Source organism: Schistocerca cancellata, chromosome 3, assembly GCF_023864275.1.
Source record: "Schistocerca cancellata isolate TAMUIC-IGC-003103 chromosome 3, iqSchCanc2.1, whole genome shotgun sequence".
NCBI lineage: Eukaryota > Metazoa > Arthropoda > Insecta > Orthoptera > Acrididae > Schistocerca > Schistocerca cancellata.
The window spans coordinates 756,339,290-756,483,468 of NC_064628.1; the positions used below are offsets into that span (position 1 = coordinate 756,339,290).

At 44.4% G+C, this 144,179-nt stretch overlaps 1 protein-coding gene across 1 annotated transcript; it reads left to right on the forward strand.

Moving 5' to 3' along the window:
- Nucleotides 1-476: 476 nt before the first annotated feature.
- Nucleotides 477-109,041, forward strand: LOC126175779 (zinc finger homeobox protein 3). Its single transcript, XM_049922752.1, has 6 exons — nucleotides 477-937; nucleotides 60,450-64,027; nucleotides 77,806-78,530; nucleotides 84,903-87,692; nucleotides 93,171-97,188; nucleotides 108,409-109,041. Exons 2-6 carry the CDS (start codon nucleotides 60,523-60,525, stop codon nucleotides 108,420-108,422), a joined length of 11,052 nt encoding a protein of 3,683 aa, XP_049778709.1. The 5' UTR covers nucleotides 477-937; nucleotides 60,450-60,522; the 3' UTR covers nucleotides 108,423-109,041.
- The last annotated feature ends 35,138 nt before the right edge of the window (nucleotides 109,042-144,179 follow it).

The window sequence follows — 144,179 nt, forward strand, 5'->3', positions numbered from 1 at the left end:
CTCTCTACGCCCCTCCGCCCCCGCGCGCGCTCTCGCGCACACACACACACTGGCGCGCGCGCGCACACACGTACACACCACCCCGCCGCCGGCACCCTGTGCTCCCCGCCCCTGTGTAGTTATAACACCCCCTCCCGCTTCCCTCTCCCCGCGACCGCTGCAGCTCCTCCTCCATATCTTGTGCAGCTTGTGTATAAACGGTGAGCGCGCGAGAGAGAGGGAGCGACGGCCCGGAGGGCGCGAGCGAGCGGGAGGGAGACACGCCGGCCGAGACACCTCCTTGAAAACTCTGCCCCCCCTCCACCCCACCCACCTCCTCGCGGCGCGCCCCCCTCCCGCGCCCCTCCCCGCTCGCCCGACGGCGCGGCGCTCCCCGCCAGTGCACGCTGCCCGCTCCCCTCCACGGACGCTCGCCCGCTCGCTCGCTCACGATTGATTATAAAGTGTATGCAGCGACGGCAGTTCGCGGACAACCTCCGCTCGGAGAGCATCGGTCACTCTTGTCGCATGGATAATATCGCCAGCGCCAAAAAAAGGAGGAGGAGGAAAAAGGACAAGAACTGGAGCGACCGAGCCTAACCTGCTGCTAGACTTCTTCCTTTTCTACATAGGCGCGCACTGCTTTCGTGAAAGGAGGGACACGTAATAGTATACACGAACGAGAAGGAAGACGGAGGAGGAGGAGGGAAGAGACGGCGACGCAAACGGGGGGAGAGGCTTTTCACTCGGGTGTCCGGCGAAGCGGCGGCGACAGTGGCATCGACAGCGACACGCCCGAGGACAGTGCCGTCGATTGTGCAGTGCGCTATGGTGGCGGCCGAGTGATTGTGTTGGCATGACAACAGCGAGACGCCGGTCGACGAGCCGTGAGATTCTGGCGCCGGGCGCCGACGCCAGTGCGCGCAAGTATCCAGGAACTCGAAGGAAATGCACTCAGGTAGGCGTGTGTGTGTTGCAGCCAAAACCTCTCTCGTGTCTCCCTACCCTGCATTGTTTACGATCGCATGTCTTGTCGTCCTGTGTGTGTGAATTCCCCGGCGCCGCCGTGTGTGACACTACTTCTGCCCGTATCTGTGTTCTCTAGTGCCGTGCATGCGTCAGCTGTTCATTGCTTCATTCACGCACCTTGCCCCCTGAAGTGTTTCGTGTCTAGTTTTGACAGTACGCCGATTGTGACAGCTCCACTGTAGCATCCGACCGTTAACTATGAAAAGTCAGCCGTTTTTGAATTAATATGCCATTCACTGAAATGCGGACGGACTTGAGTCATAATAAACGAAGGTACAGCTAAAAAATCCTTAAACCATAATCAGTCTCCAGGGGTGACATTGTTTTTAACAGCCACTGAAAGTGCTCGGTGGATGCCAGGTTCCGGCAGTGTCTAAGTGTTAAGCAGCGCTCTTTTGCATGAGAATCGTTCAGTGCGGATGAGCGCGCGCGCGCGCAGGTGATGCCGGCATCTCCGGCCTCGCTGGCCGGCATCTGACGAGCCGGCTGCCGCACTTTCGGCCTACAACCGCTAGCTCGTCCAATCTCGATTCTCGCTCGGACAACGCGCTCCCGCGTTATCAAACTCCGATAACAATACACCTACCACTGTTGTGTCGCTACTGTTCGGCTCACTTTTCCCTCTCCTACTCATCCAGTTAGCTAATTAAATGCTGAGCTACAACCCTCGCTTCTCTATCTGCATATTCGGCTCTTGTCTCCCGTTGCAACTGGCAACACGTCTGGTGTGTACTTCTCGGTATCGCCGAGCGCTAGCACGTTTCCATTTAGCCTTGGTACGCGTCATTGCTTTTCTGCTGAACGCAGCGTTTCGGTTGATGATGAGCCAGTTACGAAACTATGTGAGGAGTGTGTAGTAATTTCACCGGTTGTGAAAGTCTGCCCGTGTTATCTATTTTCGGAGGAAGCTACAGTTCCGTTTAAGACAGGAAAGGGGATCATTCTTTTTATCAGTAGGCGGATATTTTCCGCGGTCGGGCAGTTGGATGCGTCCTGCACTTCGCCTTCCTCAGCTTTTATCGTCGTCTAGAATTTGCTGCGGGGAGCTTTCTGTGCTTAGTTGTAAGTAACTGTGGATCATTAAAAATTAGCAACAGAATATTACGATTGCTGAAGAATTTGTGATAATCAGTTCCAGTTACGCCCAGACGAGTCAGTATACAGTGCTCTGAGTTTATATTAGAGTATTTAATCTTAATATATCGTCTGCAGTGTCCAGCACAATTTGGGGCTACACACCATTATTTACGGTGACTAAAATTAGTTTCTCCAGCTTTGAATATACTTTCGTTTCTCTGATTCTGCTGTTGATTACTTCCTGTGTGAATCGATGAGAGAAATCAACTATTAAACTGAAAGTGACGGCTAGCTCCTGACATGGTTGTGGTAGCAGGAGCAGTAAGGGTATAGTGACTGACTATTACAATAAAAAAAATCGCCCACGAAGTATATGGTAGTCGTACTTCCCAATTTTGTGCGTTACACAATTACCGACTACGTGGTTTTTGCTGTTACGCATACAGTACTAGGCGAGAGTGGAAGCAGTTTCACGTAGTGTAGCATGACAGGAAATACCTTTAACTTCGGTTGACAGTCGCTGTTCTGTGCAGATACGCTTCTAGTCTGAGTAATCTTGCCGGCAGACAAATGACAGATCGTGAAGTTTTTAAGTAATGTAACGGATAAAATATGAACTATACTGCAGTTTGGTGCTTCTCTCCAGTTTATTCGGATGGCTCGAATTCCGGTGAGACCAACGATTTGTATATATCATTTATTATTTCTTTCAACTCTGTAAACATAAATGTGAAAAATGCCGAGTTTCACCGTGTTTGAGAGCTGACGATGAATTTAAGGTCGTCCTGTCACTGGTTGGGTAAGTCATCTCAGAAAGGCCGATGTAGGCAAGCGCCTGGTAAAGCTGTGTGATATTCGGACCAGCCATCGTGTTGATGATAACTTTGACTTTTTCATCTTAGCGGTACGCTGGCTTTAAACTCCTCTCAGAACGTTGCATACATTTAATGTAGAAACATTTTGGCGTTTGTATTACGGTTCCCTACATGTGTATTTAATCTAAAAATCCTCCTACAAAGTACAAACTTTTTTTTTTTTTTTTTTACAGAAAATAGTACTTATCTTGCCCCAGAGGACGAGCGGAGGTTGCTTCAAACCAGTATGGTATTAAGGAGCGTGTACATAAATGGTAGGAGGAGTTGCTGTTTGTGGCGTATGGTTTTAGTTGACTTCGGCAGTGGGAAATTATTCAGATTAGATAACGAAAATAGCTATATGTGTAGTGTTACGTGATAAACAGTCTTGCTCTTTCGTGACAGATAAAAGCTAATTCGAAGTATGAAGTTGACGGGTTTTTGGGGGCAGTGAGTTGGAGCTGGGGAAATGTACGCTGTGTGGGGAGCAGCGCTTTTGGGGCCTGTTGGGGCACGCCGGTGGGTTGTTAAGGCCAGGGTGCAGGTAGGCGGGGGTGGCCGCTTTATTGTCTCTGGGACGGCGAAGGCGTCCTCCTGTGTCGCCGGAGGAACGTCTTTCCTCGCCATTTTACTGCCCCTACAAGGACGTCGCTGTAAAATATAGACGCATCTTAGCCGCCGGGTCGGTCGCTGTCTCCGAAAACAGGGGTACCACCTCACATCCGGCACCCTCCCTCCCTATCCGGCAGTCAGTCTAGGAAATCTGGAAGAGTACGGCAAAAAAGGAAATCTTGTCTTCACTATTGTCCTGCGGATTCCCTCATCGGCGAGTCACCCCGATGGTATTTTTACCGTCCCTTAGTTGCTGCGTCCTAAATTTGTGGTCGGTGGCCATCTCCCGCCGTTTAGTGAAGGATATGCTGGCGCAGTAACCGCCTAGGCTTGCACCTAACATCGACAGCGGTAGCAGGTAGTAAACTTCCTCCCAAACTGGCCCCCGTGCTTTACAGCGCGTAAAGCTGGCCGCGTGGGTGGGTTGTGGCCGGTCTCCCATGCTTTTACACACACACACACACACACACACACACACACACACACACCACAAATGGTTCGGTATTGAAGGTCTGTGTACGCATGTTAAAAGTATTGTTCGTTATGTCAAAGTGTGGTCACAACTATCAAGTGTCACTCGTTAAAAAATTCGTACAGAGAGATATCTTTGAAGGTGTTTACAGATATGGAAAGTGGCACTGGACCGTTGGTCACTTAAAATTTTCATTTTGTAATTGTTGCAGCGAAACTCTGAGGACAGTTTTCTTGTCAGATTAACAGCAGTAATATTACCACGTCTGGTAAAGCAGTGTGATGTCCAAATCAACCATAGGGTTAGTGACAGCGTTGTCTTTTTTATCTTAATGGTACGCTAGTTTTAAACTCGTTAAATTAATTCGGTGTGTTACAAGAGCAATTTAACTACTAATCCATACAACTCTTGTATGCAAACTATCATTGTTACTAATTAAACGTCAGGAGCAACTAATATATCACCAGTCGCTTGCTGTGACTCTATTTGGCGGGAGATTTGTCTGGAAGGTCGTGTAATTTGTTAATTTTTTTCTCTGTTAAACTGATAGCAAAGACAGGAGAATGCAGAAATTAAAGGCAGTAGAAAAAGGTAGTCGGACGAATCGAGTAAAAGTTGGCGCAAGACGCTGTTGTTGTTAGGTGCTCGTATTTTATTTATGATATTCATTCCTGTTGAAGGCTGTGGGTGGAGATTCCACACTGCCAGCAGATGTGTGTTGTTCGAATCTCGTATTCTCGTCAGTTCTACGTATCTATCCGCAAAATCAGTTGACGAGTAAGCGAAAATTATCTGTGTTATTGGCTGCTATTTTTCGCAGGATTTATTGCTTTAATTTTATGGCCGTCACAATGGTACGACACTTCAGTCAAGTTAAGAGTGGAGAGTACTTCGCTTGGACATTTGAGTGGTAGTCAACGTAGTTGTAGCAACAGCGCCTGCCACCTAGTGGGTTGTATAGTTTTATCTTTGTTATTTAGTGACGGCGCTTGGCCGATGGTGTGTGTCTGACGGGTGGATTCTCGGAAGGGCGGTGAGCGCTCCACGATGTGTCGGCGCGTGTATGTCGCAAGAGGCGATGTGTAGACACGAACCTTCCGCCCGGTTACAGGAAACTTAGCGGCTACGGCATCCGCCGACAAGAAAGCTGATAGCTGTCCGCTGCTCGTCTTCCACACTGTACGGAAGCCACACTTGTGGCAGTTTGTACAGTGACATGAGTAATCAGCACTGCTTGCCTAGTCGGTCTCTCTTCTTAACTGTGCTTCCCTATCAAGCATTGTTTTCTTACCGTCGCTTTCTTCTTTTCGTTTGCAATGTCTAGATGTTCATTATTTTTCCTGCCACTATACATCTCCTGGGCTAGTATTCCAGAGACGCTCCTTTTGGTCTGTCGAATCTCGCGCAAGTTCCAGTTAATATGAGGATTTTTCGTATGGGCTGTGGTGCCATATTGTACCGAGTGCAAAAATAAATTCCAGTTGTTGGGAACGACATGTTGTATTTGGTCAGACGACTGATATGATACACAGAGGTGAATCCTAATTAATAAGGTTGCGTTGCGTCAGGACTTTATAATTATTGGACAATTTTTCCGACTAAAACTAGATAATCATGACAGGATGAATATGCGACTCCTTAGTTCTCAGTTCGGTCTTCAGTCTAGGACAAAAATAATTTTCTGTTATATAGCAAACACACATTCGTTATCTTGCACTTCAACTTAGTGTCTCGTTGCTACAGTTATTGTGCAGCCTGCGCAGAGAGATTCCTTGTATCAATATTTCTTCATCGCCTGTCATACGATGCCGCAATTGGACACCTGCAAAACTTAGTTAATTTCAGGAGAATTGTTATAGCATAATTTTCGTCTAATTTCTACACTTTATATATTGCGCTGAAACTGAATAAATCTCTTTTGTGTGTGGCCAGTGTCGCCCTCAGGTTCTGACTTTGGCCGTGTTTCTATCACGTATTGTGCCTTGGTACAGTAAAAACTTGAATCATGTAGCTATCAGTTTACTGTCGAAATCAATAAATCACTCATATGTTAGTTTGAAAAAAAAATGTATTTATGTTGTAATTATGCGGACTCCTAACTAGATTCTGTGAGATAACGGATTTTGTAAATTTACCAGTACTTATTTTCTGCGAATACGACTTCCGATCAGTTGCACTACAAATCTTGCGCAGTGTTGATTTGCTGGTGGACATTTTAGCTTAAAATTATTCGCTCGCAAATAAATCTCGTTGCTTCCGTTGCGCTGCGAACACTAGTCGAATCACGGCACACGTTGAACATGTAATCTGCTATAGCGTTGTGAAGAAGTGATAAGGTGGTTTGAAAGATTATCGACAGTACACCAACTTTAGTGCTACGGAATGGAAACCGTATACACAGACTCTACGTAGAATTGTGCGACGTGAGTTTAATTTCGAAGATGGACTGTGCGTTGCTGTTTAAAAATTGTGACATTTGTCGGTGAATCGTCTGTGAGTGCATGACACGCAGTGTTTTCACCAGCGCTTTTTGCTGCCAGTCATCTACATTTTAATACTTGATTGTATCGGTGCAATATTGCATTTTACTATTGGGTGCAGGATCGTTGAAACCCATCCTGTAGGCAGTGTCGTGCGTATGTAAAATAATTCATAATTTTGGTTTTGTGTATATGTTGTCCCTTTCCCAGTGTACATTTATTGAATCAATTTCTCACAGTTTCAAAGCGCTTGCCCTTAAGACAGAAATGGTTTTTCTTCGTCTAGCTATACGTATGTCTGCACCAAAGTGTAATAAACGGGGGACATTTTTGCTCTGTTCCTTTGCAGATACTTCTGATTATTTCGTCTTTATTGCAGATCTTTACGTACCGTTTACGCCAATGGTGTCCAACTTATTAGGTTACCTGAACAAAACTGGAAGAAGACGGTATATTTGGGTCGCACATAATATACTTAAAACCAACAACAGGAAAAAATCGCGATGGACAGATTAACATTGTGTGGCTGGAATCCATATTGAAATTATTATTATTATTATTATTATTATTATTGTCGTCGATAGTCTTATGGACGGTCAGTTTTTGGTTCGCTTTGATACTTGCTTTGGACCGCATGGGGGCGCTGATTGGACACCCCTCTTTTACACCGTTTATTGATAATATTGTGGGGACACCCGTTATTTATTATCGTTATGCTTAGTATATCTTACTAAGTACGCCCGCATCTCGTGGTCGTGCGGTAGCGTTCTCGCTTCCCACGCCCGGGTTCCCGGGTTCGATTCGCGGCGGGGTCAGGGATTTTCTCTGCCTCGTGATGGCTGGGTGTTGTGTGCTGTCCTTAGGTTAGTTAGGTTTAAGTAGTTCTAAGTTCTAGGGGACTGATAACCATAGATGTTAAGTCCCATAGTGCTCAGAGCCATTTGAACCTTTTTTTTTTTTTTTTTTTTTTTAACTAAGTACTTCATCCTTTGGGTAAGCGTGGGCTCCGTTATTTTATGGAGATTACAACATCGTCGAGGCAAGTTACAATGAAAGAGAGTGGGGGTTCTCGATTCGACAATCTATGTAGAAGAACGGAAAATATACAAGGTAATCCTCATTTTATTGCAAACAGCTGAAAAATATAGCTGGGTAAACGAAGTATTTTTTTTTTTTTTAGCACTCCAAAAGATTCGATGCTTTGTCCGCCAGCTGTTTTATCGTTCCAACTAAATTTTATTTCCAACTGTATTTCTGGATGAACTCTGACTTGCACCTGGCATTCCACCCACGACTCTGGTTGGCGTTGTACGTGCGTGGCAAGAGTTAACATGATAGAAGACGGTATTAAGGTGCACTACTATTTTCCGGTCTCGGTTCGTTATTCGCGTGAGCTGTGCGTGATCTCTCACCAGATGGATTAAATAAGTGTCCGGAGCGACTGTGTATTCTCGGCGCAGGCCGTGGTCCGGGGCGTCGCGTTATGAAAAGCTGATGAGCGTTAACGAGACTGGCTGGGCTGGGGCCGGGCGGCGCGGCGCGGCGGTGTCACCGCTGCGAGGCCCGGCCGCGGCCGGTCTGGCCGCATCTGGCGTCATTTGTCGGCCCGGGCAGCGCGCCTATCTGGCGTGTTTATCTCGGCCCTTACCTGCTGCGCTGCCTCGCCGTAGCCGCCGTCCCGCTGCCACGCACTGATTTCCCAGCCCGGCTCGGCGGGCATTTCTTGCCTCGGAACGACAACACTGTGTCACTTAAGGCGTGTGCCGAAAACCGGGACCGAGATTTCGGTAGTAGAGTTGTACGAAGCCTTACAGCAATCCTCGCTCTGACGTAAGAAAATAGTATTTAGATGGCGCGGAAGCCGTTCCGCAGATGAAACAGCCGGTTAGTGTGTTTCCACGTATCATACAAAAAATAATTCCCAGTGTGATCCGCCATCCAGTATTTTATAGCAAGAGTTTACAGTGTAGCACAAAAACTCATATTTCACCTTCCACTGTTTCCGTGTCGCTTCTACAGCAGTCAATTTCTCATCAGTTTCCGTTTCCAGAAACTGCTCAAACTTCACCTCGCACTTGACCATACATTTTGTTTCCTTTACGTCAAAGATAAAATCCGCTGCAGTTGTAAAAATTGTTCATTTCTAAAAAGGAAGGCACTGCCAGGTTTCAGAACATATGTCCCATTTTCAGGTGCATATTAAAATGTGAGTCCATAAAGACTGCATATCCCAGGTTTCGGTCGTGCTTACTTTTGATCTGTGGAGCACAGTGTTCGAAAGACCGCCCTTCTGTCTTCGTGCGTACCCATGTGTGGCGCACCCCTAAGCCTAGACCGTTGTCCTCCGCTGCGAAAGGATTTCTCGCAGACCTAGGATTGAAGACGATATCCTGTTGCATGTCAATGAATGCACTATTTTAACTTATTTTAACTGAAGTTATACATCCTTTGCGGACTCATATTTTAATATGCACCTTAAGTTGCGACATGTCCTGAAACAGGGTAGTGCTTTCCTTTTCAGTAGTAAATAATTTTTTCAACTGTAGCGGATTTTATCCTTTGACTGTGAATAACAGTTGTGGACACACCCTGAAGAGAAACTACGTTTTTTCTGCGTCTCTTTCTGTACATCGATAGTAGTGTTGCTCGTTGCATAGTGCTAGTTTATTGAGATAAAAAAAGCGCAATTTCCAAAGCAAAGCAAGAGTTAGTAGACAGAAATAATTCACACAATTTCTTCATGTATTTTAGGAGATCTATAGGTTGTATTTAGATATAATTTTTTTCCTCGCATTGGGAAATAAGGTGCAGATTTTTTTCCATGTCAGCTGTGGGTCGTTTGTTCGTTGCTGTATGAGAATATTCAAATTATATTGTACACCGTTTCCGATAAAACAGTGCTCTAGACAAAACTTAAGCATTTTACTGCGATACTTCTCTTTTACGTTGTAGCGCCATAAAAAGTGCGCACTAGTACATCAGATTGAAATATAAAGGACTGATAACCCTGCAGTTTAGTCCCTTTACTCTCCAACCCAACCAATCAAATGTAAGATGCTTATTTATTTTTAGATATTTATTGCCATCAGTATTTCAACTCCTGTAAATATTTTCCAAATTTTTCTTCTCGTCATCCACACTATACACAAGCAGTAATACATTTCTTACGATAAACGACGTTCGTTTGTCAAGCAGAGTCACATCTTGCTTCATTTCGGTCACTGTTGTACAATCACAGAAAACAATACCTGCTATTTTGTTTCAGGTTCGCTTACAGCGTTTTCAGCACTGCTCCCGACAGTGTAGACACGCCTTGTTAGATTTAGATCCGCATACTTGTTCGGTTTACGGTTAGCATTCCTTACCAATCTAGCCTGCTAATTGCACGTAATCGAATGTTTCATGAGCTCATAGATGAGAAGGCGTCTGAGAAGAAGAATTCTGCAGACCGGAAGTAACGGATTGCGTATAACGGCAAGTGCCGATAGCTGTTTCGCAAGAAATTGCGTGAAATTAACTCGAACAACTTCAGCGCTAATTAGGCATCGTGTCACCTTCCAGCGGATGCGGCGCCTGGTACTAGGATGTGAATGAACTCTGGGAGCTTTCTGTAGCCGCGCTAATTAAAGTTTTACGTAGATACTGGACTTTTCTAACATAATAAATTATCTGCAGGTGATTATTACTACCTTGGTTGATGGTAATGAACTGTAAATATAATTTTATCGGGTATTTAGATGCGAAAGTTCGATTCCAATTGCATATTACTTTCTTGGAAATTGCGCACGACATTTTTCTGAAATATTAGACTGTGGCTCATTGGAGGTAATGTTGCTGCAAGCCGTTCCTGAGCCTGCGAATTATCAGTGCATGTTTGATTATGAATCGTGTGGAAAGAATTCCTGCTATCTTCACGGTTAGAGGTCGAGATTGTGGATCTCCCATCTACATCTACATTTATACTCCGCAAGCCACCCAACGGTGTGTGGCGGAGGGCACTTCGGCACAGATTGAAGATAAACATTGTTGTGCTTAGCGCCGAATGTTTCAACTTTCATTTACTCAAAATATTAGTGCTGAAGTGGAACTTGATAATTTACATACTGTTAACTTTTTACTGATACCTTGCGAAGGGGATGAATGAACTTATGGACGTCGTGTCCGTACGAATGTGACGAGCCTTTCAGCAATTGGTTGCCACGAATCAAAATTGAAGAACGGAATGGTTATTGGAAGCCTCTGAGGCCAAGTATTTGCTACCGTCCGCACTACACCGCTGTAACTTGGACCACTGTGCGCCCACGGCTTGTATACACGCCCCCTTCAGTTGACGACCCGAAAATAGCGCGGCTACCTCGCGACCGTGTCGTCGGCTCGTCAGCTTGTCCGCGCGCGTGCGACACTGTCCCAGTATTAATACCGGCAGCGACATCATAAGTGGAGCAGATAACGGACGAGCGACCAGGAATAAAGCCGCGGAGGACGGGTCAGTCCGGCGCCGGGCGCAGACTCTGTGTGGAGTCCACTGTCTTCATTAGCGGCCGCGACCGCCTTTGCCGACGGCCGCTTTGACTGCGGACTCGTGGTAATTGAGGCCGGGAGGGGGTGGCGGGGGAGAGGTTGTGCTCTCTAGGTGAGGCCGACTTCGATCAGTGTGCCTCTTGTCTCCACTGCCCCACGAAGGAGGCGCAGTGGCGCGCTAGCCACCCGTTTTCGGTAGCCCGCTGTCTGAAATGGCCTGCGACAAAACGAGAGGCAACTCGAAGCGGAATGATCTCGGGACCACGACGAAAGTACTGAATCTTACAAATTACTCTCGCAAGCGTCTGAAAGTGCCACACGATTGTAGGAATCTTTCATGAATTTTGGAATTCGTCTTGCTCGCTTGACTTGCCGTCAAAGAGCCTTTACGATTTTTATAATTTTTTACATTTATGGACGTGAAGTTCAGAACTCAGATATCGTTCGCTCGAAGCAGTCCTCAAAAGTTTGTCGAGAAAATCGGCTTCGACATTTACCAATCGTCTTTAACAGTCTAGTGCGTTGGTAGTCAAAGCTTTTTACCTGTCGCCGACAATTGTATCACTGTTAGCAGTAAAATTTTCAAACCACCCATCGATTTCACAGTAAAGATGATTTATGAAATAGGGAAATAACTGTACTTCATAAAATGTGTAAAGCGGAGTTACAGCAAGTTAAAGCATGTAATTATAATTATTCAACAAATAATGTGTCAAAATTATATGAAAACTTAATAACAACGTTTTTAAAACCATCACCGCCGACCGTGATACCTGGAACGCCCACTATTGGGCGGTATGGACCACTGGTGTAGAGCTAGGTAACCTTTTCCACAAATAACGTGACTGTGCAGTAGAATGCATGCCTTCCACTTGGAATGCCAGTATTCGGCTCTCGGCCAATACAAATTTTTAAACTAAGGTGGATATTCTGCGAGTAAATTTTGTGGAACTTAAAAATATAAAAAAGAGGGAAAAAAGTCGATAGTGCTCGAGACTGGTAATAACCCGGTTGCAGGTTATAGTGCCATTTCGGTCAATTTTTTCCCCATTCAGTTCGAGTACCTACGTCATTTAAATACAATATTCATCAAATATATGCTGATTGTGGAATGGCTATTTTTATGAGAAATGCATTTCTTCTTATTGCTGATGTCGCATTGCTCATGAAAATCCAGTTTTCATTGCATATATAAATTTTTAATTGTCTATCTTTTATAAAAGATTCTGTAAATTAAAAAAAATTGCAAATTAAAATTCTCCTATCTTTATGTATTTTATGTATTCTCGGAAATGTTCGTTCAATTTGCACATTTTTATATAATTTACCACATCCGGGACGCGAACCCATGCCGCCCATGTATAATACCGAGCATTCTACCACAGAGACCACAAGAGTTACGTAGACATGCTGTGGGATACTGATGTTTGAATTCTGAATTTCATGTAACTTAAAGAAATACTAAACTACAGTTCCCGTGTGGTCTCGTTGTTAGACTAGAATTAACGATTCTCTTTCGAGAAGCGGTCCTAAGGTTTTCGCATCTGGCGACGACTGCGAAGGACTTTATCAGACCCATCAGCACAACCCAATGTATGTTGATATAGAGAGCAAGTTCGCGGTTTGTTTCTACATGTATATTCTGGAAGCCAATGTGAAATGCGTGGCGATCTGTTTGTCTCATGACTTAGGGCTGCTTCTTGCCCAATTGCTTATGAAGCAAGGGTAGGTAGATTGGTTTAAATGCGTCTGCGAGCACTATAATCAGCCGAATCTTGTTTGCATGTTCCTGATGACAGAGTGATGTTAGAGTTTGTAGTACATTCTTAAAATTTTTTCTTGAATTTTTTTGTGTATCCTTTGGTAGTTGGCATTTAATCTTATAGCGCCTACCAAAGCAGGTTTTTAGCGTCTCCATACTGTCATCTCAGCGCGTTCTTGGTTGTGCAGATTTTAACAAGCAAATTTCAGTCGTTTGCCATAAACAACTGCACTTAAAATGGATTGTGCTTTGAACGAGGAAAAGGGTACAGTAATCCCACTTTGGACACCTGGCTTCCCCGTCAAAAGCATCTAGACTCATTAGCAAATCACTGTACAGTAGCCACCTGAGAGTAACTAATACACTTGTCTTCTCCCTTCCCTTTATAAATTCTTTCTGTTAACATAACCTCTATACTTTTCTTCTCGCTTCCCCTTTCAAATTGTTTCTATCAACATAGCCTCTGATATTCTAATTTTATTACGGTTATGTCCGTTCGTACGTATATGGAGAAACGGTCATAGCAAATTACCGGTATCCTGCCTTACGAAAATGTGCTGTGATTAAAGCAACATCGCTGTATTGCTTTTTTAGTAATGAACCTGGGTGGTTTCCAGCTCTGGTGCTGTACGACACACGTTCTAACAACAGTCACTTGAACCTGGAAACTTTAGCACAAAGATAATCAGTGTTGATAATTTGATGGAACGAAACCTCAGTGACGCATAACAATATTTTGCCAAGAAAACATCAGATGAAACTGCACCAAACATTATTAAAGAACGTGTTTGCATATAAGTAGAGTATTTACGTGCTCTTTTGGTATTCACTTGATTTGCCAACAAAAATGGTGACATCACAGCTAAGTAATTTATTTGCATTGTGTTTTACGTTCCGTTTATTATCTATTCTGTGTCGTAAGAAGATTTTCATTTAGGGATAAAAACTGAAGAATCATATAGTTAAGGAATGTAAAACGTGATTCCCTTTCTTTACTGAGAAGTAACACCCACTGGATCTCTCCCAAGCGGATAGTACTTCACAGTGAAATAAGTTGTTTAAAACTATTTACCAATGCTCCTGCTTGCTTTCGCAGTAAAACGTAATGGTGAATCGAGCCTTGTGTCGCGCACGAACAAAGATCTTCGCTGGGCTCCCACAGTAATGCCCTCGGAATACGTGGTGTATTCTCCGAGCGAGGATGTAAATGTCTCGTAAAAAGCGGGACGCGTCTAGCTGCCGCGTGGTGGACACAACACGCTTATTTCAGCGCAACTGGCAGCTCGGCCCTGTGTGTGCCTTATTCTTCCTGCCACGGTGAGCCGCCATGCCATTTTCGAAGTGGAAAGAAAATTAGCACTGCGTACACATACCGCACTGGAAATAAGATTTCAAACAAGTTAAGGCTATTCCTTGCCTAATCCCAAGACAGACCAAGTCACTAGTCCCAGTTCTTACAAAGACCCGAAATTTCAACGACATCGGTGAAGCAAAGGCATATAACAACGACAATAATAGTAATATTTATAATTATGATATAGTTGTTACTGAACACCTGCAGTTTGTTCCGTTGGCGAAGATGTGCAACATTCGATATATTCTGTATTACATCAAATCTTCAATTATTTATTGAAAGTTTGTGTCGCTTAAACTAACGTCCGATATTGAGCAACGCGAGATGGAAATGCACTACCAGTTAATATAAGATCATTAAATTAGTACCTGCTTGTGACAGGTAGGACAATCATTCAACTGCTTGTTATTTTTATTTCGTTGCCTAGTTAGACTTTACCAATCACCAGAGATAATATCACTGTTTAATGATTCAGCGACTTAATTATGAATTAATGGTGTTTGCCACGTATTTTTATGATGTATTGCCTTCTCTGATACATTAACTATATTCGCACAGCTCCAGGAAATACGTACCGGTACATGAAATACTTCTGACATTATTATGCGTCGAAATAATTGACGATCTTACTGTGAATCCTCTTTTGATGTACTCTTGATTTTTCCCGATTTCGTCAAAAATCACCTGTGTTTATAGAAGACTGCATTTCATATTTTTGCATTGTTCGTAAACCTACCCCAGTAGGATATACGACGGCACTGTAAATTGTGTATCACTGTAGCACATAGACTTCTGGGAGGAATAAAAGTGCCCGTGTTAACGTCGTAATGTATTGCAGCCCATACTGGTTCTTGGTTGATTGAGGAAGATCTGCTATAATTATTTTTTCCTTAAAAAATTGAGTCTCATCTTTATCTACGATACTGAAATTATATTTTTTTATCAGGAATCTGGCTGGTACACCTGTATAACATTTAAGATCTAAGTAAAGTGAAACCAATATATTTTTTAATCTTTCAGTGCTGTAAATCTGTGGAGCGCATTCTGAAACGCTGATAGACGATAACCTGTAGGCAATTTTGGTAACGTTTTAACAATCACTAGTGCGCTAACACACTAACTATATTTTCGAAAACTGTTACCGATGTTGCAGAATAGTTACGTTATTTTGTCAGTGATGTAAGGAAAAATACACAGATAACGCAAAGAGTTATTGTAAACAAAGAAAGAATTAGAGCTTCGGAATTTTAGTAGGCAGTGCAATGAAATCTGTACAATACTGACATAGTAAATTATTTGGTGAGGGCTGAAAGTGAGCACTGCTAAAGTTGAATCAATTACGTGGAAACTTTACGGTCATGTCTGAAAGTAAGCGCTGCAAATTTTGAAACGTGGTTGTTTGTTAATTTTGTATCTTGGCGATAATTACGATAAGTACTAGATATCTCATTTCTGCCCGATATCTGTCTTAGACCTGACGCTCACAACTTTCCCCTGCCCTGTGCTTCTCAAACTACCAGCAACTTTGCTCTTTTAATGTCGTCAACCATTCCGAGTCCTCTTCTGCACAATCTTTCGTTGAACGACTCTTAGTTTCAGACAACTGCTTCGCGATATATGTCCCAGCCAAGATGGCTTCCCTCATTCTCATAAATTCTTTCCTCTCCTGTTTTTAGGACTTCTCATACGTCAGTCTGTCAATTTATTTCAGTTTTAGTATTTTTCTCTATTACTAAATTTCAAAACTATCCATGTATTTTTCCTCTTTCTCGTCTGTCCATGGTTAGCTGTTATGTAATACAACAGTCCAGCCGGCCGGGGTGGCCGAGCGGTTCTAGGCGCTACAGTCTGGAACCGCGTGGCCGCTACGGTCGCAGGTTCGAATCCTGCCTCGGGCATGGATGTGTGTGATGTCCTTTGGTTACTGAGGTTTAAGTAGTTCTAAGTTCTAGGGGACTGATGACCACTGAAGTTAAGTCCCATAGTGCTCAGAGCCATTTTGAACAACAGTCCAGACAACACTTTTATCGAATCTCTTTCGTCATTCTGTCGGTATTATTTCTGCTCTTACCAAATCTTTCACCTCTTATGATTGACATATATCATACCACAATGCGTTTTGAGTGAGGCTTACTCTTGTTCAAGAGAATGCGGGACATATTTTATGTTCTGTGCGATTTACGTGAAAGCAATTGCGGAAGAACCTCGAATACTGTCGTGTTTTCATATTATTATGACGTAACCGTATCCTAGCTATTGGTGATTGGTAGCGTAATTAACAAGTAACCATTTAATTTATACTGAACCATAGTCGAGTTATTGAAGTTGTTTATTTTTGTTGGGAATAATTGCGTAGAAATTACATATTTTCGGAAGATGCCAAGGACACTTGATCGGTCGTCCTTCACAACGAGCAAGATACGGAGAACTCGTACACATGGGCGCAGGCAGCGACGGAAGATAGAGGCAACTTTATCAGCGATTCTACGACGTGCGGGCAGAAGGTCTCGCCGGCGGACTATTAAAGGGCGAACGATCGCCCGTGCGCCGTGCCTTTGATCAGGATCGGCCGTGCTCGGGGAAATCATCGAAATTTCAGGATGTTTGTGCCGGTGCGGCGATACCCGCCATTAAACTGGTCGAGCCCAGAGCCACCTCGGCGCGCCCGCTCGCAATTAACTGTAATTACACCTTATTAATTTATACGAGCCGGGGCTATGGTTAGGAGCGGATCGAAGCAAAAGGGAAGGCGCGCCGAGTGTTTTGCGGCAGTTACCGTGCTGGCGGTGGCGGCTGCAGATTCGGCGGACGCCGTATACGGCCAAGCAGCCCACGGCCGGACCTCGCGCGCCTCTCAATTACGCGCGCAGGTATTTAGCTATTGTTCTCGTTTTTCTCCGACTGGACCGCGTCGCGATCGAACTGTGTACCGAGACGCTGCAGCTCCTCGTTCGCCTGCTCTCCTCCGTACATGCTGTAAGCTTGACAACTACGATCTTGGTACGTCCGTCATAGTTCTATTATGCAGCTTGTCCAGAATCGCTATGATGTGTGAGGTCGGCAATTAATTCGAACAAAGGCCCTTGTGATGAAAGCTGTGCTGTGGACGGCATGTTGACGTGAAATGTTAATGAAGGAAATAAGTTTTGTGATTGAGTCTCCGATCATAATCTGTTTTTGCGGATACAGTGGTCTAGATCGCTAAACATGCTACTTTATTTGTCACGACGTATAGGCTATTGCCATCATCAGATCAGAAATTTGAACTTACAGAACTATGTACAGTGTCACATTCCATAATATCTGCGCCTCATCGGGGTGTCAACTCGTTTTGGCTTAGAGTTCATTGAATTCTGTTCTGAACGTTGTTCACGAATTTTGGTCTGATGACGACAGTTTCCGATATGTTATAAATAATGAAACATTTCTGGTCCCGGCGGAGGTTCGAGTCCTCCCTCGGGCATGGGCGTGTGTGTTTGTCCTTAGGATAATTTAGGTTAAGTAGTGTGTAAGCTTAGGAACTGATGACCTTAGCGGTTGAGTCCCATAAGATTTCACACACATTTTTCAAACATTGCTAAATATATATATATATAAGAAATGTTTTCATTCCTGAACAGGTGTCTGTCTTTTAGTTGGGCGTCTATGTAGAGCATAGCGTATTTTATAATTCCGTATTGCATGGTGAACAGCGAAGAATTTTACTGGATGCGTGGAATGTACTGACAAGCCACCCGCCCTCCAAGTGTAAATGTCACGTATTCGAAACAGTGTAACTGGCCCCTGATTTTTTTTCCCTTGTATGGTAAATCTTTGTGACGTAGACAGTTTGCAATGGTGTAGAAGTCTGTTACATTCAGCATTTATTCTGAAGCAGAGGAAACCGAGGCTAGATATGCTGTGGAGGAGAGTGTGTAAAGGCATAACGCCAAAATATGAAATTCAAGAACGGCAGAAAAGTAATTTCGGACAGCTCAGCGTCTGCAAATAATTGAACGATTGTGTGCGAATATAAGCTGCGTTATTTAAAATCACATATAAATACTTGCTTAAGACTCTGCGTTTATTATTACTAACAGCCTGCGACCTTAACAGTCCTGTTGAAATTATGTTAGCCGGCCGATGTGGCCGAGTGGTTCTAGGCGCTGCAGTCTGGAACCGCGCGACCGCTACGGTCGCAGGTTCGAATTCTGCCTCGGGCATGGATATGTGTAATGTCCTTAGGCTAGTTAGGTTTAAGTAGTTCTAGGTTCCAGGGGACTGATGATCTCAGAAGTTAAGTCCCATAGTGCTCAGAGCCATTTGAACCATTTTTGAAATTATGGTAACACGCGCACACACTTGCGCGCGCGCGTCTCTCTCTCTCTCTCTCTCTCTCTCTCTCTCTCTCTCTCTCTCTCACACACACACACACACACACTTGCGCACACAACCTATCCTTATGTTTTTTCCCGGTTGTCAAGCTACTTCCGCATTGTGCCATATATGTGTGTGTGTAGTTTATCACTATTGACGATGTTTACGTTCTTCACCGTATGGAGCGTTCATATCCAATTCTGATTTCCGTACCCAGAGATGCTAAAATGAGTGTGACGTACCCTAATGAAAGTAATTATAACCCAAAAAGCTTGCCATTATGGTGCCGATATGTCGAAATCCAGGAGGCTTCAACAAGGATAGGAACGGATGAGAGTCGAAGGTGAACTACGTTTACTTCTGCCGCACGTTTAAGTAAGAGTTGTTCCCGCCCGTTGGATGTGAAGACGTCGAAAGTCGCCAGACTCCATGTTCTGGCATGTTGCCCAGCCGGCGCCGTGTCCAGCGACCTCAGCTGCGACATGCAGTGTAGGGAAGAACAACCTCCCGCGAACAAGGTTTAACGTCGAACGTACCTTCAGATTAGCGTCACTTCAATATTTTACTCAGACTCATTAGGCGATGAAAGAGCGATCGCATTGATGAAAGTCACCCAACACAGAGCGAAAGCCCACCTCTTGCTAATACAAATGAGTCCATACATTGTGGATAACTAATAGCGTGCGAAGGCCGCCTGTACAAATGTTTTCAGATGTGCGAGTGGAATATACGTGCGCGCCTGACAAAGAATACCCGCGATTACGACGACGTGTGTTGGTGATTCTGCTGGTGGATATTGATATCTCCTCTCCTAAAGTAAAGTAGGATATCCTTAGAACATGAGAGAGTTCTGTTGCTAAATAAATAGCGTGCCGCGGGTATGAATTTCATACCAAATAAGTTCATTCTCAGCCTAAACACTTCAGAACTCTTATGCAATTTTCCATAACATTAACACACGAAAGGTATTCACGCAACGGTACCCGAAGAGAACACATTGAATTCTATATAAATCCTGTCATGTATTACGAACGTATCTCGCGTAATTTTTTAAGACAGGAAATTAATTTTATGAGAAAGAAATACAGATAGGAATTGGCACTTCCGCGAAATTATTTAAGAGGCCTATACTAAGCGAGTTTCATTCACGCGTCAGTACGAAACTGCTGTTGTGTGTTCGGCGGTTGAAATACGTCCGCCTTCTGCAAGGCCCGCTTTATGCATGGAGAGTGTCCAGCGAATGCCTGCAGGACACTTTCTCGCGGATGTTTGTGGCTCGCTATCTCGTGACACAGAAATCCTTTTCGTCATATCCTTTGTCTGCGGCTTCGCCAGCCGCTGACTCTGCTTTGCTGTACACATGCGAAACTCGCAAATAAAAATCACACGTACAGTGTTTCATTCACTTTTTCATGTGTTCCATTTTACAAACTGTTACGTAATACTTCCTCTTCCACGTGTCTATGCAATACAGTTAACTGCATTGTTATTTTCTTTAAAAAAAATAGCGTCTTCATGGAAGCTGCTTTTTTCAGTAGTTTTTCGAATTAATAGAATCAGAATTCTTCAGTAGCTATCCGACGTCATTGCTTTCACATGTGCATACCCGCATCTTGAGCATTCGTTATACCTATCACAAAATACGGCCGTCTTCCTTTTACTTAAAATTTTTGGCTAGTCTGTATTGGGTACATGCTAAGCTCGCCTGACGGCTGCTTTTTCCTAGCAAATTTCCACATTCTACTTCGCTTACGCTCAAACTCATAAAATCGTTTGTTAAGGCGCCTGTTTTTACTTTCCTGTCTCCTTCTGTATAACATCCCTTATAGCTCACATGAAACTTTTGAATAGTGCTAGTTTCAAAGGTTGAGTTTTAGCCTAAGTCAGTGTTCTCCTCGCTCCAGGAACTTCGTGCTCTTGTACGTGTCTTTCTTGTTTGTTTGTTTATCAAGCAAAAATAGCTGTATGCTGATGTGTATCATGTACATAAAAAATAAACAATGCTCGATTTGGCACCTTAACAATTAAAAAATACCTCGATATCAGTTTCTAAGAACCTAAAGGCGAATGCTGTTGACACTGGTGTCTGACTGATGTCGACCATTTAAAACCTCTTGACCCTTGATTATTTGAATGATTATTATTATGGTCAGTAATACTAATAAAACTGTAGGAAAGTGAGTATCTGTGAAGGTAGCACACAGCGAGTCCTGGAAGAGTTCGATCGTCGCCTAATTTACACTATGTTCTGCTGTCGTTGTCTTGAAAGGAAACAAATGACTCAATACGGAAATTTCAATGTAGAATTTTTATACGCGGCAGTCCACAGCAAAGAAGTCAGAGGTGGCTTCATGCACAGTGTTGGTTAGCTAATGTCGAACTCGTTTTTCTGTTGACATATATTTGCGACGCGGTATGGCTGAGAGGAGATATTCAACCTCCGGAAGCATGTGAGCTAAGCAGTTTCTGTTCCATTCTCTAGCGTTGTCAAAGATAATGCTAGTCTTTATTCGACGCTCTTCTGCTTGCAACGGAAAAGTGGAAATGAACATGTCGTCTCTGAAGGAGAAAGGAATTAGTCTCAAAATGATCTACAAAATTCTGACGTCAGTTGAGTGTCAGTATTGTATTCCGTTCCTTCAGAAACAAGTAGAAAGGAAAAAGCATTAAAATGCTGAGAAGTAGGTAGTTAATTCGGTACGAAACATTTCAAATTGGTATAAAAACAGGATTCAGGTTTCTTGAGTTTGTCTCAAGTGATTTGTCGTTCGCCAACATCTTTCATTATACTTGTGTAGGGTTATGTGCGGTTGTTTTTCATTATTGACGTTTAATTGTGTAAATGCATAAATTAAATTTGTAGCGTAAGACATGTATCACCTCGTCGACAGGTACAAGAGTTAATTTTTGTGTTTTAAATTTATATTAGCACACGATAATACTGTGTGCCTCACGAGACTCCAAAGAGGGGGCCTCCCGTGCATCTTCCGCGAGACACCCTGTATTTCATCTTTGTCCCTTGAGGTCTGATGGAAAACGTCTAGCATGAGTGTGAGAGTTTGCGTGTCGGAATAAAAAACAAGTGGAATTTAAAGCTAAATGTAAATTCGCGGAGGTGTAAGGATGAATCTGAATCATACAGTACACAACTCCGTCTATTTCCTATAACTTTATTATTTCGAATACTAAAAGCATTCGCGCACTAGCAACTTGATGTTTTTATGAACAACTCTGCGCGTTTAAGCGATGATTACTTCACTTCAACGAGTATTTGTTGTTGTACATATCGCTAGCATCGTTGGTTCATACGTTCAGTTCTTCTGTTGACTAATTCAAGGAAGAAATGCAGAAATATTTTTGGTTTAATAAGAGATATTGCTCTATTCTTCATGTGCTTACAAATATAAGAATGGGCGCTATCATTACACACTCTGACACATATTCGGGTGGTAATTGCGTGTGTCTGCAAGTTGAACCTTATTCTACCGCGGAAAGTTACGTAACATCCGATGGAGAGAAAATATATAAGACGCATATGGCCTGATAGATTTTGAGATTATTCAAATGGCGCGGACAGAAATTAAGAAGGTATGTTAAGCACCCCGCGTGTTTGGTACGGCAGGCCCCACGCCCTGCAACTTACCAGGGGCACAGCGCTTTCCTCATTAAGGCTTACATTAACGCCGTTAATAACACAGCCGCGGGCGAGGTATAAACTGCGTCCATCGGCGACCTTCCGTCGTCCACGAGCTAACATATAGTCAAGGGACGGCGCGATGGCATGGCATGGCATGGCATGGCATGGCATGGCTGGGGGGAATGTTCCTCACAACGACTGATTCACAACGGACCAGGCAACGGGGCTTCCCTGAAGTTTATTTCTTTTAAATCGCGCGGTTCTCGTAGTTTGTTGTTTTAATCGGCTCCTGAAGTTGCTCTGTTAATAACACCGTTTTAGTAATCAATGCACTTTGTCACCTTTTCGCCGCGCTTTGTTTCAAGCTGTACACAATAACACGATCTTATTAAATACTTCTTAAAATTGCAGTCTTGGGAACAAACTTTGTTAACGGTAGCCGAAGAGCTGTTTTGAGCAAGGAACACGAATGCCACTGGCCGTAACTGCCAGTTATCTGTTGGAAGCTACAATTCACCAAGCTGTCAGCCAAAACCTCGAGCACAATTTCAATAAGAACAGAACGTCAATGCAATAATTTTACAAAATTTAAAACACTTCTGCTGTTGTCTCCATCAGCTTCCAGAAATACTGTGGTACAATTATTACAATTATTTGGAAACAACGCGGGAATGTAATAATTTACCCATTTGGTTTTTCGTTTCTACTGTTTAGTCCACATTACTGCGTAGGTTCAGCTTTCCACATTTATTGTTTAGCGTTTATTAAGCGAATTTCCGCGTGACCTTTTCAAATGAGCTGACAAATATTTTTGTCATGTTCTTGTCGAACTAAACCAGTCCTTCGTTTTGATATTCTAGGTGTTAGTGTGACGTTTACCACTACCCTTTCCTCAATCGAAAGACAAGTCCTCTTGTTCCTCTGTGTCTTCATTTAATTCTCCTCCTGTAATTAAAACGCTATGAGCTCTTCAAATAAAGGTGCTGCCCTATCTTTGCGAAGATACTTCGGAAATTGGTAGAAATTAAGAAAGTCGAGTTTATTTACTACTGACTTTGTCTTAATACGGATTTCGTTTTCTTCTCGATAAAGCTTTGGAGTTGGGCAGTGAGACTTAACTGTCGGTAGTAACGTAAACGTAGGGTTCCGCGGCCGTTGTCACAATAAAATGCTTCTGGGTTTGAAGCCGCATTATCTATAAAATTCCAAAGATTCGGCGACTGTTGCAAGCCGCAATACACCCTGAGTAAGGCTCCTTGCAACAGTCGCCGAAACGTCGGAATTTTATAGGTGACAATGCGGCTTCAGACCCAGAAGAATTTTATTGACTGTTGGTAATAAGTTAAGGAAAGGACGATAGCTTGAGTCCTAATCCAGTACAGGGCTTCAATCTGTCATTACACTCTGATACTGTGTGAAGGACCCAGATCAGACGTTTCGTTGTCAATCCCAAACATGGTTGGTGAAATTCCATCAGTGCAATAATGAGGTGAATTGCCAAGGAAACGCATGAGTCGAAATACTTTTCACAACATTTGAGTTATCGGTTAGTCTTGCACGCAAGGATTACTGTGTGTGTGTGTGTGTGTGTGTGTGTGTGTGTGTGTACGTTGCAGAGCTACGGCAGGAATGAGGTCGTGCGAACTAGCGGCAGCCTGGCAGAGCCACGGGGGAGCACATGTGTGAGTTGTGGTGGGGGGGTACTGGGTGTGGGGAGGGGTGGGGAGGGGAGGGAGGGGTGGTCGCGTGCGCCCTGGGCGTCTCCGGCACCCCCTGGTGGCGTCGGACAGCGCGCCTCAGGAATCCTCTCGCTACACGCGCTGATTGACGGAAGCAATATGCAAGCTCCACCGCCCGCCCGGCATCACAAAAAAGAGGAGGAAAAGCACGGGCCTGAGGAGGCACGGGATACCAGGCTGTCATTTGGGCGCGATCCTCGCCTCGCAGAATGTCATACCCTCACCCCACCTCCACCGCACTTCTCGGATTCCTGCGCTGATCATCTGTAGTGTTAGAGAACAGGCGCGAAACGAATCGCCGGCTACGCTGCTGTAGTTAGTCAAAGTACGCTTCGCTCTGTCTCAGTTTCATTGCTCCCATCCTTATCGCATGGTATTATTCGAATGCCAGTTAAGTAATAGCGAAGACCGAGAGCTAAATTGTAGTTCTACATTTGACAATATAACTTTTGGAGACATCCATATTTCGTCCCTGTAGAAGAGAGCGCATGGAAGACTCGGGACGAACGGCCCGGAATTTTTCTCGTGTTTTTCTTGCCGAGCGATAGTTTAGTATCTTACAGCTGGACCTCGTCGTTAGCTCATTTAGCTGTCCGTGAAAACAGTTTTCCTCTTCAGCAGAACGTAAATCACAGTAATGTTGGAGTCGAAGTCGAAGGTCTCCACTGCCCCAAATTCATTCGTAACTACCAGAGAAGCGAATTGGCGGGTCAGTGGTTTTGATCACATTACAAAAAATGTTCAAATGTGTGTGAAATCTTATGGGACTCAACTGCTAAGGTCATCAGTCCCTAAGCTTACACCCTACTTAACCTAAATTATCCTAAGGACAAACACACACACCAATGCCCGGAGGACTCGAGCCTGCGCCGGGACCAGCCGCACAGTGCATGACTGCAGCGCCTAAGACCGCTCGGCTAATCCCGCGCGTCAATCACATTGCAGTCTTTTACGCTTTTCGTGCGAGTTAGCAAAGATTGTCACAGGCCAGTGTGTATCATGCCTAATTCTTGGTAAATTACATATTTTGGCTCGTTACCATGTCTCATGTTTTATATTATAGATATAATCTGTTTTTTTTTCTTCTGTATTAATTTCGTCTGTTTGAAAACAACTTTACCGATTTTCTTTGCCAATCATTAAGAGATCTCAGGTTTGCTCCGTCTAAATTGGCCTTCTTGACTATGTGACGTTTAGCCCTTAATGTTTTTGTATTACCAGCAGCTCGCTATTAGAAAATGCTGGTTTGTGTTTAACTCCCAAGACGGTTCCATCAGTGAGTGTTCATTTTTTACTGATTTGTAACTTCGGTCTGTATGACGATAACAGACATATTTTAGGTTAAACTATATTCTTATTTCCATTGACGACAGCACGGAAGCGCACAAAGAGTCATTTACCTTCACAGTGAAGTAGAAATTAGTCATTTGAATTTTGCAGCAGCCTTTCTGAACACCTTTGTTTGGGTCGGATGTGAGGTTCATTGTTGTTATTTGCGCACTTCTACTCAGACCAATCGTTTTTGAAACAAATTACGTGCGTGTCAAATTAATAAAAATGATTTTGGCAGTGTTAAGTGTGTTGTATGGAAACAGTGATAATGATAAGCATGGAACAGGACTACTGAGTGAGGCGTACCTCCGTCTGGATAATAAACAAATGGGAAAACATCTTGTCACGGGTGTACATAAAACAGTGATATGTACACAATAGGTAATGCAGAAATGACCTTCCCATATTCTTCTGTTACAGACATTCGCCTTTTGTAAATCGCATTGCACATGATTGCGAGACATTAAAACCAGTGTGATTGGATGACAAACAAGTTGAAACAGTAGGCGTTACGTCGGAAGTTGTGCTCGGCGTAGTAATAGATAATCACTTTGAAGATGCATGTTTGCCTGCAGGCGGTTTGAGAACGTGTATAATTAAATACCGACGTAATAGTCTAAAGAGAACGTGAAACAAACAATCTGAGATACAGCGACAACATGCTATTATCGTTAAATCATGTTATATAAAAACGATAAAATGATGATTATTTCAATCTTCAGCTCACAAACTCACTGGTTACTGGTCTCGTTTTTTAGGGCCAAGAGGTAATTACGAAATATTTACAATAGTCATGTTCATTTAAGAAATAACAGCTTTGGGATAGTGCGTATTGTGCTGCCTGTTAAGTTTGTGTGTGTGTGTGTGTGTGTGTGTGTGTGTGTGTGTGTGTGTGTGTGTATTGGAGATGTACACGGCCATCCATCCCTCGGGAATTCTGTGCCACTGAATGCAGCTGCAATAGCAAATCCAGCGCCAGCAAGTGCTTCACACGGAGCTGGGCCACATCTTTACCTTGGAAGGCAGAACCTCGAAGGAGACATTTAAGTGTGGCAACGTCCATCCGGTACTCTTCCCTCCGTGAATTACTAACTGCCGAGCTATGTGGAATAAACATGTTATCTGCAGCTTCACTGCCTAATGACTCCGGAGGAGTAAAACCCCGCGCTGAAATTATATTTTTAAATGGAAAGGTCGTTAGCGCAGCTCGTTCTGTGGTCTGGCGGGACACAGTTCCGTGATAGCTCTCGATAAGGCGACCGTCTCCTGCTGTCGCCTGCTTGGCGACTTGGACGCAATTACATTTTGCGCCTACTTGGTTGCCGCACGGTTCACTCATCCTTTGCGTCCTCCTTTTTTTTCCCTCTCTGCTCGCGTCCGATGAGCCATTCTAGGATAATTTTCTCATCACGTGCTGTTTTCGAGTAAGTGAGATAATCTGCTGGTCGTCCAGTGCCTCAATTAATTAATCGCCGCCAGACAAGTCCAAAAATAGTGTGGTTGCCGTGTTTTATCTCGCGTGATAGGACTGGCTACGTCGGTTATCGTAACGCCGATATCAAGATTCCGACACATGTAGCTCTGTGAACAGATTCAGTACGTAAGAGACAATGAGAAGACGAGGTGCTTATGGAGTTACAATCTATTATTTCCCTGTGCGCATACGTTAAACGCACGTTTACAGGTATCTTAAAAATCGTTTTTATAAAGTCGAATTTACTTCCCCTATGCGCTTTCTGCATGGTTTTCAAAAGCAGAGTAGATGCCGTCATACTGAGTTGTCAGTTTAATATTTTAAATGTCCTCATTTCATTGTCAGTTTTAAGGAGTTTACGCCACTATGTTTTTTTTAAAAGATTTACTGAATATATTAATGGCCAACATCTCTAATTGTTCAGTGATAATAATACGTACCTTCTTTCATTTGGATAGCTTATCATTCATTCATCGCGTGTGTGAACGTAACTAAAAGAGCAATGATTAAGTTTAGTCAGTTCAATGGAACTGTAACAGGCAGGAGTTATAAAATAGTTAAGAATTTTGATGTTAACCCTCTAGGTTCCGTAGACCAGATCGATATATTTGAATGGAAGAAATATAACTTTCCAGTCTCATGTGTTGATAATCATGTAATATCAGTGATTTAATTCTACGTCATTACGTTAACATCATTAATAATGTATTTGATCGACCGTTGTGCACTAAATGAACTCCTATCAAACCTGTACTGATTGTTTAAGTAAGTCTGCAGAGGCTTAGAACATGATGGGTAACGTTCTGCTGACAAAGGTAACATATTATGTACCAAATCGTGAACTGTTGCAGTATCTTGTTTTTGAGCAATGTGGAAAGGCATCAACTCCGAAACGTTATGTCAGAAGTGAAGACGGAATACTGCAAAGATTGGTCGTGGGACAGTGCGCTTTTTTTTCCTGCTTAACAGTGAGAATTCACTCACAAATGTCCGCTATTATCATCACGTACTTTGCAACTACAGAGGAATACATCGGTTGTCATCTTCATGCCTCTTTATTATTCACATAGTTAGAAGTGACAGTACCACTTACATTTCAGAATGTCTTCATTCATCAAGCAAATGCTCAGAGGGCAAGAGCGAAAGATTGGTTATTGAATGTATGATTGCCCTCGAGAAATCAAAAACTATGTCTCTAAGTTAAAAAGAAAGAGTCGCTCGCGATTTATAAGGAACATGTGTACGAGAGATATAACGGCGAAGTTTGCCAAGGAAAGTTTGCGAAATTATGTTTTAATCACTAGCAACGTCGTTGTCGGAGGTTAAACGCGAAAATTACGTTTAACTACCCGACAGTGTTATACATTGATGGGCAGCAATTTGATACTTGTTGTTAATTGAGTTTTGCAACATCGCCCGGCGAAGGGCAGTTGCTCCTTCCTGCAGCACCGTTAACAGTCAGTCGAGTTCACTGCTTCCAAAGGGATTGCCTTTATACACGTTGCAGACGTTTTGTATGCAGTCTATTATTTATTAGCTCAGAATGTAGCGACCTTCCTGCGTATGCTGCATATGAGATTCCTTTCCTTGTCGGCTCTGTCGCATCATTTACACGAAATCTGCATGAAGTTACCCACTGTTACCTTGTGCAGAAAAAGTTTGATATCTCTAGCATATTGCTCAATAGCGTCTTGATGCGGTAGTTGATGGTGGACTATTCTACTCATACATGCTTCATAGCCTTTTTACTGAAGCAGTAAATGTTCAAGTAATTGCACAACTTTTCTCTCATTAGCGTGCTAATTGTGCCATGCTATTTGTAAAGAAGGCCTTTTTGGCTGTTCGTGCCGACGTTCTACTATAACTTAATCTTACAACCGGCCTACTAAAATATAAGCTATAGATTCCTTGCGGCTTATTCGTATTTGTCGTCCGAATACCATCTGCGTTCATCCTACGGTACACATGTTCGTGCTTCAGTTTTATTTTCTAACCGAATTACGTTTCCCATCTTACCAAATTACTTGCATCATTCTGTCATTTAATATGTATTTTTAATATTTTCCTCTTGCTTATATTACAAATTCTTGTCCTGTTTATTGATTTTGTGATTCTATCGTTATAATTTGCAGGCGTCGTTGTGCTTTAAATAATGTAGTTTAATATATATTCGCAGCTGTAGTATATTTCAGCTTTATAATCAGCCGAATTCGTTTCCGCTGATCTGGACAGAGATTCAAAGGAAAGACAGCAATAATTTCCTATTGATGTTTCAAAATTACAAGATTTCAAACGTATAATCACCACGTCATCGGATTATGCTGCTGCTAGGAATTTATGCTGTATCTTTGATAACATGAACAGTTGAACAAGTGAGTACAGTGGTTAAGAGGCTCTTTGGAGCCTGTGCAAAACATTCTCTGTCGAGTAAGCAAGCTCGGAAGTTTCAATTCTGAAACACGACTCTGTAGCCACAACGATGATTCATAATTTGGTTTCCAAGTGCCTTACAGATTAATTCCATTTTCTTTTCTGTGGAGTAGTTGATCTACCATTCAAATCTGCCACTTCGCCACCTACAAAATACTGCGTGTATCATTAACCCACCCGCTGTCTTTCAGTGTTTAAAAGGTATTGGTGCCTCTGTAGTGAGCAATCTGTGGAATCTACAATAGAAAAGTAGATGACTCTACCATTTCTGTGGAATTGCGAGAGTTATTGAGAGCAATTCTTCTCGCTGGACACCGCCGCCATTGTTACGCGCTAAGTTGCTAGAGGAGGAATAAATTACTTCATCGTAGTACAGTAATCACAAATGGAAGAATGAAACAGCCCAGCTTATTTTCTTCTGCATTGTCATTTACCCGTCGCAGACTACTCAGCAGTATATGGTGTTGAGTTCTTCCCCATTATCGGTTGCTCCATTTTTTTGTTGTGTTTGCCTTACCCAAATCTCTGTGTTGATATCCGTATAGGAAGTGTCTGACTGAGGTATTAAAACTGTTTACCATTATCTCTGAAGTTCTTCGCTGGAGGCATGTCATTCCTCCAAATATTGTCTCAGTAAGCTCAGCAGCTCCCTACCTCTACCACTGTGACATTACAGGGCTTTTACAGCTTACTACTTGAGTTTCTGAAATATTCGGTCCTTTATTTGAGGCTGAAATGACAAGTGACCCTGATACATACCAGCAGCATTCAAAATAAGATAGCCGGCCAGGGTGGCCGAGCGGTTCTAGGCGCTACAGTCCGGAACCGCGCGACAGCTACGGTCGCTTCATATGTTTCGAAGATCTCTGCATTAATTCACTATGCTTTTTCTTCCCTTCTCATGAACATTTCTTGCCAGTATTGTATTTAAGATTCTTCCTGAAACTGTGCTTTGTAACTAGTGTTCCGAGGACAACACGATTTATTATGGCTTCTGTGGTATTCACGTCTTTGTGAATCATATCTAGTTTCTTGTATTCGAATGATTTTGAGACTTGAATTAACAGTGTTAAGAAGTATTTTGCCAAGTGTTTTCTTCTCCCTTCACTAAAGAAGGCCATTTAATTTCAAGCGCCTTGCGCATGATGTTAGTGAATTTGTCAGTTTCTGTGTAAAGGTCGTCTACATCTACATCATTACTCTGCTGTTTACTCATCCGTGTTTTCCTGAGGATTCATAAAGCTGTTCTGGGACTACTACTCGAGCACTCCACTCTCGAATAGCACGTGGGAAAAAATGAACTCTTACATCTATTCGTTAGAACCATGATTTATCGTATTTTACTACGATGGCCATTTCTCCCTATGTAGGTGGTAGTCAGCAAGATATTTTGACACTCGGAGAAGTAGGTGATCTGCAAATTTCACGAAAAACTCTCGCCACAATAGAATACGCGTTTGTTTCAATGATTGCCTCCTCAACACTGTCTCCCTTGTTTCACTATAATACAAAATAAGGTTCCCTTTCTTTAAACTTTTTTGTTGTGCTTTTTCAGTCTTGTCTTGTAAAGATCCATACCGCTTAGCAATACTCCAGAAGAGTCCGGACAAGCGTGGTGTAGGCAGTCTCTTAGGTAGATTCTAGCAATAAACGCTGTCTTTGATTCACGTGACCCCTTAACATTTTATGTGTGACGTTTCCAGTTCAAGTTGTTGGTAATTGTGAGCCCTAGGTATTTAGTTCAGTCGACAACCTTTAAATGTGTGTGATTTATTGCGTGATCCAAATACTGTATAACGATTTTGTTTTTAGTACACATTTCTTAGTGCTGAGGGTCAGTTGCGATTTTTGACTCATCCAAATGTACATGGTGTTCCAGGAAGAATAGTTAATATTCAGGATATGACGGCAATGATGATTCGAAGCAACAAAGTGTAGCACATATTGGCTCCGAAATGCATATCTAAAAAGCTAGGAACACTTGTTCATCTTCGCTACTGTGAAGCACATATCTTCTACTGAACAATTGCTCATAGTTCTTAAGGTTTGCATCTTAGAAACCACGTTTACTGGGCAGTTTTTCTGCGTTGTAGGGCCCATGTTTACTAGACTTTTTTGCTTCGAATGATCGTTGTTGTTATATCGTGAATATGAGACACCCCGTATAATGCAGAGAATTTTGCAATTTGTTTTAATCTCCTGATATATTTATTATACTACAGCGTCATCTGTAAACGATCTACGAGAGCTGCTCAGATTGTCTCCTAAATCGTTTATGTAGAGTAAGAACGGCAGAGGACACACAAAGCTTCTTCGGGGAACACAAGTGGAAACTTCTGTTACTAGATGACTTCCAGTCAGTTACTGCTAACTGTGGTATTTGTGACAAAATCACGAATCCATTCGCACTGATGAGACGTAAGTACATAAGCCCGCAATTTTGTTAGAAGATGGTTGTGAAAGCTCTGAAAATTCTGGATGTGTAGAAATGTCAAGTCAACTCCACTTTCCGAACGCGTAGTTAATGTTTTTTTTTTAAAGGTTTGTTGTAAAATCTAAAAAACTGTGTGGGATCAAGGTATAACCAGTTTCGCGATAATGAAATGTATCTTCACGTTAACCTACAACAACATACATACGCATTAGAGGCCATTAAGTGAAAAAACTAATAGTACCTACTATGAAGGAGACATGGATTATATAAAGCCATTAAACGAATGCGATCTCAGACCGTTCCATAAGGCTCATATCCAGACAACGTCAAATGCAATTGATGTTGAAAGATCCATCAATAATCTTAAGATACTCACGGGTCATCACTGAGTAACTTACTAATTAGGGCCTGGAGAATGGAGCGGATAAGCGGAAGAACACGGAACTGCGGTATCAGAATCTCGTAATTATAGTACGGTAGCAACTTACGGTGTTGAATTCCTGCTGCGACGAGCAAATGATATCGTGTGCAGCCGCAGACAATAGTAAATCATAGGGGAAACTGGCAGAGGCCCACCGCACGAGTGCTACTAGATACCAGTGGAGTGCATAAGGGTTGTATAGGACCGTGGTACCTTATTTTTCGAAGGCTGGAAGTCATTTTTACAAATATTTATACCGATTTCATTCTCCTAAGGATACCCTGTCCAGTTTTACAGTTTGTGCAGTTTTAATGCGTCCTCCAGCGGTTATCGCCTCTGATGCGATATTATAATCCAGTATTAACGGATTTTTTTTCTTTCTCACTATTTTCGCGTGTTCGTCGTAGGTGGGCAGTTTCCAGATGAGGTGAAACTGTTGTTGGCGAGCTGCGGCACGGAGCGGCCGCTTCTGCGGCAGCAGCTGCTGCCCCCTCCCGGTGTGCCGACGTGTTGTTTTGTCGCCGCTAAAATATCGAAAGTAGCCGACCCGTGCGGGGCGCACATCTGCGGCTCCAGGCGCAGCTGTCTGTCTCTCCCCGCCGCGCCGAGATTCTGCACTGCTTGGCGCGCGCGGCCACGCCGAGATACCGATCTCCCGTTCTGTGTCGCCTTTATTACCTGTCTCTAGTCTGTAATTAGGCACGGACATTTTTCCGTCCCTTCTCCCGAGTGTGTAACGGCCCTCGAGATTCTAGACATTAGTCGCGGATCATGCGTTTGAATTCTACTCGGTCCGTTAAAGGAGCTGGGTGCGGTCTTGATTAACCGTCTATTATTTATGTATTGTCCGCGGCTCGTGTTCTTAGCGTCGCTGCCTCTAGATCGTGGGACCCCGGCTTCCATTCCCGGTCGGGTCGGAGGATTTCTTCGCTCGGTGACTGAGCGTCTGCGTTGCTCTAATCATTTCATCTTCATTGACGCGGTAGTCGCCGAAGTCGTGCCACATGGAAAGATTTGCACCAGGGCGGTCGTGCAGCCCCAGTAATGCCGCACGATCATTTCATTTATGTATGTACATAATATATTATTAACCGACTATTTCGGAACCTAATACTAGTTGCAGGTTGCCTATCTAACGGCCTCCAGGAGCAACAAAAATTTGATTTTAAGTATTTTGTGTCGTTGCCGACCGAGTTAAAAAATTTTAAATATTGTCTTAATTTAGTGATTAAGAGGCGTCATGTTAAAATCTTAGCCGGCCGCGGTGGTCTTGCGGTTCTAGGCGCTGCAGTCTGGAACGGCGGGACTGCTACGGTCGCAGGTTCGAATCCTGCCTCGGGCATGGATGTGTGTGATGTCTTTAGGTTAGTTAGGTTTAAGTAGTTCTAAGTTCTAGGGGACTGATGACCACAGATGTTAAGTCCCATAGTGCTCAGAGCCATTTTTTTTGTTAAAATCTTAATACAAAAAGAGACATATTACAGTTACAATCTGTGTGCTTGACTTAAGGCAGCGTAACTCGCGACCCGCAAATACCGGAAACCTCTTCAGTCCAATATTTGAGAATGAGAATGAAAGCACTGAGCGACGTCCACCTAATTTCAAACATTTTACGAAATTCTTCTTACAGACGTCCCCCACAAAATGATGAAAGGAAAAAAAACTTTTTTCGCTATGCATGCAGAAAAATTTGCAGCATCGGATATGAAATTTTAATTTATTACTCCTTTACTACCGACTCTCTTCGCAACACAGCCTGCAGACAGTATCCGCATATACCACTGAATGTACGTGCAAAATCATATCATAGCTCAACGCACAGTTCAGGAGGTACAATGTCGTAAAATCGAGATGCTGAAAAACTTGCTTTTGCCTAAAATGGAGCACAAAATGCCCAGACTATATTCATCGACTGTTTCATAATGAGAGCACTTAACGACTTACGAACTTTCAGCATGAATTCACACATTTTCTAAACTTTTTCTCTCACACGCTTAACGTCAAATATTCATCATATTAACGTATTTGCAATTCATTCGACGCTATTTAGTACATGGGACTACAACTCTTTTTAGAATCGAGGGTTTACTGGTTTGAAGCTTTTGATCGAAACTTTGGTGAAGCCAGTTTACAAAGACTAAGAAAAGTCTCAGAGAGAGAGGAGGGAAGAAGAAGAAGAAAACAGCATCTTGAAACAGTACTATACCTCGCGGCTAATGAACTTCCTTATCGACAGTCACGTGTCATGCTCGTCTGCTTTTCTACATAATCTTTGCCAAGACAACACGTGCGTTAGTTTTAAATTTTATCTCCCACAGACGTACTAACTCTTTAATCCAAAACCTTACCTTGCAGCCATTTCCGTGGCCTAGCGATCAGTTCTTCTCACTGCCACCACGCCGAGGTATGTGCCACACTAGTAAAACACTAGAGAGCGATGCAAATCCTCTCCCAGCCAACCAGATTTAGGTTTTTCATGATTTAGAGAAATATCTTACGGTAAATGTTACGGTTTGTTACTTTGAACGGTCGCAGCCTAAATCATTCCTCAGTCCGAGCTTATGCTCCAGCCCTCATGACCTCGACGTTGACGGGCCGTTAAACTTTCATCTTCCTTTTTCGCAATCCTCCTCCTCCACCTCCTGGAACGCAATTGTTGGAGGAATTTACTCCTTTCTTCATCCTACTGTCTTGTTTCCGGTTAACACTTTCTATTTTATTTATTGAAGATTAGTTCCCTCGATTGTCTTTCTAATTTATTATCATCAATCAAATTTTTTATAATATTTGATAAAAACGGTATTTAAATACGACAAAAAATGTATAATATTCAGCTTGTTTAAAAAAAAAACTACAAAATTGATCTTGTGTTATGGCAACAGTTTCAGTGAAATTTTCTTGAATGCTGGGATGTTTCTATTGAAGAGTGTACTGTTCTTTCACACTCTTATCGAATTGTACCCTCCATCTCCAACGTTCTCGCCGTTCACATGAAGTTGTCTTCCTTTGGTTGCTATGTAACAGTCCCATTTTCGATTAATGGAAAGGCATTGGAATTTACCGAGTTAGTGGTTTATCCTTTATATATGCTGTTTGTCCCGTGAGATCTTCTAGATTAATGTTGGTGTTCAGCTAAGATACAAGTTTCTCGAAGAAATTGTATAGAATTGCGTTTCGCACGTAAAAATGCGTCTCTGCATTTCTGTAAAGGTAGATCGTATTGTAAGCATTTCTGTGTGAAGAAACGAGCTGATCCAGTGCGGATATAAACTACGAATGTGTTTGTTCAGATAACACAAAGTAAGAAAAAATGGCGCAGTACTGTACGGGAGGAACATAATATGTGGAAATAGTATCCCCCTTTTCGTCAGATGCAACGTAACGATGAAGAGTAGTTTTCCCTACCTCTCGCTGAACGACTTGTTTTTTGAAGCCTATTATTTCTTCGCAGCGTGACGTAAGAATGCATCGTTAATTATGATCACAGTAACACTTTGGTAGATTATCAATAGGTGGACTCGCACAATGCAATTATGGTGAGGCTCTGCTTGCACACAGTATGACACTATGAAGGGGAAATCCATATAAGCTAAACCATGTGCAGTTCTGTACATATATGAAACTCAAATTCATTGCTTGTCCACGAGGTATTTGTATTTACAAGGAAACTTACCGCAAACGGTTAATGAAGTCGAATATTACGAAACTGCGTGCCTTTTCATATTTTTAGCGAATATTTCTGAGTCATTGATGTAGACAAACATATGTTTTAAATTGGAGTATTTCTTCAGTTTCAATAATAGAAGCTGTAAAGTGTACAAAACATATCGAACCCGCGTGCATATCGCTCGTTTTCCCTTTTAGAAAATGTGACGAAGGCGTGCTTTCTTTATTCGAAAAGTAGGAAGACACAGGGGAAAAACAGGGATACGATAAATTCGGTCCTTGTTTGACATTCTTTTATTCAGACCGCGTCAAAAATATCGGTCCTTCATGCGAGACGTAGCAGTGTGCTGAAATTGGCTGTGTCACAGAATTTTTAATCTTTTTTAACATGCGAAGTAGATTTGTAAGAAGTTGTCGCGTTTGTTCAAGGAAAGATTACAGGTGTGCCTTTTATCTCTATTACGGTGTTATCCAGGCAGTGATATCAAAGTTTCGCGAAGTTCCCCGTTTTTAATTATAGACGCAGCAGCGTCACGTTCCTGGGATGTTGCAGCACGCGCCACGGGCTTATTTTACTACGTGGGTACCTGCCCGCCCGCCAAAGCCCGTGGCCGGAGCGGCAGTGGAGGGCGCAACCCTTGACCTGCCCCACGTGTGCACCCCCTCGATTAGCTTCCGGCCTGCCATCTACTGGGAAGCTGCCAAGCTTCCGTCTGTCGCCGCTGTTTCTGCGCGCTGCCGCCAGTGCCCGCTCGCTGCTCCCGCAGGCGTATTCGCGCGAGTAGAGCGCCAAACTGAGGCGGCGCTTCAAAAAAAAAAAGTAGGCAGGTTACTGCAACGCGAATTAACCGTGTCTGCCCGTTGGCCCATTGGCCGTCGACACGCCTTTTTTTGGATACTTCAGGAAGAATACATCTTTGGTTGTTTTTTTAACGGAAACGAGTTGTAGTGCATAATTTTTTTGCTTTTGGTTACGATGACAAACAACACCGACATTTCTTACATAATTGATATTCCATTACCAAAAACTTTGAGTTGAGTTGTTACTTTAGTTTCTCTATCGCGCCATCTACAGCAGTTCACGAAAAGGCCGGAGCTTTTCCTTCAACAATCCATGGTTTGTTGCAGTTCCCTACGCTACACTGCCAAACTGACAGTTCCTTGATGTCTCAAAACGCGTCCTATCAATTAATACCTTTTGTACTATAAATTTCATTTCTCCTGAGTTCAAAAATGGTTCATATGGCTCTGAGCACTATGGGACTTAACATCTGAGGTCCTCAGTCCCCTAGAACATAGAACTACTTAAACCTAACTAACCTAAGGACATCACACACATCCATGCCCGAGGCAGGATTCGAACCTGCGACCGTAGCGGTCGCGCATTTCCAGGCTGAAGCGCCTAGAACCGCTCAGCCATACCGGCCGGCTTCTTGAGTTCCCTTCAGCACTTCCTCATTAGTTATGCGATCTACCTATAAAATTTGCAGCATTCGTCCCTAGCACGACAGTTCAGAATCTCTAATCTCCTCTTGTCTCAAATGTTTATTGTCACGTTCAACGCTACATTTCAAGCAAGTACCGTCACAAATGGCTTCCAAACACTTAAACTTATATCCAATGGTAGCAAATTTATAGGAAACAATTTTCTTGATATTGTGTCTGCATTGTGTATTCTCCCAACTTCGGCCATCTTAGTTATTTTGCTGTCCATATAACAAAATTTCATCACTACTACTACTACTACTACTAGTGTCTCATTTCTTAATCAAATATCGTTGTCATCGCCTGATGTACATTAATTTCGGCACATTGTTGAACTCCATCCTTCCAGTTTTCTTTCAGTCCTTCGGTTCAAAAATGGTTCAAATGGCTCTGAGCACTATGGGACTTAACATCTGAGGTCATCAGTCGCCTAGAACTTAGAACTAATTAAACCTAACTAACCTAAGGACATCACACACGTTCATCCCCTAGGCAGGATTCGAACCTGCGACCGTAGCGGTCGCTCGGCTCCACACTGTAGCGCCTAGAACCGCATGGCCACTCCGGCCGGCAGTCTTTCGGTTCCAGACTATTGTAGTGACTTTTCTGCCACTTCGATGGCTCCTAATCATCGCATGGTTTCGTTTGGGGATATCAGGAGACCTGCAGTTATGAATCTGAAACGCTCACTACATGGGGATATAAATAAATACTACCGAACATGTACTGCACATGGAAAGCACTTGTCGGATTATTCGTCATTCATTATCATCAACGTGCCCTTTCTGTCGCAAAAGAGCGTTTTAAGTGGCTCTGCATTGAATATTACCTCAATTAACACAACTTGAAAACACATTTTTTCATGTTATTTCCCCAATCCTGGCGCTAATATGCCAATGACACACAGCTTTTCACGTTGAATGGGAGGTAAAGAACAATGTTGACGAATTTAGAAAAGGGCGTAAGACAGGGATGTAATCAGTCGCTCCTTCTGTTCATCCTACACATGGCAGAAGCAGTAACGAAAATAATTATAGGTTCAAGAGTGGGATTAAAATTCACAGTGAAAGGATATCAGTAGCATTCACAGATCACATGGGTGTCCTCATTGGGAAGAATTGCAGGGTGTGTTGAATGGAATACATAGTCTTAATTAGTACAGAATATATGGATTACGAGTAAGCACCGAACGAGAAGGCGCAGTGCTTAGCACACTGGACTTGCATTCGGCAGGGCGACGGTTCAAACCCGCGTCCGGCCCCCAAGATTTCGGTTTTCCGTGATTTACCTAAATCACTCCAGGCAAATGGCCGGGATGGATCCTTTCAAAGGGCACGGCATCTCTAATGATCTCGATGTCGATGGGCCGTAAAACCCAATCTTCTTTCCTTTGTTCGAGTAAAAAGAAGAAAGGCGCAAGTAATGAGAACTTGCAGCAGTGCGATTAGCTATAAACACAAAAATAGTGAATGAGATCAGCGATAAACTTATCATCAAAAATAGTGATCACGAAATAGACCAAGTTATGAAATTTTGTAACTTTGGAACCAAGTTAATACACCACCCACGAAGCAAGGACGACACCAAAAGCATACGGAAAGAGAGCATTCCTTGCCTGCTAATATTAAACATTGGCGTTAATTTGTCGAAGAAATTTCTGAGAACGTACGTTCGGAACACGACGTTCTATCGTAGTGAATTATGAACTGAAACCGGAAAAAGAAGAAAATGGAGGGACTGCAGACGAGACGCTAGAGAAGGATGTTGAAAATTAGCTCGAGTGATGAGATAAGGTATTATTTTCTCAGCAGAGTCGGTAGAGGTAAGAATATAATGTAAAAAAAATGACGGGAAGAAGGGCAGGATAATAGGAAACGTATTAAGACATTAAGAAATAACGTTTGATACTAGAGGCAGCTGTAGAGGATCAAAACTATAAGGGAAAGACAGAGATACATTCAACAAATAATTGAGGACGTAAGGTGCAAGTACTGCTCTGAGATGAAGAAGTTGGCACAAGAGAGGAATTTGTGGTGGGCCGCATCGAACCACACAGAAGGCGGATTACTCCAAGTAAAGACATTCACACAACGCTGTCTGACAGGTGTAGTATTCGTTCCTAGGCTTCTTTTTCAGAGACAATGTAAAATTGATGTTGTCACTTTTCCCGGTCCGATTCCTTTTGCTTGAGTATTACACGCCCTCCGGTACTGGAATTTGATTGACTTATTGAATTACTGGCATAGAGTTATGTTTCACCCTGAATACTAAATGTTTTTCGAAATTCAAGGGAAATTGTGATAGCGGCTAAATAGGTTATCACTTGTTCGACAAGCCGAGCTTGTCACAGCCGAGCTAACACGCGTGCGACGAGCATTATCGATGGCGTAGCATCCGTTTATATCAAGCGCTTTCATATTTGCATCGACACTGCCGACATCCGTTATTGCTCGCGGGGTTCCTGATACGCACCTGATCAAGAATAGGCTGTTCGCGGAAGGGGCTGATTTACCCGGTCGACTTTCTAGCACCCCGTTACAAGGGACGGGAATTCTGGCGTGTAACTAGGTTATAACTAAGACAAACAAAGGGAGAGTGATGTTTATGCACCCAAACGCTCGAGGCCAATGGCTCCGGTATTTTACAGAGTGGGGGCAATTATGGCGGTGATGGTCTCAGCACTGGCCTGTTTGTCTACTTCGGTACATCGGCGTAAACAGCGACAGCTGGGAGTGTACTGGTTATCTCAGCTTTCGAAGCAGTTACAGTAGTGAAAATCAGTGTGATAACAGGTCCGACTTGCTGTTCGTGTGAAATGGCATTTCGATTCTTATACAGTAATGAGAATACTTGCGTTTCAGAACTGATAACAGTCAATTTTTATACTGCCTTTCTTTGTGGAACATGAGTGTACTCTCACAGCAGACAAAGCATTTTGTATATAGAATAAACCATATTTCCACTGCGGTAAGACTTAAATGTTTACACTTGACGTTGCCCTACAACTGGCCAATCGATCGTAGTTGCAAATCCAGGACAGCTGGGGTGTAATATCCTCTAGTAGAATCATATTCACTGAAGGACTGTTATGTTCAAAGAAGGCTCCAGTTTAGTTTCAGCTTAAGTGCTCCTTTCCTTATTTTTTTTATTTTTCATATTCTAAAATAATATTACTTGGTCATCCTCCTTAGATAGATCTTATAGTTCAGTGTTCTAAGGTAGTATTGCATAAATGAGATGTTCTTCGCAAGGAAAATGTCGAATAGTCTCCGTAGATATTCTTAGCCGATTGCTCAACAAGCCCGATAACAAAGACAAAGTCAGAAGTCCACTCATACTTCCAGGAATATTTGTTTACAGTTTTTGCTGAAGATAGCGTAAAGTGGGTTCTTTTAATTACACTCTCTGATTAACGTTCTTCATTGATCCAGTGATCCAAGACACTTCGCACAAGCCGCGGTCATGTTCGCCAAATACTTGTTCTTGAGAACTGATGTGACGTATACATCACAAACAGTGCGACGTCAGCGAAATACTTGTCTAGTGTTTTCGTCGTCATTTTTCTTTATGTACCGAGTGTAATTGGTAAAGTTTTCTGGAGTTCTCAATTAAAATAGTATCAGGATGAAGACCTTCAAATGGTTCAAATGGCTCTGAGCACTATGGGTCTCAACTGCTGTGGTCGTAAGTCCCCTAGAACTTAGAACTACTTAAACCTAACTAACCTAAGGACATCACACACATCCATGCCCGAGGCAGGATTCGAACCTGCGACCGTAGCGGTCGTGCGGTTCCAGACTGTAGCGCCTTTAACCGCTCGGCTACTTCGGCCGGCGATAAATCCATTGACGCAGCTCCTTTGCTGTGTTGAGACTTAACAGTACAGGATTAACAAATTGCCCGGCAGCTGCCCTGTATAGGGCACTCATCGAGTCAGTACGTACTAAGACCTTGTCGACTTGTTAGTCGACGGTGTAAAGTCGACTTGATGAACGGCGTACAACTCTGCGGTTAATATCGACGCTTCAGAAGGCAGCACGAAATATCGTCCACGCCATGTTTGGAAATCACCAAATGCGGATTCCCCAGCGACATATGTTTTGGAACCATCCGTATGCCATTTGTACCACTCATGCCAATTAGGATCCGATTTTGATAGTTTTGAAGCTCTGAGTTCATTTTATGAAAGTGTTGTGCCTGTTCTTTCACACTTGTCCATAAGAACAGACACCACATGTAATCCACAGTTGTGATACATTCAATTTACATAATATTTATCACAACTACGGATTTGGCGTGATGTCCATTCTTTCGGACAAGACACCACGCATTCATATGATTGAGTCACCTCGTAAGCTATGAATCCACCACCTTCCATGCAAATACGCAATCACTTTCGACCTCCTGCGAGTCTCAAAGCAGCGAGCATGGAGGACATGGAGCCTTCGGATCTCGGAGTCTGGGGTTCGATGCCCGGCCGGGTTGTGGATTTTCTCTGCCTGGGGACTGGGTGTTTGTGTTATCCTCATCATGTCATCATCATCATCATCATTCGTGATAGTGGGTAGCTTCGACTGTGTAAAATATTGGACTGTGTGAAAAATTGGGCTGTGTGAAAAATTGGGCTGTGTAAAAAATTGGGCTGTGTAAAAAAATGGACTGTTTGAAAAATTGGACTGTGTGAAAAATTGGGACTTTGTTCTGGCGCTGATGACCGCGTGGTTGAGCGCCCCACAAACCAATAATCATCATTATCATCATTATCATGGAGGACACGGACGGGGTCTGCAGATACGTGGCGCTACATGGGAATGTGGGCCGGCCAAGGGGCGCAATTGCGACGAATACTGTGTCCGGTGTCTCAGTGGTTAACACAACTGCTTAGTAGGCGAGAGATCCCAGGTTCAAATCCCGGTCTGGCACACATTTTCACTCGACTGCGCTGACTCCACATCAAGTCACGGTGCAGCTGACACCATAAGTTCCTCCCGTTTCCCCTGCACGTCCATGTACGTATGTTTCGTGTTCAGTCGGGGTTATGTTGATATTTTAGATATATGAACGTCATATACGGCAAAGTGAATTTTTGAAGATACATCGTTTGCATGACACCCCAATGTCCTCTAGGAAACGGATGTTAACGTTGTGCTGTCGGATATCACATTTCTTGTTCCTTCTCCCAGACCAAAGAAATGCGCCAGCCATAGTAACTCGCGCTATCATACCTTCGTCTTTGATGTTCTTTCCTGCTGTTAACCACTGCAGTTGGGTAGCGGGCGGGTGCTTATTTCAGCACGGATTCCCCGCAGGTGTTGTGCATGCGCGACTCCTGATTCTTCCGTGGCTACTTGACGCTAAGGCCAGGTATGTTGCGGGGGACGGATGCGCGACCAGCAAACAAGCCACTCGGCGGCTTGGACGAGGAGTGCCGTCCAGCCGACCGGCCGTCCCCTATTTTGCGGCGGAGTCCTGCCCGTGATTAACGACGCGGCGTCGGCGGCGGCATTCCTCGCCGATACTTGTAAGCCGGGATATTTTACCTGGGACGCGGGATGTACAATAGACAGTCGGACACGAGAGGGACGCTGCCCATTGTGGTGACTGGCTGTGCTCCACGGCCGGACCTTTGTTTCCCATTCGGGCGGAAACGCGCATCGCCAGAGCAGATAATGGTGTTCTTCTGCCCATTGAACAGTGTTTTCGCAGGTGCCCTCTGACTTTTGAGTTGTCAGCTATCGTATCTACACCGGCTTGGCGCGGAATTCCGCAGACTGTAACAGCGGGGCTTGAGCTTTGTACTAATTGTCGTAGAAAATAGTGTTCTCTTGTACCTGTTATGCAATATAGGGCGAATCTGTGATGATGTTACAAACTTTCAGGTATGATAGAGAAGGGTAAATGTATCAGTTTGAGGTAAGGGATCCTGGACGAGTCGAAAGCTATGACCGAAATTCGTTCCGATACCGCTGACAGTGTGATGACTGGGTGTTGTGTGCTGTTCTTAGGTTAGTTAGGTTTAAGTAGTTCTAAGTTCTAGGGGACTGATGACCATAGATGTTAAGCCCCATGGTGCTCAGAGCCACCTCTGACAGTGATGTACCGGTACTGTTCTTGTTAAGATTGTACGGTAGGCAATCCCGATAAGGATTTAGATATAGGTTTGGAACTCAACTTATCCAATATTGACGGCGTACTGACATGGGCAGTTCTGCTGTACAATGTCTGTAGCAGACTGCCGTCAGTATTTACGAGTTGAAATACCAACGCAAATAAGCCCTAAACAAAAGGACTTGTACCTGGTGAAGGAACTTAGACAGGATTTTCGTGTATGGGCAAGCAAATGGAAGCAGCAGAGAAACGCAAAGGTTTTACCAGGCCAGATATCCGCGTAAAAGACATGTGGCTCACACCATTTTTCCAAAAGTGTCCCAATAATTAAGTGAACCAGTGCAGCTGGTACCACAGTAAAACGACCGAGGACGACGACTAACTGCAAACACGCTCGACTTAGAAGATGGAAATGCATGCTCGTGTGGATGAGCGATCTGCACTCTTATCAGTTGCACGCGAAATGAATGTTTCCCAGAGTACTGTGTGGCTAGTATTATGGGAACTGCAGCTACACCACTACCATCCGCAGAAAGTGCATGTTTCGATCCGTGCTGATTTCGGACCTCGTGTTGCGTTTAGCCAATGGTTCTTGGAGTCGATCAACACTTTGTTGTGTATGTACTTTTCACCGATTAAGGACGTTTCACCAGAGACGGAGTGCTAAATAGTCTTTGGGACGATGAGAATCCCCCACGTTCGTTGATGAGCAGCTGCTGACTGTTTTGTGTGTGTGTCTGTGTGTTCAATATTGTGAACAACGCGCTTGGAAAATGTTCAAATGCGTGTGAATTCCTGAGGGACCGAACTGCTGAGGTCATCGGTCCCTAGACTTACACACTACTTAAACTAACTTAACGCTAAGAACAACACGCACGCGCGCACACACACACACACACACACACACACACACACACAGAAGCGTGCACGCATGCGCCCGAGGGAGAACTCGAACATCCGGAGGGAGGGGCCGCGCAATCCGTGACATGGCGGCTCAAACCACGCGGTCTACGATTGGAGGCCATGAACGTGTGAGCATCGATCTAAGCAGACATGGAAATCAGTTCAGTCCCATGCTGGATACATAGGCACTTGATCAAAATTCGGTGTTACGTGGAACTGTTTAGTGACGAAAGCTAAAAACTAAAATAAAAAACGAGTGCTTTAGGTTAGAGTTGAGGAAGAGGTAAAAAAGAACGCGGGCCAATGGATGAGTTTATACAGGCTTGCGCAGAAGTCGCGTATGGGTTCCAATAGTATATAACTGTGTAATTATTCGTATCTGCGATACGAAGTTCATGATTGGCAAATCTGAAAACACTGAATCCTTCAAATGACCGCCATTCGCTGCTTGACAAAGTGATTTCACAGTACTCTGTCCAAAAACTATGCAAACTATTGCTGGCTGTACTTCACGAATCTCGGTCCGTATAGTGTTTTCGAGCTGCAAGTTGCTTGGTTGTTGACTTTTACTTTTTCTTTGAAAGTCCTTTAGCTCCGTCGCCAAGTCTCGAAAGCAAACTGCAAACCTGAGACGAACTTGTGGATCTGCGGTACTCACTCTCTGCGCCAGTTGCACTTCGGCCCGGTTAAAATTTCAAATGGCTCTGAGCATTATGGGACTTGACATCTGTGGTCATCAGTCCCCTAGAACTTAGAACTACGTAAACCTAACTAACCTAAGGACATCACACACATCCATGCCCGAGACAGGATTCGAACCTGCGACCGCAGCAGTCTCGCGGTTCCGTACTGAAGCGTCTAGAACCGCACGGCCACCGCGGCCGGCGAAAAATTTCAACTATGTCGTTACAATTCTTTGCAATGCTCTTCGGTAAATCCCAAGCTCATGTCTCGGGGTTGTCAATAACGCTGTCCCTCACTTGGTAAATGTTTTTCGATTTCGAACAGAATGTCGTCTACTATCACAAACTGAATAATGTTGCCGAAAGCTTGCTACCAGACGGAAAACCTTAGTGTCTACGGCGTGCTCTCTGAGTGAGGATGGTGGATCTTTGATTTTCAAAATAAACTGCTATGAGTTTCTCGTGTACTACTTAGGACAGTCTCTCCATAATGTGTATCCCAAATGTACTGCGCAGTTCTAAAACACAAATAATTTAATCAACGTTAGAAGAAAAATTACGAGGTATTACAGCCCTTGCGCGACATCTTGCCACCCTGTTGGTGAAACATTTAACGAGTGTAGTTTTATCTAAGTTAGAAGAAATATGAGTAACAGCTGATTTAATGCCTTGATTTCTTATCTTCTGATAATCTTGTCATTTCTAACGGTCGCCCAACATCCCCCTACAATCTGTGCTAGATATTTTATTTTCCTCCCGCTCAGGGAAGAACATTGATGGAACAATTGCGACGTATGACCGGTGACAGGAAAAGGAGGAGAAATTACTCGCAAGATAAAAGGATCGCCGAACGGGCGGATTGCCGGCGCAAGTAACTAGAGCACTTCGGACCCATTAGTTAGCAAGCGGCGCGTGAGGGATGTTCTTTTACATGAGCCGCGAGCGCCCGGGGCTGCCTCGCCTGGACGGACGGCTGACTGACCACGTTAGCGGAGGCGCGCCGCTCCACTGCCAGCCGGCATCAAAACTCTTTTCCGCAACTTAATTGAATTCTTGAAGACCGGCGGCTTCCCCGCCGCCCACCTCCCCCACTTCCGTCGCCCACTCCGCCTTCCCCCGCCCTTCTCCATCCACCCCCTGCCGCCCTCTCGGGGCAGCACCCTCTCAGGGACGCACCCACACAGCACCCCCTCCCCTCCCCCCAGCCACCCCTGCGAGGGAGTCTGCGCAGAATCTTTTTTACGCAAAAAATGAGGGAAAAGCGGGAAAACTGTGTGCGCTGATGGTGAATTCATAAAATGGCCGCGTCCAATCAAAAACGGAAAAGAGGAAGGCGTGGTGGTGGCGATGGGGGCGTTGGCGGACTGCGGGTCTGACGAGAAGACGAAGAAGGGTGCCCCGTCTTGCCAGGGGTGGAGGAAGGGAGGTTCGTCGGTTTTTAGCTCGCTCGCCGTAAAGAGTCCAGGTGAAATTACATCAACGTCAAAAGCTCTGCAAGAACAATCTTCTGGGTGAGGGCCGAGGGAGACTGCGAGGAAGCGAGGGCGGGCAGGGGGAAGTGGGGAAGGAGACTAGGGTGGGTGGAGGGGGGCGGGGGGATGGTGAGGCAAAGATTTTCTCTTCATCCTAACTGCTGCTCTGCACTCCCGGCGTCGAGAGTTACTGTGACTCGAGTCCAGTCGAAGGAGAGAATCACGCACGGTCCATAAGCACTGGCCCGCCTGTGCTCTGAATATCTCGAGTGCCACTGTTCTCTGACCAGACTAAAGGGAGCACGTGACGTTTCTCTCGCTACAGACAAGTTTTCACAGAATTGTAACAGATCTTTACTGAGGCGTAGCCATTACCTTCCGAGTAAGATGCTTACTGTGTTTAGCGGCGACATCGGTTCTTTTCGCTAGAAGCGGGCTTCGTATTCTACATCTTCATTTATACTCCGCAAGCCACCCAGCGGTGTGTGGGGGAGGGCAGTTTACGTGCCACTGTCATTACCTCCCTTTCCTGTTCCAGTCGCGTATGGTTCGCTGGAAGAACGACTGCCGGAAAGCATCCGTGCGCGCTCGAATCTCTCTAATTTTACATTCGTGATCTCCTCGGGAGGTTTAAGTAGGGGGAAGCAATATATTCCATACCTCATCCAGAAACGGACCCTCTCGAAAACTGGACAGCAAGCTACACCGCGATACAGAGCGTCTTTCTTGCAGAGTCTGCCACTTGAGTTTGCTGAACATCTCCGTAACGCTGTCACGCTTACCAAATAACCCTGTGACGAAACGCGCCGCTCTTCTTTCGATCTTCTCTATCTCCTCTGTCGATCTTCTCTATTTCCTCTGTCAACCCGATCTGGTACGGATCCCACACTGATGAGCAATACTCAAGTATAGGTCTAACGAGTGTTTTGTAAGCCACCTCCTTTGTTGATAGACTACTTTTTCTAAGGACTCTCCCAATGGGCCGGCCGCGGTGGTCTAGCGGTTCTGGCGCTGCAGTCCGGAACCGCGGGACTACTACGGTCGCAGGTTCGAATCCTGCCTCGGGCATGGGTGTGTGTGATGTCCTTAGGTTACTTAGGTTTAAGGAGTTCTAAGTTCTAGGGGACTTATGACCTAAGATGTTGAGTCCCATAGTGCTCAGAGCCATTTTTTTTGACTCTCCCAATGAATCTCAACCTGGCATCCGCCTTACCAACAATTAATTTTATATGATCATTCCACTTCAAATCGTTCCGCACGCTTACTCCCAGATATTTTACAGAAGTAGCCGCTACCAGCGTTTCTTCCGCTATCATATAATCATACAGTAAAGGATCCTTCTTTCTATGTATTCGCAATACATGTCCAGTATGGACATCCTAATTTAGAGTTCCGCTTGTTTCCGTTAAACACTGAAAGTGAATATCACGCTGAAGAAACTCAGGACCGATGCGTACTAAAATCCTTATCCAGCCGTGACATTCCTCGGTCTCTACCAATGTCGTTTGGCCTTTTTCATTGCTACAGTTTTTCCAGAGGCAGAAATGCCAACCCGTTCGGAAAGAAAGGTAGTTGTGGTATCCACGGTGTTCGACTACGATAGGTACAAACGAAAGGCCCGAGTAGAGGACAATGAAAGGGCAAACAATCTTTAATTAACAAAGGCTTGGAAAATAATGGCTTCACTCGACACGACGTTTTACAACCGCGGAAGCCATAACAGAGTCCCAGAGGATTCAAACTGCGGGTACGCACTTGAAAAGTGTTCCACATGATAACTGCTTATTTGAAGGTAGTCTTTATCATATCTCCTCGTCGATGACCATACACGTTCAAATATCCTTGCCGTGCTCCTAATGCATTGACGTCCACACCAAAAAAATCTAACGGATTCAGTACCGACGACGTGGGAGGCCAATCTACTGGCTAGCCGCCTCCGTTACACTTGACGAAGATTCGAGCCACGTATCCCCGAACACCCGCATGAAAAAGTGGCAGTGTACCATCTTGCATGTACCATATATGCAGCCTTTTAGCATAAGCAGCATCATCCAGATAGTCGATTATGCATAACTGCATATGCGCAATACGTAGTAGCTGAGAAATCATTGTTTTCCGAACCTGTTGTTATTATATTATTTCCTTGTTTCACTGTTCTCTTCTGGCTCCCTTTCGTTTCTATCTATAACAGTCAAACATTTGTATGTCCCATATTAGATGAACTGGCTGTACTTGGAAATTCAAACAGCTATTTTGGTCCCATCACGTATCAGCACAACACCCAATAATGGCAGAACGTTTTTTCTGACGTTAAAAAGGGAACGAAAGTTGAAAATTTGCGTTATTCGTTCTTTGCAGTTCGATTTGAAAATGTCTTTTCTTTTACAGACTTCATATTTTTGAAGAACACCTCGCCGATTTGTTGTTCAAATTCTCTTTACGAATAAAAACACTACCACCTTCATTGTAGTGATTACAGTCACTTGTTTTTTGGAATTATCTTTTCGTGCATATGTCCCTAAAGACCCTCGCAGCAAGTCTATAACAAGCAACTTCGAGAACACATTTTGATTATAGCATCTTTTCAGTCATCATCTAATACCTGCACCTAGCCCATTCGGTAGATCACCACAGATGCCTCGACCATACGGGAGAAATTTTGTCTTCTGACTTGGCTGCAGTGTTCACGTAGCATTTATATTAGTGGTGTAGCCTGAGGTTTTGGAGCGTAGCCTACGTTTGCTTATCGATGATTTGGCAGTTCTTGTAATCTGCCTTATCAGCCCGACCATTCACTACCACCACTCAGACTTCAGTTTTACGCAGAATCGTGTGAGTTGCTCATCTCGTAAGCAGAAATTAATACACCTAGCACTGATTAACGTTGAAATGACGTGTTACTAATCACGAGTCAAGAAAGTATTTCATCATATTGCGCAGTCATAATAATCTGACGTACGCGGGTGCAAAGCTTTGCGCTCAGTTTGTGAGGGGAAAAAAAATGAATTGTTGTAAATTGGGACAAAAACTTTCTGACGTAGCTGTGCTGTTACACACTTACGCAGCCTCTTACTTTTGCTTCCTGAACAAAGAAAGTACATTGTAAGAACTGAAATTCACCAAGTATATCCTAAAACTCTTTCTCATTTTCCATTTGGTCAAGGTATTTATCTGGATTCTGTAACGCAAAACGACGGTGTCTGTCTAGCCAAGAGCTTTTTGCTTGCATGGCACAATCAAGCTCAGAAATGTTTGAGAGATACCGGAAGGAAATAGGTTTAGTACATTAAGTGGTTCATCTAATGGTTTATTCACCTGTTAGTGAAACTAATTCTGATGGTACATAAGTAGTAAATGTAATTGTTTATTCTCCAGTTTAATGAAACTTAATTCTGATCGAAATCACCGAAGTAAAATTTGTTATCTGTTATTGCACTAGATTTCAATTTATGATTTTATATAAAGTAGAATCACCTGTGTTTTCCAGTAGTTATTGTTCGACTTACCTGTATAATAATCTGTAAAATCACAAGTATTGTAAGCAATCTTCTTAGTCGTGTACCGTAACGTTTCATTTATTAAGCTCCCCGATTTTTCTCGATCACGGATTTCGTAGAAAGTTGCCGATTGGATTTAATCAATACTTTTTATTCTTGACCTAAACGAATTGTAAACCGAGAGACTGAAAAGTAGGAGCAGTGAGTCTGTGGGCGGCGAACTTCGGAACGTTCAACGAAATATCACTACATTCTCCGTTCAAAACATTTTGAGGCAGATTTTGTGCCAGGAGTAAAAACTTCATCGGCGCAGTAATTGCGGCGGTAGCTTCAATTAACAACTGTCACGCATTCGACCAGAGAGCTGTGTGCAGGGAGTGTTAAGTAGTCGACGCGCACCCATGGTGTGTCGACGTTGTCCTGCAACAAATATCAGTGGAGCAATACCAACTTATAAATCAAGTGTTCGAGATATTTTCCATAATGTTTTGACGAATAGAAAAAGTGCGTGCAAAGTTTAACCTGGCCCCTTGGTACTCGAACGAAAACAACAACCCGTGAATGCCTGCCGCGACTTGATTGAAATTCATAACTAGGACAATTTTTTTCTGGCAAAAAATCATCACGGGTGACGAGTCATGGTGTTAACAATACGAACCTACCACAAAACTCACATGAAGGGTCAGCGCTTTGACATTCAAGACAACGTGACGCGCGACTAGTGAACAACGTCGAAAGAAGGACTTTACTGATAATTTTACGTGTTTACAAATGGAGGGGGAGGGATAGTATGTAGAAGCATTTAAACCAGTATTTTAACCTCTCTCTCTCTCTCTCTCTCTCTCTCTCTCTCTCTGGGTAGCGTTATATATAGCGGTTGTACTAAGACAAATATTCTCCGAAACGGTTAGTTCTCGTGTGTGCTGTAGTAGCAACAACACACATTACAACACCTGTAATCCCGAAATGTACTGAAGATACTCTTCTCTGCACTCAGATCTGGCTCTCTTCACTCAGATCTGGCTACTTGTACGCTGACTGATTGACAACGATGCTTGCTTTAATTGCCGAAATTGTGTTGTAAGATGACGCTGATGTAAGCTCAATGTTTCTAAGAAGCGTTGATCTTAAATTAGTATATTGTACTTCTATTTCTTTTTGTATTGGTGACTGCAGCTAAGTTTTCCTCGAAGATTGTGTTTTATCGCCCGCCTTAATTTTGTCAGTGTTCGACGATACCTCTCTGAGTTAATTGTTGTGGCACTTTTATGGAAATAACGAGAATCACTCCCATGGTGTCCCAAAACACAGTAGCCTTGATCTTTCTCACTGACAGCGTTTGCAAACACTTCGTCGGTTACTTGTGAGACTTCGTGTATCCCAATTCCATCGACTGGCTCTTTGTTTCGCAGCTGGCATGCTTCACCCAAGTCTCGTCGCCAGTTACGATACGATCGATAACTTTGTTACTAACAAAGTTATCGATCGTATTTTCGTAATCTTCGAGGATGATCGAGTGCTGCAGCCAGTCTTTTGTTTTTTGTGGGCCTCCGTTAGGATTTTGGGAACCCACCTAGCACAAAATTATTGGTAACCAAGCTCGTCCGCCACAATTTCATACACAGATTTGAAGAAAACATTGCGATAGATCCGTAATCGTCAAACGAAGATTTTCACAAATTTTGTCGTTGATTTGTATCACGTGTTCGTCTGTAACAAGGCTAGGCCAACCACTGAGGTCCTTATCGTGAACCCTGGTAGGCCATTTTTAAAATCAGTGCACCCTACCTCACTCAGCTTTCACTCAGTATTCCTTTTCTGTACACGTCATAAAGGTCTCATTTAATTTCAGTTGGTTTGCCGTTTATTTGCCAACAAAAACCCAATCATGTAACACACCTCGCAAGTACTGGGATTTTATATTGCAGCGCACATTTCAACACGTCACAGAAAGCAAAGTAGCAGAGCTAGAGATCACAAACTACCACCAGAGGATGCTGAGCGTATGGACGTTATCACCAAGACGGCGGCTGTAGTCCCGCCAGTCTCCGCGATGGACCAAAATGTCGATTACTTTCTGGATAGCCCTCGTAATCGGACAGATGGAAATAATAGACGTTCTGAACAAAGTGTACAGAATTTGTTGATCGTCAGTTATAACTATAAAGATGTCACTAGTTTTAATATTAAAACCATGAAACAGTTACTTAAGAAATTTCTTGGAATCGAAAAAAAGTACGCGATTGTGGTTGAGGTACAGGCTGTTTCTACTGCTCCCCCCCCCCCCCCCGCCCCCCCCCCTACTTTTCTTATTTGGAACTGTGGCAACCGTACACTTCAGTGACCACTAATCTTAACAGATACGTGAGAGAAAAGAGGTTTTAGTATCTTTAAAGTTAAAACCAAGTGAGCATCGTTGTACATGCTCTTTTTCTTAATTAGGAATACAGTGAGAGAGGTTTGCCCTAGTGTGGTAATAAGAGAATTGTCGTAAGCCTGTTCGTGTGCTTTGCACAATGTTCGTGCCCAAGTATTGAGAAAACTTGTGGACAGGAAGTTGGTGGCGTTGCAGAGATTTTCGCCGAAACAATTCCTCGTGTGTGCAGCATCTCCTTGCGCACGAGCCGGCACACAAAGGAGAGCTGAGGCCAGGTGCGGCTGCGCTGAGCGATAAGCCCGCAGTATCGGGTTGTCGACTCGGCGGCCGGCCTGTGGGGAGGCTGCGAGATAGCGCCCTGGAAAAGTCATAATGATAGCGCCATTTTCAGCCTCCCCTAAGGCGCGCCCGAAGCTGCGCGCAATATGAGTGTATAGACTGAGCCGCTGCACAATAAAATATGCATGAGGCCCAGATGTGCTTAAAATGAAGTTTCGCGTAGGAGCGGGAGGAAGAGGAGGAGGAGGAAGAAGGGGGAGGGGGTAGGCGAGTAGGAGGAGGCTGAGGCGGTGCTCCGAGACGGAGCGAGATGAAAAAGAAGGCAGGGAGAAATGAAAGAAGGGGGTGAAAAAGAGACGGCGATGAGCGGCGTAAGACGAGGAGCATGAGGAGGGAGAGGGCGGCATCAGAGAGAGAGAGAGAGAGAGAGAGAGAGAGAGAGAGAGAGAGAGAGGCGTGTTTTATAATATAGTAAGGAATGGCAGGCCGGCAGCGCCGTATATGAGCGAGCCGCGCTACTGATAGGCAATATAGCGAGCGCCCAGCGCCCGGCTCCTGTTCCAGAGGACTATCGCCGTAGCTGCGGCGCCGGCGCTGTGGGTGACGTCACGGCGCGCCACTGTGTACTCGTCAAACTGAGTACTCACAGCCGCTATCACTCGAGTAGTTTAGCACGCTCGCCACCGGATTTTCTGTGTACACACATTTCAAAGCTACATTTAACTACATGCCTTCTGTCGCGATGTAACTTAGCTGTGGAAACAACGACGCGAGACGCTATTTTTGCCGCAAATTGACACTTTGTGACCGTGACTGTGTTCAAAATACTGGAGGACAAAACAGCAATGAGCCACTTTTAAAAACTCTGTTTACTCACATGAATAATTCCATTTCGAACCGAGAGGTTCATCATCAGACGGCTATTCAAGTTAAGATAAACATTTGACGTTGTTTACAATCGTTTTTGCACGTTTAAGTTACATCTTTTAGTGTGTATTTGTACAGAAGATGTTCATAAATTAATACTGTGACTACGCGGAAATGAAGTCATCTGAGATACCCTAAAATACTGAGAAAATAGATTTAAACAAGAAAGAAAGATAGATTTAAACAAGGAAGAAATATTACGCATTTAGTTAGGAAACTAGGTGTGGATCACATAGGCCTCACAAAGAACTGGTCTATTCTTATATAATAAATAAGATTTGTAATTTCACACCTAAAAATGGTTACTTATAATGCTCAGTCGTATGGTACAGGGAGCTGTTACGGAAAGCCCCAGAGTAGTTTTACTTTTTTCCTCCATGTGGCGAAAAATTCCTTGGGGTGCTAGTGGCCTGTAACGAAAACACGATGTGAGAAACGTCCTATTTCACTGTAATTGTACCTAATAACCACTGAGAACAGTGTAAAGAAATTATTAAAGTGAAGTTCTTCTAGTTTGTTATCTTAGATCTTAGTATACATCCTTTCATGAAGCTCAACTTCTTCGTGCTGTGTGTGTATGTGTGTGTGTGTGTGTGTGTGTTGTGTGTGTAGTACTTTACACAATGTGCGAACACATATATTGAAACAGTGCTAGTCTCTACTGCTGCATGATACTCTTGCGATCAGTATCGCAACATAGTGAAACGAGTTTTCGACGTACGTAACATGGAATTAAAACAGTTTCACTTTAATAGTTTTTAGGTACATTTCCATTAAAATAGGCCGTTTCTCATAGCGTGTAAAGGTTGTGGGGCATCACCATCCCAAGGCATTTTCTCCACATGGGGGGAATAAAAAATGAAAACAAATGTAAACAACATAAAATGTGTATCTTAAAGTGAACAGCCTTCTGTTGATGAACCTGTCGGTTCGAAACCACTAACGGTACCATTTATGCTGATAAATAGCATTATTAAACCGGGATTGTTGTTGTTAACTCCTCCGGAAGAATTCGGCTAGAATGGGAATCGCGTGTAGGGGAGGGAGCCTAGTTGTGCGGGAAGGTTCTTTGTAAAGTTTTTTTCTCTCTAGGGAATGATATTAGCAGTTATCAACGTTTACAGTACTAGAACACAGTAGCAATTCAGTTTCTTATTAATAATAAATTGTTAACAAATTATGGCGATACTGCATTGAGTACCTGACTTTTCTTGCTGCGCATATGTAAATAAGTATACCACAGGCAGACAATGAAGTTCGAAAATTTCTTTTAGTCTGCCTCGTTTGTATTCATGTGAATTTACAGCTGCGTGTTTACATATACGCAACCCAGGTCTTGTGGCAGTGAACAACTTTATTTACAATAAACTTTTAACAAGTCGAGAAGTATTGCATTGATGAAGTGAATTTCTCATTTGTCTTGGCAGTTCGTTTGTCGGTAACTATACCACTAGCAGACCATGAAGTGTGATATTTCATTTTGTCCTAGCTCGTTCATATCGTTGATTTCTAAATGAATGTTCGTTTGTCGGTGTTATGTGCATGATTGCACTTAACGATAACCTAGTCAGTGAAGTGAAGCTAAGCAGTCCGCAGCTCGTGGTCGTGCGGTAGCGTTCTCGCTTCCCACGCCCGGGTTCTCGGGTTCGATTCCCGGCGGGGTCAGGGATTTTCTCTGCCTCGTGATGACTGGGTGTTGTGTGCTGTCCTTAGGTTAGTTAGGTTTAAGTAGTTCTAAGTTCTAGGGGACTGATGACCATAGATGTTAAGTCCCATAGTGCTCAGAGTCATTTGAACCATTTTTTGAAGCTAAGCAGATAGATGCAAAACTAAAATTCCATTAGCGGAAACAAATATTGCCGTTCGACGAAAGTATCATTCAAACCATGTATACTATCCGAAATAACGTTACTAAACGTCTGACTTGACAGTGGTAAATTTGGGAAATATAATCTTCTGCCAATCTGGCAGTGGCAGATCGGTGTGTAGTCAGGTGTTTACTAGCAGCCTTTCTAGCAATATCAATACGTGGCATGATTATTTTGCGTGACCGGAGGTTTTGTATCTGTTGATGAAAATTTTAGTTTAACGCTTTTCGGCAAGTTTTCAGGAGTGCAGTGCAGTGTGGCCGTTTTAGCATAGACCGATATTGCATAAATGCGTGAAATATGAAATACACTGAAAACGAAGATCACAATCCGTATTCCTCAGTCATGTCTTATTCCAGATCTGAATGCCGTTCATGAGAGCATTTTGCGCCGGCCGGTCCAGTCACCAGTAAATAAGAGAAGGGAAGGAGAGAAGATTTATTGTGTTGGTATTCCGGGTTGAGAGCGGTCCTGGAACCGTGGTTTGCAACTAACCCTAATCGTATCCACTTTACACAACTGGGAAACCGTATTTCGCAAACTGTTCCTACAACCACTGAGAAGATTGTGAGTAAAACCGAGTTCTGTTCTAATCGATATTCCTCGTCGTAAAAAATTCAAAAGAATACCTGTATATTCTCACAGCTGCAGAGAATGTGGACCCGCATTCACAATGAACTGGTCTGTGAGAAGTTATCTTGGGACAACAAGATAAACCTGACAAAGAACTCCCTGTATCATAGACGACCTAATGGGTCGTGTCACAATGACAGCAGTGTTGTTAAGGAGATACTGATTACCACGCGGCTCTTCCACGAGCTGTATTAGTATGGAGGTGTTTCCGCTCTCCGATACGATTCGAAAAGTTTCCGCTTCTCTGTAAATACCGTACGTTCACTCTGCTCTGCAGAAGACAACGCTGATTAGGGCATATATTAAATGCGACTCGCGCGCGTTGTGTATAAGATGGTAGTTTTAATATTATTTCCATAGTCTGCGTATCTTCCGTCTAAAATATCGTAGTAAAAGTACAAAGCAAGTTCATTTCTTTACTAGTGTGTGGATCTGATGCAGTGTGTTACGTTAGGTATGATACGGAATATTTATAAATTTTAGCTCCAGAGAACGATGACGATTTTCTCGCTGTCAGATTCTTCCGGGAACTACGAAACTATGACCGAGGACTTTATTTTAATGGCGCTAATACCTATTTACATTGCAGATAAGCTTATCTGCACATAATGGAAGTAATTTGAAATGATTCGTCGCTTGATAAAGCTGTAGGATGTCATTACGACGTTTGTAAGCGCTTCGAATAGCCACCTTTATTGTAAAAGACCGACATTTGTTTGACATATCTTCACACCTCCGCTTTCATCGGGACTAATTTAACATTTTCTACGCTCTATAGCCGCTCGTCTAATACGCAGTTGGCCAACATCGCGCGGTTGTTTGTTCAAAGAAACCAACCCGCGTTTATAGACCATTGTCTTATTCCAGGAATGAGGGCGTAGCTGCCTGTTTTATCCTTCAATTAACTCTTTCAATAGCAGTTATCAGTCGGAGAAGCGAATGCGGCGGGGAAAAGCGTGTCAACAGGTGGGCTACACAGGTTTCGCCGGAGAAGTCAGACTCCACACGATGTGACGTCTGGCATATTTTGAGAATCGAGAATGAGTTGACTACAAATTGGTAAGTGCGTTAGGTACTTTTGTTTATCGCTTAGAAAAAAATAAACACTTGGAGATAAGGGCTTATCACGCGTGTTGAGTGGTGTCGGCAGCTGTATTTTTTGACAGTATAGAAGAAAAGGGGAGAAACGTAAAAACAGGCTGAGAATTTTCCGAGTGGAAGATTCGGCATCGAATGGTTTCAAACGCAAGAGGCGAGGGAACCAAAATAAACATATACGAGGACGCTCCCGAGGCCATTGTTCGAAAATGGCATCACTATTTCGCGATGTCCTCGCACCGACTCGCGATGGGCAAAAAATTGTGGGCGATCTGCTAGCGGGTTTTTTTGCAGGCGGCTTGTTATTGCCGGTGTGGGGCCAGATCTCCGTACTGCCGGCCTGAACGTGCGGAGCGTTCCTAGTCGCGCCGCGCCCATTGTTCTGTACTCCGCGTGGAACGTCGCGCAGTCGATCAATCGTCATCACGCACGTCGCTACACGTCGACAGCCTCCCTAATAATTAAGAAATATTTCAGGGATAAAAAAAGAGCCGCTCGGGTTATTTTCCCGCGCCGGGAAAAATTCACGTTGTCACTGGCATCTGGGTGGAGTTGGTCGGGTGAGTGATGTTTTCTACACCCACTTCGGAGTGAGGAATTTCTGAGCCGACCGCGGTTATCCCTAGGTGAAAATCATTTTCCCCAGTTTATCAGCCACTGCTGTAGCGGTTTTAGTTTCTTACGCACTCACCACAAGAACCGATTGCAAGTTTCACGACCCAGGACGGTGGCTGTTTTGATAATACCTGTTGGTTGGTCAGTGATGTCGGCCATGACAGACGATGCGACTCTACGATCGGCTGTATAAAATTATGTGGACATTCATGTCTTCATCCAGAGTAAATTAAAAATATCGTACGGTAGGTAAGCCATTGACACCAGAGAAATATCTCAGCAAAGACACGTTAATTTAACGCACGAACATTTTAATTTGTAATCAAAACAAATATGGTTTTCAGTTCGACGATCAGTCGAGAGTGTGACTCCTTAGTAACCTGCACGCGAAATATCGACGTGTTAAAATTACTTTTCTCCTTCCTCAGGTACTTACATCTTTCAAAGCTCTCCGTATAATTACGTAATTAATGTCAACCGTGTTGCCTATGTCATAACATTTTCTTCTGTCACTTGTTTACTCCGCTCTAGAAAGCCGAACATACTTAAAAGCCGAGAACAAAAATGGTTCAAAAGGCTCTGAGCACTATGGGACTTAACATCTTAGGTCATCAGTCCCCTATAACTTAGAACTACTTAAACCTAACTAAGGACATCACACACATCCATGCCCGAGGCAGGATTCGAACCTGCGACCGTAGCGGTCGCGCGGTTCCAGACTGAAGCGCCTAGAACCTCTAGGCTACTCCGGCCGGCGCCAAGAACAGTACTTTGCCTAGTTGAGTACTGAGAAGTAGTTATATATGAATGTATTTTTACGCTCCATACTTGACCGGAAATTAGCTTTTGACGTATAACATTCATAAAAATCTAATTGTGTGTCAGAAGTTGACTGAACTGTGTCAGAGTTACTCTGCCTATGTCCCTAACCATTCTTCTCTGCTTCTCCTCAGGCTTACACTTTTCTTCCTATGTCATATTTCGCTAGATAAGTATCTACATCTTCTTACATAATCCGTAAGCCGCAGTACGGTGTATGGCAGAGGGTATCTTGTACAACGACTAGTCACTTTATTTCCTGTTCCACACGCAGATAGAGCGAGGAAGAAACGACTATTTGTATGCTTCCACACGGGCTCTAGTTTCTCTTAACTTCGTAGTCCTTATGCGAAATGTACTTCATCGGCAGCAGAATCGGCCTGCAATCGGCTTCAAATGCACTGCGTTCCACTACGGATTTTACATTTTCTTCGTTTCTTACGTCTTACAATGCAATGCTGGGCGTGTTCCGAGGCAGAATGTAGACTACTTTCCTCCTCCTCCTACCACTATCACTACGCTTAATCCTTTACACCTCTTCCCATTCCTTTGCCTCATTATTTGCGATCAACAGTATATTGTATGAGACAATGCTTCGTGAACGTAAAATTTTTGCCGTCATACGAGGTGTGTCGGGAAAGTTTCTTTTACCTTCCAAAGGTTTTTTTGTGGCAGCGCTCAAAGGCTTGAAGTGGTAGGGACTTTAACATGTTAGTCACATTCTTTTGACTGTTCTTCAGAGTCACAAAAAGACGTCCTTTTAAGACTTTTTCAGTCTCGGGAAAAAAGTCACAAGGATTAAGACGATGAGATCAGAGAAGCTGTGGAACAATAGGAATGCCTCTTGAGGTCAAAAATTATGTGATGGGGCGTTGTCGTGAAGCAGCATCCACTTGTGAGCAATGTCTGGTCTTAACCGATTCGACCTTTTCCTGAGCATTTCAAGGTCACACATTACTCTTATTGTTCTATGTTGTTCTGATCTCAGAAGAGCACCCACACGTTCGAAGTTTTCGACTTCTGTTGAAATTGAAGGTCTCCCTGAGCGAGGTTCATCTTCAGCGTGTTCTGTGGCTTCTTAAACTGATTTATGTAAGCGAAAGTGCTCTTGATCAGGAATGTTCCCCATAGGCCTGTTTCAACTTCTCGAAGGTCACACTCGCGGATTCCCCAAGTTAAACACAAAACATGATGGCATAACGTTGCTCTAAATTCCGCTGTTCCATTTTCGTAACACACAACAAAAACACAACTTCACTGATGGCGCTTTCAAAAATCATGTCACGGCTGTATGGAGCTCAAACTCGGCCTGGACATCTGGAAGTGATGAAAACAGCGGTCTGATCAAGTAGAAGAACACAGTGTTGCCAGATCGGTCCGCCGGCCGAACTGGCCGTGCGGTTCTAGGCGCTGCTGTCTGGAACCGCGAGACCGTTACGGTCGCAGGATCGAATCCTGCCTCGGGCATGTATGTGTGTGATGTCCTTAGGTTAGTTAGGTTTAACTAGTTCTAAGTTCTAGGGGACTAATGACCTCAGAAGTTGAGTCCCATAGTGCTCAGAGCCATTTGAACCATTTTGAACCAGATCGATCCAAGTGTTGTCAGTCACATTCTGTCTCTCACACATCTCGTATAATGCGACCAGACCTGCTCCAGGGACCGAGCGAGGTGGCGCAGTGGTTAGCACTGTGGACTCGCACTCGGGAGGACGGTGGTTCAGTCCCGCATCCGGCCATCATGATTTAGGTTTTCAATGATTTCCCTACATCGCTGGAGGCAAATGCTGGGATGGTTCGTGTGAAAGGTCCGATGAGACCGATAACCTCGCAGTTTGGTCTCCCCCCCCCCAAATCAACCCAACCTGCTCCAGGAATCTTAAAGAACTTTCTGAAAAGTGTATGGAAGACATCAGGTTTCCCGTATTTAACGTGAAGTTTTCTTACGAAGGACTGTTGCATGGAGGCGATCTCACAGCTTAATTATCTGAAACTTAATAGCTGCATTTAACTGTGCAGTGCTGTGTTGTTAATGTGTGCGGTGCTGCGCCTGTTGCAGACTGGGACCCGCGACTGCTGCGACAGCCGTGTCAGCATGTGATGGTTGAGGACGCCGCCCCCGCCGCCCAGCCATGCCCAGCCCAGCCGCCGCATCAGCAGCGCAGCCAGCAGCCGCCATCAACAGTAGCAGCTCAGTCCCGGGGGCGGCGTCTCTAGAGCTCGACCAGCAGGACCAGGACCAGGACGGCAGCAGCTCGAGCAGTTCGAGCAGCAGCAGCAGCAGCAGCAGCTCCTCCAGCAGTAGCAGCAGCAGTTCCAGCACCAGCATGAGCCCCGAGGAGGAGGCGTCGGCGTCGCCGCCGGCCGCCCCCGCGGTGATCGCGGGCGGCGGCGACTCCGCGTCTGCGAGCCGCGTCGCCTCGCCGCCCACCGCCAGCAAGTTCCTACACGACGACCAGGCGGCGGCCATCGCCGGCGCCAAGGTCGACACGGGCGGCATGGCGAGCGCGGCCGGGGCCGGGGGCGGCGCCGGCGACCAGACGTCCGCCCCCGGCGCCGTGCACGCGCAGCAGCCGCCGCCGCCGTCGTCGTCGCACGGCGCTTCGGACGACTCGTGCGCCACCAGCGACGTGGAGAAGTTCGACGGCAAGATCGTGTACAACCCGGACGGCTCGGCGTACATCATCGAGGACAGCGAGCTGAGCGAGGAGGACGCCGTCGACCTGCCCATCGGCGACGGCTGCATCGTGGACGGGCGCGGCGTCAGCCTGTCGCAGTTCCAGGTCTTCCCGCAGATCGCCAACGCCTTCTACGTGTCGCGCAACGCGTCTTTCTACAGCGCGCTGTACGGCGGTGCGGGCGCGGCCCCCGGCGGCGACGGCGGCAGGGGCGCCTCGGCGGGCGTCCAGCCGGCCGCCACCGCCGCCGGCTACGGGCTGCTCCCGGACAAGAAGATAGTTCCTGAGATCCCGATCATGCACAGCTACCGCGTCTACACCGTGCGCGACGCGTCCGGCAAGAACGCCCCGGCGTCTGCCGGCGGCGGCGGCGACGCCGAAGACAAGTGCGCCAAGGGCGGCGACGCGGCCCAGCAAGACCGCGCCGACGCCAAGCAGGACAAGTACTCCGGCAAAGATTGTTCCTCAGTTCCTGTCAAGCCCATCCTCATGTGCTTCATATGCAAACTCTCCTTCGGCTACGCCAAGTCGTTCGTGGCGCACGCGATGGGCGATCACAACGTGTCCTTGCTGGAGGACGAGAAGGACATTCTCGGGCACAAGAACGCGTCGGCGATCATTCAGTGCGTGGGGAAGAACAAGGAGCCGCTGGTGTCGTTCCTGGAACCGCTGTCGGCCCCCGTGCCGGCGGTGATCGCCTCCGACAAGCGCGCCGACCCGCCAACCTCTCAGCAACAGCACCAGACTCCGCAGCTTGTTCCTAAAGACCCGAAGCTCCTTTTTCCGGACGGCGGGTCGCGCTCTTCTCCCTCGGGAGGCAACTGTGATGACAAGAGTGGCTACGGTAGTAGTGAGATAGTGCGAGGACACTCTGAGGTGGCGGAGAGCCTAGTTGTTCACCGCCGCGATGCGGACATTAACTCCTCTCCTCTGGCGAGAGCTAACGTCCAGAATCTTCATGTTCCTGAGACTCCGGTCTCCCTACCTCAAAACGGTAGTTCTAGTAATAATAATGTTAACAATAATAGTATTAGTATAAGTAGTAGTAGTAATCTCAGCAACAGTAACAGTGTTGTCGGCACCAACGGAAGGATAGGCGCGAGCGCCAACAACGTGATGGACCTGACACGCAAGAGCCCTATTTCGGCGTCCGCGGCGACGACCGGCAGCGCGTCTCCCGGGGCCAGCCCCTCGCCGGGTTCGACCCTGAGCCCGCTGCTGCAGTCGTACCAGCAGCACCACCACCACCAACAGCCGCACCAGCCGCCACCCAGCTTCCTCTCCGGCACGACGATCGGCGTCTGCCCAGAGCACATGGCGGGCAGACCTAGTGGCGCCGACTGCGCCAAGTGCGAACTCATCCTGGCCTCGTCGCGCGGACTGGGCGCCGCTGCCGTCGGCGTCTTGGGCGCCGGCGTCCCCGGCATGCACTCGCGCAACTCTTGTAAGACCCTCAAGTGCCCCAAGTGCAACTGGCACTACAAGTACCAGGAGACGCTGGAGATCCACATGAAGGAGAAGCACCCGGAGACGGAGACGTCGTGCATCTACTGCATCGCGGGACAGCCGCACCCGCGGCTGGCCCGCGGAGAGACCTACACTTGCGGGTACAAACCGTACCGCTGCGAAGTCTGCAACTACTCGACCACGACCAAAGGGAATCTCAGCATACACATGCAGTCGGACAAGCACCTGAACAACATGCAGGAGCTGCAGAACGGCGGCGTGGCGGCGGGCGCGGGAGACGGCCAGCACCACCAGCAGCAGACGCCGCCGCCCTCGGTGAAGCCGTTCAGTCCGCACCACCACCACCACCACCACCATCCGGCGTCGCAGCAGCAGCACCACAAGCCGAAGCCCACGTTCCGCTGCGACGTCTGCAACTACGAGACGAACGTGGCCCGCAACCTGCGGATCCACATGACGAGCGAGAAGCACACTCACAACATGATGGTGCTGCAACAGAACGTGAAGCACATGCAGACGCTGAGCGCGCTCCAGCACCAGCACGGCTCGGCGGCAGCTGCCGCCGCCGCCGGCGTCGAGTCGCTGCTGCACTTCCACCCGGGCCTCACCCTGCCGGGCGACAAGCCGCCCCCGCACACGGAGGCGGCGCTCGCCGACATGGCGTACAACCAGGCGCTGCTCATCCAGATGATGACGGGCGGCCAGCTGCCGCCGCACCTCGACCTCGCGCCGCACCTGGACGCCGGCCTCAACCCCGACACCATGGAGCCGCCGCCCGAGCCCGCAGACCCCAATCCTCAGCAGCTCTTCCAGTGCTGCGTCTGCAACGCCTTCGCCACCGACTCTCTGGAGGCGCTGTCGCTGCACCTGTCCGCCGACCGCACCAAGATCCGCGAGCAGGAGATCCTCGCCGTGGTCGCCGGCCACTACGTCTGCAAGCTGTGCACCTACAAGACCAACCTGAAGGCCAACTTCCAGCTGCACTGCAAGACGGACAAACACCTGCAGCGGCTGCAGCACGTCAACCACGTGAAGGAGGGCGGCGCGCGCAACGAGTGGAAGCTGAAGTACTTGTCGTCGCCCGGCGGCGTGCAGGTGAGGTGCCACGCGTGCGACTACTACACCAACTCCGCGCACAAGCTGCAGCTGCACGCGGCCGGCCAGCGCCACGAGGCGTCGTGCCTGCTGTTCGTGCACCTCCGAGACACGGACGCCGGCTCGGGGCCCGGCGAGCGGCTCTACCACTGCGCGCTCTGCGGCTTCTCGGCGCGCGCCAAGCTGCCGCTGCTGCAGCACGTGCGCACGGTCAAGCACCTGCAGATGGAGCAACTCCACCAACTCCAGCGACGCTCCGAGGGCAAGGAACCCCACGCTGACATCTCGGAGGTGTTCCAGGTCATCGTGCAGCCGCAATACGGCCAGCAGCAGCAGCAGCCGGCGCTTCCGCCCACGCGCCACGACAGTCCACCTCAGGCGACAGCTCTCGAATGTGGTAAGGGCAATTTCTTCTTTTCTATTTTCTCTACAACCATTTCCATCATGAGATTACTATACCTAGACGTTAGTCTCTAACTCGATCGAAATAACAATGTGATCGACAGTTGAGCGTGGGAGGAGACGACGTGGTCGATTCACGTTTATGTGCGCAAGCAGTAGGGTTGCTGCATCAATAGCTGGGCCTAAAGTTCTGGATACATACACACGCTGCCCTCTGACGTGCAGTATTAAGTGTCCTTAACGAAAGACCTGAGTCGAAACAAGGCCCTGGGAGTAGACAACATTCCCTTCCCTCAGACTTCAAGAAGAATATAATAATTCCAATCCCAAAGAAAGCAGGTGTTGACAGATGTGACAATTACCTAACTATCAGTTTAATAAGTCACAGCTGCAAAATACTCACGCGAATTCTTTAGAGACGAATGGAAAAACTGGTAGAAGCCGACCTCAGAGAAGATCAGTTTGGATTCCGTAGAAATGTTGGAACACGTGAGGCAATACTGACCCTACGACTTATCTGAGAAGAAAGATTAAGGAAAGGCAAGCCTACTTTTCTATCATTTGTAGACTTAGAGAAAGCTTTTGTCAATGTTGACAGGAATACTATCTTTCAAATTCTGAAGGTGGCAGGGGTAAAATACAGGGAGCGAGAGGCTATTTACAATCTGTACAGAAACCAGATGGCAGTTATAAGAGTCGAGGGACATGAAAAGGTAAGCAGTGGTTGGGAAGGGAGTGAGACAGGGTTGTAGCCTCTCCCCGATGCTATTCAATCTGTATATTGAGCAAGCAGTAAAGGAAACAAAAGAAAAGTTCGGAGTAGGTATTAAAATCCATGGAGAAGAAATAAAAACTTTGAGGTTCGCCGATGACATTGTAATTCTGTCAGAAACAGCAAAGGACTTGGAAGAGCAGTTGAACGGAATGGACAGTGTCTTGAAAGGAGGGTATAAGATGAACATCAACAAAAGCAAAGGATAATGGAATGTAGTAGAATTAAGTCGGGTGATGCTGAGGGAATTAGATTATGAAATGAGACAAAGTAGTAAAGGAGTTTTGCTATTTGGGGAGAAAAATAACTGATGATGGTCGAAGTAGAGAGGATATAAAATGCAGACTGGCAATGGCAAGGAAAGCGTTTCTGAAGAAGAGAAGTTTGTTAACATCGAGTATTGATTTAAGTGTTAGGAAGTCGTTTCTGAAAGTATTTGTATGGAGTGTAGCCATGTATGGAAGTGAAGCGTGGACGATAAATAGTCTAGACAAAATGAGAATAGAAGCTTTCGAAATGTGGTGCTACAGAAGAATGCTGAAGACTAGATGGGTAGATCACATAACTAATGAGGAGGTGTTGAATAGAATTGGGGAGAAAAGGAGTTTGTGGCACAACTTGACTAGAAGAAGGGATCGGTTGGTAGGACATGTTCTGAGGCATCAAAGGATCACCAATTTAGTACTGGAGGGCAGCGTGGAGGGTAAAAATCGTAGAGGGAGACCAATAGATGAGTACACTAAGCAGATTCAGAAGGACGTAGGCTGCAGTAGGTACTGGGAGATGAGGAAGCTTGCACAGGATAGAGTAGCATGGAGAGCTGCATCAAACCAATCTCAGGACTGAAGACCACAACAACAACAACATCATGGTAATTCTACTGTGCACTTTACGATTGGTTCAGGACACTGTCGCATGAAATAAACACGCCACATATAGAGAAAAAATGCATACAAATCTAAGCGTAGGCTTCCGCTGCCATAGTCAATAAAATTACTCTGGATGTGTGATCGCATAGTTATTGTTTTAAAACACCCGACGTTGCGACCACTGTTGCAAGTGGCCTCCGTCAGTGTGTTTCTTTTTGCTAACTTCTGAATGAGAAAAGTTTCGTTCTTGTATACTGGTGCAAGAGGCTGGTATCGAACTGCGGTAGTCTATTGAGAATGAGGACGACGGGTGTTAGACGTCCTTTATTCCTGTTTTCATTATTTCTTTTCATTGGTGATAGGTGTTTGTTTCACTATTTTCACAATGAAAAGATAATGTAAACACCAACGAATTAGCTGTCAGTCACTTTTTTGCTGAGTTCGAATTCTAAATTTGCATGTTGATCCAAGAATAACACAGGCCAACGAAAAGAAATTTCGATGACTAATGGTTTTTTGGACCCTGAATCCTTGTATGTTTAATTTTTTCTTAATCTGTACATTTTTATCAGAGTGCAAACCAGAAAACTCCATTAGAGCTCGCATTGGGTAATGGTAGGGGAAAGAAATCGGCTGCACTCTTCGAAACGAACCGATTCATCTTTTACCTTAACCGATTTGGGGAAAGCACGGAGAACCTAAACTTGAATGTCCAGATGAGGTTGAAGCAGCGTACTCCAGCATACGTGACCAGTGTCTCACCACAACGCCAAATCGTTCGGTGAAGCATAAATTGAAACCTCCTTATTACATGTAACTTTGCGCCCAGTGACTTATATTTCCTTTTTCTCTTTTAATCTTGTATACCTTTTTCTCCGCTTAATTGCCTGTTGTACACATCACTGAAGTCACCAGTACTATTCTCCCATCATATTGGTATCCCAGGCGCCCTCATACCGTCTGTATCCTTGATCTGTTATTAAAAACACTGACCTTCGTCACTGGCATCAATAGGACGGAGGGTGGCTGGAAAGAGGTCGCTGTTCAGAAAGTGAATTAAACAGCATAACTTACTGAATTCTGTAGCCTGTGTATTATATCAGAAGTATAATGGTGTCATTATTTTTGATTAAGAACTTAGAAATTACCTCCTTTTCTCAATCGTTTCGATTCATAGTTGGAAATGAAAATAATTTTTCGATTGTCAGTTTCAACAAACACGCATTCTTTCAAATAATTTAGTTACAATCGGGTCCACAGCTGTCTTAAACTTCTTGAAAGAAATACGTTTACTGCCCAATTTTGTGTGCTATGACGTTTTGGCGGGGTACTAGTATTTCAAGAGAAATGTCTAACCCGTTCACTACATAATTATGTTTTGGGTTATAATCATATAATTTCATCGGGAGTCCGCGGTTTGCCTGACTTGAGATCTGTAATCATGGTACTCGTTACAGCAGCAACAATAGCATACAGCCAAACCATTGATTCGTGTGAGGGAGCACTTAAATGTGGGCAGCGACATTTCGTGGCAAACAGGTCAGATATAAATCTATGTGGACAGGTTTTTTGAGGTATGTCTGTGGACTCCATCTGAGCTATTGCTCAATCTCTGATACTATCATACTTTATAGGAAAGCCTTTTTTCTGGTTAACTACTATCACAATAAAACAAGATTATATGGCACCTGTCTCCATACCTCACATTTCTCAGTGACGATCTTAGAATTCCCTTACGAGTTCCATTTGAGGCCTCACTGGACGCAGTGGCCAGTATTTGGCGACGATATGGTTTCAAATCTGGACTAGTCTTCTCCGAGACGGAAAAACATCTCTGTAGTATCTATTAAGAAGCAAATAGTCCACCATAATTTGAGGTTGCTACAATAGATTTGTAAAAATTGCACAGTTGAACCGGCCACCTAACGAAATCTTATACGTATTCGGCGAATCGACAGCATAACAGTGATTATTTCCGCGAAAACTAATTACACATATATTCACAACACACTTGCCAAGGCAAGAGTATGCTTGGAAAGTGCAATGTCCAATTAATGGCAGCTAATTCAACTCCGCTGTAACAGAAAAATTGATGAGATTTGTTTATTGTGGTGATATTTAGTCAATTTAGTCACTGTTACGTCCAACGGGGCATTTTTCATATTTGACGAGTACAGAGTACACTCATTACGTTACTTGTTAAAATAGTTTTGTATTTAGTATTTATTTATTGATAAATAGTATGACAAGATTATGTCATGACCCCTGTAGAATGTCTGCTGTTACTATGTAGTTGAATATCAGGTACTCCTAATAAATCCTAACTGTATTCATTCAAATTAATAACAAATCTGACATTCTTAGCACAATTATCTAGGTTTCATGTACCAGGAATTTCTCTGTACTATTTGTTGCACTTTAAACTAATCCCAAAGAACGAAAATAGTTTTAAGTTATTAATCGAATCATTTTGATTACATTCATATTTTAGCTGTAGCAAGTCACACAAAAAGGGGACTTAATTGAAATTACATATATATTTTCTAAATAACTCTTCATACTCCACCCTGATAACTAGAATAATACGTGAATAACGCTCCCTCTTGCCGCAGAATCTGCATATAGTACAGTTGCCCATTAGCAGCGAATACCGCTGAAAGAAACAATTCCGTCGGAGAAACAAACCACGATTTCTACTTCAAAAGCTACTTTAGTTACGTATATGAACTGTTTGGGAAATACAATTTCTCTTCCGTAACGAAAATTATAACTTCTAAGAAAATTTCGTCACTAGAATAAAAATGTAGGTGTATATCGAAGCCTGTATCCAACCAGCGGAAAAGAAGCTACGCAAATTTACTGAAAGATCTCGTCAGCATCGGGATCACGCTGATAGAAACTATATGTGTAGTCCGATTATCTGTTCTTTTTACGCGGTCTGGCTTTAGTGGTGAGCAAAAAGTATGATTTCGTAATGCAAAAACGGTGCATTGTTAAACAGAACCTTCAGTGGAATGATATCTCGAATAATATGAACTTGAATAAGAAGATCATTCAGAACTAAGTGATTCCACGTATTTATTGTCGTTACTAAGGAATAAAGTTTGTGTTGAAGGGGGCTATAATCCATCAGAGGTGGGACGAAGCACCAATGCAAGAAGCAGCTTGTCATGAGTGAACAGGACAATACATACAGTTAGCTCTTCGGTTGGTGATATACTAGCGGTATCCTAGATTCCACTACTTCATACAGCCCGTTAAACGGACTATTTAGATGATGTCCTCTGTTTGCGCTCCTAACCTGATTTCGCGAACACGCAGTTCCTTGAAGATACAGTTACCCCTGTTATAAGGATAATAGTATTCATTCTGCAACTGTTAATTCCACCACTCACACTGACCACCTAAAACGGCGGAAAATAGATTTGCTGTCTCTCGGTGTTCTAGTTTCTCATATTGGACTAATGTATAGATAACAAGGGAGGGAAAACTCTGCTATGTGAACGAGACTAGTGCTGCATTTTATAGGAGAATAGTTGATGAAAGAAGTGGATGAAAAAAAATATTAAAAATTATTTACCTCGTAGGCGAGAGAATAACTATCCCCATTTGGTCCGCCAGCCGCGGTGGCCGTGCGGTTCTGGCGCTGCAGTCCGGAACCGCGGGACTGCTACGGTCGCAGGTTCGAATCCTGCCTCGGGCATGGGTGTGTGTGATGTCCTTAGGTTAGTTAGGTTTCAGTAGTTCTAAGTTCTAGGGGACTTATGACCTAAGATGTTGAGTCCCATAGTGCTCAGAGCCATTTTTTGAACCCATTTGGTCCGGGCGTTCCTAGTCAGGTTGCGCACAATTTCTCTAAATGACTGCAGCGCACGGTTAGAAAGTTTCATAGTACTGAGGCGCGTCCGCTTCAGTTCGTGTCTCGGAGAACTGCTTCATTTTGACCGGGAAACTGTGAAAAATTAACAGGTCAGCAGTTGATATGTTGATTAATTTACTGAACAGACAGCCGTAATATTATTAGCAGCAAGCACTTACTCTTCTTTTCAGTGCGTAAAATTCATATGACGGTAATATTCAACCAATCAGCTGTTAATTGCTTTGTAATCATGCGCACATGAGTATGTAGCCTTATTTGATGTTTAAACAGTTTGACCATGCCTCAGTAGCGCGCCCTAACTATGGCCTTTGACTACATACAATAAATCGTTTAATATATACTCCTCGTACTTATCAAGATGTGCAGCATCTACAGTCAGAACTAATTCCAGAGAAATTACAATTAACCGCAATTAATAAATATTTATGTGCCATAGTACTTTTTTCTTCAAGCTTATTATAGCAAATACCTCTCATATAGGTTTAAGTGTATACGCAGTTTCTGGCCGTTTTGTACTCCCTTAGCGCGTGTTGTATTAATTAGGAAATATTTGCCTGGTTCCGAAACACTGTTTTAATAGCGGCCGCCTAGCGCAGTAAATGTAACGTTGTGGTGTGTCGCTTCCGCTGCCATCTATCATTGTTTAATTGTGTTATGTTTAAGTGTTATATCCGGACGGTGACGAAAGCAGCCACTAGTGCTTCGGCTCATTGTTCTCAAATTTTGACGCCTATTATCCTCAGTCATTTTGATTGTGTCCAGTATGGAGGCGAGAGTGCGGCTGTTTTGCATATATTCTGGAATAATTACAGCAGGGTGTTGGTGCCGTTGGAAACCAGTTTCCCACAGTGGAGATTTCGATAGCAGTGCGGCCGCACGACGCATAACAATTTGCTTTATCCATTGCATATCGCGTACACGCGCTTTACATCTTCGCTAGATAGCATCGCCGCGAAGGGGCTCCTCTTTATATACCTCACACGTAAACGCTAGTCGAGGTGGGGGAGGCTGCGCATACGTGGACGGCTTGAAGTAATCGAGCTGCCTTTGTAGCGACGCGCTTTCAGCACCGCTCTTCTGTAACATACAACTGAATGTTTCTTGCTACCAACATTTGGTTTTCATTGCGGACATCATAACGAGAACACTCAAATTCGTACAGAATTTGTGTTACTCCCTTCCATAACTGCAATGGTACGTCAATGATTAATCTTCAACTTGCCATTTATCACTTATCAGTAGTTTCCTCCCGTTTGGGCCATCTCCTGAGTGCTTCGCACGTAGCATTACAATAGAAAAATCGAGCACTTGATGCGTTTTGAATGTGCTAATAGCCCCGAATCTGGAGAAGCGACTCAGGACACAGCACTTTTCGTCTCTCTACGCAACACCTGCTTTGGAGAACAGGCAAAGAGTCCCAACCTGTAAAATCTCATCTCAACCATAATTAGCCCTTTTGGTGAATTTTCGGGATATTAGTGTTGGCACTCATAATTTATAAAGTTTGCGCTCTTGCGCAACGTGGAGACTTCAACGATGGGTTGCGACAGTAACTCGTGACCGGTTAACTTTGCGAATAATTTTCTTTGCGTCATTACCGCTATAAACATCCCGTTATTAGAGCTACAGAGCAGTTCTTAATTTTCTACATTGAAACAGGCGTATCGGATTAATGATGTAAATGTTACCATCGAAGTTAGTACACGAGAGGTAAGTTGAGCCAAGTAACATTATTATTGACTCTTAATTGCTAAAAGGGTTCTCGGTTCTCGGTATTTTGAAGTTAAGTGTCTCCAGGCGATGCACTACGTCTTTCTTGTTAGCATCTACCACTGGAGTTTCCTGAGTTCGTCTGTGACGCTCTCTCCGAGATTAAATAACATGGAATCTCGTTCCACTCTATGGAAACTACCTTAGTATTCCGCTAGTATAATGTGACAGAAGAGTACTGAGAGAATAGATTGAATGTAACTCCTGTAAGCGTCTACCTGCGTAGACTGCTGATATTTATTGCCGAATTTCTGTTAATTCAATGGAAAAGGAAACAAATTCTCGTGTGTCCCGTAGATTAACTGAATACTTACGAGAGGCGTTCAAAAAGTAATACAACACATATTTTTCTGAAAGCAGGTTAGTTTTATTCAGGACTCCAGTACACTTTATTTCCCACTCCTTTGGCTACGAACCCTTCAACGCAATCTCCGTTCATTGCGACGGCATTTCGCCACTTCGCTGCTTGGGTATGCAGAGCAGCTTTCATTGGGCCAAAGAGATGAAATCGAAAGGTGTTGAGATCCGGGTTGTGGGACAGATGAAAAAAAATTTGAGCACTATGGGACTTAACATCTGAGGTCATCAGTCCCAAAGAACTTAGAACTACTTAGAACTACTTAAACCTAACTAACCTAAGGACATCACACACATCTATGCCCGAGGCAGGATTCGAACATGCGACCGTAGCTGTCGCGCGGTTCCAGACTGAAGCGCCTAGAACCTCTCGGCCACACCGGCCGGCGAGGAAGAACAGTCCAATGAAGTTTCGTGAGCTGCTCCCGGGTGCGCGGACTGTGTGAGACGTTGCATTGTCACGGAGAAGACGACGAACACGCTGAAGCCATTTCTTTACTTTCCTGACAATAGTACGACACTTGTCAGAGTAGATCGTTGGGCCAGGAGGGAGGAAATCAAACAGAATAACCCCTTCAGAATCCCAGGAGACCGTCGCCATGACTTTACATACTAAGGGTGCGGTTTTGAAGTTTTTCTCCATGATTGGCCGTTTTGGTTCCGATTCAGACTAATGAACCCAAGTTTCATCGCCTGTGACGATGTTCGACAAAAAAATTTGGAACGATAAGCCTGGTAACACGAAGGCAATTTCGCACATATCTCGTAGCTCTTTATGGTCTTTTGTTAGGCGGCGACAAACCCAGCGTGCGCGCTCGCACGTGATTAGTCGATCAGCTAGAATGAGAGTATTCACACGTTTCAACATTGCAGGAGTCACAAACAGGTTTGCAGGACCTTGTTGCCATGATGGCAAGACATCTCTGCCAACGGCTCGTCGTGCTTTTGTTCACTTCTCTGTAGACATTCTGCAATCGGCCGATGAATATCTACGATGCTCTGGTTTTGTGCCTAAAGACACTCGATGACAGCTCTCTGCTTGGAACGCATCTTCGTTCGACGTCACGTCTACGTGTCTACTTATAGCGCCGCCATTGCATTGCATTGCTTACTTAACGCCCCTCACACTTGCTACATTTTAATAATCAGAGGTGCTAGAAGCAGAGGCTTCGAACTTGAGTGGAGTAGGATGCGACCGTTTGTGGTGCTCCACCAGACAACCAGTAGCCAATCAGCTTAGCGCCCAGACATTCCAGTAGCCTGCTGAGAGAAAACGTTAATCACATTACGTCCAAGCCTCACTCTTGTCCAGCCTAGATGCGTGGTGCTGGGTAGACAAAGACAGGCTGGGAGCTGTAGCGAAGGCCCGCCGCGTGGGGTGCCAGACGGCACGGTTGCCTTCTGCGGGCAGCGGCCGCGGCTGCAGCCGGAGCGCGCCCGTGGCCGCGTCAGACGCTCGGCGGCAGGTGTGCTCGCAGCTCTAATTACCGACGCCCCACCCCAGCCGCAATAATCGTCCGAGCCGGCCCGCGATCATTGTTGCCTTGTTTGGAAGCGGCCGCGGCCTGCCATTGGTCGGGGGGCGGGTCCGCAAACTAACAACGAAGCGAAACTCGGGGATAAATAGTAAAAATAGAAGGCGGCGACTGCGGGAGCGGCCGCCGCCGCAGCATCCGTCAGACAACCGGTCCGGCGGGCTGGCGCGCCGCTTGCGACGCGACGCGCGGCGACGAGCGGAGAGGACGCGATGAAGCCATAACGACGCGCCACACTAATCAGCGGCCGTTCGTTTTTGCTCGCGCGCTTATTAGGTTTCCCCCGCCTCTTCGCTGCTGCTCTGAGCTGAATTCTTGTCGTCTCATTCAAAATTCTCGGAGCTTTCGTTGCATCGAAATGAAATCCGTTGAGACACTCACCAGCTCTGAAGTATCAGCGCACGTTCTATGTGCCATTTATCGCAGATCACGGGCTGGAAGTAGTTTCGACCAAAGACACAGTAGAGTTAGAAAGGAACCCGCCCCAAATAATGATATGGCAGCGATGACAACACTGCGCAAATTATTTACATATGTTACAAACATGGTTAGTACCTCAGCTTGGGGAAAGGGACCTCACAGAACACACATGGTTTGGAGCAAGACGGAGTACCTCCTCACTACCGTCTTGCAGTGCGCGAGTTCCTGAATGAACACTTTGGTGGATAGGCTGGTTCATGGCCATCACCAGCTCCCTTGAAATGAGCACCAAGAAGCCCTGACCTCACCACACTTGACAACTCGTTATTATGAGGGGTCATTAAGGCGTTATGCTACAAACGATGAACTTCTCAATGTTGTTGAGGCTGCGTTAGGCGTAAGGTTCAAATGGCTCTGAGCACTATGGGACTTAAAGCATCTGATGTCATCAGTCCCCTAGAACTTAGAACTACTTAAACCTAACTAACCTAAGGACATCACACACATCCATGCCCGAGGCAGAATTCGTACCTGCGACCGTGGCGGTCGCGCGGTTCGAGACTAAAGTGCCTAGAACCGCTCGGCCACTCAGGCCGGCTTAGGCGTATGAAATGTGTTTACAGCATGATGGGAAACATACCGGTATGCTTCGCATATAATACGTACGTGATTACTTGTACTAAAACAAATCAAATAAGTTAGAATTCGATATCAGGGCGTACGGGGACTTCTCGACCACACTGCAGAGCTCTCTACTGTTCTTAAAGCGAGCGCGCGAGGAGCCAGTCCCGTATTGAGTCCTAGAGACAAATGAACTGTGGCCACGGACAATCAGAGTGTCTTAGTCCGTTCTCCACAACATTTCCACCGAGCAAGGTGGCAAGACACTAGACTAGCGTCCGAGAGGACCGACCGTTCAAAGCCTAGTCCGGCCATCCAGACGTAGGTGTTTGGTGGTTTCGCTAAATCGCATAAGGCGAAGACCGGAATGGTTCCCCGCCCCATCCATACTTGGGCTCCTCATCGTCGATGGGACGTAAAGCCCTACCTAAAAACTAAACTCAGTCCGTCAGGCCTCGGGAAGCCCAGCGGTACCAACAGACCGCCGTGTCATTTTCAGCCGATAGGTGTCGCTGGATGCGGATATGAAGGGGCATGTGGTCAGCACACCGCTTTCTCCGACCTCGTCAGTTTTCGTGACCGGAGCCGGAGCCGCTACTTCTCAATCAAGCAGCTCCTCAGTTGGCCTCGCAAGGACCGAGTGCACCCCGCTTGCCAACAGCACTCAGAAAAAAAAAAAAAAAAAAAAAAAAAAATGGTTCAAATGGTTCTGAGCACTATGGGACTTAACTGCTGTGGTCATCAGTCCCCTAGAACTTAGAACTACTTAAACCGAACTAACCTAAGGACATCACACACATCCATGCCCGAGGCAGGATTCGAACCTGCGACCGTAACGGTCACGCGGTTCCAGACTGTAGCGCCTAGAACCGCACGGCCACTCCGGCCGGCCAGCACTCAGCAGACCCGGACGCTCACTCATCCAAGTGCCAGCCTAACCCTATCTTCTTCCAGGCGATCCAAGGCTGGTTTCCTCAGTAGGACAATACACTAAGAGTTCCAACCTTTAAACTCGCAAAATAGATATCATCCGTTTCGTTAAGATTCCCTGAAATTATATTTACTTTCATGAGACTGTGAGACTAGATTCCACGTGATTAAAAAAAAAAAAATCTTCAGTTTTCTCCCCGAGTCATATCCCATTGCTTCTGCCCCACCATCACACTTGTTCTCATTCCTGCTGATTAATAATTTTGTGGACACAAATGTGATAACTAAAAGAAAACCAGGGCCAGCTAGAAAAAATTTTTCCATACAAGCGGCCTATTATTTTCTGCCGACCACCCTTATCCCTTGTACGGTTTCACCTATTTCAGTTCTCACCACTAAGTGTGATACGCATTATATACAAATCTTGCACTTTGGCACCCCTTGCGTCCATCCTAGTTTGGCGCTGTAAGCGGCCACTGCTAACTGCAGTACGTCCTCTCTAGAAATACAGTATTTCAGTTATGGTGCCTTTGGCTTCCCTCATACCTTATGAACTAGCCCTGAAGGAAATGGAATTTGTTGTTTCCATTCGCAATTCTGTCACCTCACATCCGCTGAAATTGCCCTCGTTGGGAAAATTTCTGTCCGAGGTAAGAAATAACAGTAATTTAAGTTTTAAACGGACGTTTGTTCTTTGAATCGGCCTGAAGCTAAGTTTGTCTTACAGTTAACGGCAGTGAGTCACTTAAACGCCTTTGATTTTTCTGACGTTCTCTTATCTCAACATTACGACAGTGTCCTGAAACTTGCTTGCTGTCGTGTTTGCTCATCGGCGCAGATTTAACCGCCAATACTGGAAACAGACCGTTGGTTCTTCCCGGTTTGAATTAAAAGCCGTTTAGATGATGAGACGCTTGTTTTGAAAATCGTTATCTCCTTACTCACTTTGCTCTCTCTTTCAAACACGTAGTGTTTATTTGATCTTTGGTGGCTCTTATCGCTGAAAGTAAAGAGGAGAGATAAGGAATCGGATGTTTCTGGAGATGATTTCCACGCCTGCCTACCGGATATTTTCTGCTTAATAACCAGCCGGCAGTTTGTGGCGGTTTCATTATCAGGTTCTTTAGAAGGTGGAGGGTATGTTAATGACCCGTTGAAGACGACGTCATTAGCTTTGTCGACAATATAAGATTACGAGCGCTAATTGGGCAATTGGCAGTTTTGTCTCTTAATTGTTTCAGCAATTCGTGAAGAAATAATTTTAGGGAGTTGTCGATTTTCTGTGATTAAATTCTTACCCTTTTTATACAGACTGTAAAGTGGAGCGATTCTGACGTACACACGAATCATTGAGTAATTTGTTTCACCAAGTTCCTAGTCACTATAGCGGAACGCCCTCCCATTCACGAAGAGAAATAAGTGTATTGAACATGTAAGCTTTTGAAATTTCCTGGGAGATTAAATCTCCGTACTGGACCGAGGGACTCGAACAAGGGAGTTTCGTCTTTCGTGGGCAAGTGCTGTACCAACTGAGCTAGCCAAACACAACTCACGAGCCGTCCTCACAGCTGCACTTGTCTTCAGGGGTAGTAGTCCTGCAAGATTTGCTTGAGAGCTTTTGTGAAGTTTGAAAGATACGAGATGAGGTACTGCGAAAGTAAAGCTGTGAGGACGGGTTGTGAGTCATGCTTAGGTAGCCCAGCTGATAGAGCACTTTCTGCGGAAGGCGAAGGTCCCCTAGCTCGAGTCTCGGACCGGCACAGTTTTAGTCTGCCAAGAAGTATCAGCGCATTTTCTGCTGCAAAGCGAAAATTTCGGTACGCGTTTTTTCCGTTAAACTCAGATAGTCACTTGCCCTCTGTACTTCATGCTACTAATTAATTGGAGTGGCCGAGCGGCTCTAGGCGCGTCAGTCTGGAACCGCACCACCGCTACGGTCGCAGGTTCGAATTCTGCCTCGGGCATGGATGTGTGTCATGCCCGTAGGTTAGTTAGGTTTCAGTAGTTCTAAGTTCTAGGGGACTGATGACCTGAGCTGTTAAGTCCCATAGTGCTCAGAGCCATTTGAACCATTTTTGAACTAATTTACCATCTATCACCAATAACACCACCCATTGTGGGAACTATTGGGTAATTTTCACATTGCAGTGCTCAGTACTAGTACTCTGTAGGAAGATTGTCTAAGAACGCTGAGGAAAAAAGTAAGTAAGTAAGCAAAGTAGTAATAATGATAATAATAATAATAATAATAATAATAATAATAATAATGAAATTTTAGTCGGCTGAATTACTTTCAGTATTCTACAGTCAGCACTACTGTATGGTATTACATTTCACTGTATGATTTGAATAAATGTGATAATTGTAACCCTCTGTTTGAACTGCGGCTTCATACACAGGAAGTTCCTCATCCGGCACTATCTCGTTTTTCCCGCCGACCATGAAATTCGAATGGTATCTCCTCAACAGTCCCGATAAGAGTAGACAAAGGATTTTCTTGTTAGCGTCTTTCCAGTACTTACCTGGCCCCATATATTGACACTCACCTTCTCCGTTATCTAATGTCAACGTATTGACGGACGTCTCACTGTCTCTTTTTTTTTCCCGCGCGGCCCACAGACTCGCGCAAGGAACAGCAGCAGCACAGTGTGAAGACCGAGGCAAAGGAGGGCGGCGGCATGCCGAAGCAGCCCGAGTGCGACGACGGGGGCGGCGGGGGTGGACAGCACGGCTGCCCCTACTGCAACTACAGCAGCTCTTCCGAGATGCGGACGCAGGCGCACGTGCTGGCGCAGCACTCGCAGCTCACCTCTCCGCCGGCGACGCAGCAACAACTGCAGCACCACCAGCAGCAGTTTCAGCTGCACCACCACCATCACCAGCAGCAGCAGCACCATCAGCAACAGCAGCAGCAGCAACAACAACAACAACAACAGCAGCAGCAGCAGCAGCAGCAGCAGGAGTTCCAGTGTCCACTCTGCCAGGACAGCTTCCGCGACCGCGGAAGCCTGGAGCGGCACGTAATGCAGATCCATTCGGTCAACTCGGAGGGCCTCCAGCGACTGCTGCTGCTTGTCGACCAGTCGCACTGGCTCAACGCTGGGGCGCCTGGTCCTCCTGCTCCGCAAACCCCTCAGCTCAGTCAGCAACCACAGCAGCAACAGCAACAGCAACCTCAACAGCAACAGCAGACAGCGCCAAACCACGCCAGTCAGATGGTCAGCCCGGTCAGTTCCTCGTCGTCTGGTGGCTGCAAGGAGCTGGACACCAGCAAGCACAACAATTCGTCCGATGTCAACTCCGTAGACGAGAATCTACCACAGTCGCCGGTCGACCATCAGCAGGTAAATAATTTTCTGTAAAATACTATATTGTCCCATAAGATGCACGTATTTCTTCAGTTATTGCCAGTTAAAGATTTATATGGACTTCTTACGCACCGGTAGTGCCTGTACTACAGACGAGGGTGGCTGTATAAGTCTCGTAAAATGCAAGATAAAGGGTTTGTTTCGTAAACAACTCATCTTACTACTACACATAGTCCCCTTCAAGGGATATACAGGGTGTGATCGGAGGCTTTCCCGGCGTGTGTGTTGTTTCCAGGGCTCTCGGGTGTCCAGCCGGATGCGATCGTTGAAGTCCCACGATATTTCAGCGAATAACCTTTCCGCTATCATCAGGTGGTTCTGATGGAATGGTCACTGACAATGAGGAGACAGATCATTCCATCAGAACCACCTGATGATGGCGGAAAGGTTATTCGCCGAAATATCGTGGGACTTCAACGATCGCATCCGGCTGGACACTCGAGAGCCCTGGAAACAGATATACAGGGTGTTCGGAGTACAGGGAAGTTGGTACATAATATTTCAAATAAGAATCCATGTCCTGGAACGCACCGTTTCCGTTCTACGGCAGTTTCAACCCAGAGCTGTTTTATTCTTCTTTTTTTTACTATAAAAAACAGTCTTGATCACGATTTATTTATCAAGGTGACCGGTTTCGACCACTACTGTGGTCATCTTCAGACCATTGAGTAGGAACGTCTTTTTGTTGGAGATTCTCCAACAGAAAGAGGTTCCTACTCAATGGTCTGAAGATGACCACAGTAGTGGTCGAAACCAGTAACCTTGATAAATAAATCGTGAACAAGACTGTTTTTTTTTAATAGTAAATATTTGTAAGACATTGATCACTGCCTCTCCCATAATGTATTCAAAAGTAATCAACCCAGAGTGTTCAGCTCAGCAACTTCTGCTTGAGGACTTGAATTTGCCTGACGCAGTCCAATTATTAGGTAAAAATTTAAAAGGAAACATCACGCAACATCCATTTACCGCTTGAACACATTTGTTTGTATTAATACTTAAACATTACGTACTGCGTGTACAGTATGCTGGGTTCTTCTGTGTTTTGCAATCATGTAAACACGTATTGTTCAAGTGTTAGTACAAACAAATGTGTCTAAGCAATAAATGTATATTTCGTTATGTTTGCTTTCGAACTGTTACGTAGTAATTGTACTGCGTCACACCTGATTCAATTCCTCAAGCAGAAATGGATGAGTTAAACATCTGAGCGGAAATCGTCGTAGAAAAGAAACGGCATGTTTCCGGACATGGTTTCCTATTCATAACATTATTCACTCACTCTCCTCTAGAAGTCGTAGAAATTTGTGACGGGAATTTCCGAAAACCCTGGACACTTGATCCAGCGACCCTGCAGCTGTACCATCTTATTGAAAAAGCAGGTTCTGTAAAGCTCTGCAAAATACTCCTGAACTGCAACTATCTCTTCCTCATTTGCCGCCGCCACCACCACCACCACCACCACCACCACCACCATCATCATCGTCATCACAATAGTCGTAGTCGTCATCATCACTTGGTGATGTGACCTCTTTGAGTCGTAGTGCAACATAAGATCCCAACAGGTTGTTCTGTTTCTTCCGGTCTTTTCCTGTCGCCAGTCGACTCCAGCTGTCTTTCGAACTCTCTGTTCCATCTGCCTGTGGTGTTCCTCTCCAAATTTTGGCAAATGGGCTCCAGTATAGTATTTGTTTTTCGAATCTGCCGTTCTTTATTCGAGCACATGCCGCTTCGAGGTATTTGAGTAACACTTTACTGCGAATTCGGCCGCATGGCTACTATAAAGTGCATAAACAGTAAAATGAAATATAATATTTCTTCAGCCTGTTTTCCAAATGTCTGCTGTTGACCTAGCTTAGCTATAAGCTAAAATACACACACGCTATGTTGGGACAAAGCATGCGAAATTGTCCATTAGAGAAGTACACCTTACGTGTGATTTGACTCATGTCTGTGTGTAAGGCAGTACAATAACAGCTTGTCTAACTACAATGCGAGTGAGTGCTTCAAAATGAGAACTTGGTTTTGAAACTAGTAGTGGCTAAATAAATAATGAAATAGTGTAACTGAGGAAAAGTTCTCGTTTTTTTCCTTCTTTTTCGAAAAAAGAAAAAGGTTATGAAAATGCAAAACTTAAAAGGAAACTAACGATAAAGTTAGTAGGAGCTGACAAGAGAGGCGAGTATACACCATTAATACTTCTTAAATGCAGTGAAATTCAAAATATTCCAAACAATACATGCCGCACATTCGGCAAAAGTTTGTGCCACTTGATAATCGTTTGATAAGCACCAAAGAACATTCTGTTCGCTCATCTGCGTAGTTTGTGTACATTTCACCTCGACAGTATGTGTAACATGACCAGTTATTTATGAGGACGTACTAATTTTGAAAAAGCAATGTTGTTCCATCGCCATGATAACGGACTCACTGTCCTGCTGCCTGATAACATCGTTAATTACATCGGAAAGGTGGCCGCGAACTGAATCGTAAACTAATAAGGGAGAGAGGTTGAGCAACGTGTCAGATGTTGGCTCCAGACGGTCATCAACAAGACGATCATTAGCTCGTCTGATATCCATCCACTCTACTGCGTGTGTGTAGTAAGATAACATCCGATGGAAAAGTTTCCTTTAGAGCTGATGTCTGCTTACATACTCGTAACGTTTCACACAATTTTGATTTCAGCTCTGTATTTATGCTCACTTTCGTTATTAATTTTTAGTCGTAATTTTTAATAAGTGTTATGTGAACCTAACGGAAGTTCCAGCGAAAAATGAGTGATTTTTACGCGTTAGCCGTGACTATTGAAGCAAGTGAGTCGCACTCGGAGGGTTGGGTTTTCTTCTTTTACTTCTCTTGATTTGACCGTTTTTGGCCCGGTCAGTATTTCAGTTCCATCTTCTTCTCCCTGCATTCGGCATTCGCAGAACGCCTTATTTACATTTCATTTCGATAACATACACCTTATTCAGTAACATATGAATTTATCAACACTTTTGCAACATGTGCCCATTTTCTGAAAGTCATCTCAGATATTTGTTTGTTGAAGTTATTTTACCCTGGGATACCATCATTATGACGCTGATTATGACGTAGGAACTATCTCTACCTTGTAGGATTAAATTTGAAAATCTATCTTAATTGCCCTTTTCAGGGTTCTTGAAATTTTATCCTTTATCCTCATGGCCGGTGTTAGTGTTACCATGAGCATGGTTTTCCTTCTCATAATATAGGTTTCATATGTTTGGAATGTGACAGTTGCTGTATTTTTTAGTAATCGATGACGATCTGTGGTAGAACTAGGTCGATTCCCAAACACTTTCAAAAACATGTTTTCTATTGACGTTATACACTCGTAAGGTACCTGAAAATAGTCCTAATCCGAATATTTTTTATCTAATTTTGGTGTTTTACACGTTTAATAGTCGAGGGTGATCTACCACAGACGTGAGAAACGGACCACGTGTGTAAACGAAGTGGCCCAAAAGTCTTGAACCACAGCTGAATTAAAAAAACGAAATTGTGGAATCTGTTTAAAGCAATGGTAAAGACGTCATTTCTGCTCCCGTAACAGTTTTTGAGTCTTAACTCGATGAAATGTAGGGGCTTGATTGTGTCGTTTAGGATGATAAACATTCCCAGTTTTTACTTCTAACGTCGCGGAAGTCAAATTGCGTGATGAATGGAAGTCAGGTCTCCTAGAGGGCTTTCACTCACTTTTCGTGTCAGGCTTATCCTCGGAAAATTTTAGCACGAGTTTCCTGAGCGCTTGCAGAAGTTCCAAGTCACGTAGAATGAGCGACATCTGTATGCATCCGTAATAACAATAACAGAAGCATCTACCGCGTTGAATGTTACTGGATTTATTTACTTCTCCGTCACGATTCGGTATGTGTGTCTTTACCAAGTATGAAATGCTTCAGTTCATGTTCTTTACTGTTGATGAGGACACCATCCTAGTGTCTTAACCGTATTCTCTTATTTTACTTCATTGCTATTGTGGAATAAATAAACCCAGTAACAGTCCAGGCGGTAAATGTAGTTTTGAAAATACTGTAACATTTGGGGTCCTAAGTAAACATGAAATATCAAAAAGCAGATTTGTAATGGAAAGTGGCACCAGAAAATGCAAAAGAAACTTATTAATCACCACAAGCCACTCTCGCCTTAATTGGTAGTAAAGTGAAAAAAAGGTGACTATAGTCTGGTTTAAAGTAGCTGGCAAGAGACAACTAGCAACTGGACTACCCCTGCGAGCAACGCAGCAATACCAGACTTGACTGTCGGCCTCCACTGTGTTGTCACTTCCGCTGCGCAAAGCATTGCGCCTACTAGATTTCAGCGAGCCTTGCAGTAAGAGATTGATGTGATGTTCAGTCTCGTGTCCTACCATATGATCTGCGATGAAAGTAGTCGAAAGAAGGGCGTAGCTGAGGGACTAGGGATCTATAACAAACACGAGTTTCAGAACTTCCTTCGTGATTTTCGTAGAAGATTGATATTTTACACTTAATATTTGTTACGAGTTAAATCTTGACAAATAAGCCGTCATTCTAAACTTTTACCCATCAAACATTGTGCGACACTTAACTTTGGAAAGAGACTATGCCTAACGAACTATTTTGACAATCGACCAAGTAAATGAAGGTACATCAGCCAGTTCAACAGTTTTCGGGATATAATGTTTGAAAGTGTTTCCATGACTGGCAAAATTTAACCCCTTTCAAAAGAAAACAGGTCTAATTAAAATTAATAACAGATGTTTGGAATGCATAGAGTAATGACATAAGCGAATTTCATTTTCATTAAGTGATTTTCGTGGGAGACAGAAATTTTAAAGCGATTTTCCATCGCCGTGGAGAACGGATCGCTATGGTGACTGTCTGAAGATGGCGTTTGTCGAGACAATGTTGTAACTTTGGTCGTTAAACGTCCAGTGAAAGGGTCGGTGAAAGAACGTACTAACCATCTGTTTACTAATGGTTAGACTGACTACATTATTTGTTGTGTTTGCGCAGTCACGTGCTGGTAACAAGTATTTTCACATGCACTGCCGGAATGCAGTCTTTACAGCGTAAATTAGTTCGTCTTTTAATTTTCTTGTCTTAGGTTCTAATCAAAGAAATAGCAAGAAATTCCTCTAAACACGCTATTGTGGATTAATTAAGCTTCTATTTACATCTTCTTCATTTTTCTTTGTCACCAGTTGCCTGAACAAACTAATTAGTAACGCAAAAATGCGTAGGCTTACCTGTTTGAGACTTGGATTCCATGTATTGTGCCGTAGTCTGCAACATGCTTCTTACCTTAGTTGTAATTGAAGCGGCCGGCTAAGTCGCAGTTTAGTCACGATTAGTATGCTCACGCTGTCTGTTGTCTTTTGAGAGTAACAAGTAGTTCAATTTGTTCCACTAGAGAGCGCTGTCTTCTATGCTGAGTGGTCAGAAGCACTAAGAAAAGCTAGAGTGGTTGCACTGAGAAATAACTGTTAAGAATAAAATTCGATTCGTTGCTCCGTTTCCAAGTTTTTTAGCATCGAAGTTAGTCAATCAGGTCACTGCGCGAGCAAATTCAAGCACTTGCACGCCCAAAAATGCGGCAGTGCACCGACACCCGTGGATCTGTGAGTTGCCTCTTGTTCCGAATGTCATTACCAGTTAAAACGTGTGGTTTTCGGCAGTGATAAATTTAAGCTGGTTGAGCAGAAGGTACGTTTGTTCGGTTTGAGGAAACCAAATGAAGGAAAAGTTTGGCGCCACGTCTCTGCTTGAATTTGCGCGCGCGACGACCTGTTTGGCTAACTTCGACGCCGAATACCTCGGAAACGGCGCAGCGTATTGAATTTTTTTCGTAAGTTATTTCTCTGCGCAACCTCCACTGCAATACCCTTACAAGCTTTTCAGTTTCTGATCATGCTGTTGGATTTGTGCAAGATGTACCATGCAATCGGTTTGCCGGCCACGGTGGCCAAGCGGTTCTAGGCGCTTCAGCCCGGAGCCGCGCGACTGCTACGGTCGCAGGTTCGAATCCTGTCTCGGGCACGGATGTGTGTGATGTCCTTAGGTTACTTAGGTTTAAGTAGTTCTAGAGGACTGATGACCTCAACATATGTTAAGTCCCATAGTGCTCAGAACCATTTGAACCATTTTTTTTGTACCATGCAGTAACTCGAAATGACGCCCTTGCGGGTTAGCCCTTTATTCTGCCGGCCCCTTCAGTTCACTAGCTGTCAGTGATTTGGTGAATTATTGGAAACCTTGAACTCACCTCCTGTATTTGCTCTGCCGGAGCAGCCCTCGTTTGTGGCGGTCGTGATGCAGCATGGCGCGGTGTGCTTGTGTGCAGGATGCGGACGAGAATCGTTGCCAGACGTGCTCGAAGTCGTTCCGCAGCGTGGACGAACTGTGCTCCCACCAGACGGAGCAGGGCCACCTGGAGCTGAAGCAGACGCCGAGCGGGCCCGGCTACCTGTGCTGGAAGAAGGGCTGCAACCAGTACTTCCCCACCGCGCACAGCCTGCAGATGCACTTCCGCGAGATCCACGCGCGCTCGGGGGCCCCGGCTGGTCCGGGCACGCCGCAGACCACCACGACGATCGCGGCGGTGTCGGAGAAGCACGTGTACAAGTACCGCTGTAACCAGTGCAGCCTCGCCTTCAAGACGATGGAGAAGCTGCAGCTGCACTCGCAGTACCACCTCATCCGCGACGCCACCAAGTGCGTGCTGTGCGGCCGCAGCTTCCGGTCCGTGCTGGCCCTGTACAAGCACGTCGAGACGGCGCACTCCGAGCTCTCCGAGGACGAGCTGTCCGCCTACAAGCAGAGCCTGATGAACAACCCGCTGCTGCTGGCCGGGCTCAGCGGCCAGGTCCTCGACCCGGCCACCAACGAACTGCTGAGGAAGGAGTCGCTCAAGATGGAGGCGGCCGACGAGGTCACCGAAGTGGACGACAGCCCTACCAAAGAACACAACCAGAGCCAGGACGACATCGGCGCCCAGCAGAGCGGCGACGGCGAGAACAGCGACGACTCCGTCATCTACAAGGAGCAGCAGTTCCTGGAGGACTATCTCAACAGCCAGGCGATCGCGGAGGACAGCTACAACGACCCGAACCGCAAGTACAAGTGCCACCGGTGCAAAGTTGCCTTCACTCGCCAGAGTTACTTGACTAGTCACAACAAGACCTTACTTCACCGCAAGGGCGAGAAACTGAGCTACCCTATGGAGAAGTACCTCGACCCGAACCGACCCTACAAGTGCGACGTGTGCAAAGAATCTTTCACGCAGAAAAACATACTGTTGGTACACTACAACTCCGTGAGCCACCTGCACAAGCTTAAGAGGGCCATGCAGGAGCAGCAGCAGAACAACAACAATAATAACAACAATAACAACAACAACAATGCTGCTTCCTCCCACGCTGCCGCCGCGGCGTTGGCAGCCAGTCTGGGCGTTACACCACCACCGATGCCAAAGACCAACGCGTGCGTCGAGGACGACGACAAGAAACCGTACAAATGCAACATCTGCAAAGTGGCCTACAGCCAGGGATCGACCCTCGACATCCACATGCGTTCGGTGCTGCACCAGACCCGCGCATCCAAGTTGCAGGACCTCGCGATGACGGGACAGATCGACCTCAGCAAGCCGTTGATAGAACAGCCCGAACCGCAGAAGGTGCAGGATCAGCACAAGAAAATGATGCACGAGATGATGAGCTGCTCGACACCGAAGCAGGCATCGCCACCGGCATCTCAAGGACCTTCTCCTACCTCATCGGCCTTGACACCAGTTCCTATGGGCAGTTCGCCCTCGCCCCAGCAGCCACAAGCTCCGCACGGCATGCTATCGTGTCAGCGCTGCAACGCCTTCTTTGTGAGCCAGGAGCAGCTGGCTACGCACCAACAATTGTACTGTCTGTTTGGTAGTCCCATGTCACTTTTCTCACCTCCGCACGCCCAACCCCAACAACAACAGCAACAACAGCCAGCGCCACAACCACAACAGCAGCAGCAACAACAACAGACTACTCGGTGCTCTCCGACTCCACAGTGTAGCGACAGAACGCCACCACCATCTCAACAGCCAGCGCAACAATTGCAGCTCGCACAGAACTCGTGCGAAGAACCCATGTCGCGACTGGCCATGAATAGCACCCGAAAGTCCAATCAGGTGTACAAGCATTTACTTGAGAGCTTCGGTTTCGATTTGGTAATGCAGTTCAATGAGAACCACCAACGTAGACAGCAACAGTTACTAGCTTCCACTTCCGAACAGCCCAACAATGGGTGTAGTGCTAATGGCGACGACGATGTCGAGATGATCGAAGTGAAGACTGAACCTCTTGACGAACACCAAGCAGGTGACCTACCAGAGCTGGCTAAATCTGTGTGTCAGCACTGCCACAAAGAGTTCTCCAGCGTGTGGGTGCTCAAGGCCCACTGTGAGGAAGTTCACCGCGACCTCGTTCCACCAGAATTCCTGGAGAAGTATGCGCAACAGATCAAGTCGGAGCTGGAGAAGAAATCTGTCGTGGTCGCTGCCAACATTAGCTCTGAAATTTCCCCCGAGAAGGAGGCCGTCGCTTTCGACGATTCTAAAGAAAAGTCGCTGCAGAGTACGCCACCAGCTCCAGACCTGCAGCTCCCGACGACAGCGCCGAGTACTCCGACCGCTTCATCAACTCCAGCCTCCAGCACTGATTCAATCCCGGCAGCTCAGCACCACCATCACCACCAGCAACAACAGCAGCAGCAGCAACAACAACAGCAGCAGCAGCCCCAACAGCAGCAGCAACAGCAGCACCAGCAACAACAACACCAGCAGCAGCAGTCACTATCGATGTCGCTGGCGCAACAGATGAACGAGATGCTCAGCGTGATGGCGGTGCAGCAGCAGCTGCAGCAGTTCAGTCCGATGATGATGGGCATGGCGGCCATGGGGCTGGGCCCCCTGGGTCTCAACATGGGAGCCCTGGCCGCCATGAACCTGCAGCCGCCGCTCGTGCCCATGATGATGCCGCCGCCCCCGCATTTCGACCCTCTGGGCCAGCTCTTCGGAGGGCCTGCCGCCGCCGCCGCGCCAGAACACCTGCTGGCCAAGCAGCAGCACCAGCTACTGCAGCAGCAGCAAGCGGTGAGTCAAAGCTCCCAGCTCCATTTACTGACACTCCCCTTAAACACTCCGGCATGTGCTTTTCATCTGCTGGCCCCTTTAATCCGCAACGTGAATATGCACAGATTGTCCTCCTCTGGACAACGTTCCATTTTCGTGGGTACCGGTATCTGTAAATGTGATATTTGCCATATATTTCGGCAGATAAGACGATAGGTGAAACACAAAAGAGGCACCCAAAATCGGGGTCATCTTGTACGAAAGACGTAGAACATAGATTGACATTTATATAAATTATAGATTGACACACACACACACACACACACACACACACACACACACACACATATATATATATATATATATATATATATATATATATATATATATATTAAAACCGTTGTAAAATAAAAATAAATCGCTCACCAATGCATTTAAAACGGTTCAGAATCCTCCTCCTTCATTATCGAAGGAAAGCAGCTCCTCTAGTACATCCTCACTTTAGCTGTTGAGAAGTTCGTCTTGTGGAACACATTCTGCACCTTAGGAATCGATTTCCACATCGCTATCAGTATCCAAGAACAAATCGTCCTCAGTGCCATCCACAGCATTGGAAATCCCACACTTCTTGAAGGATTTGATCACGAAAGGATGTGATCACGAAATCACATAAAACATCAAGTGATGTAGCCCGTCTACGTTTGTTTACCTTTCGTATACGACTTGTCCCCACTGATCATCCAATTGTTCACCAATGTGGTCTTTGAATGGTTCATTCAAGAGGCGTCTAAAGAAAGTGTGTAGCATCGAAGACCAACTACTTCGTATAACAGCAGTCTTGGTATTGCTTCGTACTAAGTGATTTTTGGTATTTTCAGTTAAGTGACTGTGAAACATACCCCACTCCAACAAATTTTGTTGATTTCGTAAAGCACCTGGCGCCTCTGCCACACATTGTCCATCCAGAATTTTACACCATTCATGTCCATCCATCTCTTTTTATGAAAATGTACAAAATGCTTGGTGGAAATTTTATTTTAGGGGTGGTTTTCCGCTTGATATTGACCATAGGTTTTAACTTTCTTCCAAGTGGCGAGCACGTTAATATTGCTGTAAACCTGAGCCTGTCATGGCCTGTGCTTTCGACTTTTCTGTAATTTCTGCGCAATTTTTGTTTTCTGCCCTATTACCAGATTTTTTTCTGTTCATGAAACGATTACACGAACCTACTGTTGCTTTAAATTAATTGCTGTGCTCTGGATTGCCTCGTCCCCACTTCAGTGCTTAAGCTGTATTTTCTAAATCTAGCCAGCAAGGTATTCCTCTCCTCATAGAACACTTTTTGTTATTGGCGTTTTTTAATTACTTCTTCATTCTCTCGCCAGTCTCTTACCATCTTCTCTGTTATATCGGAAGCCCCTGCTGCAGCACATTTATTAGATTCTCCAACCAGTTTTATGACCTGTAACTTGAATATTGCTTCGTATTTCCTTCTTTTTGTTGGTTCCATCATCAAGCACACATTAAAAATTTTACGCCGGTTACACCTATATAGTACAAACTGTTTGAACACACAACACAATCTATAACAATACATGTTAGCTGTACACATGAGTTCGGTATTCGACGCGTACTTCTACAGGCAAAACCGTAACAATGCTGAAAGAGGCTTTTGCTTTATGACACGTGCAGCCGTACCATTTATTTAGTGGTACAGAGCGGGTATGTCCTCAAAATTGAATAGCCAACACGACACTTTTATAAATACTCGAGTTCATTACCCGAATCAGTCCGCGTTTTGTTATCCAGACGATCTCTGTTTTTAGTTTGGAGATGGTTTATAGGACGGACATACGGTAAATCTGTATATCTTTGACGAAAATTTATACCTCTTGAAATTTATACCTCATTTTTTCCGAAGATCGAGTTATCCGCCGAGATATAGGGTAAATAAATCGCGTAAGTCTCAGCCTAGGTCTCATATTATTTTACTTGCGCAGGAAGCAGTTTCAGCTTCACAGTCATCATCAAATTGGAGGAAATAAAAATAAACGTATTTTAGAATTTGTGAAATACGAACGTACTACATGTAAACTTATCTTTACAAATGTAACAGGCTCCGAATTCTACGATTTATTTAGATATCAACGTCACCAGCCTCCTTCAGATGACAAGACTTCTTACATTCAAAGAATTTGACATCAAAATACATTTCATTTCCTGCTCCAGGTTACACAGGGTGCCACAGGACGAATGGTCAGTATTTACGGATTTGACAGGAACGATCATTTGAAGCAAAAATGTCTATTAAACATGTGCTGTAAAATGTAAAAGTTACAAGATATGAGCGTTTGTCCAGTACAAGACATGCGCTCCACAGTAGCGAAGGTACTGAAAGCAAAGATTATGCAATAGAAGAGATTTATTTCACAGTATCGAAGTTGAATAAAAGCTCATTTCTTTTGCGGTATGCGTTTTAGAGCCCACGTTTATTAGACTTTCTATCTTGCGTGGAGTGTTCGTTCCCATAATATCCCGGAAGTAATGTTGCTACAACTACAGCAGTGTATTTTATTAAATCATGTATTCCAAAAGGTCGAAAATATTTTACTCCCCTATCTAAATAATTATTTATTTATAACCCCTGTTGGAATTCGCTTTTGGGCAAAGGACGACGTTGATTGGCAAATTGACCATAATATATTTCCTATAAGGGTGCTAACATTGTAAGCTTTGCTAAATTTCACATACTGTTTTCAAAACCTCGTAAGTAGCTCGAAATATACGATTTTTCATTGATTGCGAAATATTGTAAATGTAAATATTTAATAGTGAACCGAGTAATGTGATAACTGATATTTTATGGGGTAACGGATTAAATGTTGTCCACAAGTAACAATATGTTAAACACTCCACAGCCAAGAGTTTTCCGTCTACGTAAACATGGCATATAGGAGTGAATCTGCGCTATGTCGGCAGACCCGGTCCTCAAATTGAGCGCATTTGCTAGCTAGCACGTTTTGCGGACCGTCTCACTCTAAAGGTTTTCAACCATTCTGTCTCTATACTCTTCTCGACAAGAGCTTCGGAATGCTGGCAACGATCCAACACCGCTCTGTTACGAATCTTAACTGTTGTAATTCTGTATTTCTGTATTAAAAACACTCCGCACATTTAGTTACCGAAAACTGTATTGTGTGGAACAGATCGTTTATAACTATCCTTACACATCAGATCAGAGTAGTAAATGCAGAGACACTATTAACAATACTTTTCTGATAAAAGCGTTTCTGCTTCGCCGCGACATTTGCTACACGAAAGACGTTGTTAAATATTATAACACAACAATTACATCCCTGATTAAATAATTGTGATGATTGCTGGTGCTAAACGAAACGGAAAAAAAAATATTCCGCTGCAGTTAAATACCTTTCCGCTACGAAAGAATCAACTGCTTACGCCCTACAACCAATGTAATTTTTTTTTTAAGAAATAGGAGATGTTCATTTCGTTTTAAGGACATTTGAATGTCACTTTGGGGTGAGATAAGTCTTGAAACCTGCCCCATTTTCTGTGAGAGTGTGGGAAGTTGGGCGTTATGACACCGAAAGTTACGTTAAAAATACTTTTTTTCTTGAACATCTTCGGGTAACGCACAATATCATCTCTTTTTCATAAACCGTGTACATACAAGGTGGAGAAAGTAATAGAAACATTTGAACGTGACACAGATTTCCTTCTTAATAGGATATCGATGTCCGTCCTCCATCCTTATTGTGAACTTCATTTCTTCAGATATAGTTACTGTAGAATAATTCAGATCTTATGCGATATTTCCCGAAGTACATCGTCGTCCGTTTGTTGCAGACTAGACGGGAGGGTGGAAGCCACATTCTTACCCAATTTTCTGTTAAAAAAGCTTGTGAATATTTCAATCCCGGTAGCAGTTACTACTGTGGGCGGAATAGAGTTTCATTTGTATTTTTCAGACAGTGTTGAAGACATTTGTTAACTGTTCCTTCGGAACATTTCTTCCATGGGTGCAGCATCGTACAGAGGACGTGCATTACTCTTTAATCCATTTCCACGGTTAGAAGATGTAATTTTTTGTTTTATGCGAAATAGTAAAATCAGATTACTATTTCAGGACCGTCCATATCGTCGTAAGCCTTTTTTTTCGTTATGCACAGGAGAAAGCAGAAAGCCCACACTATAAATTGACACCATAAGACCACTATCAGAAACGGTAGGAAGTTTTTCGTTCTACGTGAACTGCCTGTTTCATTTCACACCCGAATTTGAAATGCGCTCATTAGAATGACACTTTCCGGAAATATTAAAACATCTCATAATATAGGACAATCGCGAAGAATTATGTACAGACTTAAAAAAAAAACTTTCCGGAGCACAGATCTTTATTATTTCGAAACCTTATCTGCTACTGCACATCTTATATAAAACGTGACAATGTATTCTTGTTAAACATATGCACTCTGTCGAAATAAAAGGGACACAAGCTTGCAAACTAGCCAAAGCCTTTGTCGAACCGTAACTTTAGTCATTCATGTGGTGTCTGTGGGGACCTGCTCGTGAACTGGTAGCATTTTCATCCCATACTTTGAGTGCATTACTCTTCATCCCTAACACTTACGACTTTGGTTGTTTTGTGCGAAGACTGTATGACATTAGATTAAGTAGTAGTACAAATTATATTTATTTACCTATAATAGTTTAATTACTCCAACAGTTTGTTCATGAGATGAATTTTGAAGACACATTTAGCTTCGGTACCATTATACGGGACATCATGCGTCTAATATCACTGAAAATGAGTCAGGCCTCTGTAAATATTCATAGAATTATTTCATTCCTCACATTTTATAATATGAAGAACTTATAAGAAATTAAAAAAAATATTTCACCTAATCATTATTCCTTTTAAGCATAATCAAGAATGGTTTGGTATATTCCAGAGTATATAATGTGAGGCATAACATAATTCTGTGGATACTGAAAGAAGCCTGATACAGATGGCAGTACCAAAAATTAAACGCGTTTTTGTCTTGAATAGCCGTTGGGGGAACAAATTGTAGAACTTTAAGTATCATAAATGAATAAATGCAATGTATTCTACTACTTAACCTAATGCCATTCGATGTTTGCATAAAACAGCAACGTCCAATGCGTTGAAGACCAAAAGTAAAGCATTGTGAAAGTATGGGATGAAAATGCTACTTGTTCCTAAGCAGCTCCTCTTAGAGACCAAACATTGTTCCTTTCTAACATGCCTGTTAATACTGTCTCACCGTATTATACGTCAAAATATTTCCTTCAAGCAGAATTACCTCTTTGTTTAAAATATCGTCAGGATACGTATGGCATGAAACAGAATTCCATTAGCTTCAACAGGTACTAATTTATATACTACAAGTGACATAAGCAACGTTCTGAATAGAGGTGTGTGGCCCAGTGGTCTGAATGAAGCCCGTCTTTGTGCAGGTGACGGCGGCGGCGCAGCAGAAACGAGCGCGTACCCGCATTACGGACGACCAGCTCAAGATCCTGCGCGCGCACTTCGACATCAACAACTCGCCCTCCGAGGAGCAGATCCACGAGATGGCAGGTCAGAGCGGTCTGCCGCCCAAAGTCATCAAGCACTGGTTCCGCAACACGCTGTTCAAGGAGCGGCAGCGCAACAAAGACTCGCCGTACAACTTCAACAATCCTCCCTCGACCACTCTCAACTTGGAGGAGTACGAGAAGACGGGGGAGGCGAAGGTGACGCCACTGAATCCCCCTCCGTCTTCGGAGGACACTACTCCCAAGGCGGCACCTTCCCCGTCGCCTACGCCCAACAGACGTAAGCAAGCCACACCCCAGCAGCAGACACAACCACCTCCAGAACAACAACAACAGCAGCAGCAGCAGCAACAACAGCAGCAGAATCAGATCCAAACCCACAACCTCCAACAACCACCAGCCCCTCAGACGCCGGTGACGTTACCAACTGACGTCATCAAAACGGAACCTAGAGAGACGCCTCCCCAGACAGACGCCTCCTACAGCAGCGTGTTCGGCGACATGTCGCAAGACCAACATGCTGTGAAAGACGAACGCCCTGTCGAGCCTATTGAGGAGAAGCCGCAAGTTCTGCTTCCTCCAGCGACGTCTTTACCTGGTGGAGCCCTCCCTCAGACGTCGGTGGCAACTACGACCAGCGACCCGTGCCCTCCGCCCCAGACGAGTTTGCGTAGTAACTCCCCAGGGAACCTGACGCTCACGTCTATCATCGCGTCGCAGCTCGGCTCCGACTCCATCATAACGAGCCACAGTGCGATGGGCGCGGTCCCCAGCGTCCCTTGCAGCAGCAACACTATGAGCGGCAACACCAGCACGACCGTGAGCAACATGCTGCCGCCGAAGCTGACTCCGCCGAACTTCGCGTCCCCGAGCCAGCTCCCCACGTCGCCGAGCATTCTGCCCCTGGCGCCGGCGTCCAGAAGCGCGAGTCCGTGCCGATCGTACACGAGCAACTCGTCGGACGGCTTCGGGCACGTTTCCGCGGCGGGTGCCGGCGGCAACGGCAACACCCCGACCGGCGGCTCGTCCGGCAAGAGGGCCAACCGGACGCGCTTCACCGACTACCAGATAAAAGTACTGCAAGAGTTCTTTGAGAACAATGCCTATCCTAAAGATGATGATCTGGAATATTTATCCAAACTGTTGAATCTCAGCCCGAGAGTAATTGTAGTTTGGTTCCAGAACGCCCGACAGAAGGCCAGAAAAGTTTACGAGAACCAGCCACCAGTGGAAGCGCCGCCAGGTGTCGATGATGGCGGTGCCAACAGATTCCAAAGAACTCCTGGGCTCAACTACCAGTGTAAGAAATGTCTGCTAGTTTTCCAGCGCTACTATGAACTGATACGCCATCAGAAGACGCACTGCTTTAAAGAGGAAGACGCTAAGAGATCTGCTCAGGCCCAGGCGGCTGCTGCTCAAATTGCTGCCGTACTGTCGTCAGAAGATTCCAATTCTAGCACCATAGCTGATACGACTCAACACCAGCAGCCACCTGTGATACCACAGATACAGCAACAACAACAGGTGCAGCTTCACCACCAACAGCAGCAGCAACAACAACAACAGCAACAACAACAATCCCCACAACAGCAACAGCAGCAGCAACCAGTACAACAGCCACCGTTACAACCTCAGATTCAGTCCCTGTTGCCTGCAATACCAGCTCCATTACCCACCAATCCCCAAACACCGTCGAGGACTATCACGCCGACACCAGCTTCTGTCTTATTTCCTCCCTCTCCTATCCCTACCCCTGCTACATCAACTAGTGGTGATAATACAAGCAAAGAAGGTACCTTCCAGTGCGACAAGTGCAATTTAGTGTTTCCTCGATTTGACTTGTGGCGAGAACATCAGCTGGTTCATATCATGAATCCCAACTTGTTTCCAAGTTATCCACCCGATAGCCCTTTTGGAATATTGCAACAACATGCTCAGCTACAACAACAGCAGCAACAGCAACAACAACAACAACAACAGCAGCAGCAGCAACAACAACCACAACCTCAAATTGTTGCTGGACTGGGTGTCGCCGATTTGTCGGTCAATTCGGCGTCCCCGCACGCCCATCCCTTGGCGTCCATGCTGACTGCAAACAAAAGGAAATTTGACGAATATGAAGAGAACTCCGAACGTGACCAAGAGCAACCAAAAGACAAGAGACTTCGGACAACGATTTTACCGGAGCAGCTCGATTATCTGTACCAGAAGTATCAGTTGGAAAGTAACCCTTCCAGAAAGATGCTGGAAAACATTGCACGCGAAGTAGGACTGAAAAAGCGCGTTGTTCAAGTGTGGTTTCAAAATACACGCGCCCGAGAGCGGAAGGGACAGTTCCGAGCTCACGCTCAGGTCATCAACAAGCGCTGCCCGTTCTGTCCAGCCCTCTTCAAAGTGAAGTCCGCGCTCGAGTCGCATCTCGTCACGAAACACGCTGACCAGTGCACCAGAGGGGAGATAAACATCGATGCGCTTCCAGACGAAGAGCTGAGCATGGAGTCGACGCCGTCATTCACGTCGTCGCAAATGGGAGACGCCAGCAAAATGGGCTCATCGTACGGCACGGCTACGCCGACGCAGAATCTCATGCCGCCACTTTTTCCACCATTCCACACGGACATGGAGAACTCTCTGAAGAAGTACTACGAAGAGTCTATGAAGCGGTACCTCAGTGAGCTGCAAGCTCACCACACGGCGCAGCAAAACGGCTCCATTACTGGCGTTAAAGAAGGCGGCATTCCGACAGATCTGAGTATGAAAATCAAACAAGAGCCAATGGCGTCCGGCGGCGAGGGTGGCGGCGAGTGTCCACTAGACCTGAGCAAACCAGTCGATCTCAGCAGGCCGATGAAGATCTCTATGGACCACAACACTTCGCTGACGGAGGCCGGTCCTCTGACGGATCTCAGCGAGCGCAGTATATGCTTCGAGGACGATTCCATGTCGGAGACGACAGAGAATATGGACGGTTACGAGAGCAGTCCAACTTCTCCGGCGTCCAGCACGCAGAGCGGTCACCAGAGGCATATGAACGCTTGTAGCACCCCCGTGGGGAGCGGCACCGGCGGCGGCAGCACGGGCAGCGGGCCGGGGAGTGGGGGCAAGCGCTTCCGGACTCAGATGAGCAGCCTGCAAGTGAAGGCGATGAAGTCGCTCTTCAGCGACTACAAGACGCCGACGATGGCCGAATGCGAAATGCTCGGCCGGGAGATCGGCCTACCAAAGAGAGTGGTGCAGGTGTGGTTCCAGAACGCGCGGGCGAAGGAGAAGAAGAACAAACTGGCGCTGCAGAAGGCCCTGGTCGGCGACGGCAACCCTCCGGCGCCCACGACGACTCCGGAGCGGCCGCCGGAGGAGTGTCGCCTGTGTCAGTTCAAGTACTCGCACAAGTACTCCGTGCAGGACCACATCTTCACGAAGAAGCACATCGACAATGTGAAGGCGTACATCGAGAGTGGCAAGGCGGACGCTTCCGGCAACACCAGTGACGGCGGCGGCAGCGGCGGCGCCGGCGCCGAGTTCACGGTACCACCAGTGCCCGTGGCGGGGTCCTCTACGACTGCTCCGGTCCAGCAGCCGATGGGAGACTCAGCGGGCGGAGTGGCTTCCGGCCAGCAGTTCGTGGCAGCGGCTGCTGCGGCCGCCAACATGAACCAGCTGGCGCAGCTGCAGATGCTGCAGATGGCCGGCCTGTCGCTCAAGCCGGAGGCGGCCACCGGCGGCGGCGGCGGCGGCGGAGCCGTCTCTGGCAGCACCGGCGGGGGCGGAGGCGGGGGCGGAGGGCCCGGAGGCGGCGCCGGCACCGGGTCTGGCGGCGGGGCGGCGGCCAAGGAGGGCGACGAGATGGCGCTGTTCCACCAGCTGTACGGGCTCGGCCTGCCCGGCTTCCCGCCGCAGGGCAACCTCTTCCTGCACCCCGCGCTCTTCTCCGCCACCGGTGAGTAGAATGAATTATCGCATACGAGCAGGGACGAGGTGCGGGTTCGCCTTCCTTCCGATGCTTGTCTTACACATTTGTACACTCACACCACACACCTACACTTTACACGCCCTGTTCGGGGCTGGAATTTCCGAAAATGCGACTTTGAACCTGTATTCGTGGCTCCTTCATTTTCTCCCTGACTTGCCTCGAGTCAGTAATCCTACAAGAACACTCATACTGAATCACATAAATCTGTTGTTGAACAAGAGTTCAGGATACGGAAACGAAATACATCTGAAACGTGTTAGTGGTGTGTGCCTATTCCGTTATGAGAAGTACGAACAGGCCAATGGAATATTCGTTTCGTCGGGATATAGCGTGTTCCCCTGTCCGCAAGTCATACTTTATTCAGATAACTCTTATGAGGGGTAGTGATAAAGTTTAATTACCACCTTGAAAAACTAAATTTACGTAGTTAATTTTTTTGTTTGTTTACAACTAAGAGGGCTATTCGGAAAGTAAGACCTGATCGGGCGCGGAATAGAAACCACAGTGAAAATCCTGTGCTTTCCAGAGATGTGTTGGGCAGCGTCTCTAGCATGCTCGTCGATCGCGTCGCCTACAGAATAGTGTCTCCCCCCAAGTATAAGGGCCTAGAGAGAGATTACGCCTTCTGTCATGCAGCCCACATTACATATACTGAGGTGACAGAAGTAACTGGATACCTCCCAACATAGTGTCGGACCTCCTTTTCCCGGCTTAGTGCAACAACTAGACGTGGCACGGACTTGTTTTTGAAGTCCTCTGCAGAAATATTGAGCCATGTGCCTCTACAGCCGTCCATAATTGCGAAATCGTTGCCGTTGCACGATTTTGTGCTCGAACTGGCCTGTCGATTATGTCCCATAATTACTCGATGGGTTTCATGTCCGGGCGATTTGGGTGGCCAAACCATTCGCTCGAATGGTCCAGAATGTTCTGACGTGGAGCATTGCCATCCATAAAAATTCCTTCATTGTTTGTGAACATTAAGTCCATGAATGGCTGCAAGTGGCCTCAAAGTAGTCGAATTTAACAATTTCCAGTCAATGATCGGTAGAATTTGATCAGAGTAACCAGTCCGTTCTATGTAAGGACAGCCCACGCCATTATGGAACTGCTAGCAACTTGCACAGTGCCTTGTTGACTACCTGGGTCTACGCCTTTGTTGGGTTTGCGCCACATTCGAACCCTACCATCCCCTCTTACCAACTGAATTCGGGACTCATCTGACCAGGCCACGATTCTCCTGTCACATAGGGTCCAACTGATATGGTCACGAGCCCAGGAGAGGCGCTGCAGGCGATGTTGTGCTGTTAGAAAAGACTGCTGCCATAGCCCATGAACGCCAAATTTCACCCCACTGTCCTGACGGATACGTTTGTCGTGCGTTCTAAAATGATTTATGCGGTTATTTCTCGCAGTGTTGCTTGTCTGCTCGACTTTATCAGTGGACTACGCGATTTTTTTGGCTCCTCTAGCGTTGTGCTCCGGTTCTAAAAAAGGAAGGAAGATTGGGGTTAAACGTTCCGTCGACATCGAGAGCATTAGTGCCGGAGCGCAAGTTCGAACTGTTTCAAGTATGGGGAAGGAAATCGGCCTCGCCATTTCAAAGGAACCATCCCAGAATTTGCCTGGGGTGATTCAGGGGGATCACAGAAAACCCAAACGTGGATGGCCGGACGCGGATTTGGATCGTCATTCTCGCGAATGAAAGTCCAGTGTGCTAAACACAGCACTACCTCGCTACGTCGCTCCACTGTTGTGGCGCGGGGATATCAGTGTGTGTCAGGAGTGCTCACATTTACCTACAAACAAACAAAAAATTAATTACGTAAATTTATTTTTTACGGGGATAATTAAAACATCGACTGACCCTCTTGTCTCCTAAAATGAGCTATTGACTATACGTGATGGAAATACAGACAGAAACGATTGATATTGTTATTGATAAATACTTTGGAGCCTGTGCTATCAATCACAACATGACTTAATGTTTTGTATATAAGTTTCTGGCATTTTGCTCAATTTTAGTTGTTGCAGTATTCTACGTAAGAACATCATACTATAATATCTCGAGATAACCAACTTTGTCCCCATAACAGCAATGGGTTGCAGCCCCATTGGTTTTTTATTATTGTTGCATATCCTGATTTCAGCGATAAATAGACGCCTTCAGTGCATTCGAGTGAGTTGTAACCCAACAAACTCTCAGGAGTACGCGTCACCATACAACTCAGTTGGTGTACGTCGTATGGTGATATGTACTGCTGGGACCATGTTGGATTATAACTCACCCAGATACAGGTGGCTATTTATAGCTGTAATTTGGATATACAAGAATAATAAAAAACCAATGAGAGCACGACTGATCTCTTGTGTTACTACACTTTCTTATAATACCTCAAGGTAGTCACATGGCACAAAACACGCAAGATAATTAATCAACAGAAACATAAATGTTTGACTGGTAGCCATCATTACAGAGTAGTCATTAAAACTTTTAAAGGCAATTAAGTTACTGAAATGATAGCTAACCTGGCGTCACCAGGCTTCGTTCAGTTTTCACGACTACTCAATAAGAGTAACTCATTTGTGAAATACTGTTTCATGACAGGTCATTATTTAGTTTTTGTATTGCGCGTTAATGAAGCACAATTTCCAGCGAGAGCTAGAATACTGACACACATTGGGATAGGATAGGAACGACAAACTGTTCGTAGTAATGATCTGAGTACGAAGAACTTTATGATAAGATTGTTCTAGATTCCACGGAATTTTAATAATACGTTATTTCTCATTTTCATAATACGTACATTCGTAACGCTTTTGGAAAGTTTCTTGTGTTAACATCGCTTTATAAATGCCTCTGTATGACAGTAAAACGTTTAGTTACTTGAGATCCTACACTAAGAAACAATCAGGGAGATAACGCAGAGAGCCACGAAACGTTAGTTCTTCGCCAAGACAACATCATATTTGCTTGCAGCAACTAACAAAATTCCTTTAAGCAAAGTCTGGATGTTTGGTATTTTTCATGCTTCGCCTTTGCTTTAGTTGGTAGTTGAACTGTCTCACATATTTGCGTAGATTAGCGTCGACTAATAAAAGTGGTGATTCGTGACATCAGAAGGTCGGCGCAACGAGTCTACATAAAATATTCGGCGTCGGTCGTTGAGGATGGCGACAGTATGTGCCCTCCCACATTGAAAATACTGCTCTAATGTACTAGCTGCAGTAAACGCAAGACCATCTGGTATCGTAGATAATTATGATATTTAACTGGAGATTTATTAACCTCTTTAGCCGGAAGCGCTTTGTTTATGTCGTTGAAGTTGAGGATGTTTACATAGACCGACGTAGGAACAGTTAGGGGTTTTGCAGGCAGACATAATCCACGTAATTGTGTCTCTTACCTGAGTTTTAAGTGTACGTTACTTTTTGACACTAGGTTTCCAATTTCAATTCTCTGATTAGCCCGGTACAGCTATTGATTCCAAAGTTTTTGATATTTTTCACAGCCGATAGAAGTGTGAAATACTTCTGGTAGTTGTATCGCTTTGTCGCCAGACAAATCTACTTCTCAAAATACTCAGTAATAACTAACTTAAAAATTAGTACATGAAAAGTGTTTCGCAAACTCAAAATTTATATTTTACTTTACATGCTTGTTTTAGGGAAATCCTTTCAAAATACTGATGTGCACAGCACTTCTCTAAACGCTTCAAAAGTTGAAAAGAATATGGAAATGTGATTAAAAACAAAACTGAACCATATGTCATTTCAAAACATGTAGCACCTTGGCTTTACCGAAAGCAGTAACTCCTTTCTGTAATGCTACAGAAAATGCATTTCGTCATTTGCTCGTAATTCGGGCGATTTCTCGGCAGATATACTATTATTTCAATTTTTCGTGCCCGCTGCTTTTAGTAGGAACAAATAGAAAGTGTTGAGGTATATCTGGGACGTGAGATTGCTATGTAGTTTTCTAGCCATATTCATTCCATCGACAACAGGAGTCGGTTGTCGACAGTATCCGGAAGTTAAAACCGATTACTTGATGATGTTCCGTATAGGTAGTTGTGAAGGTGTCCGTAATTGTGATTAACGGGATATTTCTCATACGGTGTTCACCATATGACACTAGAGTTTAGAATCAGCTACTAATGATTTCTCGACCATATTTTCTTAAACGATCATCTCGAGTTAGCTTAAAAATATTTTTTTGCAGCCCTTGTGTGGATAAATTTAAATAAGCGAGCTACTCGGGAAATATCTAGTATCTTCTGCAGCTTTCCTGTAATTAACGACCTTCTGCTTGTGGCGGTGGCTGTGGTGGGAAAGTAGACCACCATATTAGTTGCACTCCATGTATTCTACTTTAGCACAATCGTAGTAGAGAATATTTTTTTGAAACAAAGGAGTTCTTCTGCACGCAGGACTTGTAGTGCACGGTAACAATCGGTAATTACAAGCATCACGCTTAAGATGCTTAATCTAAAGATTTCTTTGTTTAATAGAAATTGCAAACTTAAGGAGACCGTTTATTAAGGAAAGATTCCGTTTTAGTGGTCAGAAAAGGATTCATATCCCAACTGAAGCTATTATATATCAGGTTCCCATCTTGTAAGATACTGATAACGACTTCAAAAGCGTCATTATGGTTGACACTTTGAATTTCAGCGACGTAACGCCCGGCCTGTGCAGCGCTTTAAAGAGTCCAGTGATAAAGGTAGGCTACAAGTGCGCTTTTGCACTGATACGAATTCAGCCGCCGTAAAGATGCCGTGCAGACAGCGCGGAATGTGTCGGCGCCCGAAGGAAACTATTCCGCATTCCGTGGCGGCGACAAAGCTGGATTCCCTTTAAAACGCAGAAACAATTAGGGCGCTCGTCTCTAAAGGAATCAATTTGTGTGCGACGCTCCGTCTGAAAATAAGACGACGTCGTCGTCGGCGGCGGCAGCGGTCACAATCGCAGCGCCCTCTCCTTAATGCCCCGTGTCGCCGCCGTTCACAGCGGCCATTAAAACGTGGCCGTCGTCAGGGGTGACGAAAGCTGACGGCGAAAGGCGAAACTAGAAAATGAAGAGTAAACGCCGCGTTGCAGGAGCATCACAACTCTCGGCGTATTGTGCCTTTGTTTCTGTAACACAGCCGCAGCGTTTCAGATTTTCGTTGCGAAACCTTTCCCTCCGAGTTCCTTCTTTTTTTATTTTCTTACGGCGCTTTAAAGTTATTCTTTCACTTCCCCAAGTTCCTTTTTCGCGTTCGGAAGTCGTGACCTTTTGTTTGTGACGACTCAGCACGAGACTGTTCTAAGAGAGAATGTCGACGCGTTGGGTGCAACACGAATACGCCACGTGTTCTGAAACAAAGTACAGTTTTCTGTCTTTTGGTCCTACGAACGTGCAAGAGACAGTGGCCTTCGTCTCCAGCTGTCGCCGTAGACCCTAACCCAACAGACCGCGAACTGGTTGCTATATTAGTTTCCGTCCAAAATGACATGTCCAAAGCCTGAAAAAATATGCGCGTTCTGTCTAGAGTAGAGATACAAACTGAGCAAAGACCACTAGAAACGCGTCACGTGACCGTAGCGTTACTATGTAGCGTATGTTATACTTCATAACATGACAACTGTCATGACTGTTAATTCCTGCTTTGCTAATACTGGATCCAGACGTAATTATCACAGGATCTGAAAAGGCAGAAGCTTGGCTTACATACTTAACTGAATCGGCGTCAGTCATGCACTTGCCCTTCCGAAAATACACGTTCAAAGGTTGTAACAGTTGCCCACAGTTTCACGGGAGACTTCTTTAAAGACCCAGCCTTAAAGTGTCTTCAAATTTCTTTGACAAAATAAAATTCTGGTCTGGAACATAGCTTCGGATATTGTTTTGTATATCTTCTAAAACTGAACTTTGTATTGCAGACAGAATTTGTAAAATCTGTGGTAAAGTGTACGACGACATACGCATGCAAGAAAATTGTGCGTGAATGCGTCTTTGAGTGTAGTCAGATACAAATAAAGTATTGCAGAAGAGAATTATCCCGGTTTATATTGGAAATACCACTTCGCCACGAACGCTGGAAACTGTAGGAAGGCATCTCCATCAACAACTGGCCATAGCTTTTATTTCAGGTTGTTAATACCCAAGTAGGTTAGAAAACACCGAAAAGCTTTTTCATCTTTTTTAATTTTTTTACACGATTTGTGTAATGTTGTGCAGTACAGTAAGATGCATACAGTAGCCTCATTATTTCCTATCCCATTAGGTGTGTGAGGAGAAAGAGATTGGATTCTTTCTAATAAAATAGTGAAAAATTACCAAAGAAGTACGTTTTATCACTGGAAGTGTGGGCCATCGGTCATAATTACTGTGTCCAGCTACCGCAGAAATCCTACAATTTCATAAGATGTCAGATTACTGGGCCACTTTACTCCACTACTCTATTTCCTACTACGCTGCGGTAAACATTCGTTGATCGTGATTTGACAGGGCACCCCCAACTGTGTCACTACTACTATCGAATACCCAATAAATTTCGCGGTGTTCTTTGAAGAGTTTTAAAACCAAGCGAATGAATGGACACAAATTACTATTGTGGTTGATGAAATTTTTGTTAACTATCATTCCCGAAAGATGTGCTGCATTCGACATGTTCCCTTCTGCCATCTGGACTGTCGGCGTAGCCTCAGCTGTGTTATTCTGAGGATAACAGTTTTCGTGATATTTAAATGCAAGTCTTGTTTATAGCCACAGCATACCCCATTGCAAAACAAGGTTGCTCACATTTTTAGCTTTAACTATCTTGAACGTATTAGCGCGACAGATAGTTCGACAAAACATGGTGTAAAGCTTCGATAACTAACGAAAACACGTTTACTGTCAGTTGATAATGATATTACAGGCAGAAAAATATCTCTTCAAACACTCGCGACGGTGATACTATGGTTATTGCTGTTTAGGCGTGGGAGACGTGATGCTCACGGATTTTGATCTCCAAATTCGAAATTTCGAATCTTTCTCTGATGATTGGTGTGTAAGATCGTGCAAGAGGTTCCGCCATTACGTTCTTTACCTCTGAACGGGCTTTTAAACAGTTAGGGCGTCTTTTATTTTTTCGAGGCATACGAATATGTACACAAAGAAACAGATGTAGTTTTCGAAACATTGTAACAGCCTTTTACACCACACCCTTGTATTACTTATTTCGGGACTGTTGCATTCGTGTTCGGAAAAAAAAGCTTGATTCGTCTGAATGACCCAGATTGTGAAACCAATTATAATTTGTTCTTCCCTAACACGTAAATAATGTCTGCAACATTCATTAATGGCTTCCCTTAAATGCTAAAGGTACCTTATCATCGTCGATAAAGTACTAGAAATATCAGACTTACTTTTGTGTCTTAGACAGCTTCAAGTATTATCCTTTTTTAAAGGAATAAATTCTAGAGGAATTGAATTGCTGTTATAGAAACACTTTCAGAGACAGATACTATATGCATTGTTTACACGAATCAGTGGCTGCCATTTTATGAAAACACTTTCCACGACACCTTGTACGGTACTATATTTGTGGGAATATCCTGTGGCGTATGCGATTTGGCGTCGGCTTGCTGAATCTGTGTGTCCTTGCCCTGAATTTGCACCCGTAAAATGGTAACGCACTGCCCTAGCTTCGTTGATATATTTTTTAACTCCCCCATTAAAAGCCATGCACGGAGAGTGATAGTTCTCTGTTTCGCCTCTGCGTCGTGCTACAGCTCTACGTGAAGCGACCAGTCTGGAGGGCAGTGCGCATGCGCGGCTGCCTGCGGCTAGGAACTGTTAGCCGCTAACCGCAGGCCATACTGGCATTGCGTACACCGTTCCGCTGCCAGCATCCGATTAAAACTTTTCGGTAGCGCGTTTCTTGCAGCAAGTGTGGCTGAGATCCTCGGCATAGTTTCCACGAGCCAGTCATTGCTGTTGTATACAGATGACTTACAGCTATTCTGTGCGGGGAACAGAAGCTGTTAGCGCTTGATATTGTAGCCTGAAAAGCGTTACGTCTCTAGCAAATTGCCGTGAAATTGAATGCGAATCATCAAGAATATGAGCTTATTTCCTTAAATACTGGAAAAATATAAGGGCCTGCGCAAGAGCAAAAAGGAAGGTCCGCTTCAATCAGCCTCCAGCAACAAGGAACTGCCAGGGTAAACGACGTGTTCATTAAAATTCCGGAGGCCGCGTTACTTAGTCACGTTGGAGGGAAGGCTTAGGACGAAATTATGTGGTAAGAAGAGCTGGACGTAACGATCTAGTGACAAACTTCGTGAACTGTGTTCTTATAGGTCGTGGTAATGTTGTAGCTAAAGTTCTTGCCTTCTGAACTCTAGTGAATGACCGAAGCGCAGCAAATACACTTTGCTACATGATGGAATAGCACATAGGACCGTCATTTTCAAAGTATAATTATTATGATATGCCAAAGAACAGTACCCCCCCCCCCCCAAAAAAAAAGTGGTTAGCGTTGCTGCCTCTGGATCAGGGGGTCCCGGATTCGATTCCTGGCGGGGTTGAGGATTTTCTCTGCCTGGGGAGTGAGTGTTTGTGTTGTCCTCATCATTTCATCATAATTCGTAATAGTGGCTAGACTGGACTACGAAAAAAATACGACTGTGTAAAAAGTGGGACTTCGTATGGGCGCTGATGACCGCGCAGTTGAGCGTACCACAAATCAAACATCATTATCATCATCATCATCGGTATCAACCTGTTCGCACTGTCACACTGTTAAAGTGTCGCACGCGAAAACGGGAGAAAATTTTGATTCTAAATTCCATTGGTGGATGAAGAAACGGTATTGAATTAATATGTTTATGACAGTCCCCACTCAGCAGAAAAATGTTTCACGAAATATGACTCGGAGCAAGTTCTTCCGTCAGAAAGCTCGCATTCAGATTTTCTCCACTATTGCGTCTGACTCATAATTGATGTACCATGATGATTTCTGAACGAATGTTACGTTAAAATTCAGATTCTGAAACTTGACAAAAGCAAAACTGTTGGATAGGGTCACATCTTTGCCAGTGGAATAAAGTTACTATTACATATGGCTCCAGCTTTACTACTGCAACTTAACTGGTGCTGCAGACATGTTTGACGTATGACATCGTTGTGTGAGACAGTGACAAATTGAATCAAACCATAACAATGCCAGTACAGTGTATCGTTGCCTACACCCAACAATATGCCAGGTATCGAAAAGCAACCCAGTAATAAGGTTACAATATGGTAGGCGGAAGTAGAATTGAGCTAATTATTCCATATAACCATAGATCAGAAATGCAGGGTTACGAAGAAATGGCCATAAACCGGCAACCAATCAGCCATTAACGCGCTGTAGTTCGTACGGTAACAGAACGTGCCCGAGTACGTGTAGTCCCATGTCTAGGAATTTCCGAGGAAGGTGCGCCAATCAGGTCCTCGACGATATCAACTTTATACCGATGTTGGAGGCAGGAGTTTCGAGTAATTTCTTTAAAAAAATGTAATTGGACGAATTAAGAGTGTTTAACAATTGCTTATTTTTTCACTATTGGTTTTGATCAGACTTATTGATCTACTGTAGCTTTAGAATAAAACTTTATATTCATCCTCCCTGTAGCAAAATTTAAAACATATAGCCTTTAGGTTTCATTATTAATAACTTACACATGTCGGCTGTCTTACTGCGCTGGTGTTTCTGTAGTGCAGCGTATTATTTTGACAAATTAATGGCACTGCGGTACTTGTAGCGTAGTTGATTTAATAGTCAAGCTTTATCCAGTAAGGATCACGGAAAATTAGCGTTTAACGTCAGATGAAATGGTCTCGAACTTAAATTAGTAATTGCGCTCTTTATCATAGCAGCCAGAACAGTTTTATTTAAATGCACACGCACTCTCGCACGCCAGTCGCCGACTGGCTGTTGCTTTATTCTCTTACGGTCGTAGCCACCACATATGGGTATTCCGGAAATATTTGTCGGTTCGAAGTCTCCTGCGCTGCTGTCACACTATCAGTTTCTTTTTCTCCACCATTTCAGCCAAGAATCAGACATTGGGAAACTACAGTGCGTGCCTATCTTACATTCCCCTAATCATTCCGTAAATGCGCTAACTTTGTTTCTTTGTGAATGCGACGGCGATTTATTAATGCAGTCCCTGCGTCGCTGAGTTAGTTGAACAACAGACTGACTGTCCTCTGTGCAGCCCCAAGCTTGCCCACACTCTCGCAGTTGTGCCTCTGCAAACCACCTCCTCCACCCCCCCCCCCCCAAAAAAAAGGCCAATCTCTCTCTCTCTCTCTCTCTCTCTCTCTCTCTCTCTCTCTCTCTCTCTCTCTCTCTCTCTCTGCCTCTGCGCGTACGATTGTTTTAACGTAATCGTTCGATTGTGACCCTAGAGTGTCGGCGACATTTACTTGGTTCCGTCAACCCGTCCGGGCGTATTTGGGCTGTATGTAAACCGGTACCGGCTTGCCAAAGGTGGATCGCGTTAACTAGGTGGGGCACGACGGCACACTCCGGCCTGCGCAGACTTCTCATGCAAATCCCGCACGGGTTCGGATGCTGTGTGCGAGGCAGCATCCCGACACAGAGCATATCCATAAGAATCCAGGACAGCTCACGTGCTCCGGATCTGCATCTGAAGAGCAGGAAACGAGAGGCGGTACGCGCAGGTACTGTGTACGCCGCACGTTGGACGCGTGGCAGGCGCGTTGCCGTAGCACGCGTATGCAGATAGTCCGCGGACGCATGCTGTGACACGCGCGAAAACGCACCGCCCGGCCACCCTGTTTACATATGGGATCCTACCTGAATTAGGGCCGTGTCGCATGCAAACGAAGTGCACACACACACACACACACACACACACACACACACACACACACACACACAATATCAGCGATAAAGCTATCCTGTTACCCTACTCTCCTCCCTGGCACCACAGTCTGTATGAATACATCACATCCTGTACCTACCATATTCTGTATGTATGTCCTTGCTGTTTGTGTACAATAGTGTGACCTACTTAATGATCTCAACATGTAAATAAGTAACTACAGTTAATTATTTTTATATATAATTTTTTTTTAAAAATGTTGCCCCCTAATGTGAATGGAGAGGAATTGGCAATAAAACTGGTCCACTCATTTCGTTTCAGAGGAGTCTGTATAGCACCAACGGTCTCTCGTTCGAAACCAGGCAACAGACTGGCGCTGCCGGCCAATGGACACTGTTAGTACCAGAGACACCGAATTTTCCCCTGTTGTGCATCCCACTCTTCTGTGCGTTTTTCGCCTGTCTACCGCCGCTACTTATCTTTCTGTTTGTTACGCAAGTTTGTTTTTGCTTCATTTTTGTATAATTTAGACATTTTGTATTTTATTTGCTCTACGTTATAGTCACGAAGTATTTATGATTTAATTTATGAACACTAAAAAAGTGCGTAGTCACCATAAACGGAAACAAGTGCCTTCATTGTTATATAGTTAAACTAGAGAGTATCTGGCGCCAGAGTGCCTTGTATAGAAATGTGTATTATTTAATAGAAAAAAAACTCGAGTACCTCGCATACTTATGTTATTTAAGAAAAGAAAGAGTAGTTCTGAAAGAAAAGCTATTTGCGTCGTATTATTTCTTTTTAAATCTCTTTCTCATGTCAATACGTCTTGCTTTTTGATCTGTGTATAGTAGAGTATTTGCTTTCAGCCTTAGAAACATAAGCAACTAAGTTGTTACATACAGATCTTTCGTATTTATTAAGTTGTATTATGTTTTATGTTCATATATTATTCTCATTGTTTATTATGATTTATTTAATAAAATATTTGCTTTTTGTAGTAATATAAAAATGATTTTTTTTCCTTTATCCTTGGTTGCACATTGATAAATGCTTTTTCATATCTCCTCTTCCTTCTATTACACTCTTGTGCGAATGTTTTGTGTTACTTCATTTGAATCACTCAATGAAACGACTTCAGAATGAGAAGCGTTGTATTGCTTTGTAGATCATTAAATGCCTTCATTCCCAATACGCTTTACTGTTTTCACACATATGATTAGTGTATATTTGAAATCATGCATCGAAGGCGCTGTAGTTACGTTTGCTGGGTCTCTTACTCCCTTTGCTTCCAATTGTTGTTTTAAGAGCAAGCGGAAAGTCATTTTGCTGGAACATATTATCCTCATCCAATCCTTAACAAAAGTTCTGCCACCATTTGTGTCGCAAATGGAATAGCGACTGTTGCATAACTAGGGAAACGTTTGTTGGAAATGATGTCACAGTAAGACTCTCGCATGCAATCTCTATTTCTGACTGAGACACATCATTAAGAATGTAAGATCACATAAGACATTTTTGTCTCCAAAATCGTCCGTACCCTGCATTGCACTATATTTGACCTAAGATGCTGGAATTGGGCGATAATTAAGTGATCCTACACGCTGTTATTAAACTCCACTAGCAGTATGACTTACCAGTACCTTCCTTGATCCTTCAAATAGCTGTTTTTCACCTACCCAGCTCCTCTTCCTCCTGCACACACACACACACACACACACACACACACACACACACACACACACACACAATTTTTTTGGGGGGGGGGGGAGAGGGAGGGAGAGAGATATATGCACTTTATGTTTGGACTCTGTACATTACCATGAGCATTCTATGTGCCGTTTCATTGTGAAAGACGTTCAATTTTACCGAACTCAGAATGTTTGTAATTATTATTGTACTCTGTGTCTGCAGCGATGTAACCTTGAAGAATTTGAACTGCACAAACTAAGGCACCATAAAAATTTGCGACTTACCTCAAGTGGCGAATCGCTGGCACGCTATTATTTACATTCTTCTACACTATATATAGTTCCTGTTTACTATTTCAGGAATATTAAGCTATAAAGCGACGATCACCATGCTTGTTGGGAATTGACAGACCTTCTAGCTGGTAATATTTGTTTTTAATTCTTCGGATTCCAGTGTGAGGCAAGTGCTCAAAGGAAGAATTCACAGTTTACAGACGTTTACTAAGGTATTTCTACATGCGTTACATAATCACATAACTGAATCTGAAGCTATAATTACCGTTTCCCTAGGCTGCATAGACAAATAATAACATTTTAACCTGAATGCACATGTGACACTAGGAAATGTATTCCACGCCTCAGTTGGAACCATTACATCACGAATGTAACTTTCGCTTAGTTTTAAAAGTCATCGTATCAGAAAGAAATTCAAGACAGTTGTTTATCTAACGTAAGAGAGTTCTTCCTGCGATAGTGTACTAAAAACCAAATTTTGCTTTCACAAAGCAATGTCTTACTGGCATAATTGTATCATTGTTTTCCCAAGCAGCAGAGGCAAAAGAAATGAATACAAGCAATAATAACTATTGTTTCAAATATTTACCTTGCATACAGTGGTTCCATCACAGTAAAGTTAGGTTTTTGAACTTCTGCATCATTCGGCCCATAGATAGGGACTCTCAACTAAGTTGTGTATGAAGTACTACTCTGTTTCGAATTCCGAAAGATATCTAAATCAAATAATTTAAAAGCAACTTGGGAAACATGATGGAATTGATAAGTATATTTTTAAAAACCCGGATAATTCATAGAATCCTGACACGATACGAATTGTTTCATAGTCAGCACTTAGATTTTCAACTTAGCGTGGGCGTAGTGATTTTTGTGTATCTTTCTTGCGCATTCCCCTGATTTAGGGAGCAGTGATAACATACTGGTTTTCCTACGTAATAATAATTTTTGAGTATGTTGAAGCGAACGGAAGAATTCTGGTGGGTATACCTCTGTTTTCTAGTAATTACTAAGAATACTTTTTGTTGCACATTGTGGACCTATATACTAGCATAATATCTAATAACAGTGAAAAAACTGAAATGCGTTGCTAATTCTTTATAATTGCTTCACTTTATAATAATAGTAATACAATATTCCTTTGATATCGAAATCATTAGGGACGATAACATCCATATAATTTCATTCAGAACGTACAGGATGCTCTATACAAAAATTACCATATGATTTTCATATTCAATTTTTCTCACTCTTGATAGAACTTAAAAAAACGGCAGTGCAGCTTCGAAGTTCTAAAAACCGTATCCTCTCAAGACATAACAGACCACTTTGTGACCTACTGTCAGCGTATGCCTTTCACTTTTTTATGCTGAAACATAATCTGTATTCTTATAATCCAGCTGAAATTTTAGTTGCCGATAGGCTCACAGGCTGGTGCTACCCTTTCAAGCTGACATAACTTGTTGTGCAGAGTGCATGTCAGATTTCTCTGATGCATCTTTTGTGCAGAGTGCATGTCAGATTTCTCTGATGCATCTTTTACGGTTCCATGCTTGTTCCTGCTTTCAAATGGGCAAGGACATGTCTGTAATGGGATGGGTACAATAGTCTCTCATCATTCATCTACCAACATTTACAACTGGCATATGACATCTACTGCACACTGGAACAGATTATCAGATATATTCAGAAAACAGGGCTCTCTCCTCTTCACAGGAGATCTTCCGTGAAGTCTGGAAGGTAGGAGATTAGGTACTAGCTGAAGTAAAGCTGTGCGAAAGGGTCGTGAGTCGTGCTTGGGTACCTCAGTTGATAGAGTTCTTGCCAACGAAAGGTCGCGAGTTCGAGTCTCGGTCCGGCACACAGTTTTCATGTGCCTGGATGTTTCAAGGTTCTCTCTCCTTTCCTATTTTTGCCAACCTCTCGCTTACAACCATATAAAAATACATCAGCAATCCCAAATCACGAAAGGCAAAGATTGTGTGCAAAAGAAACATTACTATTTTTGACAGTGAAAGAAAGTACATTGTGCCTCGATGCTCTTTTCTATTTCACTTAACGCCTCTGGGCAAAATGCCGCCTCATTACAAAATATTTTATATTAAGTTGTAATGTAACTAAGTCTCAACATAAAATAATAAAAGTTTTTGATAGGATGCGATAAATAGTCCAAGCTATGTAATTGGGAAAAAGAGCTGTTACTTGTAGACAAGTAAGTATCGTGACCCCCACAAATGCAGGTTATGGTGGCAGTAAAAGCAACCAATCGCGATTTATTCTCTTGATATATTTTTGTACGTATTTAGCCGAGTTGCGTCACGAGTTTCTTTTTTCCTCAGCTAGTTATCCCATCAACCCATCTAATCTTCAGCATTTTTCTGTAGCACCAGGTTTCAAAAGATTCTTTTCTGCTTTCGTGTAAACTGTTAATCGGCCACGATTCACTTCATTGCAAGGCTACACTAAAAACTAATAGCTTCAGGAAAGACTTCCTAACATTCAAATTTATATTCGAGGTTAACAAGATTTCGCTTTTTTTAAGACGCGCGTTGCTTGCTATTTCTAGTCTCCACTTTGAATCCCTCGTACTTGAGCTATACTCATTGATTTTTCTGCCCAAATAGGAGAAGCACTCACTTATTACATTAGTGTCTCATTTGTTCATCTAGTTCTCTTAGTCTCACCTAATTTAATTCGACTACATTGCATTACCTTTTCTTTATTTTTATTGGTATAACGTGTTTTCACGAGAACATAAGGTGCATTGAGGTTATTTTCAAAGTAATTTACCTTTTCTGACAGAACTACAATAGCTTCAGCAAAAATGAAAGTGTTCATTTCTTGAATATAAAGTTTATACCACGTCACACGTATGGTAGGAATGAACATATCCTCAACGATCCTGCTGTATGCGCTGTAAACGATTACTGTTTACAACGTATTACAGTGGTGTAGTGATGTGAAGTCGATACGATCAACTTGATACAGGGCACTTGTCGTCTACTAAATCGGGAAACTACCTCAAATTGCTCTACGAAAACCACCGAAGTTACAGCGCATGGACTTTGCGCGATGTCTTAAGTATTTTCTCGCCCTCTTCGCACAGACTAGAGAAAAAGTGAATAGGACCTTTTTGTAGGAAGTTTAATTTAGTTTAATTTTTTGCTGGGATACGTTTTCGCTGTAAGCCACAGCTTCCAACTTAGTCAAGAAAAACGTGAAAAAAGTGACCCTAAAACGTACCCGCGCCCTCACACTCTCCCTGCAACAGTCAGGATTTTTAGAGTGTAGTTCATGGCAGTCCGAAGTACTACGGTAAAAAAATTTCCGACTACACGAATTATTTCCTCGACTTTTTTTTGTCTATGTTGACTGTTCTATTACGCAACTGGCTTACTCATGCATTTAAAAGTCGTAAAATTAACGTTTGTATAAATCTTACCTCACAATTCTATGAATTTTAGCTGCATGAAATTAACAATTAAATCGATTTGTTTGCCTGGTTTTCTTAGTACAAAAGTACTGTGCTTGTACGACTTAAGTTCTGATCGAATTGTGAACCCAATTCGTTTTTACGGAATATTTACGAAAGTCTGTTTTCTTTAATTTACTTCAGTTTCTTTCGTTACTCTCGCACGAAAGTTGAAATTAATAATGTTAATGAAATAGCTAATCAAGCTGTTGGCCTAACAGTCCAGTCAGTGAAGACCAAAAGGGGTCAATTATGGGTAGTCTTAAATATTTGTTCAGTGGTAGGAGGTAGTGCCATGAACAATATACTAAAAGGACTGACCGGCTGAGGGTTTTCTTAGATAACAAGTAAACTGCAGCCTCTAGCGACAATTTATATCAAAACAGAATTAAAGCACATTAAATTTCGTACAAAAAAGGTTTCCAATTCATTATTTCTGGAGCACTAATGGTTTGCGCGGAAAGAGAGGGAGAGGGGAGAGAGAGAGAGAGAGAGAGAGAGAGAGGAGAATATTAAAACTCTCGCTCCACCCGTATGGGCTGAAGCTTAGGTTTTGTAGGCAAGTTTGAGGCAGCTTCTCTGCTTGATTGTCCTATATCAGTTCACTGAGTCGACATCCTTTAGACCAATATGGTAATTAGTGAACAGGGAACGTTTTACATCCTGTAGAACTTGAGAAACATTATGGAATATTGATAGTAACTGACAAGTAAAAACTGGTAAAGACAATAAATAAAAATTATGTGACTATTGACTGATAGAAACTTTATAGTTCAAATAGCTACATCTACATCTACATCCATACTCCGCATCCCCACCTGACGGTGTGTGGCGGAGGGTACTTTGAGTACCTTAATCGGTTCTCCCTTCTATTCCAGTCTCGTATTGTTCGTGGAAAGAAGGGCTGTCGGTATGCCTACTCTCTCTGATTTTATCCTCATGGTCTCTTCGCGAGATATACGTAGGAGGGAGCAATATACTGCTTGCCTCGTCGGTGAAGGTATGTTCTCGAAACTTCAACAAAAGCCCGTACCGAGCTACTGAGCGTCTCTCCTGCAGAGTCTTCCACTGGAGTTTATCATCTCCGTAACGCTTTCGCGATTACTAAATGATCCTCTAACGAAGTGCGCTGCTCTCCGTTGGATCTTCTCTATCTCTTCTATCAACCCTATCTGGTACGGATCCCACACTGGTGAGCAATTTTCAAGCAGTGGGCGACAAGTGTACTGTAACCTACTTCCTTTCTTTTCGGATTGCATTCCCTTAGTATTCTTCCAATGAATCTCAGTCTGGCGTCCGCTTTACCGACGATCAACTTAAATGAGTTGAAAGATGTCCACTATTAGCATGGGAAACGAAACATATTTTTTATTTGTTCTTCATGAACTTTAATTTTCTTTCCAAATACCTGCCGGGTTTCTTTTACTGCTCGCTCTCAGTACAGACTGAATAACATCGGAGTGAGATTTAACCGTGCCGCACTCCCTTTTCAACTAGTACATTCCTTTCATCTTCTCCGGCAAAGATATCGTGACGCATACTCCAACCTTTATATAGAAGGGAATTGTTGCTCGGAAGCGACCTTGTACGACATGCTGCAGTGAGCAGAGCGACGATGGGAAAAGTTGTATTGGGTGTAGGGCGTGCGGGACGCGCACCTGGAGACTTGAACAGCGTCGGCTTCGCGGGCGTCGGCGCCTCCCGGCGGGGCGTCGCGGCGCCAGCTTTAATTTATTTGTGCTCATCTCGCCACCCCTGCAGCAGCGGCGCCCGGGAAATAAGAAATAAAACATGGAAGACAACACATGGGTGTTGCTAGGATTCATCTCGCAGCCGGTCTTCGCCCCCGTTCTATCCCTTCCCGCCATCGCCGTCGTCCCCCTCAGCGGACATAACAATACTAAAAAAAATCCTACCCTCCTTAACTGAAGCCTATCATCCCCCCCCCCTCTCCTTCCCGAGCTAGTCATGGCCGTTCGCCCTCCAAAAAATGGGAACTTTATGGAAATGTTTCCTTGTGTAATCTTGGGGCTTGCGGCCCGCGGCGGGAGTAGCGGGGTGAGGGGGGAAGGGAATTGCTTACTCCGGGATACACGAGGGAGGAAACGAAAAAAAAAGTTACTAATGCTGGAACTAATGAAAGCTTGTCCCCATCGCTGCAGTCTGCCCGCTCTCGGGTCATTCGGCCATCGCAAAGCTGACGCACCTCGCTAACTTCGTTACTGCCCTCCAAGTCCACACAAGGAGAGCTGCCATCTTGCTAGAATTTTCATATCCCCTCAGCCCTTCACGAAAAACTGGCACATGAGTTTACATTTTCCTATGGCCGTACAAAATAGCGTGTTTCTGTTAAGGTATTTCTCAGTTAACAAAAGGTTATATAGCGACTCAATATACGTAAGATACTTTGTCATGAAGCGGCAGTTTACCCAGAGGCGTTAAGTGAAATAGGACACTAGCCTCGAGACGCAATGTAGTTCGTTTTATTGAGAAAAATAATCTTTTATTTTTCTTCTGTACAAAATCATTGCCTTTGGTGATTTGGTATTGTTTATGTCTTTTTATGTGGTTGTGGGCGATAGATTGACAAAAACATGGAAGGGGAGAAGCCTTAAACATCCTGTCACATTAAAACTGTGTGCTGGACCGGGACTCGAACTCAGGACCTTTACTTTCGCGGGCAAGTGCTCTACCGACTGAGGCTACCCAAGCCGGACTCAAAACGCGTCGTCACAGCTTTACTTCCGCAGGTATCTAATCTCTTACCTTCCAAACTTGACGGAAGCTCTCCTGTGTGGGGGAGAAAGGCTTGCTTTCCGAAATATATCTGCTAATCTGTGTCAGTGTGCAATATACGCCGTATGCAAGATGTAGATGTGATCAGAGACTACAGCACCCATCACAGAAATGTCGTTGCCCTTTGGAAAGCAAGGACTGGCTTGAAACTGTAGAAGCAGCATCAGAAAAATCTGACACGTACGCTGCACAACAATTGATGTCAGCATGAAAGGCCAGCACGAGGCTGTCAGCGTATGGGCGAGTAAAACTTCAGCTGAACTATAAGACAACAGATTATGTTTTCGCATAAAAAAAGTGTAAGACATACGCTGACAGTAAGTGACAAACTAATCAGTTATGTCATCACAGAACATGTGTTTTTGGGAAGACCGGGTACTGCACTGCCGTTTAATTTCTAGCAAGAATGTATGGCTTTGATTTGAAAGATACATTGTGTTACTGCTATTATTAAGTAGAGGAATTATACAATATTAGAAATGCATTTCAGGTTATTCACTGTGATCAGAGATTTTTCACTACAACTAAACCATTGCTTTCTGCAAATCTCTATCGTTCCCACTTGGGAGAGTCAAGTAGTACAAAGCTTTATACGCAATTAGCCTATTTTTCACAGTCATTAATCCACTTAAACCACAGAGAAGAGTTGAAGATAATTTTTAGCTTGGATAACCTACAAAGACGGAGCACCAAGCATTCAAAATTTTTCTGCTGTGTTTCCACGGAGAAGCATGCAACTAAAATTATGCTATACTTTGCCCTCTGCCTCAGTAATCGTTACCCTTTTGGACAACCAGCTGAAAAACAAAGAGGGTTGCTGCAAATTAAATACCAGTGATCGCAAGTTATCTCTATTCAGTTGTAACAAAATACCACCGATAATTCCCCATTTATATCCGTTGTCGAAATTCAATCCATGGCAATACAGGCAGATGGGCACCACGTAGTGCAGGAAATAGAGGAATTCTGCTACATTGGGAGCCAAATGGCTCACGATGTACGAAGCAAGGGCGATATAATAAGCATACTAACACAGGAAGTAGAGGACATCAAAATTAGGTCTTATTTTAAAGGAATTTTTGGAGTGTGTTCAGAAGTGAATCGTGGAATGTGGAAAACTTGGAGAGAAAAAAAAAGCGTTTGAGATATGCTGTTGCAGATGTATGTTGAAAATAAAAGTGGCCTGGTAAGCTAAAAAATGAACATGTTATTAGCAGAATCATTAGGAAAGCAACGATAATTTACATATGGAGTACCGTCTAGAAGAAGTAATAGGCTGCTAGGATCTGTGTTACAATAGCAGGGAATGACTCCATGATACTCAAGGAGATAGGAATACATCCAACAACAAGGAAAGAGTGACACAGGAGAGCCATGTCCATCGGATCAGACTGGAGACTGATCCAAGAGGCGGGGAGGGGGAGACGAGAAAGATCTCTGCTCAACCAGCATAAACTTATTAATGGCGTGATGTGGAAGATATTGTTGTGATAAATATTTTTCTGATGTAGAAGAAATGGATATTACTAACATGGTCTCTAATTCTTCGAATCTGCTCCACTTGTAACATGACAAAATTTGATCTACGTCTGTAAATTCGCAAGCATTACCCCTACGTACAGCTAGTCATTCCTTATATTCCCCCCTCCCCCTCCACCCCCCCACTAACACTGCTGGTCTTGTTAAAACAGTAATAAAATTCGACCCGGCTTGTCTAGTGGGCGTTACGCCAAGAAGGCATCGTAGTATTTACTGTTTTTTAAGTTAAGAAAAATAGCTTAAGATGTCATTTGCCAAGTGGTAGTCTCAGTACCACCCAAACGTAACTGGAATCGAAAGCAGTTATCAGCAGCCCTGTAGTACCCTCATACTAATATAACTTACTTATGTAATTCAGACAGTTGGTCACGTGCACAAAATGTGTAGTTTTAAGTTCATTAATGGTGAGTTTTGTTACGTTAATGCCATATTTCTCGTCTGATGAGCTTACTTGCTACGTTTGTCCTCCTCCTATGGTACAACAATAACAAGCATCGTCAATTTTTAGTCGACGACGAAATGTCTTGAAATTTCGTCGGTAGCCAGTGGGATGTTATGTTTCACCCCAACATTCCTGATCGATGACTTTTGGTGCTGCCTGGGGTTGAATGACGGACCTCATAACAATTTTCCACAGGCAGACTTGTCGTACGATACTCTGGGTGAAACCATATCATTCCCATGAAGAATATGCCCTTCTGTCTCAGGCAAGTGAAGGCATTGGAAGCAATTTAGAGACGGCCTTGTGATTCGCCCTTTATTAGTTACTGTATTTCGGAAATATTTTTTATATAATTTACAAGGTGTTGGCAACTGCATAACTCTTTACAATACGATGAAATCTTTCGGATTCGACTGATAGCTTTTACTCCTTCGGTAATCGTTCTAGAAGAAACGCTACATCTACTGTTAGACCCTTGTAGCAATAAGATGTTCGATGCGCCAAGTATAGTTAATGAGCGTAGACGCCAACAAGTAAGAGAGGAGTTTTATGTCAACAAGTAGAGCAGTTTTATAACATCTGTTACTTACAAGGCGAGAACTAGACAACCAATATGGAGTCCAACATGAGTAGTCCTCGTACTGTCTCTTTTGAGACTAAATACTTCAGTATTCATCTGTCTCCTCTGATAAATTTCCTGCAAACGATAGTCTGTGGTTAGCACCTGCTGTTCGTTGTTTTGAGTCTTCTCTCAGACGCAGGAGCAAAAAATTTGTTTCTTAGGATTTAGTATTTTCACGAGTTCGTTCCGGCTGAAAGTCATACTTTCCATTCGAAAACAGGTCATTAAGAGGTGGTAGGATATTGCGTCGCCGTGTCATTAGGTAGATGGCCGCCATCATAATCGATTAAAAGAAAGACAGCGTTGCTTGTTCTCTGGAAGCAGCGCACACCGCAGCCACAACGGCCCAGCTTGAAATGAAGCTGTATTGCGCGTATGGAACAGTGCCGATCAGGACATTTGAGACCTCAGAACAGACACTTGGAAAATAATTAAACACACCTAAAGCAGAGAAAAATAAATAGAAAACTTTAGGAACAATTTAGATACTAAGGTATTTATCAAAACAGAACTTAACTTGCAAGGAAACCAGAACTTGTCGACAGTCGGAATCAAAAGATGAAAAACTACTATCATACGAAAACGTTGTGCGGACTATAAATCTGCTGGCTTTTCTAACAGTTCTCCAAGCAGTGTCTTGTACATTTTCGGTAACCGGAAAGAGAATACCTGCGAAGAAGCAGTGATAATATTAAACGTAATTTCTGAGAATCCTGATTGGCAGGCAGGAAATAATTTCTGAGAACCCTGATTGGCAGGCAGGAAATATCATACAGTTCACAAACAACGTAGAGTTTCACCAGTTAATAGACGTATTCGAGATTAAACGCATTATCAAGAGTCAGACCAGAAAATATACAGAATTAACAGTATTTACATACACATTTCTCAACTGTTCTGCACTGAGAAACGTTCTGTAGAAATAAACTAAACTCAAGTGAAGTCATATTGCACGCAAGGCATATTGTCACTTGGGTCACACTGTTACCTAAATGATTTATCTCGAAGATGTGCGGAATCCAGTTAAATTTGCCAGTGGAGTTCGTTGTTATGTCACCAGAATCCTTACTTCAATAAGACAAAATTGTTTCACCTTTTTACCCTGACGGTCGATTAGCCCTGGTTTCCTCACAGATTACTTTGTGGTTATGTAAATACTTTCATTCTATCCCATTCCTACGGTTTCCTACTATTTTTTCTGTGCTTAAGATATTTTTATTGCCGTAAAAAGGTGCAAATTTATGCTGTGATTTGGACAGTTACTCTCGTCATTTTTAAAATCGTATTTTTAACCACCGGTCAGTCAGTGTTCTTTGCGTGCTTCCATTTGATTGTAAATATGTCACGTTTACATCAACTTCTGTCTGCTTAGTGTACTTTTTGACCAGTCTGTATTGATTTTGTTCGACAAACAGAGAAAATGAATGTTACAAATTCTTTATTAATTAAACTCCACAAACCCTTGGACGTATGGATGTTTTTGAGAATAAATCTATAATTTTCTGTTGGGAAAAATTGGAAGACCTACAAAAAATATAAAAGCGGCGGTATAAATGATTTCTGTGTTACGGATTCCCTAAAATTTCTTTTAAAATTGTACTGAAATAATCTCAGTGAAAATTATCTTGCCTATAATCCACCAACATAATCGAGACACGTTAGTAAACTTTTCATTACGTAAAGCGTTTTCACAGTTTTTTGTCTAAGAATATGCAGATTGCATCCACAGTTTCTGCGCCATCAGTGTGAAAATCAAGCAGTCCATAAAAATAACCAAAATGTTCTCTAACGATTGCTTGCGGGCATCATTAAGTGCCAGCCAGTATGCGAGTGATTTTTCATGATCGCTCACTAGATTTATTAAAATTTTCGTTCTCATAGAAAGAGAAGTTTTTCGTTAGCGTTATAATATGCTCATCATATTATTGTTTGGGGGCAGTCTATGTTCCTGGCGGTGATGCAATGAAAACAATAAAATTAATAAAGAAAATTATCTAACTCCTTCCCATAGTCAGAAGCGATTACTGTTTGCATTTTACTAAAGTGTTCCTGATAACTGTATGTGGTAGAAATACGCTGAACAATCTGCGAAAAATATATTTGACACTTTCGAAATCTATAGTTACTTACATACGGTAGAATTCAATATAAACTTCATGATTGAGGGTACTTAATGCCTGCCTCCAAATAGTCTCTAAGCACTATTCTTAACGTTCATACACGTAATACAACGTAGGCCTAGATGCTGTCGGCCGTTTCAGTTTCCTCTGAACAGCGTCCATGAGAATAATGTCTACTTACTCTCATCGGTTCCCGTTGAAGTTCCCTAGATTAAATCGACCATTTACTGCCACTGTAGTAATACATCTGTAAATTCTTCCTTCGTGACAATTTGATTAGGATCGTAACAGTCTGAGAATTACACGTACTCGAGAATGCGAGACCGAAGTACTGTGTGCACGTAGATGCGCGACAGTTTCCCCGAATTCCCCCCCCCCCCCTTTCCCACCCTCCAACAGATTTAAGCCTTCTATTCGCCGTCCGTGGAACTGATTTTAGCGAGTGAGATGGTGCAAATTGTTAGCATAGCTGGCTCGCATTCGGGGAGCAGCTTAATTCCAGTCACTCTCTGTCCATTTCTGTGATTCTGCAAAATCCTTTAAGGCAAGTCCCGGGATGCTTTCCTTGAAAAGGAAACTGACAATTTCCTTTTCTATTGTTGTCCATTCTGAGCGTGTGCGCCGTCTCTAATAAGCTCACGCCATACGAGACGTTGAACCCTAATCTCCAGTTCTTTTTCTTACAACTAATTTTACATGTCCGTTCCACTTAATAGTGCCCAGTAATGTTACCCCTAGATACGCAACCCATATTATTGAATCGAGAGGCTTAGCAGTAATTCTGTAATTGCGTACTACGATTTTTATCTCTTTTTTTATGCTTACCTTGTTATTTCCACATTAGAGCGAGGTAACATTCACTTCAACATCTGGAATTTTTATCTGAGTCATTCTGAATTTCCAGACAGTTACCGATCGATGAGGCTTCACTGTAGACGAAACAAATATCGGCGAATAAACTGGAATTTATTTTCTTGTATTATCTTGTATTGTTTATTCTCACTCTTTCAGTTAAATTGTATGTACTGAAGTGATGTGCAGATTCATTTTTTTGGGGAGAATACGTTAACTGTTCACGATGAGTATACTGCAGCACAGTGGCACAATTGCACTATAAGATTCTTAAATTTAACTCGTAATTATTAATGCTTGTACTTTGAAATCAACAGTAATACATAAAAAAACAAATGTCACCGACTATGAAGTCTACATTTTCGGTGTCTTCTTATTGTTTCAATGAGCTATTTATTTTTGGTTCTCTGTGTTTCTAATGAATATGAAGTTATTGATTTTCATTTTAAAATTACTGAGGTTTTACGGGTTGCAGTTTTATGCGCATTGTGTGAGAGTGCAGTTTTCTCTGTTTGTTATTATTTCGTCGTATGCGTGGTTGTTAGTATGTCTGACTTTTCTAGAACGATTTGGAAAGTTTCACCAACGCGCCGTATGATGGTGAATGTATCAGTGCTTGCGATTTACGTATCAGTGTCCGGTTCAGTTCCTAGTACAGTTCAAGTCTGAGTAATATCAGTCATCGTAATACATAAAATGGGCTTCGCAGTAGTTGTATATTTAAACCTTTTTGTAACCATAGATCCTGAAATCAAATATTGTCAAATCAACATTTAACCACTGGAGATGTTCTTTGAGAAGAAGTTGTCATTAGAACATGATCTGGCAAGTTTATCCAAGTTGCACAGTGTTTGAGCAGGTGAATAAATGCGCAACTCTTAAATTCGGCGGTTAGAGACAGGATTTTATTGTCAATGTTAAAGAATTTTTAAACAATTTTTGCTAAAGAGTTCTTATGATCTCATGAGATTCACAGTGAATCAAGACTCTTCAAACCGCTTTATTTGCTTTAATAGCCTTTTGTTAGGAACACAACAGGTTTCTCCCCGTTACAGGTACATTGTGGTGGTGTTGTACCACAAGTTCGTGCTGGTAAACATTCATCCCTAGTGTGCGACCATGAAAAGCCTTGAGAATCGCATGATTGTTTGAGGGCTAATCATTGCATCACCTGAAGTTGTGCATGTAACAGTGAGAAACCGGTAGTGTTCCCAGTGAAAAGAGTACATAACAGCTAAAGCGACTGGAGGAGTCTTGATACACTGTGAATCCCATCAATTCATAAGAACTTTTCTAGAAAAAAAACCATTTTAAGATTCTTAAACATTAAAAAAGTACGTTTTTAGCTGTGGCTGCCCTATGTACAAAACAGTACAAAGAATTTTAATTTTATATGAGAGTAAAGGGTTTCTCGTCGAATCTAGATGATAAAACTTTTCAGGTTGATAGCCGAGTCAATGCGTCGTTCACCGGAGAACGACGCATTGACTTCGCTGTCAACCCGAGAAGATTTTATCATAGAATTTTAATTATCGCAGAGACAAAATAGAATTTTTTTCAGTTACATGTCAGGAGTCATTGGTAAAGTGAAGATAGTCTGGGCCATATCGTTTGGCATTTCTAGCGGCATGCTACAAGAATTTAGAAATGCAAAGCAATAACTTTATATCCATTAGGTACATAGAGAACAAAAAATAAACAGTGAATTGGAACAACAAGACAATCCTGCAATGTGCAGAATTGATACTTCCAGCAGTTTTTTCGCTACGATTAATTCTGACGTACAAGCATTAATGGTTCAAATGGCTCTGAGCACTATGGGACTCAACATCTGAGGTCATCAGTCCCCTAGAACTTAGAAGTACTTAAACCTAACTAACCTAAGGACATCACACACATCCACGCCCGAGGCAGGATTCGAACCTGTGACCGTAGCGGTCGCGCGGTTCCAGACTGAAGCGCGTAGAACCGCTCGGTCACACCGGCCGGCTACAAGTATTAATAATTAAGAATGAATAATAAGAATCATTTGGGCAATTCAGTCATTTTGTTGCAGTTAGCCGGCCGCGGTGGCCAAGCGGTTCTAGGCGCTTCAGTCCGGAATCGCGCGACTCCTACGGTCGCAGGTTTTTAATCCTGCCTCGGGCATGGATGTGTGTGATGTCCTTAGGTTAGTTAGGTTTAAGTAGTTCTAAGTTCTAGGGGACTGATGACCTCAGATGTTAAGTCCCAGAGCCATTTGAAGCATTTGAACTACGTAAACCTAACTAACCTAAGGACATCACACACATCCATGCCCGAGGCAGGATTCGAACCTGCGTCGTAGCAGTCCCGCGGTTCCGGACTGAAGTGTCTATAACCGCACGGCCACCTCGTCCGGCAAAGAATAATTTTCACACAGCCGATTTACAGTTTTGTTTTTAAATTTACCTATGTATATTGCAAGTTGTTTTATATGTAGTAAAAAGCAAAAATGACTTACTTCGCATAGATAAGAGTACTTGGTTGGTTTCCACAATGCTCCTGTTTGATTTATGTCAGCCCTGTTGACTGCGACTGCGCACTGCTTTCATCTTTCTTCATTGCGTGGAAATGCTAACATGCGAAATCCACCTTCGCCTCTATTGGAGCAACCAAATGCAGCACAACCAGGCATCGTTTACGAACGTCTGCAGAACGAATTACAGATGTCAAAAACAATATTGTACAATTACAAACTTGTTTACTTCAAACATGTAGGCCTACCGACTTCATCACAAAACGCTTCATTATTTCAACTCGTATTTAAGATCGCAAACGCTAATTACGTACTAAAAACGGTATACAACTAAATCGAACATGCATGCACAACGCATAACAAGTCTCTCTATAATTGAAATACCCTTTAATCGTTTCCAAAAGTCCTCTGAACTTCAATTCAACTCAAAAGCACGGCGAACATAGGAAGCGCGAGAGACGTTTGGCAGAAAAATGGCGCCGAAGCTAATCAACCAATCACGGTCAGCATCACCTATGGTCACTGTCTCCCTATACACGCTCTCTAATAGTGCTCAGAGCCGTTTGAACCATTTTTGTTGCAGTTGCCCGTGAGTAATAGACTTGCTGCCCGAAAATTAATCCGTGCATGTGCTCAGTACTTACAATATAACTGCGAGAGTACTCATAGTTTTAATTATCATCTCGAAAAAATAGTTACGTGCGCCACTGCAGGTGAGCAAAACGCTTCATTATTTCAACTCGTATTTAAGATCGCAAACGCTAATTACGTACTAAAAACGACATACAACTAAATCGAACATGCATGCGCAACGCATAACAAGTCTCTCAATAATTCAAATACCCTTTAATCGTTTCCAAAAGTCCTCTGAACTTCAATTCAACTCAAAAGCACGGCGAACATAGGAAGCGCGAGAGACGTTTGGCAGAAAAATGGCGCCGAAGCTAATCAACCAATCACGGTCAGCATCACCTATGGTCAGTGTCTCCCTATACACGCTCTCTAATAGTGCTCAGAGCCGTTTGAACCATTTTTTGTTGCAGTTGCCCGTGAGTAATAGACTTACTGCCCGAAAATTAATCCGTGCATGTGCTCAGTACTTACAACATAACTGCGAGAGAACTCATAGTTTTAATTATCATCTCATCTCGAAAAAATAGTTACGTGCGCCACTGCAGGTGAGCAAAATGGGGCAGCCCACCCCGCCCCCCCCCCCCCCCCCCCCATATGGCCACACCTTGCAGTTTTGGCTTCTCTGCAAGCGTGCTACGGTACCGAAGCACGCGTATTTCAATGTGTAGCACGATTACAGACATGAGCCTGCAAACAAACAATAATTTATTGCATAAATTTATTATTTCAATATGACAATTAAAACTTCGAGTACCGCGTTCATTGTCTCGCGCTGCTTGATTGTCTCGGTACACCAGCTCGCTCGCGACCCAGCTGTATTTTTCCGTGAGTAGGGCAACATGCAGAGGACTCGAGCTCTCGCTGCGCCAGAGTTGACTTTGGCACCTCCTTACCCCCCCACCCTGCCACCCCTCCCACACCGACGAAAGAACAGGCTGCGCCTCTCCGCGGGTGGCTGCGCATCGCAACCGGGGCGGGATCCCGTCGACGCGGACTCGCCCGACCTGCAACCGCCTGCGACACGCGCATTGTTTCATCCGGCATCGCTTTAACTGAACCCGATACTGAACCCGACCAGGACTGATGGGATCCCCTATTTGGTCGCATTGTGGCCCGCTCCAGCTTCCTGTCTTTAGACAATCGCGCAAACGAACCTATGGGGATCGGGCGACGAGAGGAGAAAAAAAAAGATCTGCTCGCCGATACACAATTGAGGCTTCTGAAGCGGCCGCGAGTGAAAAAATTAAATTCTTTGCCGGCTCTCGATTTTTTTGCACCCGTCCTATCATTTTTTTCTCTCTCCCTGTGCTGCCGAGTTGCGCCCTTAGTGTCAACCATCGGAGGTAGCGGCGCGGCGACCCACCCTTCAAAAGGAACCGATGGGGGCAACTATATATATGGATGCGACTGAATCCTTCGAGCCCACACCGTCCTAAAACTGTCCTTTCACCCTCGGTGAATGAGGACACGGTATAAAGGACTCTGGCAAGGGAACGCCGGCATACTTTCACCGATACCGGGCCACCTCGCCGATTCTGATCCACTGTACCTATTGGCACCCCTCCCACCCCACATCCCCCCTTCACCTCTCTCTCCTGCGTTCCCCGCCCTCCTCAGCTCATCCCCTGAACGTCGGTCTCATTTGGGCAGGACGGGACCTGGCACAATGGGAGACTTCCACGCCCGATCAGAACTCGCGGATCCGCCGACAAAACATTTATAATTGACTCGAATTACTCAGACGTTCCGTGCCGTTCCGTTACGCGCACGTTATTTCTGTTTCTTTATCTGTCTCTTCTTGCCTCGCGCATTTCTCGAGGTAGAGTTTCGGCAGCCGGACGTACCTGGGGAGGGAAGGGCATTTTTATTCATTGCTGCCGTGGCGCGGCGCGTCGCGGCGCACGGCGATGCAGTTCTGAGTCGAGTCGGCGGCGAGCGTCCGCGCAGAGATGGCAGTTTAGATAGCGCGGACGTCCCGCTGAAGCCAACTGCGCGCCAGCACCCGCCGTCGCGGGATACGCCCTTCTGCCCCGGTTGTGATTGAATTACGAGCTCCCAGCACTGCTGCAGCTGGAGGAATGGGCGTACCTAAAGTTCAGAACGGCGATAGCCGCCAGCCGTGCCTAGTTTTAACTGCGGGCAGAGGTGGCCCGTCTTGAGTCGATGTTGCTAGATTTTCGAAAAGCCTTCGTCTTATTACGGCACAAACGAGGTTTAAGAGAAAAGTTATGAGACTGATTTTTTATCTACCAAAGTTTTTATTTATTTTTTTTCAAATAACAGTACTGTCCCCTTCAGAATAACTCCTTCGGCAGTTGTATACCGCTGCAGTCGTCGTTCCCAACGGCGAAAGGCTACAGCTGACACATTGTATTCAGTGTTTTCCATACTCCCAAAAAAAACCGCCCTTTTACACTACTGGACATTAAAATTGCTACACCAAGAAGAAATGCAGATGATAAACGGGTATCAATGGACAGATATGTTATACTAGAACTGACATGTGATAACATTTTCACGCAATTTGGGTGCATGGATCCTGAGAAACCAGTACCCAGAACAACCACCTCTGACCGTAATAACGGCCTTGATACGCCTGGGCATTGAGTCAAACACAGCTTGGATGGCGTGTACAGGTACACCTACCCATGCAGCTTCAACACGATACCACCGTTCATCAAGAGTAGTGCCTGGCGTATTGTGACGAGCCAGTTGCTCGGCCACCATTGACCAGACGTTTTCAGTTGGTGAGAGATCTGGAGAATGTGCTGGCCAGGGCAGCAGTCGAACATTTTCAGTATCCAGAAAGGCCCGTGCAGGACCTGCAACATGCGGTCGTGCATTATCCTGCTGAAATTTACGGTTTGGCAGGGATCGAATGAAGGGTAGAGCCACGGGTCGTAACACATCTGAAATGTAACGTCCACTGTTCAAAGTGCCGTCAATGCGAACAAGAGGTGACCGAGACGTGTAACCAATGGCATCCCATATCATCACGCCGGGTGATACGCCAGTATGGCGGTGACGAATACATGCTTCCAACGTGCGTTCACCGCGATGTCGTCAAACACGGATGCGACCTTCATGATGCTGTAAACAGAACCTGGATTCATCCGAAAAAATGACGTTTTGGCATTCGTGCACCCAGGTTCGTCGTTGAGATGGCTCTGAGCACTATGGGACTCAACATCTTAGGTCATCAGTCCCCTAGAACTTAGAACTACTTAAACCTAACTAACCTAAGGACATCACACACACCCATGCCCGAGGCAGGATTCGAACCTGCGACCGTAGCAGTCCCGCGGTTCCGGACTGCAGCGCCAGAACCGCTAGACCACCGCGGCCGGCCAAGGTTCGTCGTTGAGTACACCATCGCAGGCGCTCCTGGTTGTGACGCAGCGTCAAGGGTAACAGCACCCATGGACTCCGAGCTGATAGTCCATGCTGCTGTAAACGTCGTCGAACTGTTCGTGCAGATAGTTGTTGTCTTGCAAACGTCCCCATCTGTTGATTCAGGGATCGAGACGTGGCTGCACGATCCGTTACAGCCACGCGGATCAGATGCCTGTCATCTCGACTGTTAGTGATATGAGGCCGTTGGGATCCAGCACGGCGTTCCGTATTACCCTCCTGAAGCCACCGATTCCATATTCTGCTAACAGTCATTGGATCTCGACGAACGCGAGCAGCAATGTCGCGATACGATAAACCGAAATGGCTGTGAGCACTATGGGACTTAACATCTATGGTCATCAGTCCCCTAGAACTTAGAACTACTTAAACCTAACTAACCTAAGGACATCACACAACACCCAGTCATCACGAGGCAGAGAAAATCCCTGACCCCGCCGGGAATCGAACCCGGAAACCCGGGCGCGGGAAGCGAGAACGCTATCGCACGACCACGAGCTGCGGACATACGATAAACCGCAATCGCGATAGGCTACAATTCGACCTTTATCATTGTCGGAAACGTGATGGTACGCATTTCTCCTCCTTACAAGGTGCATCACAACGACGTTTCACCGGGCAACGCCGGTCAACAGCTGTTTGTGTATGAGAAATCGGTTGGAAACTTTCCTCATGTCAGCACGCCAACCTTGTGTGAATGCTCTGAAAAGCTAGTCATTGGCATATCACAGTATCTTCTTCTTCTCGGTTAAATTTCGCGTCAGTAGCACGTCATCTTCGTGGGGTAGCAATTTTAATGGCCAGTAGTGTAAGACGTTTTTCAATCTCGTGGAAAGAAAGGAAGTCATAACGACGGAGATCAGATGGACAAGGGGGCTCTGGAACAACACAATGTCATTTGAGGTCAAATATTCCATGATGGATGTAGTCCTATGACATGGGGCGTTCTCGTATGCATCGTCTACTTGTGTGCAGTGTCTGGTCACACTCGATTCGCTCTTTTCCTGAGCCTTTCGAGGACGACATTTTGTAATCCATCACCCTTATTGTTAAACGTCGGCCTGATGTCACAAGAAACACTCGGACACATTCGACGTTTTTCTCGTTTTTTGAAGTCAAAGATCTCCCTGAGAGCTTCTGTAAAGTTTGGAAGGTAGGAGACGAGGTACTGGCAGAAGAAAAGCTGCGAGGACAGGGCGTGAGTCGTGCTGGGGTAGCTCAGATGGTAGAGCACTTGCCCGCGAAAGGCAAAGGTCCCGAGTTCGAGTCTCGGTCGGGCACACAGTTTTAATCTGCCAGGAAGTTCCACGTCTACTTAGTTTCTGGTGAATCTCCACATTAGTGAGAGTTGAAGACTAGGTTAAAGACTGACTCAATAAATCCGTTGTGCGACCGGGATCTGATCCCGTGACCGTTTCGGCTTCCAGGGAGGCACTTTACCGCTAGGCCATAGAAATCCTGAATACCTTCTAAAATATCTTTCTCCTTTTACATAAACTTATTATTCTTGAGGTTTTCTTGTTGAAAAATATGTCAGTTTGCTAGTAAAGACAGTACGCAGCACACCTACTTAGTAGATCCTGACATTTAATGAAGTGCCGGCATTCCAGGGCCGGCGAATTGTAAAAGACGCCTACCATTGCTGGCAAGCGTCGGGGAACATTTTGTCACCCCCTCAAGTGATCTATCGCCACTAGAATTTTGATACAGAGGACTTGATGGATGACGCCTGAAGCTCCCGGAGAGTATTCGCCATGAATGATTGTGTATACAGAGATGCAGGAACACGTGCAGACGATTGGCAATTGGCGCAGGAACTGGCGCTGAACCATCAACGTGAACAAATCTAACGTGCTGAGCATAAATAAGCGGAAAGAGCCGTTGCTGTATGATTAAAAAAATGGTTCAAATGGCTCAGAAGACTATGGGACTAAACATTTGAGGTCATCAAAGTTAGAACTACTTAAACCTAAGTAACCTAAGGACATCAGACACATCCATGTCCGAGGCAGGATTCGAACCTGCGACCGTAGCGGTCGCGCGGTTCCAGACTGAAGCGCCTAGAACCTCTCGGCCATTTCGGCCGGCTAACTCGTTTCCAGTGACCGACTGACCACTGGCGTCGTTCTGTACGTCACATCAAACGTCGATAAGCATTTCCTGCAGAAATGTGTGGCATATGAGGCGCCACTCGATCATTGTGTCCCATGTTTTCAACTCCCTACGCACTTTGGCTTTAGGAAACGTAAAGGGACGAGAGAGGCAATTCTGACGTTACGGCTAATAATGGAAGCAAGGCTAAAGAAAAATCAAGACACTTTCATAGGATTTGTCGACCTGGAAAAAGCGTTCGACAACATAAAATGGTGCAAGCTGTTCGAGATTCTGAAAAAAATAGGGGTAAGCTATAGGGAGAGACGGGTCATACACAATATGTACAACAACCAAGAGGGAATAATAAGAGTGGGCGGTCAATAACGAAGTGCTTGTATTAAGAAGGGTGTAAGACAACGCTGTAGCCTTTCGCCCCTACTCTTCAATCTGTACATCGAGGAAGCAATGATGGAAATAAAAGAAAGGTTCAGGAGTGGAATTAAAGTACAAGGTGAAAGGATATCAATGATACGATTCGCTGATGACATTGCTGTCCTGAGTGAAAGTGAAGAAGAATTAAATGATCTGCTGAACGGAATGAACAGTCTAATGAGTACACAGTGTGGTTTGAGAGTAAATCGGAGAAAGACGAAGGTAATGAGAAGTAGTAGAAATGAGAACAGCGAGAAAATTAACATCAGGATTGATGATCACGAAGTCAATGAAGTTAAGGAATTCTGCTACCTAGGCAGTAAAATAACCAATGACGGACGGAGCAAGGAGGACATCAAAAGCAGACTCGCTATGGCAAAAAAGGCATTTCTGGCCAAGAGAAGTCTATTAATATCAAATACCGGCCTTAATTTGAGGAAGAAATTTCTGAGGATGTACGTCTGGAGTACAGCATTGTATGGTAGTGAAACATGGACTGTGTAAAAACCGGAACAGAAGAGAATCGAAGCGTTTGACATGTGGTGCTATAGACGAATGTTGAAAATTAGGTGGACTGATAAGGTAAGGAATGAGAAGGTTCTACGCAGAATCGGAGAGGAAAGGAATATGTGGAAAACACTGATAAGGAGAAGGGACAGGATGATAGGACATCTGCTAAGACATGGGGAATGACTTCCATGGTACTAGAGGGAGCTGTAGAGGGCAAAAACTGTAGAGGAAGACAGAGATTGGAATACGTCAAGCAAATAATTGAGGACGTAGGTTGCACAAGTGCTACTCTGAGATGAAGAGGTTAGCACAGGAAAGGAATTCGTGGCGGGCCGCATCAAACCAGTCAGTAGACTGATGACAAAAAAAAAAAAAAGTCGCACTTTGTACTGGCTAGTAGCACTTTGGAACTCACGATGATTTCTTCTGCTAATTTCGTGCAATGTTTCACAACATCCGTCATGTCCAGACGGAATTGTCACTCAGGTGCCACCCAACGACTAGTTCGCTTTCGAGGTCACTGACCTCACCTGAGCGACCTGTACTGCTCCTCTGCTGACAACACGATACTCCCCGCTTTGTTTTACTCTGGCGGGTCCGCCTCTGTTGGCACCTAGTGGTCAGTTACGCATTAGGATTGCGCGGGTGCTTTTGATCAGATAGTGCGGGTCTGCCCACGACTCGTGCAGGCGGCATACGGCACAGCCGAGCGTCCGCTGGCGGCGGTCCAGCGGCGGCGCGGCCGAGCGTTCCGGGCAGTGCGATGTTCCCCCGCGTCCTGCGGTGGCTCGGCCTTGCTGCCGGCGGGACGCCGCTAATGCTTCCGCCTCCGGCCGCAGCACTGCCTGCCACAGGCTCCTATACTCCCACCGCGTGCTAACGGGGCCCTCATCTACGCGACCGGCAACCACATTTTCACCTGCGGGAACCTGCTTTTTACTCACTACACAGCCTCCGAGAAACCGACCTGAGTGCGGGTGTTTGAATTTTCTGCGTACATCTATGCTTTGCAAACCACTGTGAAATGGTTTGGCATATGGTATTTTCCATTTCAGTACTTAGTAAGGCCGCTTCCAGTTCGGAGCGTCTGTAATTAGTCTCATCCTTTCTTCGCGTCTCCTGCAGATACGTAGCTAGCTGCAGAATATTCCTAGATGTCTCTCTTGAAGCTGGTTATTGAAACTTTCTAAATACGAGTACGCATTCGCGGGATGATTAGCGTCTATCTTCAAATGTCTTTCATTTCAGGATTTTCAGCATCACAGTGATGCTCTCCCATGGATCAGACAAACCTCTGACCATTCGTAATGAATTGCCTTGTGTTCGTTCCACATCCCGTGTCAGTCCTATTTGGTGCAGGTCCCACGAGCAGTATTCTAGGATGCGACGCGCGGTCTTTTTTGTAAGAAATCTTGACTGGAAGCATTGTCCCGGTATCCGAGGACTACACAGCAATCTGCCACCTGATTTATCTACCTCTGGGCCTATATGGTCATGCCATGCCACACTCCTTCATCTACATCTACGTGATACTCTGCAATTCACACTTAAGTTCCTGGCAGACTAGTCACTGAACCTCTTTCAGACTAATTCTTTACTGCTCCATTCTCGAATAGCATGTGGGAAAAACGAACATTTCTACATTTCCGTTTAAGCTCTGAATTCTCCTATCTGATGACGACACTCATTTATCCGTATGTTTGTGGATGTTTAGAACATATTTTCGTATATGCAGGAGAAACTTGGTCATTGAAATTTCGTGAAAAGTTCTCGCTGCAAAGAGAAACGCGTTTGTTTTAATGATTGCCGCCTCATCTTGCGTGTCACATTCTTGACACACTTTTCCCTTTTTTCGCGACTCTACAGAGCAAGCTGCCGTTCTACATCTACATCTACATGGATACTCTGCAAATCACGTAAGTGCCTGGCAGAGGGTTTATGGAACCACCTTCACAATTCTGTATTATTCCAATCTCGTATAGCGCGCGGAAAGAATGAACACCTATATCTTTCCGTACGAGCTCTGATTTCCATTATTTTTTTTTTAGCGTGGTGGTCATTCCTCCCTATGTAGGTCGGTGTCAATAAAATATTTTCTCATTTTGCAGAGAAAGTTACTGATTGGAATTTCGTGAGAAGATTCCGACGCAACGAAAAACGCCTTTCTTTTAATTATGTCCAGCCCAAATCCTGTGTCATTAAGGATCTCACACTGCGTAGCAGTATTCTAAAAGAGGACGGACAAGCGTAGTGTAGGCAGTCTCCTTAGCAGGTCTGTTACATTTTCTGAGTGTCCTGCAAATAAAACGCAGCCTTTGGTTAGCCTTCCCCACAACATTTTCTGTGTGTTCCTTCCAATTTAAGTTGTTCGTAATTGTAATACCTAGGTATTTAGTTGAATTTACGGCTTTTAGATTAGACTGATTTATCGTGTAACCGAACTTTAACGAGTTACTTTTAGAACTCATGTGGATGACCTCACACTTTTCGTTATTTAGGGTCAACTGCCACTTTTCTCACCATTTAGATATTTTTTTCTAAATAGTTTTGCAGTTTGTTTTGATCTTCTGATGACTTTATTAGTCGATAAACTACAGCGTCATCTGCAAACAACCGAAGACGGCTGCTCAGATTGTCTCTCAAATCGTTTATATAGATAAGGAACATCAAAGGGCCTATAACACTACCTTGAGGAACGCCAGAAATCACTTCTGTTTTACTCGATGACTTTCCGTCAGGACAGTCTGTGACAGGAAATCGCAAATCCACTCACATAACTGAGACGATATTCCATAAGCACACAATTTCACTACGAGCCGGTTGTGTGGTACATTTCTTTGAACTATTTCGATGTCCTTTGTCAATCCTATTTGATAAGTATCGAAACCGCGCAGGAACGCTCCAGAGGAGGATGGACAAGCATAATGTAGGCAGTCTCTTCTGTAGATTTGTTGCATTTTCTAAATGTTCTTCCGATAAAATGCAGTCTATTCTTAGCCTTCCTCATAATATTTTCTTTATTTCTACAGATAGTTGTTATTTTGATTTTCAGTCCGAAGATTGGTTTGATTTAGTCTCCTGCTCAAGATTCATCTCTAGATAATTAGTATATCCATTTGAACTTTCTTACACACCTCCATTACTAAGCAGAATGCCACAGGATGCAACTCATTGAAATTTTTATCATAGGATACAACGTCCTTTTTCTTCATTTTATGAACTGCAGTGAACTTCACATTTTTACGTTTCTGAGCATTTGAAGGTAGTTGTCAATGTTTGCATCACTCTCAAATATTATCAAGACCTTACCGAATATATGTGTTATTATTTTCAGACGGTACTTCTTTACGGACAACTGTGGCATCTGTGAAAATTTTTAGTATTGTCTGCTGGGTCATTAATATACAAGATAATGAGCAAAAAACCCGATACAAGTCCCTAATGCACACCTAAAGTTATCTCTGCTTTCGTTTATGACTCTTCATCCTAGATAACATGCTCCATTCTCTCTACCAAGAAATACACAGTTCAGTCATAAATTTCGCTTTATGCCGCATATGATCTGACTTCCGCTGATTAGAAAATAAAAAAAGCGAACCACAACAGCCTTTTCATCTAAGACATTTATTTCAGACGACTAGTTAGGTGCAACACTTACGCCATCTTCGAGTCCACTATAAACCAAAAGAGTACTTTCATTCCGTGGCCCACGTATTGTAGAACCCAATACTACTAGTTGTCGTGGATTGCGTAAATCAAGAGTGTATACTCTACAACATGTCGTCAGCATTGTGACCGCATGGACATAATAAACCAATACACACTGTGCGCCGAAACTAGTCGTTTGAAATAAATTTCTTTGATGAAACGGCTGTTGTGGATCGTTTTCTTCATTTATATCATGAGCCGCTGTCCCACGTCCGCGAGAACTATTGACTGGCAAATTTCATTGATAAGGCTTGATGGCCTCGCGAATTAAATGCTTTACGGGAGTCATCTTCCAGACTTTCAGCAGGTTTCAGAATGTTATGTGAGAATAGTGCGCGTTGGCTTTCACCTGAGCCACGTTTGGGGAGTGTATGGTGGTTGGCGCGGAGTAGGGCAGTCTGTTGGAGGTACTTCCCTCGCCATAATCCTCACCGTTTTTATGTACTAGACTTTGCACTCTGACATATTATTTTTAAATATATAGCAACCTAATGCACTGGTTCTCTACCCATTAAAGCAACTAGACATCAGCTGCTAACCCCGCTCTTCTCCCGACCTAGCGTCTGTTGTCCCCTCCTCCCCCACATTATCATCTACGTTAGCACGTAACTAAAATGTAGAATGTGAAAGACTTTTCTTGGAACACTTATTTTGAAAATGATGAAAGATGAATGAGATGAATGATATATATATTGTGTGTGTGTGTGTGTGTTAGAAAGAGTGACGTAGGAATACGTGGTGCATCGCAGGTGCTATATCCACATCTCCTTCTCAGATGAAAAAGAAAACTATCCTCAGTGAGGGTGGACATTATAAAACGCACTTCTCCTGCGTTACTCATCTCCATTGCGGTACTTCCTTCACGTGCACACTGCAACCATATTTAAAAATCAATCAAGCTAAAATGCGTGCGCTATACTTACCAATTGTAAATCACTTGATTACTGCACTCCTAACTTCTGAAGTGGCAGAAATTCGAAAATTTCAGGCAGTGATGCTTTTTGTCTGACCACGGCTAGTAATAATAATAGTAATAGTAGTACTAGTACTGTGCACAGCACTATAGTAGCTCTTATGTAATTACTGCTGTGTCGTGCTGTTAATTCATATATGTGTTTCGAAGTGAGTAATGAAGCAGTTTCTGCACTACTACAGGTGTTGGCTGTCTTGCCAATCCACTATGATGAAGCCGAAAGGCACGCGTTTAAGCTCACTCAGGCTGGCGAGAGGTCTGGAACAGGACAAGGAATTGAGACTAGAAAAAATAGTACGTATCTGTTCGAATACTTAACTTTAATCCATAATTGGTGAACATCGCTCTTGACGGTACATGTTTTACAGCATCAATATAGTAACTGGTAATGGCGCCTTGCTAGGTCGTAGCAAATGACGTAGCTGAAGGCTATGCTAACTATCGTCTCGGCAAATGAGAGCGTATTTTGTCAGTGAACCATCGCTAGCAAAGTCGGCTGTACAACTGGGGCGAGTGCTAGGAAGTCTCTCTAGACCTGCCGTGTGGTGGCGCTCGGCCTGCAATCACTGATAGTGGCGACACGCGGGTCCGACGTATACTAACGGACCGCGGCCGATTTAAAGTCTACCACCTAGCAAGTGTGGTGTCTGGCGGTGACACCACAACAGGTACTATCGTCTGGAACCGCGCGACCACTACGGTCGCAGGTGCGAATCCTGCCTCGGGCATGGATATGTGTGCTGTCCTTAGGTTAGTTAGGTTTAACTAGTTCTAAGTTCTAGGAGACTGATGACCCTAGATGTTAAGTCCCAACCGAGCGAGGTGGCGCAGTGGTTAGCACACTTGACTCGCATTCGGGAGGACGACGGTCCAATCCCGTCTCCGGCCATCCGGATTTAGGTTTTCCGTGATTTCCCTAACTCGTTTCAGGCAAATGCCGGGATGGTTCCTTTGAAAGGGCACGGCCGATTTCCTTCCCCATCCTTCCCTCGCCCGAGCTTGCGCTCCGTCTCTAATGACCTCGTTGTCGACGGGACGTTAAACACTAATCTCCTCCTTCTCCTCCTGTTAAGTCCCATAGTGCTCAGAGCCATTTTTGAACAGGTACTATCTACAACTCGGGGAAGATATTTTCTTGAGATATTTAGCATTTGTTACGTATACGTTTATCATCAGCGACAAAGAGGACAATGCACAAAATAGTAGTGGGTGGACTATGTGAGCAACCCGTAACCTGCACCACACTAATGCTACTAACTGAGAAAAAGTAATTATTGATAACTGAAATAATCAGTATTAGAGTCTCACGAAATTGTGGTAATAGTAATGATCTTTGAAAATAATTTAGTTTCGTAGCTGAAACAGAACCGAATCGTTACGTTTTTACCCCTCAGAAAATTTAATTTGACACCTCATCGTGTAGTTCAAAATATTCAAATGTGTGTGAAATCCTAGGGGACTTAACTGCTAAGGTTATCAGTCACTAAGCTTACACACTACTTAACCTGAATTATCCTAAGGACAAACACAGACACCTATGCCCGAGTGAGGACTCGGGACCAGCCGCACAGTCCGTGACTGCAGCGCCCCAGACCGCTTGGCTAATCCCGCGCGGCCATCATCGTGTAATTACTCCCAGGTTGGGATGTGGGAAATCTCCTAAGAGCCGCATCCAGGCTGGCCGGCACCCTGAGACTCGTCGTTAATCCGCCAAGCGGAACCGATTCGGGGCCGGTGCACCTCCCCGTCTCGTAAGCAGCGCTTTAACACGCACGGATATCCGGGCGGGCTGCCAAAGAGTTTCATACACGCTGTTAAGAATATGTGTATGGTTATTGGGCAAAATCCGTCACAGGAGCGTGGCTGTCGATTCGCCGCTACCGTCTTCCTGTATCCTCCGTACGAAGGAGACGCGCCGGATGGATTCGAGTGCGGCGAGCTAACAATGGCAGCCCCCAGGTGAGCGCAATTACTGCATCTTTGCTCCCTGTAGCTACAGCGATTCCTCCTCCCGTCTCGCACTCAGCCCGCGCCGCACCAATTTTATTCCTCTCACCGCACGTCGTATAAATGCTTTATTATTTACGACTCGCTGGCAATTTCTTAAGTAGCCAGCCGAGGTGGGCCAGGCCCGGCCAGACAATAAGACGAGCGGCGGAAAGGTGAGAAGCAAGCGCGCCCGAAGAGCAGCGCTATAAAGCGCACGGCGAACGGGCATAAGCGGCTGCGTAATAAAAAACAAGTCCGTAAATTATAATACGTCGGGTCATCTCGTAATTCACGAGAATATGCGAGAGTCCGACGTGGTTCCTTTTAAAAAGTTTCTCTGTTCGAGTTGGCTGTTTAATGCCTTGTGTCTTTCAATAGCCCCGAATATATTGCATAGCTTGTACAATGGAGGCCCAATCGGAGCAAAACGATACGCTTTGTGGGGGAGGGTCGCGGCGTAAGACTGCAGGTGTGAACCTTTGGAGGGAGGGAGGGGGGGAGGAGGGTTACGCATAAACCGCGACGGTGGCTAGTAAAAAGGGGAATTAAAACGGCCACACTGTCTCTTTAGAATACCTGCCTAAATAATGACCAATTACGCTCACGTGTGCACTACTACAAGCGTCCCGGGACCAAACTTTATGGTCGCCATCGAGGCCGTGAATGCACGCCATTGCTCTATAATTGTACCAGATGACTGTTCGTCATTAAGGGGTATTGTGTACAGTACTTTCACATAAACTCGTTCCGCGCAGACAAAAGTACATTCAGTTGACTGTTTGACTTTATGATATAGGAAAGCAGGAACTAAGGTTTAACGTGAAACTCGTTACCGTTAATATCAAAATCGAAGTTACATTTCTTTGTATGTTACACCCTAGCATCATTCATTTCGAGAACTCACAGAAGCTTTCATTCCGAATACTAGCTTATGGTACAGGACATGCATTGAAACATTTCGAAATGCGTCATCAAACATCCCTCACTTTATTGAGATTCTTCTTTGTGGTACCATCTTATCCTTACTTAACATATGTCAGCATCAGGACAGAAACGAAGTATTTCAGCATGAATTTGGTAATAATGAGGACAGGCAGATCATAATGTCAGTTAGACTTTTTTAGATCGACATAGCGTTTGCCTGAAATAACTTCCAATGTTTTAGGAAAATATAACCCTGAAATATCCACGAATGATTCACTTCTCTCTTTGAAGCTGTGCCGCCATCACGTCAATACATAAACACGTCGAGCAAAACCCCTTGCTTCTCAGTATAATTTCATTACAGTTACTATTTATACAGAGTAGCCTAAATAAACAGTACATCTACATCTACATCTACATCCATACTCCGCGAGCCACCTGACGGTGTGTGGCGGAGGGTATCTTGAGTACCTCTATCTGTTCTCCCTTCTATTCCAGTCTCCTATTGTTCGTGGAAAGAAGGATTGTCTGTATGCCTCTGTGTGGGCTCTAATCTCTCTGATTTTATCCTCATGGTCTCTTCGGGAGATATACGTAGGAGGGAGCAATATACTGCTTGACTCTTCGGTGAAGGTATGTTCTCGAAACTTTAACAAAAGCCCGTACCGAGCTACTGAGCGTCTCTCCTGCAGAGTCTTCCACTGGAGTTTATCTATCATCTCCGTCACGCTTTCGCGATTACTAAATGATCCTGTAACGAAGCGCGCTGCTCTCCGTTGGATCTTCTCTATATCTTCTATCAACCCTATCTGGTACGGATCCCACACTGCTGAGCAGTATTCAAGCAGTGGGCGAACAAGCGTACCGTAACCTACTTCCTTTGTTTTCGGATTGCATTTCCTTAGGATTCTTCCAATGAATCTCAGTCTGGCATCTGCTTTACCGACGATCAACATTATATGATCATTCCATTTTAAATCACTCCTAATGCGTACTCCCAGATAATTTATGGTATTAACTGCTTCCAGTTGCTGACCAGCTATTTTGTAGCTAAATGATAAAGGATCCATCTTTCTGTGTATTCTCAGCACATTACACTTGTCTACATTGAGATTCAATTGCCATTCCCTGCACCATGCGTCAATTCGCTGCAGATCCTCCTGCATTTCAGTACAATTTTCCATTGTTACAACCTCTCGATACACCACAGCATCATCTGCAAAAAGCCTCAGTGAACTTCCGATGTCATCCACCAGGTCATTTATGTATATTGTGAATAGCAACGGTCCTAGGACACTCCCTTGCGGCACACTTGAAATCACTCTTACTTCGGAAGACTTCTCTCCATTGAGAATGACATGCTGCGTCCTGTTATCTAGGAACTCCTCAATCCAATCACACAATTGGTCTGATAGTCCATATGCTCTTACTTTGTTCATTAAACGACTGTGGGGAACTGTATCGAACGCCTTGCGGAAGTCAAAAAACACGGCAAATGGAAATAGGACCTCCTGCTTAATAGCGACAGAGTCGATTCGTTTCTTAATTCCCAAATGCGTTTGACTACCATTGTACCATCTTCATATGGTGTGAGCTTTCGACTTGCCGATCAGCATCACGCATGTCTGTGGCCTTGATCAATTTGTGGCACCCTTTCACTGGGGCCAGACGCGACATTGCGTTTGGTCCATATAACGCCAGGATTTCAAGGTGAATCTGTCCAAAGGATTTGCCTGTCCCTCCTACTTAGGAGCAGGTTTGCAACCGCCGTGTCATTTCAATGGCACATTGTGATGGAGCTGTTATCTGTAACTGTTTTTACAGAAACCTGTAACATGTGTACCCTTCTCTGCAAAGGCTCACCTTCTTGCGCAATCGCCTTAGCGTGAGACAAGATGCGTAACTTGACTTTCGGAAGTTCCTATGTACCCCAAAATAATTTGTGCGTTGTTCCAAGTGTTCATGTTTCATGTATACACGTAATTTTAAACTGAAAATGAAGAACCACTGCAGATAGTAAAAAAACTGTTTCAGAGTAGACTGCAGTATGATTACTGTATTTTGAAAAAAAAAAATGGCTCTAAGCACTATGGGACTTAACATCTGAGGTCATCAGTCCGCCAAGAACTATTTAAACCTAACTAACGTAAGGACATCACACACACCCATGCCCGAGGCAGGATTCGAACCTGAGACCGTAGCAGCAGCGCGGTTCCGGACTGAAGCACCTAGAATCGCTCGGCCACAGCGGCCGGCACTGTATCTTGAAAGAAGGCGCACTCCAATTATTATTTATTCGAATTCTAAAACACTACAGAAACGTGAGATCATTCTATCGAGAGAATTTTCGTAATAAGCAATAACGAGCAACATGTGGATAATTCAAGAGTAATTAAGAAAAAACCATTCCGTCTGCAGGCCACAAGTGGCCCATCGGGACCATCCGACCGCCATGTCATCCTGAGAGGAGGATGCGAATGGGAGGGGCGTGCAGTCAGCATACCGCTCTCCCGGTCGCAGTGATGGTATTCTTGACCGGAGCAGCTACTATTCGGTCGAGTAGCTCCTCAATTGGCATCACAGGTCTGAGTGAACCCCGAAAAATGGCAACAGCGCATGGCGGCCTGGATGGTCACCCATCCAAGCACCGACCACGCCCGACAGCGCTTAGCTTCGGCGATCTCACGGGAACTGGTGTATCCACTGCGGCAAAGCCGTTGCCCCAAGAGTAATTTAAGCTGCTCCTATTTCTGTATTCCCCTGCTATTTGCTGTAGGTTCATATTGCGTGTTAATTTACTGCACTGTCACTTAAAGAAAAAATATCTGAACAAATTGACGAAGTCCGTGCAGGGTATATCGCTCCACGCACTGGCAAACCTGTTCCGTGATGCCGGCCGTTGTGGCCGAGCGGTTCTAGTCGCTCCAGTCCGGAACCGCGCTGCTGCTACGGTCGCAGGTTCGAATCCTGCTTCGGGCATGGATGTGTTTGATGTCCTTAGGTTAGTTAGCTTTAAGTAGTTCTGAGTCTAGGGGACTGATGACCTCAGCTGTCAAGTCCCAAAGTGCTCAGAGTCATTTGAATTTTTGTTCTGTGATCTGGAAGTTAACATATGCTCAACAATATCAGTCCAGCGATCACTCGAGCGTCGGTAAGTTATTGACGTGTATCCCGAGGTCTACGTCAATTTGCTCGCTCAAACAGCAGAAAACGTTTTTATATATTACCTTTGATGCCCGTAGCACGGATTGGAAACAGAAACCAAAAATTAAAAAAAAATATCGTCGCTACTAATAGGACTTTTGACAATTTGCGGTGTGGCGTTTGGCAGCTAAGCGCGCGCAGTGGGATCTACTGGCAGCGACAAAGCGGATATTGCCAGGGTTAACGCGCGCCGCCTCCCTGATGCTCGTGAGTGAGGGAACTGGGTTATCACGTGCATTAACGCGTGCATAGCGGCATGCTACGTCCTCTCCGCTGCGGCCTTTAACTGCTGAGTTTACGGTCCATGCGTCACGTCTACTATAAAACAACACAAGACCGCTCTGAGCCACCAATAACACGTGTGGATCTCATTCCGCAAACAGGAACTCTTATAGGCTTTTATTCCCCTTCAAAGCGTTATCTCGATCCTCATTGCACAAAACTGTCAGACTGCCAACGAACGTGGTCTTCTTAGATGTGAGACATTTAAAGTTAATAGTTTTTCTGTCGTGGACCAACAGGTTAATATGTTTTATGTACTTCCAGAGTACTGTTTAGTGGTAACACTCTCAGCGAAAAGGGAAGATATTGAAAGAGAGAAGAGGAGAATGCGAGTCCGGCTGCCACAAATATAATTAAACTTTAATAAGAGAACTGAGTACAGGCCATGATTGAAAAGAGACATTCATTGTTTTCTTAACAATTTATGCCAGCAGTAAAATGTAACTGCCTCCGAGACATTGTCGTACTACTTCGTCACGTGTTTTAATGTATTCTTTGGTTACCATCGTCTGTTATAAAACCGGAGCAGGTGACAGTCAACGTGTCCTATGTTTTTACGTGAGGCAAGAAGTCTAATCGCTGTCTTTCAGGTCAGACAGGCAGCAGAATACTTTTTATAAAGATACCTATAACTTCATCCGAATTATAGTAATTCAACGTTGGGATACCACATTCACAAAATAGCTTGTTCAGTGGAAAAAATTGTCTGTGGGAGCGACTTGTATAGACTCAAGACTGGAAATTGTCAACTTCTCGCTTCTTTGATAATGTACCAAACGTGAGAAAATACCACTATGATAGAAAATAATTTCGGTAATATCACTTTTCTTAGATGGTGTATACAGTGGTTTCGACGTGCTTCTTACTCTGTAATGGAATGTGCCACTTATCAATTAAGAGTTGCTGCTGCGGTAATGTATAATTCGTATTACAGGCACACACTACTTACAGTTGCAGAGATAATATTTAATTAGTTCACAGATTCAATCTAGATGGTCGATCTTCGGGGGCTTAAGCTTTCTATCGTTAATACCAGTTGTAATATTTGAGTTTTGAAAATCGCATTTCACAGTCTTGTTTATTTCGTTGATACAGTAACTCATAGACATTAACTTTATGCGAACTAACCTCTTTAATTCCCTCTGGCCCGTTCATATTGAAATAGTCTGTAGTTAATCAACAAAGAATAAATTTAATTGCTCTGCACAATCAGTTTTAAGGAACGCTTTGACTTTAAGATATTATTTATTATAGTCGTTTCGTGAGTACGATGAAATTTCACATTAATATTGCTTTTGTCGTAATTTATAACGTCCAGCGATATTAGTACTGTTGCCGGTTAAGGGTTGCTTCTTGCGCAAAGATTGTCTCTGGCTGGTTATTTGCTATCACTTGAATGTTTATTTGACCATTAACCTCATATTTCTTCGTTCCAGAAGGAATACAAAGTCCGTTTAGCCTTGTAAAAATCTTCGAAGAATTACTTTGTCTCCGCTATGTGAAATAGTCAACACGATGTCATAAGCGTAATCTCAATAATGCAGAGATGTTACTATCTCGTATCTGTTTTGTTGATACTCTTTAAATGAAACTTAAGCTCCAAAAATAAC

What these genes read in the sequence shown, in the direction of transcription:
- LOC126175779 (XM_049922752.1), top strand. Translation starts at nt 60,523, where the DNA reads ATGCCCAGCCCAGCCGCCGCATCAGCAGCGCAGCCAGCAGCCGCCATC. An exon ending in GGCGACAGCTCTCGAATGTG is followed by an intron (nt 64,028 to 77,805) that starts GTAAGGGCAATT and finishes CGCGGCCCACAG; the next exon opens with ACTCGCGCAAGGAACAGCAG. An exon ending in TACTGCAGCAGCAGCAAGCG is followed by an intron (nt 87,693 to 93,170) that starts GTGAGTCAAAGC and finishes GTCTTTGTGCAG; the next exon opens with GTGACGGCGGCGGCGCAGCA.